Below are 126,362 nucleotides of genomic sequence, written 5' to 3'. Positions count from 1 at the left end.
ACTCTAAAGTATCGTAGCTTACAGGCCCATCTTAAACGCATTAATATCAGATACATAATAAAAATACGAAAGGAACTCAAAAAATAAATCATTCTAGTTTTGTCTCACCATATTGCTTTTATTTTTAATTTATACATTTTTCTCAAATCCCAAATAATACTTTCCGTCTTGATTAACCATATTATAACACTATCAACTATTTAAATACAAGAGGTTATTTCTCTGGCGGTAAGACAAAAGCACAAGCAACAGTAACTTAGGCCATGGGCGTAATTTCCTATGGGGACAGGGGGGACATGTCCCCCCTACTTTTCAAAATCCCGTTCGTGTCCCCCCCACTTTCAAATTAGTTTGTTATTATTTTTTTAACCGCGCGCCGTAATCGTCACGGAGGAGCAGGACCGAGCAGAACAGACATCCTGCCTGTCTGTGTCGATGCGCACGTCCGCGTACAGGCAGGGACGTCTCGTGCACACTCTAGTGTAAGCGCACTGAAAGTTCTACTGAGTAGCCGGTTTCAGGGTATATTAGCTCAGGTCAGGGTAATCAAAATGTCTGTCTACTTATTTTTTACAGTCTATGGTATTGTGTTCAAAAGACACGGTACTTCAGTACCAAGTCGGTACTAAAAAAATGAAAATGTCACGGTACCAGGTTTCTTTAAGTACCGGTGGTACCGAGTACCCGGTCAACCCGGTTCTTGACGCATACAGTGCTATGATCTCCGTGAAGCAGAAAACGCGGACGGAATCTCAAAATCCAGTCATGAAAATGAAACTTATATTTTAATATGGACAGTCACGGAATTTGTCAAAGTTAGCATAAATTAATCAAATCAAATCTCCATATGGACCAGTATCTGTAAATGTTAAGCCACAAAAAATCGGTTGAAATATGAATCGTGCATGTTCTGTTCTGCGCGTGTTCTGTGTGAATGAATGAATGTCAGAGACGTGCGGGTTTGTTTACTACAGACTGAAGCGCGTGACGCTTGCAGTAATTTCAGCATCTGCGTCTCAATGAGGACATAAATACATAAACAACATCACCAGAACTGTTCTGAGTCACTTCACAAGCATTTTACCGTTTCATTTGAGTAAAACCAATGTAAATTTGAAGGGATTCACGGCAACCCAGGGTTTCCCACACACTGATTTATTACAATATCAAAAATGACCACCACAAATAGATTTTTCAAAAGGCTTTGACTTCATTGAATAAACATGAGCACTGCACGTTTCAAAATCAAAAACCGATGCGGGTGTTTTAATATCACTGTATTTCAGAAGGAAACCGACTGTATTTAGAACATTTTCGATTTCATTTCATTTTGCATGTAATGCTTGATAAGGCAGCGTTTGTGAGCTCAGCGCTGCTTTGCAGCCGTTACCGGAGAATCCTGTATCTCTCCCGCTCTTAAAGCGCCTCCTGCTGGCAGAAAATGAATTCGCATATATATGTATATATGGGGGCGGGGGAGTGCAAGGCTGTGGGAAACACTGCAACCCGTCAAAATAAATAATAAATGTTCATTTTTACATAAAGGCATTGTGCTAGAAATATTACTATTATTTAGTAGAATGTATGTGATACTGCTACTACTGTTGAAAAAATTAATAAAACTTAATTTTTTAAAGAAATAAATCACACAATATTTCTTCCATGTTTTAATTTTAATAGCAAATCCCCTTTATTTAACAAAAAATAAAATATGTTTAAATTTCATTAATTAAAAGACAAATTAAATTTGGGTGAAACTTGTTTACTGTTTTCCATAATTATAATACTTGTAGAAAAACTTTAAACACAATTGTAAATAAGTTTAAAGTATGGCATTGGTTTTATTTTTAGTGATAAAAAGTTTTTTTTTTTTTTTTTTTAATTAGCATATTTTTGTGTTTTGCTTTGGTACCGAAATTGGTACCGAGAACCGTGGATTTTCACTGGTATCGGTACCGAATACTGAAATTTTGGTACCTTATCAAACAGTGTCTATGGTCTACAACTGTTGATGAGCTAACGTTAAAACATACACTGTATAGGCTACTCAACTCACCGTTAGCTAGCTAACCTAAACATTTAATGTTGCCTAGAACATTCTGTGTCCACTTTAAACAGCAGCGTTTTCTGTCAGCAATGTATGACAAGCAGACTCTGGCTGCTGTTATAGGCTACTCAACTCATTATACTCAGATGCAGAAATAAAATAAGTCTTAATAATAAATGTTTTTCTAAACTTGAGCTATTGTTGTTCACTTACAATATTTGTTCATTTAAAATAGAAGTTAATTTGTAAAAATTGATTTACTTGTTCAAAGAAAAGGCTTAATGTGGAGCTAGCCTGAGTTAGCCTATATTTTATATAGTGTTATGGTTATGTGGTGAGCCTGAGTATAGTTTTACACATCAGCCCAGTCTAGTCTGTAAAGTTATTGATACGCAGTCGGGTTTTTTTTTTTTTTTTACACATTAATCTGAAAATGAATGTGGCATACCCAGTTTTTAAAAATGTACATCCAGAGACTCTCTTTTCTGGCTATGTGGACTCAATATGATCATAACTCAGTTGTTTTTATATCAGAGCACAGATAAGGTGGAGCTGCTTCAGAACAGAGAGGGTGAGATAGGGAAAAGCAGCAGCAGCACAACGTCACAGGTAGGTTATGTGCTGTATGAAAGGACAGGTGATTTTGATTTGTTGGTGATAAAAGGGAAGAAGTGTACATGATAAATAGTGAATACAGTTTGAATATTATCAAATTAAATGTTCTTCTTGTAGGAGCCAAATTGCGTGTTGTTATTTGTTTAGAATATTTTTTTAACATGGTCACATCATCACATGGGTGTGGTTTCCATATTATTTACCTGCTCACTTGTGTGGTGGGAGAGAGAAACAATCAGGCCCTGATATTTTTTCTGTTGACTGTTATAATATAGTTTCAGTTGTGATGAACTTTTGTTTATTTTTTTTATGCCATGCTTTCATATCAGAGAACAGATGAGGTGAAGCTGCTTAAAGACAGGGAGGGTGAGACAGGGAGAAGTAGCTCAGAGTTGCAGGTATGTGCTGTGTAAAGGGTCAGGTATTAATTTTAATTATGTCATGTTAGAAACAGGCTAGCACATTTTCATATTTCATAGGTGAGACAGGGAACAGGCGCAAGCGAAGAAGTGCAGTTAGGCAGGCAGGATGCTGAACCCAACCATGCTAACCCAAAGCTCATTGCAGTGCAGCAGAATTTATCATTATAAACAACTTAATTATTTCCTGGATCACCATAGTCCCTAACTGTATGTAAATGGAGGAAATGGGATTCAAATCAAAAACATTTTTCCCCATTTTGTGTCCCCCCCACTTCTCAAACCAAAGTTACACCCTTGACTTAGGCTATTAGAAAGACATCTGACTAGCAATCTTTATTTTCATCTTTGTGTGTGTGAATAATCAGCTTATAAATTGACATGTTTGAGAACAACCAGAGCAAAATTATAAGTATTACTGATGGAAGTATTTTATATCCTTTCATAGAACAACACGAGTCACTGAATTCGTTTACAGAATAGTACAAAATAGCCTATAATAAAAATGACCCATTAAAGGAAACGTGTAGAGTTACTGTTCTATGATCTGAAAAACTGAATTATGATCTTGAATGTTAAGGCTGGAGACAGCGTCCTCTGCTGGAATAAAACATAACGTGCTTGACTGGAGCTCGAGTGACACAAGATCATTTATCCTTTACTCAAGTTGATTATCACAGTAGAGTTGAAGATGTAATGTCAGTATGAGTTCTGATTTTTTAAGCAATCCCTAGTTTTCTTGTTCACTGCCAATCTTTAATTATATTGAAGAGCTGAAGCTCACAGAGGTCACCACAAATATAAATAACTGCATTCTTTCACTCAGCATTTTAAACCTGGACTTAGAATTTTTTTTTTAAATAAAGCATTTACTTTTTTTTTTTTTTTGTAGATGTTGTTCATGAAATGCTTGTGATCCATATCGACTGAAGGCATGTTGTTCCAGTGTCAAAAAATAATAAAAAAAATACAAAATAAATCAAATATGTTTACACATTTAAGCAGTCTTTGTTATATAGAATTTATGTAAAAATGACTTTTTTTTTTTTTCACACTAGTCAGATAGTCCGCATATTCAATTTACGAGGCTGTGAGGAACAGACTTACACAAAGAAAAAGAAAAAGTCTTTTACAAGGTTACGGGATGAATTAATATTCCAAACTCAACGTTCAGTCTATTTTGAAGGGTTTTTTGTGGAGTGAGATTTGTCAGCTGAACTACTGGCATGTAGTTAAAGTACAGTATACATCGAACACAGTCTCGTTATAAATCCTGATGTTTTTTAAGGATGAAACAAGACATTTAAAGGACCGTTCACCCCAAAATGAAAACTGTCATTTGCTTAAATTGTCTGAAACACGCTGGAGTGCACTTCTGTCGAGCACAAAATACATTCTGAAGAGCGTTGGAGTCACCAAATAACTGAGAACAGCCATCGCAATAAAACAGATCAAGATATGGAGGTCAATGGATAAATAATAGTTTAGATCACTTGACACCCCAAACCCAGGCTCTCCTCTTCAAATCTTTTATTCTTTATATATGCAAAATTGACACCCCGAAACCATGCAATAATCTACAAATCATATAACCTTAAAACACAAAAAAAAACCACCCACTTTAGATCACTTGACACCCCAAACCCAGGCTCTCCTCTTCAAATCTTTTATTCTTTATATATGCAAAACAATCACTCATCACGTGTCTCCTATGTTGAGAATAAAGACTTCCTGTGACCTTGTTCTTGAAGCCTACAACACAACTCCTGCGATAAACCAACTGCCAGGTTGAATACAGGTAAAATTACTTTTTTTTTGTCCTTCAAATGACTCGAACACCATTCAGCTTCACAGGACACAGAATAAATTCATCCTGTGTCAACACATTCATTTCAAACACTGTAAGATGATACAGTTTATTGCCATTAAGAGTGTAGGAAACAGAAGAATAAAAACAGCTGACCTCTATTATACAGTAAGAAGAAGAAAAAAGTTGAACTTCCTCATTTATATCCAGTAAAATGCAAAGAGAAGGGATGCGACATGGAGGACTCTACACTGGATCAAACTACAGCGCCTGGCGTGTCTGGAGATGTGCGAGCAGTTCATTTTTGTTCAGTTAGCTTCCTGTGGAAAGGCAGTACTGATGCTGTTATGGTTCATAGCTTCTACTGTGTTTTCTCATCTGGAAATAAATACACTGCCGCCAAGCTGTGGATGTCGCTGTAGACTGCAGACCCTCGTGTCACCAACCAAACCTATCATGCACACTCTTCTAAATGAACGAAACATGTGGCACATTGTTCCCGAAAGCTCTGGATGAGCCAGGATTTGGTCAGGGTGGGAAAATCTTTCGCAAAGACGAGGCAACAAGAACTCAAGAAGCTCTTCACTTTGAAATGGTTTAATTAAGAATCAAGCTCAACGTTTTAATCCTCAAATACAGCAAAGAAATTTAAAGAGCAAAATATTTTAAAAAAAAGGACACGGCGGCAATTACGTCCGCGCGTCTACAAATTCAAAAACACAAAGGTACTTTGGGAAGGGAAAGAGATGTCGAAGTCCTTAAATGCAATCAACCTGGAGATGCCGTCCTCCAAGTTTGGGTTCTTTGAGGCGTGTGGGAGGAGCCAGCGAGGACAGGCAGAGGCGGAGTTAAGACTGAGCCCCACCCCTTTCTAGAGCCCCCACCTCCACGTCCTTTTTTAAGCCAATCGGATGAGGGCTGGTTTGGATTCGAGAGGAGACCAGCACCTCGTGCCCCTGCCTGCATGTCACTGAAGTCTCTGAAAGATTTTATGATGATCAAAGCCAGTAGAATCCAGTATAGCCTTCCGGAATAATGCAGCCACACTGACACAGATACTAATTCTTTAGAGAACGGAAACATAAAAGAAGAACAAGATGGTTACACAGGGTCCGTTGTAGGAGACGGTGAATTCTGCACATGAACATTCTGACAAAGCAATATTAGAATCAACAACACAAACGGGAAGATTGCGCAGTGTAGCTCTACTAAGAAACCGAACCGCTGGACTACGTTGTGCTTTAACGGCAGTTTACACACACCGTGAGGACCGGGGGGGGGGACAAGCACCACATGTACAATCCAGTGTGCGTTCGAAGGTTTGTGTACGTGAACCGGCTGGAATCGTGAGGGAGCCCGCGCCGCGTTCGGAAAGCACGCTAAAGAGAAAAATCTTTAAAAATCCCAAGAACAAAATACAAAGCAACGGTCGTTCAATCCCATAAACCTAATACTGCTTTTCGCCAACGCTGTTACGAGTGTCAACTGTAGAAACGTCAGCTAGCTGCCCCGCAAGAAAAGCGCACAAACCAAATCTGGGTCGTCATTTTTCACACAAAAAAAGGACTTGACGTGTAGTTTAGTCTAAAGCTATAAAACAAGCCAAAAAAAAAAAAAATTTAAAATCAGTTCCATTCAGTTTAAGAGAGCAGCTCGAGAAGAAAAATAAAATAATTAAAAAACCTTTTCGGATCTCACCAAGGATGTGAAAAAACTTTCCCCCGACGAAAACTACAGTACAGAGCAGGCACTAATTACAGGACGCAAAGGTGGACATAAAACCATTGTTAAACAGTTTTGCCATGCATTCAGGAGCTGCTCGGTGTGTGCAGGTGTCACGACGATCGATCGATGTGGGCGTGGTCTGTGTTTTTTTTTTTTTTTTTTTTCCCATTGAATAAATAGTCGCGCGATCTCTGTTCATCTCTAACAGGTAGTTCACGTTCCCGTTGGCATGATACGTTTTTTCGTCTCGCCCTTCCCTCCCCGTATATCCCTCCCTTCTTTCTCTCCTCCCTCCCTTCCTTCCTTCCTTTTGGAGCGCCGAGGGAGGCTGCAGTCTCTTAGTGTTTGTCTTTGGGAATTACCTCCTCCCTGGGTTTGGCACCCCCAAAGATGGCCGAGTTGGGGTTGGCCACTTGGTTAAGGGGAGCCGCCACTGTACGCGGCTTCAGCTGTAACCTGGGTCTCTGCGCTCGTTCCTCTGTGGAAAATGAGAAATCCAGAAATCAGATGTTATTGTATAATTTATCCAAGTGTCAAAAACATCATGTAAAGTCAACGTGAAATGGTATGTGCAAACTATTTTACTTCTGAACTTTTAGTCAAACAAAATATCAAAAAGAAAAGTTGGGCAGAAAAATTGGGAATTGACTAGACCCAATAATAATAATAATAATAATAATAAAAACATTAAAATTTAAATGAAAACAAAAAATAATTTAAAATAATAAAAATACTATATAATAGTTTATTAATTATATTAAAAAATACCCTTGTCTGTTTTTTAAAAACATATACAATACCTGTCAAACGATTAATCGGATCCAAAATAAAAGTTTTTATTTACATAATATATGTATGTGTACTGTGTATATTTACTATGTGCAAGTATACACACACACACACACACACACACACATCTAAATATACATGTATGTGTGAGTGTATACCCTTCAATAAAAATAATGACAAATCTGAGTGAGAGAATGAAGATTGATAAGGATGAAGATTTTGCCCCAGCAAGTAGGCCATATTTATTTGAGCCTCTGACTGAATCCATTTCTGTGCATTGATTATTTGGCATTAAATTATAATATATTAATTAAAATAAAACATTTCAGTTATACCTAAAAACTGTATATTTATTAGCCACTGGCTAATAAATGTTTTGTACACGACAGCTTTATACAAAGATATATTCACAGGTGTCATGATTTAAAAGCACAACTTAAAAAACAAAACAAAAATACATTATCCAAGTCTGCTCGAATTGATTTGCTGAAATCAAAACATGGATGGAAAAAGGTGAACAACTTATTCGTGCAAAACATTTAATGTGCAACGTGCTGTTACAAGAATCGATAGTGCGTAATATTCTGGTGTTGAAATTGGCATCATACACAATTCAAACACTAGCAAGTGAAATCTACCAGTTTATTAAACAATGGATAACATCGGCTATACTGAAACGTTTTTGCTTATGTGAGTGATCTGCTTGCACTGTAGAGGTTTGAGCAGGAACATGTACGGAGAGTAAATATGGCCCTTTATGATTTCACGTTGACTTTAAAGCACACATATAGAGGTAACTTTTTTCAGGATGAATAAATGTGTGAGACCGTCAGAGGGTTCTCTGAAGTCTGTCTGGCCTGCGCGAGGAGGTCCATCTCTGAAGCGCCCCACGCCTCCTCCGCCCCCCCTTCTGTCGCCAGGGCGACCGCCTCCTCGACTCCTCCCACCCATGAAGTCATCATCTCTATATCCTGTGAAGAGAGGAAGTGTGAGTAACTCGTCCGTCATTCTCCCACTCCACCGCAAAGTTGCACCAAAATACTGATCCGGCATTGGCTCTGGGCAAAATATCTCAGTGCTTAAGAAATATGAAGTCTGATCCCAGATCAGTATCTATACGCAACTTCAATCTGGGAGGAAATCTGACTGCAGACCAGCAGGGAGACTCCACTGACAACATGACTGATGGCAATGAGATGGAGTCCCTGAGAGATCAATGTTCAAAAATTAACTTAAAATTGATGAAAATGCCAAAACATAAATATGCAACAGCAAGATCCCTGCTGATAAAGTCCCGCGACTCATTTAATGGAGTATTCTGGGTCCTTATCAACAAGGTTTCAAACACTATTTTGACTTCCTCAGTTTGTAAAAGTGGTTGAGAAAAACATTTACCATAACAGTGTGAATGTCACAAAAACAGCCAAGAAGCAGCAATTATTTTACCCCAAAATAAAAAAAATATAAAAAAGCAGCTAAACATTAATAATTAAATACACAATAATCATTCCATCCATTATTCATTACATCCATTATGATTTTGTTCATTAAAGTTTATGACAAATAATTTGCTTATTACAGTTATATGAAAAATATTCTATTTAATATTTAATGCACACATCATGGGATTGTGTTGTCTTGAATGTATGCAGATTTTTTTTTTTATAACATATAAATATTATAAATTAATACGGTGCTGACAATTATTTCCATTATTGCATTATAACTTTACAGTGCATACCTGCAATGAAAATATCACAATAATAATTATTAAAAAAATAATTTAATAATTTTAAATTAAAAAAAGATTGTGTTGTTATTATTATTATTATTAATAACAACACTAATAATAATAATAACCCTAATAATAATAATTATTTTATATATATTTTTTTTATTTTATATAATAATAATAATTATTTTATATATATATATATCTTTTTTTTTGTAACACCCCCCCCCCCCCCATCCAATGAAGTAATGGAAATCTTGTCCTACAAACCTACTAGGCGTTCATCCAGTAAGTTTATTGTAAACGTGTTTTCTGATCATTTTTACAAGCAGAGGAACACATCTGAATTGTCTGTGGTCATATCACGCCACAGATGTGTGGTATATCAGATTCTTGCTAAAATGACTATCTAGAGCCGATCATCTAGTGCTAATTCCCCAACGGGTTCGAGTTCTTGCCCTGTTCACACGCCGCACCTCCTCCAGACTGGGTCGAAGTCGTCTCTGGAGTCACGTCCCCCTCCTCTGGCCCCACGTGAGCCACCACGGCCTGAAAGGACAGGGGGCTGTTTAATAGGGGCAACAATTCACAGCTGAGATCAGGGTGAAAGAGAAACGGTTCAACTGAACCCATCAGATCATCAGTGCTAACAGGAAGACAGCAGCTGGACAGGCAAGTTTAGCCTATAGGAAAGCACTTCATTTGTTAGAGGGAAAGGGTTTTCTATTGAGGGATGAAAAAACAGAAAAGCACAGAGAAATCCGAAGATGAAACATGTACATGAACAATGACTGTGAGAAGCCATGGCTTAAAAAGATAGTTCACCCAAAAATACATTTACGTCATCATTTACTCACCCTCGAGTTGATCCAACCCTGTATAAAACAATATTTTGACCAGAAACCGTTTGATTACTCGCATGGTTGCCACAACTTGTGTGTGAGTAAATTACAGAATTAAAATTATATGGGTGAACTATCCCTTTAAGAAATGCTGTTTTTGTGTAGTATGAGCAGTGAATTAAATACTTGTAGCTATATGCAATATAACCAAGCGGAGACCGTTCAGAATAAGAGACAGAAGACACAAAGCTAATATTGAGCATTGCTTAAGGGTTGGCAGTACCACCAAAATCCTGGTTATGGCACATCACGAAGAATTTCAACAAAAACGTTTTTTATTTTTTTTAAGCATATGGTATTGAAATTTTTGGGGTAACTCTCGTCATATTTTCTCTAAAATAAAAGATCATAATGTCTACTAGCAGTCAACTGTGGCTGGGCAAGTTGAAGTGGACTAAATGATTAGCATCAGAGAAAAAGGTCTTTCACCTGAAGATCAAATTTGTCTTTTTATTGAATTAAAAAATAAATAAATAAATAAATTCACAACTTGAGTTGTGCCTGTAACTGAACAAATTCTTAATTTACCATCGGACTCTATAAAATGCAAGTAAATAAGTTAAAAAATCCGACATGCCCAAAACTTCAGTAAACTATACATGCTACTCTACATGACCATATTATCTTGTTTTATTATTATTAAAAAATAAATAAATAAATAAAAATACAATGGGAGCGCCAATCCCTAGCATTGCTCATTTCTGAGAATTTAAAGACCACAACATTTGAAAGGAAACACAAGCAATACATCAACAGCAAGAAAGAGAAAGCAGCACTAATAGAAGTACAAGATAAAGAGATCGTGCTAATGCACGACGGTAATATTTAGATATATTGATTGGCGCACACACAGTACCTCTGTCGTCTTTCCGGAAGCCGAAGCCTCCGGCACCACGTTCTTGCCTTCGGCCCTCTGCGATATCCACCCTCAAAGATCGGTCCCCTAGCAGCTGTGAAAGAACTTCATACTTAACACACAACTTCTCAAACAGTACACTAGCGCTCAGAAGTTTGCGGGTGGCAAGATTTTTTGAACACAGCCCCTTATTCTCACCTAGGCTACATTCATTTAATTACAAATACAGTAAAAACAATACTACTGGGAAATATAATTTTAAACAGCCTTTCTATTGTAATGTTTAAAAATGTAATTTATCCCATATTTAGCATCAGTTTGTGCTGCTACTTATTTTTGTGGAACTTTTGTTTTGATCCTTAGATGAATATAAAGGTCTGAAAAAGTTTAGTAAAATTTAGCCTTAATAATCCACAGTATGTATAGGCCTCTGCCAATGTGTAGTAAATTACCTATAAAATCATTTAAAGTTAGACTGGAGTGAGATGAAACTAGATCAAAGCACAAAGCAAGTTGTTGCTAGCTAGCTGCTAATTTTATTAAATTTTATATGGTAAAAAATTACACTTTTACACCTTTTAACGCTACATTTTTAATGCTACGTTTTAATTGATATGATTATACTAAAATACTTATCAGGTCTATCAAAAAAGGATTTTATCTTTCAAAACTATGAAAACCAGTTGTGGAAAAATCACAGCTTTTTTTGCAAAGAGGGCAAGAAAGGATGACAGTGAGAGTGACAGGTAAAAAAATATCTGTGTCTGATAATTGCATAATTTGTAAACAGATAAATTGTGATACCTTTGACATTTCAAATATACTTTGGTATCGATGATGTTTACATGTAAAATAAGTTGTAATCGCTTTCTTTTACTATCTAGCCTAACAGTGATCGTTTTTTCATGAATAAATAGGATAAGAAAAAAAAAAAATATCACAATTGTTTCTTATTGTATTTTCTGTTTCTTTTTGTATTTATTTTTAAATTTAACATTTATTGTCAATATTGGGCTTGCGGATCATGGGTACTAGGGTATTCTTTGCTGTGTGTGGATGACCATGTCGGTCAGCCACCACCGAAGACCAATTTTGACCCAGGAAAAACCCTGGTTCCGGAAAACTTTGGTAACAGTTAATTTTTTTTAAATAAATTTTAATGCATCCTTGCTGCATAAAAGTATTAATAATTTCCTTAAAAAAATCTTAAGGACCCCAAACTTTCGATCTAAAGTGCAAGTTTTAAACAGCTGTCAAGCTTATCTATTAGGGCTGCACGATACTGGAGAAAGCTTGAGATATTTAGTTTTTCTGCTATACATATTGCGATATGAAAAAAAAAAAGATGACTTGAATAGCTCTATTTGGAAAAAAATATTCAAATGATTGGGAGATTTTGGCAGGCGAGTAAATCGATATAGAAAATAAACAAATTTGAAGGCATATATAAATATAATCGCAAAAAAGTACAAATGAAATAAAAAACCATGCTTTATATTTTTCAAGTTAGTCTTACAGTATTCCAATACAGAAATTGAATAATCAAATGTAAAATAACACTGCATAGTCTTCATTGTTATAAAATGAAAATCCGTGTTAAAGCTACAAAAGTGATTTTTTCTCTGTTTTGTTGTTGTTTGATTAACATTCCACTGACAGAAAGCAGGAACACTTTCTCAATTGTTTGAGGATGTACACATCGCGATATCGATGCTGAAACGATATATCGATATACCTACGTGTATTCTGCTTTATGATTTTTCACTTTTACCAGCCATATAAACCAAAAAGTGGGTCTATTCCTATTTATAATGACAGCACATAACCGCATCCATTAAAACTAAACTACTAGAATAAAAGTGTAATCAGGTGACTTACAGCGCCATCGTATGTCAAAGCCTCTTTCAGAGATTCCAAGTCGTCAAACTCTACGTAACAGAAACCTGGAGATCAAAAACAAAAACAATTTGATCATCAAGTAGATGCGTTTATTCACATTGATTTTCAGTACAGTACATTAATTCAAGTTACAATCTAAACAGCATGTGGTTTCTCTGAGGATCGAACCCATGACCTTGGCATTGCTGGAGCCACGTTCTACCCGTCGAGCAACACAAAGATAAACTAGCCACACATTTTGAGGTTTGATTCATGTCCGCAGCACAAAGTTTAGTACTTAGGCGAAAACCCAGTATGAATAATAAGCAAACAATTTAAGATCAGCCCACCTTTGAACTTGTCTGTCTCTTTGTCTCGCACTAGTCCGGACGCTCCTGAGGCTGAGGTCTTTGAAGATGGCATCTATGTTCTCCTTGCACTGTGTTGAAGGGCAGGGTTGCCGACGTACGCCGTGTAGGGCGGCTCTGTGGGGGAGCTCCTTCTGCTTTCCGGGGTCCGCCTGGGCCCTCCACCGCCACCGGCCTCGGGGTCTGTCCGAAAAAAACAAAAGCAAAGCAACCTGATCAGTTTCTACACTTTCTAGAACTAACAACACGCAGCTTAAGTTATTTCTTTTTCAGCTGCTTAACAGATGTGCTTCCAGCAGGACTCAAACACTGCACATGAAAGACGCACACTGACTGATGAAGCCCACCATCACCACTCACTCAGCTGCTTAACAGAAGACCACATTCACAATAAAAAAAAAACCATGACTCTCCAATAAATAAAAAAAACACACAAACAATTCTTATGTTCCACTGCCACTTAACTTCCCGAAGAACCTCACATTCACAAGAACACAGAAACCTTGCTTCTGCTAGACATTTGTTTTCATGCCATTTTTGTCAGCAAATAGAATTTTTAATAAATAGTGGTTGACCAGTAAGTGTTTTTTTAAATGCCACATATTTTTATATAATATAATGTATTTTAATATAATTTGTCATATTTACATCAGTAACAAATCATTTTTTCCATTAAGGGGTAATTGTGCAAGTCTAACCTTATTTTATGTATGCATCATGTTTTAAGTGAAATTATGAAACTATGTCTACATGGACATCAGTAATCTGAATATTTACATTATTCTGAATAAGACAATATTATGATTAAGGTGTTAACATTAGTGGCTTTTAGAATATTCTTTTCATGTTCCCATTTTATGTGTTATAGTACATAGATCGATCAATGGCATACATCATTACGTCCCCACGCAACGCCATCCGATGTCTCCTCCAGAATTTCATGTATAAACATATAGTTCATCTTCGTTATATTTTTGGGCGTTTCATTTTTAATTTACTGAAAGCTTCAAGTGCAGTGAACAATTTCAGCTAATTAATTCTATGCTCTTCAATCTACTCTCAAATGCTTCCTACCAAACTGCTGACCACTGCTGTGTACACGATGGTAATAGATGGTAATTAAGGTGTGCACATCAATAATGCAACTGAAAATAGGAATACTCCACTTGTCTTTACTTCGAGTATGACTTTAGTCGGATTAATCGTTGTCAAACAAAAATCTACTCACATTTACATTTAATCAAAATTAGTTAAAATACTAAGACACTATAAGCTGCGACTCTAAGGTCCAAGTGTATTGATCATTGTTACATTTAATCTACACTAAGTTAAATTACAGGCGGTGCAAAAACTGCTTCATTATTGCTTCTACGAGAATAAAAACTCCTTCAAAATGAAAAAACAACTAAAAAATAAAAAACTGCTTCTGGAGTGTTTTTAGGTGCATTATTGCTGCTTCGAGATGAAAAATGCTTTTACAGTGCAATTACAACTAAATAATACTAAGAGTAATGTTTCAAAAAATACTGAAAACGCCAGAATATTTATTAAGGAGTAGTTAGTCAGCAGAAAAAGGAAAGAAAGTCGGATCTACGCATGGTGAAACCACCAATTCATTCAAAATCACAGATTCATTCAGCAGAGCGTAGGCCACGACTCCACTTTTTTTTTTTTTTTTTTTTTTTTTTTTTTTAAGTTCAGATGCGCAAGCGCTTCGTTGTTTGGAATAATTTTCATTGGTAAAAGAGCAAAAATATATATACAATTCTGTAACTCAAACATTTTTTAAAATAAAGCACTATTTTTATATTTTTTGTTCAGTATTCATTTTAAAAACTATCGGTCAATTAATCGGTATCGGCCCAGTGTGGTCCAACCTAGCTATCGTCGCATCGGCAATGCAACATCGGTCGACCTCCTAGTACATAAACAGCCATACATTTGATCTAAGAACATTTTTCAAGTGTGATTCACAGAAACTAACAAAGAAAAAATAGTGCTGTCAAATAATTAATCGCTAATAATCTCATCCAAAATAAAAGTTTTTGTTTACATAACATGTGAGTGTAGCCTACTATTCATATTTATGATGTATATATAAACACACACACGCCACGCGCATGTTTATCAGGGCTTGAATTTCGCATGGGGTGGTTGGGACTGTGCATAATTCTACTGATTCCCACAGTTTCATCGCTTGTAACGCGGGAAATTTATGCAAATATTTCAACGTGAAAGACGCTCACGACAGATGACAGAATGTATAATTTGCACGTGCTTTGGAGTCTTACAATTTTAAACATTCAAGTGCTCAATTCAGTACTTGTGAGCTCTGTGACTTTAAGATCATTTTTTTGTAGAGCAGCCTTACACCCAAAGAGACAAAGAGTCACACAGAGACGCATCTGAGAGTGCACACCTTTCGGCGTGGCAGCCCAAATACATACCAACTAGAGAGGTCGACCGATGTTTGTCATTTTAATATATCGGCATCGGCCGATATCCGTGTTAAATGCGCCGATTTAAATTCAGGCGCGTCGTTGGGCAGCCCGATGTTATTGGTCGCGGTGGAAAGTGCTGCTGCCGCATGTGAAGGACCTGACAGCCAAAACTTTGGAAGATTCACCAACAGTCCTGGGGAGATAAAGGTAGTCAGAGAATTTCACTCTGTAAATGAGGTGGGAGTAGGTGTCAGTTCTCACAAACACTGCAGCGTGATTGAGGGCTGCGTTACTCAGCCCTGCTCACTGACAGCAACGGCTGAGGACAGCTGTCCTGGGCAGCACAGAATGGTGAATGACATTTGTTGGAAGCATGGTTTGATGCAGGCAATAGCCAGGTTTCCATCAACTCATTTGCATTTAGGGGCGTCAATATTTGATCATTTCCATGATCGATCGTCGTTTAAATTAACAATCAATGAATAAGATTAATGCTGTAAAATCGTCTGCTGCCGGTGTATTATTATGTGCAAAAGCCACTTTCCGGAAAAAAAAGCTTTCTACCACCCAAATTAAAGGGTTTTAGTATTAATAAAATGCTAGTAGGGGACTGTAAAATGAATATGATTATGATCATTTGATAAATGAAGGGAGCGCACAGCGTTTGAGATCATTTTACTTTGTTGACTGTTTCCGTCAAGGAGACAGCTGAATGTGCCTCTTTAAATGGTTTAGGTAGTGCTTCGTTGTTGTATTTTAAAGCGCCATTGCAATGTTTTCCAAATTACACTATAGTATTAAAATAAAATTGTATCCCAAAGCGTATTAGGCTAACTGTATGCTTGTGGCTGTGCTGCTAAAGTCAGTAAACCGCTTTTTTCACATTAAACATTTTATGCGAGTGAAAGTATGACCAGTACTTTATTTGATCCTGATCTGCAAAATGTTCGATTTTGAATTTTTACGTTTTGTAGGCCTATTTGTTTTTAATAAATCCGGCATTTACAGTGCATTAGATCATTGAGAGTGTGTGATGATAGCGTGCAGACGAGAACCTTGGCCTTGTGAGTTTGGCTGGGTGATGTATTTGGAGGTTATTTGCTCACATCTAGTTCTGCATATCCACATGTTTCCATATTGCAATGTATCTGAATGTTAAACTATATTTTTTTAATGTAAACTAGACGGAAAAGATTATTCTCTTCACACGAGCAAAAACGTCCTTGGCATAACAGCAGAGTGGACCTGTATACTGCGGTCTATTTAAACTGACCAGTGTAACCTTTTATATGTTTGGTTGACTGTACCTTAATCTTAATAATGAACAGACTGCGATGTAAGTTTGAAGTTAGAATGCACTTTAGATGTTCTGTGTCATTTATACCAAACACAAATGTTGCTGGTTGCTAGTGTGTTTGCAGCACTACTATTATTTATTTTGTATATATATATTTTTATATTTTTCAGTTTTGAGTTGATTTTTATTTATAAAATTTTATTTCTTTTATTTAAATGTATATTTAAGTTTACATTTATGTTCCAACAAACTTGAAAAATTCTGCTTGATAAATGCTCTAAAACTTTTATAGCCGATATATATATTACCTGTTTTATATATTTAATACTTGGTCAGTTTAGATATTTTTTTTTTATTTTTAATACCGTGCAGTCCACAAAATTAAGATTCGAGAGATGGTTCAAGTCAGTGCATAAATAAATGATAAGTTTAGAAATGTTGTGCATCCACTTATTATTAGTGTGACATTTTAGCATGCAAATGAGGGAAAAACTTCAAGATATCAGCCCTAAAAATCGGCAGCACATATCGGCCATCGGCTGACCCTGACCTCTAAACATCAGCATCGGCTATAGAAAAACCCATATCGGTCGATCTCTAATACCAACAAATATGTCAAAGTGCCCGACTTGATGAGTATTCATGTAAACAGTCGATTTATACTAAACATCGTTGGTATAGAGGCTATTAAGTTAATGTAAACAGTTGAGAAACAAAACTTATGTGTAACGGTTTGATCCGCGCATGAGGTCTTAAAGAGACAGCAACCTAAATAAGCCTGCTACTATCTGTCATTAATGTTTATTTACTTATACACTGAAGACTAATCAGTGTTATTTTAAAGTTAAATAGATTATTCTGTTTCTGTGGTATTTCTGTACCTGAATATTACTGTTAAACCTACCTGAAAAAACAAATCACAGTTAATTTTAGTTATTATCTTGTTATTGTATTTGTTTGTGCCATTGCTTGTCATTAATCTATTATTATTTTACTACTGACTGTTTACTTGTATTTTTTTGTTAAACTAAATTCAGAGTTTGAAAGTTTTTTTTTTTTTTTTTTTAAGTATCTTCCTCACAATATAAAAATATAGAATCCAATCAACAACATTATAAATTCTTAAAACACCAAAATTACTGGTGACGAAACATTAGTTGGCTTTGATTTGCAGTTTTAACAAATATGTTCTAAAAAAAATTACTCCTAACTCCCCTCAAATTAAAAAAATCCCCCCAATAAGAAAGTCAAACTAAAGGGGGATTCCCCCCATTTTCCAAAAAACACAATTCAGGCCATGATTATTCTATTAAAATAAATTTATAAAAAAAATAAGAAATAGGAATAAATAATGAAAAAATAAAAATAAAAGAAAAAAAAAATAAAAAAAAAAATCAAAAATATACACTGTATGTGGGTGTATTTATATAAAACATTAACTATACTCAGCACTAAGACACTTACACGTGATTAATTGTGATATTTAACGTGTGACAGAATTGCGATGTAAACAGAAAAAAAGCATAATACCTCTTCCCAAGCGATGGTGAAATTAAAACACAACGATTTGAAGATCGATTTTTGGTGCACCGCTGAATGGTTTCAAATCTCTGCTTGTAAACGCCCCCAATTAATGTGTTCAACATATAACAGAGCACCAATCAACACTATGAAATCCTTCACTTGAGAATGATAAGAAGCAAGGAATCGCTAAGACTTCCAAACAGCTGCAGTACTTTGACTCTCATACTGCCACATGAGAACCATCTGCTTAGAAAAAAAAAAAAAAAAAAAAATGAGCATTGACAAGGTTTGAGAAACTGGAATGTGGGTGTGTGGTCACTTCTGTTAGTCTGCTGCACACTGGACAGTTATGAGTAATAAAAATCAGTAATCCTAAAAATCATCAAATTGCATATTGGCTTGGCCCACACATTGGTCTATTACTGGTAACAAAGTGTGATAAAGTGCTACTGAACAGACACAACGTGCTTTGGACGGAAATATTGCAGAAAGCATCTTTATTTATTTTCTGTATGTAATAGGAGATTAAGGGGCCGTTTACACAATGTTTCAGCCAAAAGCGGTAAAGTTTGTCGCGTTCTGCCTGTCTGTTTACACAACAACAGTGTTTTGGAGACTGAAAGCGGGTTTCAAAGTGCAAGTTTTTGAAAAGCATACAGTTATCGTGATGTCATCTTGGCGTCGTGAATGCGTGTTAGGTAATGTAGACATCGCGAAGTGCGTTAATGGGATTTTAAAGGCAAGCCGCGAACAAACATACACAACAATGGCCGGATGTCGCGAACAATGTCGCGTGTGGATTTACTTCACAAATATTACAATAACAGCAGAGATGCATCATATACAACATATAATCGTCACTTCCCTACAGGTAATGTTTACTAACAAGGTGACAGGCGCCAACTACTGGCCTGGCGATGTGTATTACAGCGTTTTGGTCCATTTTGGCGGATATGTGTAAAGCAAATCGATTTAAGAAAACATTATGGAGTGTATCGTTGAAACTTTTAAAAGCGCGCACTGTTATCGTGTTGTGCTAGAAATATTACTATTATTTAGTAGGATGTATGTGATACTGCTACTACTGCTTGATAAAAATATAATAAATACTTTATTTTTTTACAGAAATAACTAAATATTTTTCAATGTTTTAATTGTTCATAGCAAAAATCCCTGTATTTACCAAAAATAAACTGTGTATCTAAATTCATTAATTAAAAGACAAATATTAAATGTGAAACTGTTTACGTTTTTATTAATTATATGACTTGTAGAAAAAACGTTAAAACAACTGTCAACACGTTTAAAGAGATGCCCTGGGTTTTATATGTTAGTGCTAAAGAGCGTGTTCTTTTTTCTTAATTAGCGATAGTTTTGTTGTCGTTGCTATGGTACCCCCAGGAACCGTGGACTTTTCACTGGTATCTCTCACCCGAATACTGCTGAAATTTGTGGGCACGTGGACAACCCACTATCCCATACAAGCAAATCTTTCGTGAGCTTCTGCGGGGATCCAGTATACCTACAGACATTCCCTCTGGTGTCAGACGGAGGGCCCTGGGAACGAGGGTACAGCCTGTGACATCGCCGCTCCCTGTGCCTCGATCGGTGCGTTATTTTCAGTCCCTGTGCCTGTCTACAGCTACTGAGGTACTCAAGCGTACCAGCACCGCAACAAAAAGCAACACTGCGATAAAACTCAAACCTTAACACTACTTTTTGCGGCGCTCGGGGACCAGCTGGAAATACCGGTTACCCGCACACTATGGCGCTCAGCTAGGTTCTACCATTACTCAGCCCACTTATCTGGCCGTTTCAGCCTGCAGTCAATCTGGTCAAACCTGCGCCCATCGTGGTGCTAAAACTCCGTAGCAGCAATAGTACTAAACGCCCAACACCCACTTTATATGTGCCTTTTCCTGCCTGCTTTTTGCGGAGTGTCGGAAAATCTTACATAACAGTGTATAAAATAGTCTTTACTGTCACTGTGATCAATTAATATTCCTGGCTGATCCTTTTGAATAGTTGCACATCACCGTTTTCACTAAAATTATTAAGCAGGGCAAATAGCTTTTGTACTAATATACACTACGAGCATTCCAAACAGCCGCGGGTTCAGCTCGAAATTTTTATTTTATTTTTTTGGAAAGTAATTACAGATGAAATTCTATTCGACGGGCTTAAATGGATCAAAAGTAACAAAGACATTTATAAAGTACAACAGTTTACTGTCGAGCTAAATGCTGTTCTTTTGACCATTCTCTTCAAAGAAACCTGAAAAATTAAGTTTAAACACTGATAATACTCCAGAAATGTTTCTTGAGCAGCACATTAAAATCATATTCAAATTATTTCTGCAGGAACTGTGTGAACCTGGGATTAGGGATATGCAGGTATCAAATTTTTCCTGGGTGCGATTATTTGCTAATGCTTTTGTACGCGTTATAGCGGTATTATCCACGCGGTAAGTGAATTTTAGTTTTAAAAAAACGTGATCATAATACAGGATAACAGGTAAAATAACTTTTTTCTTATAACACAAATAAGCTGAAGATTTTATAATACCATAAAGCAATAACAGAAAAAATAAAGTTAAATACATTTCTCCAACTCAAGTGGAATAAAGAACCTATAAAGACCAATAGGTATCCCTTTACAATAAGACATCATTAGTTAACCTTAGTTACTGCATAACATTATGCCATTACACCAGCAAGTTTATTTATATAGCCATTTTGTACACCAATGGTAATTCCACAGTGGCTTTACATAAGAAAGTAATAAAAAATCATGAAGGAAAAATACCTCAAAATAAACATGCGATTTAAGAACTTTGCAATGAGTTTAAAAATTGACTTAAAGAGATCTTAAGGACGGTTAAAAATGTAGAAAATTGATCTTTACAGTCAGCTATAGTGCAAGACTCAACAAATAAGGTAATCGGTTCGGACACGCATAGTGCCTCATTCAATAATGCAGCAGGATAAACAATGAGCAAATAGCTGCATATATGATTTAGAAGTTAATAATTTGATTTTTCACAAATACAAGTCTTGTAGTTCATAGTTAGCTCATTAAATATCACACGGTTGCCGCTTCTTTCCCTTTCTTAACAATGTAGGTATTTAATATTGGAATACCTAAGATTAATAGAATGTTTCAGAAGGAATTTTTCACTTGGCGTTTGTTACTAAAGAAGCCCTACATGGTAAAGTGTGAAGGAACCATTAAGAGAATCGCAAAACACTTTCAAACAAATGTAAATATGGCATGTTGTAGTCCAGATTTAAAAAAAGGTTTGACAAATAAATGAGCCTTCATTAAGTCTAAAACATTAAAGTATTTGGCTCTGTGATGACCACAAATAGCCAAACATCCACAAATCTAGAATGGCTATTTAAAATTATTTAAAAATGGTTTAGAAAGTAGAATGCATGCTTTATTTTAAGTGGTTTACAGGGTAAGGGCTGCAGTGTAGAGCAATCTGCTGTCACGAGAGGTGGATGTTCTTATTCAGCGCAGGTTCTCTCACGCTGTTCCCCCATGTGATCTCTTCTACGTGCTTGTTTGTACATCAGAGCGCCTGCTTCTTTCCCACGCAGCATACAGCAGCAGTGTCCGTGCTATGTGACGCAGTTAATAGGGAAACACTATTCTTAAAATGCATTCCAAATTCTGATAATTTGTAATATATAATTATTCGCGGTATTTAGAAGTGCCCTACAATAACAATATCGTGCATCTTCGTACCTGCGATATATCGCATGAACCAAATAACCGGCACAAAGGTTCTACACTGGATATCTGGAGCGAGCCTTTCATATTTTATCACAGGACAAAATTTATTTTTAAATGCCTCAAAAACGAAAATTGCAATAAACATTTCACATATCACAGTTTTCACTGATATTTTTGTTAAACTGATACAACAAGTTATTTCAAAAACTCAGTCCCAACTTTTTTTTTCCTTATTAGCAATGATGCAACATGGTCAGGGAACGCTAAAGTACAAAACAGAACTCATTTTACCAGTTTACATTCGTCCATAAGCACTTACTTTCTGTTTCTATATTTATAGCTGATAAATGTCAAGGGAAGAATAAGTGGCAGCACGCGGTATGCAAATAAAAGCCCTGCACACACGTTCAATGCCATCCGGTCGTCCTGATGGGCGGAAACACAATAATCTCAGTTATGATTTGGACTTGGCTGCTGACCCCGAGACAGCGTGAGCAGAGGCTGAACGCTCACCTGCGTGTACGGGATCATTTCCATGTGCACTGGATTTCAACGACGACCCCGAGGCCCTCATACAATACTTTACAACAGTGCACGAAGCAGAAGTGAGAAGTATTGGAATATGAAGAAGAGTTTCCAGCTCATAAGAAGTAAATGGCAGTGGGTTTTAAAAAAACAGCAGAGTATACCTGGAGTCGGAGGTCAGAGCCCTTATCGAGGAGGCCTCCGCCTGCGCTAAAACACGCCGCCGAAGCTGATCACTGCAAACCGATGCTGACACCAATAACCATATTCCTGTAACACTAAACTGCAGCGAGGCTTTACATAACGTCGGCTTGCATCGGAAACCGACGAGTCGGCTGCGAGATCATGAAGCCCCCATGTTGGGCTGAGTGTTCGTGGCCGTGCCCTCTATTCATCACAGAGCGAAGCGAGCTGCTGCTTTGGCCTACCCGCGCTCGATGTCTCCGCGCTCACAACGCAGCCTCCGCGCCGCCTCCCCCACCCCGCGCCTCACCGTGCTCTCACTACGCGGCTTTCCTACCTCTCCCCACCTCCGAACTCCCGTAACGTCGCGGTCATGCAGTAGTTATCGTAATCCGCCATTGACGAAGATGCCTGTCCAAGCAAGCCGCAGTCTGAACGCCATCGCAAGGAAACCTGCACCAAATAGACGGCTGCGAGGTTGTAGCTGCCCTCTGCGTGCCTGAGCTGATTCGCTACGTTGACGGTTTATAAAATACATCTTCTGTATTGAAGAGTAAATAGTTTAAAAAAGGCAAAGTATGACTGTCCGTATATTCACGGTTTGCAGTCCCTGTAAATATGCAAAAACGCATTTTTAATTTTGAATACTGAACGAGTTTTTTCAACCGGCCAGCGGCGAGGAGACACGAGATGCGATTGTATGTTTTTTTATTTTATAATTGTTTTAATTTAATTTTTATTTTTGAGTCAGTTTGTATACAGTCCTATGGTAACAGCTACAACGCTTTTTTTGGAGGAACGTATCCAGGGGGGATTCAGTGTTTGTAATGTTGTAAATGAATTCACACAAAAGATTCATTCATTGGCCCCTTTCTAGTTACTTGCACCAGAACGTAATGCGAATAGGCGTGTGCAATCTTTGAGTAGCCAGCGAAGCGGTTGCGATTCACGATTCATAGGTGTTCGATTCGATATATAAAACCACTTATTATTTTGCTCACTCGTATTTGTTCATGTTTAGCTTGTGAGGATGTTTACAATAGACACTGGATTGACCTGATTAGTTGACCTGATCGATTATGTATTAAATCCACATACAACATGTAGTTATATTCTAAAGTGATTACATTTTCTGACAATAGTTGTGTTGATTTCTAATGAAATTTTTTGATAGAGTTTAATATTAAGACATTATGATTTCATCTGTGACAACTGTTTTCCCTTAAGATGCGTCTCGTTAAGCGTATGCAAGCTTTTTTTTTTTTCAAACTAAGCATGATTATTACATGAAATCTAATCATTTCAGATTTGTAAACACAACTTTACATTTTCTGTTATCTGTTATGTCTGCAAAATGTGTCGATTTGTTTTCCAAACCTGTATTATCTTTCTTTCTTTTGGTTGAGCTCAATTAATATATATATATATATATATATTATATATATATATATATATATATATATAATTTGGTTGCTTTCATTGTTTCTTTCTATATATGTCCCAAATACAACATATTAATAAATATACACATTTATTGTATAGTCAAAAAAAGTGAGAGAGACTAAAAAAAAAATCTTTAAAGCCATAGTTCACCCCAAAATTAAAAATTCTTCAGGAAGAAACTCAGGTTTGGAGCAACTTTAGGGTGAGAAAATAAAGACAGGATTTTTATCTTTGGGTGATCTATCCCTTTAAGGCTTATGTTGGCCCTTCAGGAAGGTCTGCTGAGTATAATACTGCTACTGACCTACTGCCCATCTTATATTTAAACTGCACAAAACACCAGTATTTATAATTACGGATCATCCAAGAAAGCCCTTTTACCAAAGTCAGAGAAAACAAGAACAGAAGAATATGGAAAGAACCAGCCTATAGCATTAAATCATTTTCTGGATTTAGCCGGTGTGAGGATCACACACATCATTTTATAAAATGTAGCAATGTCTTGCAACCATCATGTGCTTGTGATAGGGGAGAAAAAAGCACGAAAGAAAGAAAAAAAAAACACGGCTTCCCCACCAGCCACTTTCAGCGAAATCCTCTAACAGACCGTGAGAAAAGTTTTAAGCAAAACGACATACAACACATATAGACAAATCAACCTTCTAATTTACAGACCAGCAATCGAGCATTTTGTTTTCTGTTGGTTTCCAACACTGTCAACATGATTTATATCAAGTTTCTATATATCCGTCCTCCCACTAAAATTCACCAATAGAAGTATGTTTTGCAATGGGCACTTTTCAATTGCAATTCCTGTTACAGACTGGGAAGACGTTCAAGACTAGAAGAAACTGGTTGGGTATTTACTTGGTGCGTAAAAGTTGCATAAAGGGACCGTTTCCGCTTTCCTTAAAATGTATGTCCACTGACATTAAGACAGATGACCCATCCAAACAAAGATTTACAATTTCGTTTTTCAATCATTGTTGCGTTGAGAGCACAACCTTCTTGGCACTTTTTTTCAAAAAAACAGACAAATAATTGCACAAAACCGATGATTAAAATGCACTTCGGAGAGAGATGTAGATGAGTGGGAACGGGGTCCTGCCGAGACTCCTGTGGTGAGGTAGAGAGAGGGGTCAAGAGAAACTAGAATGAGAGGGCAGAAAAATAGGAGGTTGTCGCAGGTGAGTTTTTCCTCTTTATTCACATGTTTTCTCTCGCCCCGAGTCAACGCAATGCTCATGTGGATCAGGTCAATGATGAGGCCCCATCCAGCGACGGAGACCCCGTAAGGTCAAATTGATCGGTTTCGGCTAGGGGGAGACGCTCTTGAGAAGCTCATGTCCCAAAATCACTGTACAGTAGAATGTTTTATCTAAAAACAAGTAGTCCACTCCATGGTGCTAATCAAGCAGGACCGCAAAAATGAACCATGGACTCGCCAACATTCTCAAAACTCAAACGAGAAGTTAATTTTTGTTGACTAACATGCAATGCCATTACAGTTCTGAGTAAAGTGAAGAAACAAGTGTACCAAACTTACACCATTTGCAAACCTGTTCCTTCAGGGACAGGCATCTGTCCGCCACTGGAGTACTCCGGTAAGAACACCGACTACGTTCGAGTGAAACAGACAACTGCACTGAACTATACAACGCTGATTCCATTCTGGGGTACTCCCAATGACTCGGGGAGACGATTAATGAAGAAATTTTCATTTTGGATGCACTAACCGCGTTAAAGGGTATATCAGACTTCGCTCTTCCATCTTTTTGCACAGAACTGCGGCGCTTCTCAGTCGCAGGTTTGCCTGAAGAGCGACCCAGCGAGGCAGACAAGAGAGATGGAGGGGATGAGTCGCTCCATGACTGGTTCAGATATTGCCATTTGACATTTGCTTGTTTGTTATTATTTAGTTTATTTTTTTGGTTTTTGTTGGTGTTTTTGATTTTATTTGAATAATGGACTGCAGTTCTCACTACCTTTCGATAATGCGAGCAACGCACTCTCAATTCCGTCAATCCTTCTCTACTAACACAGATGACAACCGTTGTAGTTGTAATTCTAATAAACCTTATCTATGAAGTATTGTTTGTCTACTTTGCTACATAGATCATAGTTTGTGGCTCTTTGCAGCGTCACTCTGTAGGTTGCGATTGGAAGGGATGGCGGGTTCGGCTTTTGTACTCTGGTGTGGGCACTAACAAGGGTCCATCTCTTACCCAGCCTTAAACGTCTGCGGGTTGCAAGGTATTGCGTGGTCAAGGGAACCGTGGTGTGTATGGCCCCGCTTGCGTCTTGGTCCTAGTGAGGCAGTAGTTTTAGATCTGTACAGAAGCTACTTACTTAGGTGACGGATGTGGTAGTTGAAGTCACCATTCAATCATAATTTTACAGTGTCTTTCAGTTCGCTTTGGGTGCATTTCTCAAAATCAGGGAAATGAAATTCTCAAAACGACTCTGTACAACCCTCCACATCATTTAGTCATTTGGACACAATCTGTCAAAATCAGGTTGCTCATTCTTTTGACAAGTCGCTATGGCGTTGGGTACAGTCCCCATGCAACTGGGGGGATTATGGTGTGACATTTGTCCTGTCGATTCCTACAGTTTGCTAAGGGTAGTAGCCTGCCTCAACAATGTGATTCTTATTTATAGTTCGCGATGGCAACAGTCTATACACCCACACAAAAAACAAAAAATTAGGCAGTTTCAATTAATTGCAAAAATGGATTTTGAGCTATGTTCGTCATAAACAAACATTATGGTACTGTTAGAGTTTTTCTTTTTGTAAATTTTGTGGCATGGAAATTGTGCAGGGGTGACTCTTGACTTCCGTCATACAAATGAAGAGGGTGTTGTACGGAGCAGCGGGGCTAATAAACCTCGGAAATTGCGTCCCCCCAAAGTAGGGACATCTCATGAACATTAATGCAATTTTTTTTTGAAAGCAGATATAGATCATAGGAACAATACACTAGAGTTACAAAATTTGCTTGACATAATGGAGTAGTTTCCTCGCCAGTGGCCTGGCCAAAGAAAGTTTTGAATCGAACTAGTGAGTGCTGTGGAAGCGCTTGTAAATGCTTGTAGCGTCATGGTTAAAAGCCTGCTCAGTTAACATAAACTGAAGTTGTTGAGGGGAGGATGCGTCCAGACTGGACACCAATTCCTACGTTGCATTGCCAAAGGAAGAGATTTGTTGTGATGTAGAAGAGCAATCTTGTCGGGCCCCGGGACGTAACTGACTGGCTACATCTAGGGGTGTAGCAGACTGCCACGTACCAATTCCGCATACAGTGCAAAAAGCAAAGTCTGGTCGTGCCTGAGGGATGTTAGTTAAGTCACCATTCAATCATCTTTTACAGTATTTTCCCTCGCTTTGGTGCATTCTCACATCATAAAAGAAAATTCTCAAACTACTTGTACACCTCCACATCATCTATCATTTGTCCACATCTTAAATCATTTCTCAATGGATATTTCGTTCCGGAAGGGAACGTCCGCGTTTAGGTCCGCAGTATGTCCGCTGTATAACGTTCGCACGGACGTCTGATCCAAAGTACTTGGTCCGGCTGTGTAACGCTCGCTGGCGGACTTTCTGAGGACGCCCGCATTTGGTCCCCTGTTTTTTGACGCCCGCTTATGACGTTTTGAGGACGTCCTGTTTGGTCCGCCGAACACCTGCTGACTGATATTCTGAGGGCGTCCGTATTTGGTCCCTTTTTGACGCCTTCGAGTGACATTCGCCCTGGAGCCAGTTTGAACGCCCCTGTTTCTGTCCCTCATCTGCCATTTCCATTACAACACTTGAAAAATCCAGTCCTGTATCCTTTATCATCAGACCTGAGCAGTGTTGAGCAGTAACTAGTTACATACGTAACTAAATTACGTAATTTAATTCATAAATAAATGTAACTGTAATCTGTTACAATTACTGAGAAAAAAAAAAGTGTAATTAAATTACAGTTACTTAGGAAAATGTTAATGATTACAAAGGGAGTTACATCTGAATATTTTCACAAATATACATATTTAAAATATGAGACACCAATATTTTAGGAGTTGAAGACACAGTAAATGACACATGCTTATTCACTGATTTATTTCCTATTTTGGTTTATGTATATGATTTTTTTTATATATATATATATATATAAGATTAACTGTTTTTTCCCCCCAAGGCATTGTAAGATGCCAGAATGCATTGTAAAAGATGCCAGTGTTTCCCTAATCATAGCTATGCAGAGATTTGATTTCAAAAAACAGCATCATAGCTATTAAACTATATCTTATGATTTTAAATTCGTATTTAACCTCAAAAGATCGCTTAAAAGTAAAAGAGCTATAAAAGTCCTATTTTGTAAGCACATGTACAATTAAATTATTATTATAATCTTAATTCAAGTGAAGAAGGACTGTGAAAGTCTTACACCACTGTAATGTTAATACCACCAGGATGTTAACCCTGCCTTCTTTAAATGTTTCAAAATAATTAAAATTTGAAAACAATAGAAATTAGAAAAGTAATCAAAAATAATCAAATGTAATCAGTTACATTACTTTAATAAAGTCACTGAAACAGTTACACATATTTTGTTTTAAATAGGGTAATTTGTAATCTGTAACCTAACCTTCCCAACACTGTACCAGACACCTTGTAACTCAGACAAAGAGAGTTGACAAAATTAAACTAAAATATAAACCCATATTGGATTTTAAAGGGTATCATTCCTTAAAACAAAATCCTTTTTTTTTTAACTGTGATAATAATAGAATGCAAAATGCAAAAAAAAAAAAATAAAATGTTTTGATTTGCAGATTTATATTATTATTATTTTTTTTTACTATAGTAGAATATATTTGAATACGTTGTTAAATTAAGTTAATGTTAAATTAATCATTTTCATTTCTGGAAAAAGAAAATAAAAACTTCTCTAATTTAAAAGCCAGTCTCATTCATACTATAAGCTTTAACAGTTAAAAAAAGTAAAAAAAATGATTGTTCACTCTTACACCCAATTCCACTTTGCATGCAAGGAAGATATTTTGTTGTGATGGAAGAGAATCTGTGGGCCGACTGACTGGCACATCAGGAGGTGTAGACGACTGCAACTAACTTGGTCTTTCCTGGGACTCTGACCTTGAGTTTTTAGCTTTTGTTTTGGTCGAAAAGGTATTTATACTTTTATATTATTGAACATTATAGCCACCGTAACTACCGTTTTATCTCCCAATGCTTACATTTTTGAAAAGTGTACCTGTTATCAGTTTGCTGAAGTTGTCCCGTACGGCCGCTGATGTTGTGAACACTTTCGATGCTAACGTTAGCATGTAAAGATGAAATGATTAAACGTAAATAATACTGACAGATATTGAACTTAAATATTGAATTTCCATATGTTAAAAATACACATTGAGGAAGCGTTTATATGCGGCAAAAAGGCATATGTCCAAGTAAATTTCAGACCGCTTAGGTCTAGAATCCAAAACTGTCAACAGTCTTTACAAATATTTTTTCAGTGGATAACCGATATTCCTAGACATATAAAATCATAACAGTACTGAATGTGTTCATTTTTGTTGTTTTTAGGTTAGAAGACAATGGGCAGAGATAAGCCATCGGATGGACTACTTGACAGCTGACAACCAGAGGCGCCACAAGACACCACATTACACAAACACCACTAAAAGAGCACCGCCAACTTTACAATTGTTCAATTAAAATAAACGTATTTTGCTTCATACAACGCGGTTCGTTGTCTTTGATTAGCCTGCGCAAAATAAATGACATTCAGTGATCTCTAAAGTTTAAAGTCCCTAAACGCCTGCTAATGGCCGCTGCACGTCCTGTGAACGTCCCCGTGAATGTCCGGAGGACGTCAAGGGGGCCCTACACGCTGACGTCCGGAGGACGTTCGCAGAGGCCCTTTAGGGGACGTCCTGGGGACCTTTTTTTGTTAGCTGGGAGCCTGCCTGATTATGAAAGGTAAGTAACTGTTAATATAATGTTAATATAATTTTATGATGTATATAACTGTTATTACATTAAGCAATGTACTGAAACGTTAATTAAATCGAAAAAATCCATTTAAAAAACGAAGTTTTAATTCCCTTTAGTCAGTTCTCTTCCCCAGATCGATTGTAAATGAATATGCTATTCGCGTTTCTGCATGCTAGCATTAATAAATAAAAACATTAGCTGAAAGACTAGCAAAACCGTTTAGAGAAGTATTACTTAACGCACAAAATGTCTGGTGAAATGTGAAAGGGCGCCGAAATCTTTAGGCTAGAAAAGCCGCACGGACCATTTATCGGATCGACCAGTGACTGAAGCTGTATTGGAGCCGAAGCGAAATGAGTCCACACATCAGTCATGCGACAGACACCAAGCGCTTGGAATTCGCTGAATTTTCTGTTATAGAAGTTCGGGGTAAACTCAGGACGCAAAGAGCAGAGTCGTATAACCGCTTCTTTAGCAGAAATTCGCATCAGCGCCCCAAACTACATAATGCTATCAGCATCTCTACAACAGAGCCGAAAACAAGCCATTCAATAGTGTATCAGAATTATTTGAAAGTGTTAAAAAAACAACAACAACACAAACATAGGCTATAATTATTTTATATAGCCATGCATATTGTATTAAAGCCATTACAGGAATAATGGAATAGCCTGTAATTATAGTAATTTTTTTCACTTTATGAAGCTATAACAATTTTGCATTTAGATTGTACCGTGTTATACTAAACATGTTTACTTATGTTTTAGATAAATGGATTTCTTTGTAAAGAGCATTATTTTATCAACCTGGCTAAGTTTCTCGGATCGCTGATGGTGTAAGGATCCTTTACGTTCATGGAGGGTCAGAGAGCTGTCAGAATGCATCAAAATATCTTAACTTGTGTTCCAAAGATGAACGGAGGTCTTACGTATTTAGAACCATGAGGGTGAGTAATTAATAACAGAATTTTCATTTTTGGGTGAACTATCCCTTTAAGGTGTTTATAACACAAATGCATGGTGACCACTATAGCATTTTTTTATTAAGGATATGTTTATTTCTTGAAGTATAAAGGTATGTCCTTGGTGTAACATTTGCGTAGTTTTTGGTATACTGGTATGTGCACATTTGTGGTTTGAATTTGTATACCGTATGTGCACAGATGTTTAGGTTGTATATTTCTGTACTGTATGTGCACATCTGTTTTAAATGTGTATTATGTGAATCTGTGTAGGTTTTGAATTGGTAAACCATATGCACATTTGTTTGAATATTTGTACTGTATGTGGATATTTGTGTTTTGAATTTAACATGTATTTGAATTTATGTATATTGTTTGTGTATATTTTGTTTTGAATTTAATGTGTATTTTGAATATTTTGTACCTTCAACATTTACTTGCCATGTGTTCTGCATGTTCACTGCAGTATTTTGAATTCAATATAATTGTGCACATTTATATAAATACTAGCTCATCAATATTGAGTAAATTTGTCATTTAAACTTAAAACTGTTTTTAAAGCAGGACTATTGCTTTTTCACTTAAATAAACATCTGTATTTGAAAACTGAGTATTTTATTCATTGTACACCTCGCTGAATAAAAATAGTTAACCTAACTGTTAGTTATTTTTAACCCATCCGGCTTTTTAACCCAATCATTAAGCTAGAAAATAACCCACAGTTAAGCAAAGTATACCAACCATAGTTATTACTTGTTGGGTTATTTTTAACCCAACTTTTTAGTGTGTACTTTTGAGAGATAAACTAAAGATTTTAAGTAAGTTACAGGCTTTTTGCAGGTAATCCATTGTGTGGTGCTGTTTGTGTACCAATTGTTTTGAGAAATGCACATACTTTTGCAAATAGACTCTTAAAGTTTGTAAACATTGCAACGCCTGCGGGTGGCTGGGCTTAGCTGAGGCAAAAGAGGCGCAGACGCAATGTAGACAAGGTTTAAACTAGCACGATTTAGAGGGATTTCTATTAAACATGGATGCAGGAAGCAGTTTCGAGCTGTCCCAATATGTACAGTCACTGACCTTGGCGGACCGCGACAAAAAATAATAGTAAAAAAAGTGGAGTAGTATACATTTATCAATTAATTCAGCTGATCACCAACACGACCAAACTGGTTATCTGACCAAAATATAACAATGACGAGTGGATAACATTACAGTAGCCTAATTTTATTTATTTATTTATTTTTAGCTAAGCCTGGTGTAGTTCTTTACCTTGTTCTCATTGGAAACATTTTAACCAGGTTTTGATATTTCCTAGACAACATATGAATTACTTTCGGTGGTTTTGGGAATTTGGTCAAGGCTTATTGTCTAATGTAACCTATCGCTACACCATGATTAGCAATGTGGATTATTTTAAGAGACCATTCAAAGGGAATGGCACACACATCTATCGCTGTATGTTTGTTTAACATTTAAGATAGCTAGTGCGCTGAAGGTTGGCTACTTTTCTCAGCTATAAACATAAACTTGCTGGATTTGTACCAGATAAACCAACACACCAGTACATATGCATAGATTATTTTACCTAATATGAAGTGTGCACTGCAAACACGGTGCGATTATTTATGATCGCTCTGTCTAGTCTGTACTGCATTGCATCCAACCACAATTGTGGTTTCTGATTGTGAAGGAATGTCGGCCGGATCCGTGAAACTTTTAGTTTTGGAACCAAAAGTGCTGTTCCTTCTATTCTGGCAGCCAAAAACACAACAAGATCTATTATTTTAAAGTCAAAAACCTCAAACTTTTTAGCTGCCTGCTATGAGTTCTTCCTTATGTTTTGCCTCCAGCTAGAGCGGTGACGCCACAGTGATCGTAGGGCTTATTAAGGTCTATATTAAAGTTCCGCTCACACCACCAGCCACTTTTTTCACTGTTTGTCACTTGTGGCTGGCAATTGAGGTCACTACTGGGTGTTCCCACTACTTTGCCTAGTTATCCGCACTGCACTACAGCAGATGAGTCACGTACTCTCCACCGACTTCACTCCCCATCGGTTGTCGCCGAGAAATTTGCTTCTTTATTTGCATAAAGTTGAAGAATTCTTGAACTTTTGCATCACTTCAACTCAGACGCTTGACACGTACCACACATTCCTTCAATGGTCACCGTCACTTATGTCGCCGAAGTCGCCAGAGCCCATTGAAAATGAATAGATTATGTTGCTCTGTCGCTGTGTGTTGCTGGCGGTGTGAACTGGGCTTAAGGATGATTCAGAAATGAACCAAAGCCACTGAGAAAAAACTGTATTACTGGAGTCACCGAGCTCCCCTGTCGCTCCCTCTCCAGAGTTCCTGCCAGCTGGTCTGGATCCCAGAGATCCATATCACAGATGCATGAGAGCACTCAGTCTGGCGGCCAGATCCCCCTTTCTCTCAGCTGCCTTAGGTTGAGAGATCTTATCAGGGCCGCGCCAGAAAGGCATATTAAGGCTGCCATAAAGGTTCATGCACTGCTCAAGAACCCGCTGAGGTTCCAGAGAGGGTCCCGACTCTGGAAAGTCCCAGGATGCCCATTTCACACCGCGTTGGAGGTCCCATCGGTTCCTTCAAACTGCCGCTTCCTGAGAGAAGAGAAGCTGGCTCTCTCATGGATTATGGGTCATAGTGCCAGGGGAAATCCCCACTGGCGAAAGCCACCTTCAGCATCCTAATCCCACAGTCTCACTGCTGCTCCAGAACCTACTGAGATAAGAGAGGTCAGAGTGACAGGCACCAAAGAGGTCACTTGACAGTGGCTGCCTTTTCAGAGCAACCTTGGTCCCAGAGCTTCCTGTTCCAGTTCTTGCCGCTGGAAACCTTAGAACATGGAGCTCCAGCTGCATGGTTCATCCGGGTCACACTGCTGCCCACCACAAAGGTTCCTCCCTTATGGCGGTGCAGATTCATGCTGCCAGAAAACTCCAGCCAAGGCTGCCCTGTGTTTCCTTTCATAGCCTCAGGAAGATCTGGTGATCAAGCTGCCCAGTCCCAGAGCTTCTCTCTCAACCTCCCTGGTTCCAGAGGTTCCCAAGCAAGCTGCTCTGGTGGCCCCTCCATCCTGAGGAGAGATCAAACATTAAGTGTGCTTGGAAAGTTGCTCAGAGTCAATGCGAGTTTCTACAGACGGAGAGTTTGCATTTTGGCATTTATTTGCATTTAAGTAATACACATTGTTAATTGATGTTGATAAGCAAAGCAGGGACTGCATTTGTTGTCTTTGGTTTTTGATATGATCCCAAAGCAAGAACAAAACAAACTGTGCATGTAGCTACATACAGTGGGTACGAAAGTATTCAGACCCCCAAATTTTTTCACTTGTTATATTGCAGCTACTTGCTAAAAATCATTTTTTTCCTCATTAATGTACACACACCAAGCATATTGACAGAAAACACAGAATTGTTGAAATTTTTGCAGATTTATTAAAAAAAGAAAAACTGAAATAATATCATACATGGTCCTAAGTATCAGCACCCCTTGTTGACACCTTTCATATATATTTTAACTCAGGTGTGCTGTCCATTTCTTCTGATCATCCTTGAGATGGTTCATTAACTAGCTTCATCTGAGTCCAGCTGTGTTTGATTATACTGATTAGACTTGATTAGAAAGCCACATACCTGTCTATATAAGACTCATGCTCACAGTGCATGTCAGAGCAAATGAGTGAATCATGAGGTCAAAAGGAACTGCCTGAAGAGCTCAGAGACAGAATTGTGGCAAGGCACAGATCTGGCCAAGGTTACAAAAAAATTTCGCGCTGCACTTAAGGTTCCTAAGAGCACAGTGGCCTCCTAATAACTTAAATGGAAGACGCTTGGATGACCAGAACCCCCTTCCTAGAGCTACCGTCCCGCCAAACTGAGCTATCGGGGAGAAGAGCCTTGGTGAGAGAGGTAAAGAAAGAACCCAAAGACCACTGTGGCTGAGATCCAGAGATGCAGCTCTGGAGATGGGGCAGGTGCCAGAAAGTCAACCATCACTGCAAGTGTTCTCCACCAGGACTTGCATATAGACAGCTGGCCTACTGACACTCAACCCTGCTGTTAACCGCAGCATCACCAGCTCCATTTTTGCTTGGGCACAACATGGATAGGCTGGTTCACACCAGCTAGACCAGCCAGGAACAGTACTATACCAGCACTACACCAACAGAACCAGCACCTAGACCAGCACTGACCAACATTAACCACCCAGGACCAGGAATATATCAGCATAAACCAGCACTATACTGGCATTAACCAGCAATATACCACCACTAACCAGCATAAACCAGCACTGACCAGCATTAACCAGCTTTAAACCAGCCAGGACCAGCACTAACGAGCAAAAACCAGCACTATACCAGCACTGACCAGCATTAACCAGCCAGGACCAGCACTAACCAGCATTAACCAGTCTGGACCAGCACTATACCAGCAACATACCAGCACTGACCAGCATTAACCAGCCAGGACCAGCACTAACCAACATAAGCCAGCACTGTACCACATTAACCAGCCAGGACCAGCAATATACCAGCATTAACCAGCATAAACCAGCACTGACCAGCATTAACCAGCCAGGACCAGCAATATACCAGCACTGACCAGCACTAACCAGCATAAACCAGCACTATACCAGCACTGTACACATCTACTTTGGGTGCCAAAGAAACACAGGTGGTCTATTTTAAAAGTAGTATCTCTTTTGGCCTCCCCCAAAACCTCAGTTTCCCAATAGGAATGACAACTTCCAAAAGTCCAACTCCAAAGTTATGATTGTATTATAAGTGTAGTACAGTCTATCTATGAATAACTTTTAGAAATGACATCTGGCAATGAATAAAACTAACAGACTGATAAATTGACTTTTTAAAAGGAATCTAAAAATATTTAATTTAATAACAGACCATTTAATAATAAAAAGTAACCACAGCCTTTAAATGACCAGACTTTCCGATAACAGTGATGTATGTTACTAACTGGTTTGATTCCCATGGAATGCAGAAATTTGATGTGTATCTTTAATGCTTTAATTAAGTTCCTTAAAAGCATTTGCCAAATTAATAAATGTAAATGTATGTATTCACACACACAAACACACGCACACACACACACACACACACACACACACACACACACACACACGCACACATGTATGCAGGATCTCCAAATGCAAGTATAGTATGATTTGATATAATTTCATATATAATAGAAGAGTCAGATTACTTTGTAAATTCCCATTTTCTGATACTATTATTAGTTCACTAATCCAAATCCATGGCACTATGTAAAACTCATTTGTGCAGACAGTCTTATGTTTTAAAGCACAATATGAACTTTGGATCATTCTCAAATAATGCTGCTGTCATTGGGGACGGACTATGTACTAAGACATCCTAATATTCATGCATATGAGTTACATTAAACCTCCACTGGATGGAGACAGAGTCTGATCTTCCAAACCTTCGGCACACAAGGCTAAACCATACAGACTTGTGCTTTAGTTAACATGAGATGGGTGGAGCAAAACTGCTTTCCCTCCCACATCATGACCTTCTCCACCCGTAAACTCCATTTACACTGACAGTCAGAGTGTTACAACATAATTCTGCTCCACAGAGAGGGAGGGAGAATAACCTGACTCTGTATTTATAGGGCACACTTATATGTGGAGATGTGGGAGGATATGATTGTTGTTTTCTTTCATGCTAGCTGCCACAGATGAGTCTCACCCAGAGTTCAGTAAAGTGTTGCGTCCTCCACAGTGATAACTGATAGCAGAATGGCCCGAAACACTCTTGTGAGCTCACAGCATTTCATTACTATGCACTAGAGATGTATGATTGATTTATGTGTAAACAGGGCACTTTATAGTGCTGAAGCCTCTCACAGTGTTTGGATTTTGGAGATCGATGAGGGGACACAAGCTCATAGCAGCAAGCAGAGAATACTGAAGAGAGTCGTGTCTCAACGCAGATGTGCAGAAATGGCTCAGGCTTGTTTTGAATGATGACTCCTGAAATGTTTAGAAAACTGGAGGTGAAATCTATCTATCTATCTATCTATCTATCTATCTATCTATCTATCTATCTATCTGTCTGTGTGTCTGTCTGTCTGGAACTGGATGAGTTTGGCTAGATAGGAAAAGCATGCAGCGAACAAGGGTCCAGTATACATGTAAATGCTGTGAATACTGTGAAAGCATCCCACGATGCACCTCTTCAGAAAAGCCCTTGAATGTGCAGAGTTTTAACTACATAACATATTTTGTAACCTACCCTCAAGTCATTTTAATCAAGATCTGTTTTCATAGAAGTGCTTGGAAGTGCTGTATACCATTAACATTGCAGCAGTCCATAACCATTATTCAAGGTTATAATCATCAATTATTTGAATTAAGAACCATTAGTACTATAACTTATTGCTTCAGCCTCCACCTCATAAAAAGACAAATTGACAAAACAAACTGTAATGTCAAAGCAGGTTATTCTGAATCATAGGGCACTGCAACTTCTGTCCTTGAAGTTGGATGATTATTCCTTTTGGGCTGGAATTGATTCAGTCCATGAATTGATGTGCTTGATGTATAGGTGTCCTGTGTTCTGTGATGTCTGTCCTGTAAGAGGCCTTATGAATGTCAGGACATTTTCATTTATGCATTTAGCAGGATGCTTTTTATCCACATCGACTTACAGTGCAATCAGGCTTATATCAATTTTTTTTTTTTTTTTTTAATCATATGTGTGTTCCCTGGGAATAATGAGCCATGACCTTTTACGCTGCTAACGCAATGCTCTACCACTGAGCCACAGGAACTGGACACCAAATTAACCAAATGAACCCCAAAAATGAACACCAAAATGATAATCACAACTAGATTTTTGTATTAAAGTAAACAATTACTGTAATACAATTTCTTCATTTAAATGGCAAAAAAAGATGGTGTAAGCTATTTAAAACCAATTTTGGTTTTAAGACTTTTAATATGTTTATATTTTTATATTTGTCTTATAAACATCTTCAAAAAATTAAGGGGTTTGTCAACCATGCCCACCCCAAATTTTCTTACAATAGTTCTGGTCCTCTAGATATGGACTTGGTTCCCCGTTCAATTTACAGTAAGTTTGAGATTTTAAGTTTGCTATTTTTACTGTACACCGGGTGAAAATGGCAAGTTTTGGTCTCTTAAAAACAGTGAATAACGGAGATTTTCTCAATACATCAAAGGTTGACATGTTATTATTCTGAAATTATTCATTTGGTCACTCCAACGATTATCAGAGGTGTTTGGATTCTGAAAGATGAATTGAAAGAAGAGCAGGTGGAGCGATAATGGGTCACTTTGCACATTTATGGAGCACCAGCACAAATGATGTAGTAATTCTCTCTACAGGGATTGGCCAGGTCTTTGGAATAGAATTAGCAGCTGATTAGAATGCTCTGTCTTTAGTAGTAGTACACGAGGGATGGTAGTGTAAGACGATTGTGTGGATTTCATTACAAAACTTTAACTGAGGGTTAACACCCTCGTTCTGTATCTCAGCATATGGCCAGGAATGCAAGGCTCCTGAGGCCCAAAACATTTATTTCTTATTACAGAAGGTTAAACATTTTACTAGACAACTGAAATCTCACAAAATCACGTGCAGGTCCAAGTTTAGGAATTTAGGACTTTTAAAATGTTATTTATTTATTTATTTTTTTAATCGTATATTTTTGCACCGTGACATAGTTTTATGAAAATTAAGTACATTTCCCTCTAGCAAACAATTTTGTCATATTTATTATTTCATATTTGTAGTATTTCCTTGTTTTCACAGTATTTTTACTGTATTAAAGTAAAAAAAAATACTGTTCTTCTTCAACATTCTTTTTACAGTACATTAATGAATTATCATACAAAAAAATGTCATGATGAACTCAAAATGCAAACGTGTAAAAATAAATAATAATGTTTTTTTTTTATATTTTTTATATTGTGGTGGTGGGGGGTAAGGTAAGAATAACTTATGAGATTTATATCCACATAAAAAAGCAAACACATACAAAATATATGTCAAAAGAAAATTCACACTCTATACTACTAACTCTATACGTCACATATTTATAGATATGATAATGAGCAAAACACGTTTTACAATAGCACTAATAAGGTTTTAATTTTGTAAAGGTTCCTCATTAACATTCAAAAGTAGTGCCACACTGTGGGCCCCAATTAAATGCTTCAGTATTTTTAGTATGCCAGGATATATACAGGAATTTTGAGGTAATTGTTCCAGTCAACTCAGGATATTTTTCATTATATATTTTATCTTAGCTTTTTATTTAAATAGCTCGGTTTATTCTGGGAAATTGATTGGCTATTGCAGCTGTCAGTCTATACATTCAGATTATGCTAATTATCAATCAAAACTTGATCAATCAGAATGAAGCATTCCATAAAAAAAAATGCTGAAGTGTGAATATGTAAAATCCACCAAACTGTTTTTCCAAACACTCCCTCCATCTGCTATTAACTGAAAAATATCAATAGTCCCGGGCCCCAAGCTCACGCCATTGGTCAGGATGCTCAAATAACAGAGAGCAATGTTTTGACTTGCAGTCCAAAGAGTTTTTTACTTCTACAATGTTTTCATGCACCACTTATAATGCCTCCTATGAATTTGTCTGACCAATGTCTGTTTTTTTCTCTCTCCGCAGTCCAAATTTCAGATCTAAAGAAGAATCAAGTGGTGACAGGCTATGTCTATGGCTACATTAACATGCAACAGCTCAAATTAAATTTTTACCCAGCAGATTTCTCACTGGAAATGTAATAAATCTCAGTTTGAATGCTGCAGGTATGAATCATCTTCATCTCTGGAGGTCAGAGTAAAGGTCTCTGAGGATATTAAGAGCTCTTTCTCGTATCTTGACATCCATTTATTTAATCGGATGGACAGACCAGACCTGAGCACTGTAAATATATTGGCACACTCTTGTGCCCTTTTTCACAACCCATACCTAAAGAGTCAATGTATTGCAAGCTGAACGGTGTCATCTGGAAAACACTTCCAGATGTTCCGTGACAAATTAGCAAATTAAATATTTTTTGCTTCGTATTGCAGTTTCCACTTGTGACCTCAAGTTACTCAGAATCATCGAATCCTTTTGGAAACCTTTTGTTTTACCATGATTTTTGAATTACATGCTGCATTGTGTTTTGTGTTTTAGAGTTGAGAGGAAATAAGGAGAAGGGGAGAACATTTACTGAATCCAGTAAGCAACTCCAACACGTCACGTAGAAATTAATTTCCTTTAGTCCCTACTACTCAAAGATAGCAATTATGATTCTTCAGTCCCTTCATATGTAAAATACAATTTTCTCATCAAATATTTAATATTTTTTACCGTGTTAAACTGAATTTCAATACTATCAGAACAATTAACACAGCAAAACAGACTTTCATTTTGACCATACAGCATCACACAATATGCAAACACATTATTTTCATAATATCTTTATATAAAAAAGGGTTGAATATCACCATTTGTTTAATGACAGATAATCTACAATATTGAGTTATAAACATACAAGCATAGTAATAAGATAGCTAGATCACCTTTTATGTGCCAAGTTTCCATCAAAGTAGCCTTTTATTCATTCAAATAGAAACCAAAAGTAGTTATCTTTAAAACTGCATACAGAAGTTATAATCTGCAATCTGTTTGCCAGTAACTGAATTGGAATTTAAAAGGCATTCTCAAGTCATCGTCTCGGACAGCGCGCCTGCAGCCTCAGCTGGAAATGCAGTCCAGTTCAGTCACGCGCTGCTTGTGTTTTTTGTGTGGTTCATCATGTGTTTAGAGGTATATTCTCAGGTAAAATCCGCGACAATGAACTGACATCAAGCACATTCACTATTAAACACATTCAGCGTTACACAAAGTAGGCCTACAGCAACAGCTCAGTATTGTGCTCAAACGTTTCAGTAAACACAAATGTTGGTAAAACCGCGTGCAACAAATAGACACTATCCCATTCACCTGAACAACCTTTCAGTGTCAATGCAATCCGTTTCAGACTGGTAGCTACTGTCAGTGTTAATCACTTCATTCTATATTTTCATTGCCAATACATCATAAAAAAAGTCTTGTTTAAAATGACTCCATACAGGCGATATTTAGTGGCACCAATTTCGCGACCCACGAACAGATTGTGCAGACTAAAAGCAATAGCCTAGTTTATTCATTAATCGTAGTCGTAAACAAATCCCATCACTGTAAGAGAGATGCGTAACTCTTTATCTTCATTCCTAATGATATAAAGTTGTCGCATTGCTTCCCTTACGCTGTAAAGTTATGATAAAACCCGGTGAATAAGCCCTCAAAATAACAGGCAGGGACGTTTGTTGACGGCAACGTCCCCTTGTTTAACCTCCATACATTTGAGTAAACACCCCACGTATAGTCATCTGAACATACTGTAAATGTCTTGAATGAGGCTCTGGAGCGTTTGGTTTTATGCCAAGGCGATACGTCATTGCGAGCTGCAGCGATTGGCTGGATTCCCGCTCCTTTTCCTCCACAATTTGCAACCACGATCGGTCTTCGCCTCCGGAGCAGCGACATTTTCACAGTAGAGGCAGGTAAACTACCGGTTTTTTCATGTATATCTTCGCATGCTCATTTGATTGATTAAGCTAGTTATCTCTAGTTATCCCTGTTTATGGGTTATTTTCCTCAGTCCTGCTGCTGGCTGATCTGAAGAATGCCCGCAGTTTGAGAAACGCACGCCGAAGCAAACTGAATGGGTTTTGTAATTGTGAAAGAGTAGCTTGGGGAAAAGGAGCACGTGGGCTGAGAGAATAGCTATAACGCGCCGCGGCGCAAGGCATTGTTTGCGCGCAAACGCCGCAAAGTTTCGCGACCGGCGAGCGGCGCCCTTCAGAGGCTCCGCGAAAGCAGATCGCTTTTGTTCTTAAACAGATTGTGTGTGTGTGGGTGAGGATTTGAAATTGTTTTAAAGGACGGTTTCTAACGTGACTAGAAATGCAATGATTGATCTTTCTTTCCTTCTTTCATCTCCTGGCACATGCTCCTTTCTAAACGCTAACGCTGGGATCTCCTCATGGATCTATTTTTAGGTGGACTTATTTTCCCCCAGAGAAAACATGAAAATGCAATATAGCGCGCGCCTTCGCAGGGCTGGACATTTCCGTTCGCTTTCAGTCTCCTCGATTCTTCCCTGCAATACAGACACTGCCTGAACCGGACTAAATGAGTGCCAGGACCTCGGAGAGACTGGCGCTTTCCATTCCCCACTGTGCCTTAAACGCGGAACCCGCTCTGGCCGGCAATGGCACCGTGCTTTGATCGGGTGGATCAGCTGTTTCCAGGCGTCTCCTCCCCGTCGTGCTTTTTCGTGCTTCATCGCGATGATCGGTGGGGATAATAAGTCAAATCGTGTCCGTCAACGACCTTCCCACACGTTCACAAAGCAAGATGAAAAAGCGAGCAAGATACAGAAAAGCCCAGGAGGAAGTACGAGCGCGACAACTGCAGTCCCAAACGGCCAAAGGCAAACGCCGGTGGTCCGGCAGTGCATCATGGTGAGACCCCCCGTTCGCAGTGCGCAAAAGTGATCCAAACCGGAGGATTCCTGGCGTGACAGAGGACAAGGGCACACTCGGACAAGAACAAGGATGGGGAGGACTTGTTGGAAGTCGGTCGCTGTGTCTTTGATAGACGCATGTGCCAGCCTTCGGAGGACGCTGTAAATAACCTCTGTATTCCCTATGATATCACCGACGTCGGGAATATATCGATTCTTTGTATAAGCATTAGAGTTCGTGGAAGAAATCTAGGAACGGGTTTCCAGTGGTTTTGAGTAAGGACCTGAGGGAGAATGAGGAACTGCTCATGGAATTGCCTATCGTAATTGTGAGCCAATCCTAACGGGTTCGAACTAAGAGACCATTGAGTAAGATCGCTGACTGATAAAATGAAATGAGAAGGGAATTGATCTCATAGAATAATTGAGAATCTATAACAATAAAATAATAACAAGAAATAAAATTGGGGGGGGGGGGAGAAATAATAATCTAAAAGGATCTTCCTAAATAATGAATGGAATTTCTTCATAATTCCATGCCGGTTTATAATAGGATCAAATAGGAGAGTATGGCATATATGATCCTACTGGAAAAGGCATTGCATGAGTTAATCTAACAAAGGTGGATTTTATTGAATATTTATGGAATTCTCTGTCATAATTATCGACAATGCATATGGAGATCCAACAGAAAACCCTTGATGAATCAAAAAGCAAATAAACTCCTGAATTCTGGGAAAAATACATTAATCAGTTAATCCACTAGGATTTAATTGAATTTGTCATCATTTTCATTGAATGATTTGTGATTAAAAAAAAAAAAAACAAAAAAATCCTTGGAAGGAAAATCAATGAATTACTCTAAAAGGATATTACTGAATATTAATGGGATTTCCTATCATAATTCAGATGCTATGGCAAATGGGGACTAAAAACAGGAATACTCTATATCAGCAAATAAGATCATACATAGAATTAAAATTCTGGGGGGGAAAAGGACATCGATTAGTCAGGTCCATTTATTATAATTTAGAGCATAATGTGGGGAAGAAGAAGAAGAAAAACGGCCTCTATGAAAAAAATGCAGAAGTATTTTATTGAAACTGAGTCCATCTAAGAATCAAAGAGCATCCTTCTGGATGAACTGAGATGATCTGTGTTGTTTTTCTCAAGCCTCTTTTAGTCAATGTTTTTTTTCAGAATTTCAGTTTAATCCTGTAGGATTTTGTTTTGATCTCCATTGGGATTGTCTACAAATTATGATAGACATGCCATTACGTTTTCTTAGGACACAGGCCCAGCATCTGTACACCATGCGTATTGGGTCTCATCACCTCTCTCCCCTCTTCATATCGTTGTGCCACCAAGAGGAACGCCATGGACAAATTATGGACCTGCTGCCAGTATTTCAGAGTTTATATGGAGTTAAAGGACAGTTCTCTTGTATAAAGTCTGTACAGACGCTGTCCAGTGCTGAAATCAGGACAGAGACGACGGTTTTTCTTTCTCTCATGTAGAGCCTCAACACAAACTCACAAACGAGTTTTCCTTTGTTTTGGGTTTTTCAGAAACTCTTAGGTGTTACTCTTTTAGGCAACATTGTTTGTTTCTTTGACATATATTGGGATTTCCCTTGATCTCAGGCTTTTTCAAGATAAAGAAGTGCAATTCGTGCCATCCTGGCGTGGCATGAATAGGTTTTAGTGTTTTAACCCCTTTATCCCCGAGACTGTTAATGTGCAACTGCACTGCTAGTGTAGTATAGCCTATACTTGTTTTGTTCATGGCAACTGTATAATCATAGTAAAACTTATGTAACCTGAGGCGTTTCGGGTTTTGTGTTACAGCTCTGTATTAATGCTCTCTTTTTTGCATTTTTTCCTCTAGATTTAATAACAACTAATGATCGAGTATTATATTTTTTATCATTCTAAACTAGTGTAACAATCAATAAGAAATAAGAAAACATTTTAAAAGTCATTTTATGTATTTCCTTGACGTTGTGTTGAACTGGAAATGGGAGTTATAGACCGAAGTCATGTATTGTAACAGATCGCAGTTTGAATTTTTGTTTTTATTTTCCTCAATGCATACAATTTTTTAAAAATTTTTTATTGCTACTAATAAATAATATTGTGCAAATTTGGTGAGTCATTATTTTGAATTCAAATGCACTCTTGTGTCAAAAACTATCTATCTATCTGTCTATCTATTTTGTTCATCCGCCATCCATGCATCCATCCCCAGTCCATCCATCCATCCATCCATCCATGGCCAGACCCATCCATCTATCTATTCTATCGTATCTAATCTATCTATCTATCATCTATTCTATCTATTCTATCTCATCTATCTATCTAGCTATCGAGCTATCTATCTATCTATCTATCTATCTATCTATCAGTTCTTTAAGTGTTCTTTGCATTTTAAAAAACATTTTAGTTCTACTTCCTTAAAGCGATAGTTACCCATAAATATGAAAATGTGTGTTTTATTCTGTTCACCCCAGGACATCCAAGATGTAGGTGACTTTGTTATCTTAGATAGAACACAAGAGTATGATTTTTTAACTTCAGCGTTGCAGTCTCTCAGTCGACAATGCTTGTTCACTGTTCACAGAATCTATGAGAGAGCAAAAAAAAACAATGCACAGAAAAATCCCAAATTAAACCCTGGCGGCTTGTGGATGATACCGTGATGTGTAAAGGACACCAAATACGATCAGGTCTTTGGCAAAGACACTGAACAAGTATTTAATTATGGTGTTGTTTTTGTCCTCTGATTCACACAATCGTCGGAACTGTTTAGAACTCTTGTGAATGAGCTTCTCAGTGCAGCCAGGCGCCTGAGGACATCATCTTTACTTCTTCTCTGCTTTACGGCAGATCGCAGACTTATAATTGCATTACCGCCACCTATCTCCCAAATGGCCCATTAACACTCTATCTACAAGTCTCAATCATGAGGTGTCAATGGGTCACTTGAAGATAGGATTCCGGACAGTTGCGTGAATCAGAGGTAAACTCAAAATGATATAAATACTGTTTCAGTTTCTTGCTACAGACTGATGGTTTTGTGTCTTTACACATCAATGTATCGTCCCAAGCCGCAGGGTTTAACTGACAAGCATTGTAGACTGAGAGACTAAAACACAATAAGCTAAAAACCATAATAAACAAACTAACCAACAAACAAAGACACCTACATCTTCAATCACCTGGGGGTAAGGCGAGAATAAACATCACATTTTCACTTTTTGGGTAAAACTATCGCTCTTTAAATTTTCAAAATAGATTCGGATCCTTTTTGCCGAGGCTCTTTGAAATTTCAGGGAGTTGATTTGGAAGCAAAAGTCAGTTTTCGTTCAGTCCTGAATGAGAAACACAATGCTGCTGTTGGCATGTTCCTGGCACTTGAGTGAAAAGGGCGCAGCTGTCATCTCGTCTAAACCGTGACGTTTGGAGCCGGAATCCAGTCGCCCTTCACAAATCAAATAATTATCATCCCTCCATCTATGTTAAAAGGCTAATGCTTGACAGCATCCACTTTGTGTGGGACATGAAGAAGAGTGACAGAGGAGCACACCGCTGGGTAGGAGAACAAACATCTTCTCATCTCTGCTCATTGTTTTTGCTTTCGTCTTGAACTGAACATTACTCAGCGTGTGAGTAGCACTGACAAAAGGAGAGAGACCAAACAGGAGATGTGGGAGATCTCAGCCAATCAGAGCGCGTCTGAGTAAATACACCTGTGTGTTCTTCACTGTGCCAAACTTGTGCCCACTACACAAGCCCACTCTCCTCTCTATGTACTCAGTGTGTGTGGGCCGCCGCAGCCATCGGCTGCGTTTCTGTATAACGTCAACGACTCTCTCCGCCCACGGCGCAATTAGTGTGTGAATTTATTATTCGCTGTGATAAAAGAAGAAGATTACAGCTGGATGACTGTAATACTCTGAAAGTTTATAAAAATGTTTTCTTTTTTCCGAATCTGTATGTCATTCTATGCGCTAGTCTATTCCTCATCACATAATGGAAGTGTTTGGTGGTTAATCAGTGATCTTCAGGACCCCCTATAGTCATAACAAACCTTATTCCAATGCACATCTGCCTCAAAATGTCAAGGTCAGTAAGGGGTGAGGGGGTCCGGCTTTCCTGAATGAATCTATCACCACAGTGGCCTTGCTTGCCGTAGCCAATGTGCCCCCATGGAAAGGGAGTGCTTACATCCCTGAAGCTCTCATACAGTAATAGCTCTTGTTTGTTAGTGTTTTTTGCTGGGCCTGCGTCCTAGGACCGTCATTTGATTCTCTCTATTCGGCCCAATGAACTAACTAACCCTAGTTTAGATTAACCTTACTTACTTATAAAAAAATAAAAAACTCTAAGCAACACAGTAAGGGTCAATAAATAAATTGTATCCTTCTACTCTCTTCATTTGGAGATTTTGTACTATATCACATTGATTTTATACTCTATGTGAACGATGAACTTACTACTAAAAATACACAAACATGCATGAAATGGGCAAGACATAAACAGATCGTACTCGATTATTCACTGGTTTTAGCTTAACACTATACTTAATAACAAAATGAAAACAACCGTGATTTTTAAATAAAAGTTAAAAGGTTAAACAAGGTGAAATTTGGTATATAACTTGAATATCTACAGTGGACCTGTTGTATAGTATATATATAATGTCCAATGGAGACAGGTAGCCGTAAATGAAAGTCGCTGATGAAACCTATTAACATACCAGCATCTTTGTGAAAATAAATACATTATCCATATCTTCAAACCTGTCTTGTCCGAGTTCAGCACATATGACTTACACCAAAGTATTTTTTATGAGAGTACTTCATAATTTTTATAACTGGTTTGCAGATGATTTCCAGAGCATCATTATATCATTGTTTAATAACCTAGAACAAATTCACAGGGAGCTTTAGAGATAAAACAATGTGAATATTTCATACGCTTAACGGCATCTTACTGTTGAAAAGGGAATAAGTGAAAAAAAGCAATCATTTACAAATGAAGTGACTTCTCTCGTACCAGCTACATCAGACAAAATTTTGAATCTTTTCACCAGTAGAAAAATGGCATAAACAGGATGCTATTTTTTTATAGTGCAGCAAAATAAATTTATACTGCTCTTCAAAAATAAACCAACTAGGATGAAAACTACGATGACGGGTACCATCCTAACCCTAACCATCCAAACCTGGTTCACAATATCATGCATAGATGACTAAGTAAATTACATTAATTTACAGTCAGGGGGACTATATTTTAACTGTTTGTTGAAGAACTATCATGCTGGCTCACTAAGGCTGTATTCATTCGATCAGAAATACAGTAAACAGTGATATTGATGAAATATTACTACCAGTTCTATTGGGGAAAGTTACTTTAAAAAGTAAATATAGCATTACTCTGGTAAGAAGTAATAATTGTGTTACTTAGTACTTTTTATGGAAAGTAATGCAATTGCATTATTGTGTTACACGTTTTGTCCCTGGGCTGTGCTTGCTGATATATTTGTAATAAACAAAAAAAACACAAAGTTATATTTTGGACACCTGTACAAGGCCCTTCACATCAAATGTGAAAGAAATAAGCCCAGGCTGAAGGTAATGCCTCTGTACTCTCACTGCCAATTTCTGCTCAAATACAACAAAAATTTCATTGAAAAATGTAAAAATAAAGCACTACTTTACTAGCTACCTGAAACAACAAGTAAATTTGATTACGTAGAACTTGTGTTGCTAAATAATGTTGTGAAAACAACACTATTTATTTTTCAGCAGCCTCAAATACTGATTAGAAAGATTCAAAAATAACAGCATTATTTGGATTTTATTTGGACTTGTTCTACTTTGTACTATTTTCTAAGTTTTGTACTTTTGATCCATTTCAATGCATTCTTGCTGAATAAAAGTAAAATGCCTTGTAACATAAATAATAATTACAAGGTATAAATAGAATGATATTTATACATGCTATAAAAAATCGCTATTATAGATATATATATATATATATATGATATGTATATATGATATAGTATATAGTAATATGTATACTATATAGAGTAAAGATATATATATTATATGTAGATTTATATATATAATAATATATTATATATATGTATATATAATTTCAGGGTATTTAAATACTGTAAAGTTGTGATTATTATACATTAAAAATGAATAACCTTTAAGTAGTTGAGACACTAGTTATAGCCGCATCATAGTGCACCAATCATTGCATGCTGGAATGAGGTGGAGGGGGGGGGGGGGGTGGAGGAAGGAAAACAGCCTTGACAAAAGCACACCAAAATGGATGACCCGATTTAATCCAAATATTTGAAAGTATTGACAAAATGTGGGTCCGCAAACAGAGACACCATTATATGACGCACAGGAAATTGAACGATTTAACTATGAAACAATGTTGAAAATCAAATGATCCCTGAAGCGAATGATATAACCACAGCTGTAGTGTGATATGATGAGAACCAGCTCCCTTAGCGTTGACAGTCCGTGACTGATGTTTCTTGATATGCTCTCTCCCAAGAAAACCGCGGATTTGGTCTTGCTAGAGGGGAACACTAATGAAGAGAGATAAGGCATAATTACTCCAGCAAGAACAATTGCGAGCATGTCTATGGACTACTGTGGCAATCTGTCCAGTGTCAACATATTGGTTGTTTTCCTATCTCTCTGTTGCTCGGGAATAGTTTGTGAAGTGAGCTCAGTTCATTGGAGATGGCCTGTAAATGTCTGGCTGTGCATTAGAGCTAATAAGGCAACCACATTGACATTTACTTTTAGCATTTAATAACCAAATACGCTAAATAGTTGTGGCTCACCATCTACTGTAACCTTGCCTTTCTCCTTCAACACTAAACATGCAAACAATACGCCAGGTTAGTGTTGCGTAATATGCTGAGGTGTCCGTCCACAGAGATGCAGCGTTGGATCTTCTTCCTCAGGCGCCCCACATTGATCCTGCTGGGGCTAAATTAGATATACTTTGACTTATTGGCAACAGCGGGTTATTGCTTTGCGCTGGTATACAGATTTAAAGGTTTCACATTTGTTTCTATCACTGCTTTTACTGTAGGGGGAAGACCTGGACTGGCTGTCAAGAGGATTCGGTTGACACACAAACAAAGAACAAACAGCCTAATGACATGTTTTTCTAGCAGTGGCTTTGTATGTTGGTTAAAATTGTAGGAAAATGTCTATGATTTTTCAAAACAAAAAAGTCCATGGTTCCAATCATATTTGTTAATAGTTCACATGATAAACTCACTGGACCCATTAAGTAAGAGTCAAATAAGAGATGGTGATTGGTTGTCAGGACAAATCATTGATTATATGTTATTATACCCATATGTAAACAAGCTTTAGAATAGGGAACACTTATTCACTATTTGTTAGGACTTTTCCCTCAATAAATTCCCAATTTTCTGCTTTTTAATAGTTAGTAAGGTAGTAGTTAACTTTAGGTAATGGGTAGGATTAGGATGTAGAATAAGGTAATGTAGAATAAGGCATTAATATATTAATCGTACTAATAAATGGTAATGGTCTAGTGCTAATTCTGCTAAAACAAGCCACTGTAGTTAAGAGACCTAAAATAAACGGGTACACCTTTATTTTAATGCCTAATTTCTGCCTGCCAAAGAATAGGTGGGGAGGAAAGTGCCATTGTTCAAAGTGTCTGGTGATAGGATAAGCTCATTTTAACAGTCCTTATTAAGTTTTTGTTCATTCTATATAGACAAATTCTATTATAATTTGTCAAAACCTATTAAAATTAAAATAATTAAATATACAATTTGAAATAGCTAAAAGCAAATTAAACCCTTTTTAAAAGTAAAAACAAGAGAGGAACATGTACAACTAAATATATAATATCGACTAATACAATCAATTTAAAAGATTTGGTATTAATTTATTATGCATTTCTAGTTTTAGATAATATCATGAATGTTTTATGGGGTCACATTAAGACAAATTTTGGTTCACACTTAAGTGGCTTTTAAACCAAGCAGCTTTCTGTTAATCAGTGTGCCAAATTCGTGTGATATATTATTTAATATGCATAAAGATTATTAAGGGCCAAGCACCTCTTGTATCCGTTAGATTTCTTCTTCTTCCTTTTTTTTCCACCGAGGCTATGGCAGCACATAGAAGACTGATGTGGGAAATTGTGAAATTTGCACATGCTAAAGGGCGTCGGAACTGTCACCATAGCAAATTTGAGGGTTCTCTAACTCAAAACTCTTCCTAGGCCACCCACTTTTCCAAAGTTCACTATGTTTATGCTGGTGATAACTTTGTGGAACCGTAGGTATAGAATCACAAATATTGTTTCTGTGATTGTTTGGCTCATGTGCGAGTCAAAACGAACATCTTGGTCATAAGGTTTAGTTTTTTTCTATTTAATAGTTTGAAAAAAAAATACTATTTCGAACTCGTCCTTGTCCCTGCATCTGAGACTCTCTGTAAAGCTTTGACATATTGACCCCAAACTTTGGCCCTGTCCACATGAACACGTGTATTTTTAAAATCACAGCTTTTTCTACACAGCACCACCACACATAAAACCAAAACACTTAAAAACAAAATCCATTGAAAAATACTTCCAAAAATCAACATTTTCCAGTAAAAACACCATTTACATAATGCTAAAACGTAGATAACGAATTACCTAACATCAAATCATGCTAACATACAAATCCATGCGCCGTCTATCCCGCCCTAAACGGCAAACTTTTATCAGCATTTCTGATCGGCCAACATGGCTTTGGGTTGAGATTAGTTTGCCACCTGTTGGTTTGGCCATGCTCTTGAACAGTGCGTCATAGCATGCTTTTGCGTTTGTATGTGGTTTATAAAATACCCGTGTATGTGTGGACTTCATGGCCTTTTTGTGTGCCATTGTCACCTCACACAGAAGACACCCACATCGATTTGATAACAGCCGCCACTGTTGGTCCAAAACGTGATTAAGCCATTAAATTGTATTAATAGTAGTTTGAATATGAGTTTCTGCAATTTTGACTCTACTATATTAAACGGCTTCAATTACTTTACACAGCCAAAAAAATCCCAGATGTGAGCATTAACTCTGCTGGGGAGTACATGTGGAGGACCACACTCAAGAGTGTGAAAGTGTTAAAAATAGCGAGTGTTTAAATTACCACTGAAGCGGAGTTAAAGTATAATGGAGATAATTAAGTGGAGTAACTGAGTGATGACTTGGACCATTATTGACGAAACCTGATGTTAAAACAAGCAGAATCAATATAAGACAAAAATCAAAAAATTTTATGTACACTCATTATAGTGGTCTATGTGTTGGCTTTGTTGGGATCTTGATTCTTACGGTTTTTAAAATTAGATTTGGTTTGGCTGTTGTAATGGAGTGTTATAAAACAGAAGGGCAAACCAACAAAAATATTGGTTTTCTCTGAATCACTGAGTTAAACTTTCATTGTTGATTATTGCAGCCGAATGAATCTTCAGCATAGGTTGCCGGCATTTTCAATACAAGCTGTGGAATTTCTTAAAAAAGTTGTTTGTCATAAAATCTGTTCAAAGGACTCTTCTTTTATTGTAGACATGCAAACACTACAAGCAATTCAACCTGTGAACCTTCAACGATGGTGGACAAGTCAAAAAAGCGTTGTTGACAGTGCATCATGGGAGCCATGGATTGAATTTGATAGGTTGGCACCCAGAATGCACGGCAACACCAAGTCTCTGGCAAATTCTTTTATTGATGGTCACCGTTCGTGAGGTTCCCAGGTTGATTTCTTTGATGTTGCTCATGTACTTAAATGAAAGACTCTTTTGAAAGATTTCTTGTGAAACAAACAACTTTTTAAGAAATTCCACAGATTGTATTTAAAATGCCGGCAATCCTATGGTGAAGAATCATCCGGCCGCAATAATCAACAATGAAAGCTTAACTCAGTTGATTTCAGGAAAAACCTATAGTTTTTTGTTTGCCCATCTGTTTTATAACTCCATTACCACCAGCCAAACAAAATCTGACTTTAAAATGTTAAGGGTCAAGAGCCCAACTAAAGCAAACATGTGGCCACTATAATGGTGACATTGAAAATAGTGATTTTCGTCTTTGTTGATTCTGCTCGTAACATCAGGTTCTCGTCAATAATGGTTCAATCATCATTCAGTTAATCACTAAATTATCGTCATTAACTTTTAACTCTGATCCTCAGTGTTAATTTAACACTCCTATTTGAACACTTTCACACTCTTGAGTGTGGTCTCACATGTACTCCCAGCAGAGTTAATTTCACTCTGGATTTTTTTGGTCTGATACTTGTTTTTATAGTGCTTGGCCCCTTAATTGCTGCTTGCAGCTATATTTGATATTGTTATTCTTTCTACTAGCAATTTTTGTAGAAAAGTTTAAATAGTCAAGTATGAACAATGTGTTTAAGAGAGTTTACTTTTAACATGGCCAAAAGTGTCCACAGTTGAAGAAACGCTCAGACACTAGATTAAAGATATATCTCATCACGTCTGACTGTGAAAGCTGTTAAGAGTGAACAAAGTGGAGGAAGGGGGCGTTTGAAGGTTGAGGAAGCACTTGAAAAGCCAGCATTTATCTTTAGGCCTTAACACCCTGCGCCTCCGATGCAGAAAGCCCCCCCGAAGACGTAAGAGAGATGATTGCTTCTTATAAAAATCAGAAAATTCCCAGGAAGCAATTACTAAAAGGATGACTATTATGCAGCTCCTCTGGAATTCATATGATAAAACCCACATGAGGCACATGAACTCCCTTCAAAGTCATAAAAGCACGAAAGGATTGTACAGTGACTTGCTAATGGGAAATTTGTGGGTCAATTACGAATCCTATGGATAAACAAAAATTCTGACAATAGGAACTGATTCTTGTGGGGATTCTCAGTTGATTCCATTAGAATCCTTTAGGATGGTTCCAAATGTATGATAGAAACTCCATTAGATACCATTAAATTCTTTATTAGTGAATAAATTACTATTTTCTTTCATGCACCTGTTCTCTTCTTTAATAAACTGGCTGTATTCTGAAATTCAGTTTTGTTAAAGATTGACTTTATCTGTATGAAATACTTTTTTATGAGTTTAATTAGAAATGATTGTAATTAAAATGATCGCCCTCAGGGTTTTTTCTGTTTATTAATATATATCGCCTTTCAAAATGCCTTTCCCATTAAATCAGCCCCTAGTGAAGAATTATGAAGGGTTTACTAGCAATGTGGTGTCCAACCTGCTGTGTTTATTAATCTTCATCAATAGCCCAAAAGATGAAATTCTATTCTATGCAGCGATGCCTATTCAGCTTTCATCTGCGACCGGGGGGCTATCTCAGGAAAACAGCAGACATTCAATTTTCAGGTGATAATTACAATGAGAGCACAAAAAGAAGTGAAGTCTCTTCTCCGTTCTTCTGCAGAGAGTCGCTTATTTTAGCTGTCTGGGGACGGAGATTGGAAAGAAAAGATTGGAAGAAGAAACACAAGCCAAGCACTTCAGATACAATTGTAAAGCGAATCCAAGAGCACTGCTCTAAAATTGCAGAATTTCAAAAAAAAAAAGCCCTTGGGGATCCTTGTCAAGCACCCCCCCCCAGTGGTCCTCGAACAGATATGTCACACGATGGCCAGTCTGGTGCAGACAGACTTTTGACCAGTGGCATGATGTCAGGTCCACACTGGCAGCTTATTCTGGCCAAAAAAAACGCCTACTCCGAGAGGAAGAGACCATCTCACTGACACATAAAGCAACAACCACAGTTGGGTGTGGGTGTATCTGAAATAGTTTGTACCGCAAAAAAGATCCAAAAGTAATAATAGAGGGCTGCAGTGATGGTGTATTTTTGTAGGCCATCCCATAAGTTGGCATCAGCCAATTTCGATCTTTTCCATTGGCCTTTGGATAAGAAAATCAAAATAAGCCAACAAAACCAAAAAAATTCTAACAATCTTAGCAAATCATAATAAACATAAAAATCTTCACACAACTTTTGTAAATTCTGAAGCCTAAACAGGCTATAAACCAACTAAACTACAGTTGCATGTCTTCAGCTTCACACCATTAAATACTTTGAGTCTTTAAAAAAACATTTTCACTAAAAGTTTGAGTTCAAATACTTTGCAAAAGGGTGATTTTAATCACAATGAGGCTGTGAAAGCGACTAGTGAGTACATGAGTTTACCGGTTGGACATTAAGATGTTCAATATTCCCCGAAACCTCCACAGTCCCATTTAGATGCTTGTTAGTGACTGCCTTTTTCAAGACAAGTAAAAGCTTTAAAAAAATCACTGATGTATTTTATGTCATGAAAATATGAGCTTTAATTAGACCTTATTTTAGGCATTTAACCAAAAACCCATTGACATTAGGATGATGGAATCGGAAATGCTAAAACCGCTTAACTTGTTTCTCATTAGTCAAAAATATGTCATCGCTCCCAATAAAAAGATGAAATTCTTGATCAAATAAATCTTTAGGTAGTTTGAACATAGTCTTTTATTATTATATTACTTATAAAAGAAAAAAGCCTATATTTAAACAACAACAAACAAACAAACAAACAAACAAAAACCCTTTACTGCTTAATATATATATAATTTTTTTTCTTTTTTTTTTTTTTTTTTTTTTTTTTAAATGTTTGTTTGCTGAAACAGTGTCATGTGGTGCAACCAACATACATATACCGAACAAAAAATATAATGGGACCCTCATGACTGTTTCAAGGTCAACAGGTACCTTAAAATATCAAATTACTTGACCTTTTTATGACAAGAAAAATTGATTGTAAAATATCATGCGGTGCAACTCCCCAAAACCCTATTGATATTTGTGACTATATTTATTGAAATTTGTAAAACAACACCTTTTATCATGACAAATGTATTTAAAAACTTTTTATATATTAATGATCAAAATTTTACCACTCTCTTCAGGGTGTGATGAAAATGTTATATAAATTTTTACTTCATGGTTGCATCACATGACATTTTTAGAGCCAATAGTATTTCTGAGGCATTAAAAACTCGAAAAAGCATCTGTTGCCTTGATTACTTGTCAACAGTTCCCTTTTTTTTACAGTATGGAATGGAACTGATGTACTTTGTATTTAAAACTTTGTCAGTGCCTTTCGACCTTTTCGGTTTCTGATTGTGCTTAAAGATTGGGAAGAGTATTCTGTAAAGTGATTGAAGAGCAGTAAACAAGCTTAAGATGTCTGACTTTAATGAGCGCCTCTTTGTTTTTTTCCCACACTTAACAAGCATTGTACAGTCTTTACCCACTTTGGTTTGTGAACAATTCTGAAACTGTCTGGCCTCAAAACTAGACATCTTCATTGTACCAACCTACCCTTGCTCTCGAGACGGCGCTGCTCATTTTTCCATAGAAACAGACCAAATTAGCACTCAACCTTGTGTATCAGAGTTTTTCCTTACTATCTAAAATAAATAAATGCATCTAGGAAGAAGAAAATTCAGATGGAAAATGTTAAAATTGTCATCATTTATGCATGGTGGATAATTTCCCACTTTTAGCACAGGCATAAGAAATGCATTCCTGCCTGCATTGCTGTAGTGAGGAGAATGCAGACGTTGACGCTGATTAGCGTTTTCACTAACATGTTGGGATGTGGTTGTCTGTGATGATCTACATTACAAGAGGGTGAAATTTTAATCAATGGAAAAAACGGTGTTTCTACAGCAGTTCTTCTGAGAGCCATTAATGAGGGCTGATAGCAGGAGAAACGCTCCACCCAAACATCTTTGCGAGACATAAAAGCAGCATCAGCAAAACGTGCTTGGTGAGGAAGAACCAGACAGATGGAGAGGGAGAGAGAGACAGTAAATGAGACGCAGTAGTCATGGATATGAGGCAGAGGAGGGGTGATGAAGAATGAGAGAGATGTGTGTGTGTGTGTGTGTGTGTGTGTGTGTGTGTGTTCATTATGTGAATTTGACACCAAGGACTTCACTACATCACTGTCAAACCAATCCAGCTCATTAAAACATGTCAAAGACTCAAACAATGTGCTGAGCTGAGGGGGTACATAGCCTGAATTTCATGTTATTATGACCATATTCCACATTAAAACTATATTTTTCCCTTCGCACACTCCTTTCTGTCCTCTCCCTTTCACCTCTATCATGTGTTTTCAATACATTCCAGCTGTCTCGCAAACAACGCTCTAACGTCACTCGCAGATGGCAACAAAATCTTGCTAACCTGTGTCCTATCTGTACATCTTCTACTGCTCCTCTTTCTTTCTCTGTGGGTCTCTGGAAATGTCAGTCAGCTGTCAAATAACAAAGGCTCACTTCATTTCTGCTTTTTCTTGCAATCTACAATCATCATCTTGACCTAGACCTAGACCCATACACAACACACAAGAAACACCAACTCCACTAGCTAAAAACAACAACTCCTCTCACACCCCACACCCTCCGTCAGGTTGGCCAGGGTGGGGGCACTTGTCTGCTCATTTATGACAATTGGAAATACTCAACCCACTCTCCCCTACGCAATTATAACTCATTTGAATCTCATGCGATTACTGTAACAGCTCCTATAAAACTCCAGGTTGTGGTAATTAAATGCCCTCCTGGCAAATTCTAGCCACTTCCTAGAGAATCTGGATGGGCTCTCTGTCCTCATTCCCAGAGGATAGCAGTCCACTTTTAGTCTTTGGCAACTTTAACATTCATCTGGACAAGCCTTATGCTGCATACTTCCATGTCACTCCTAGCTTCATTTGATTTCAAACGCATTACCACTGCAAGCATGCACAAATCAGGCAACTGACTTGGACTTAATTTACACACACAATTGTATTGCAGACAACATTTTGGTAGAACCACTACATACCTCTGACCATATCTTCATTGCATTTAACCTACATCTTCCTACCTGTGTGCCACCAACCCCTCTACCTGTTACCTTTAAGATGAAACCTGCACTCCCTTTCACCCTCCTATCTTTCCTCTGTAGTGTCTTCCGCTCTTCTCTCACCTACTCTTTTCTCATCTCTGGACATTAATGCAGCAACTGACAGTTTCTGCTCTACTTTAACTTCTTGTCTAGACCATATATGTCCTCTCTCCTCCAGGCCAGCACAGGCTGCCCCATTCTAACCCCCTGGTTATCTGATGTTCTTCGTGACGCACTGGTCCAAACTCAGGGCAGCAGAGAGAAAATGGCATAAATCAAAAGATCTGTCTGACCTGAGTATGTATCAGTCTTTACTTTCAAAGTTTCTCTGCCAAATCTTCATACTATCCACCGTACAAGATCAACAGCGCTACAGACACACTACAGTAACCTCTTCACAAACATTCAATTCCTACTCTGTCCCCCTCCACCACCTCCCACCACTTCGACAACAGCTGATGATTTCGCCACATTATTCACAGACAAAACTAGAACAATCAGTAGTCAGTTTTCAGCTCCACACACACACGCAAACTCAAACCAACCGCATCCACACCTAAAACTTCCCTCTTCTCCTTCTGTCCCCTCACTGAGGCAGAAGTATCCAAACTTCTCCTCTCCAGTCATCCTACAACATGCCCTCTAGACCCAATCCCCTCACACCTTCTCCAAGCAATCTCTCCTACACTTTTACCAGCAACAAAAAACATCAACAAAACACCCCTCACGGGTACCTTCCCCACTGCTCAAAATCATACATTACACACTTCACTTACAGATAGCTACAGACCAGTTCAGTCTATCGTCTCCCATTCCATTCATAGCAACAAACACTCAAACTAGTTGTTTTATAACCGGGTATCATTATTTATTACACAGACAACCAACTGGATCCTAAACCAGTCAGGCATCGGGAGTGGCAATTTAACTGAGACTGCGCTACTGTCAGTCACTGACGCCCTGCTGATTGGCTGATAACTGATTCGTTAGTCATCAGTTCTTATTCTGCTGGGATCTATCTGCTGCTTTTGACACTGGGTCAATCATCAGATCCTCCTGTCTGCCCTCTTATCACTAGGCATCACAGGGATTCCACTTCGCTTGTTTGAATCCTATCTCACTGGTAGGTCTTTCAGGGTGGCCTGGGGATGGGAGGTTTCCAAAGCACATCAACTGGTCACTGGGGTACCTCAGGGATCAGTTCTTGGACCCCTCCTCTTCTCCACATACACGACATCGCTGGGTCCCATCGTACAGGCACATGGCTTCTCCTACCATTGCTATGCTGATGACACAGCTCTACCTCTCATTTCAACCAGATGATCCAACAGTAGCTGCACGGTTTCAGGCTGCCTGGTGGACATCTTGGCATGGATGAAAGAATATCACCTACAGCTCAACCTAGCAAAGACTGAGCTTCTTGTCTTCCCTGCCACTCCAAATCTACAGCATGACTTCACCGTCCAGTTAGGTTCATCAACAGTTACCTCATCAAGTTCGGTCAGAAATCTTGCTGTAATTTTTGATGACCAGCTGATTTTCAAAGACCACATTGCAAAAATGGCTAGATCTTGCAGGTTTGCATTGCATAACATCAGAAAGATCAGGCCCTTTCTAACGGAGCATGCTGTACAACTGTCCAGGCCCTTGTCATTTCTAGGCTGGACTACTGCAATGCTCTTCTGGTTGGACTTCCATCAAGCACAATCAAACCTTTACAAATGATTCAGAATGCAGCGGCACGACTGGTCTTCAACGAGCCCGAAAAAGCCCATGTTACACCTCTCTTGATCTCCTTGCACTGGCTACCGGTTACGGCTAGCATCAAGTCCAATATACTGATGCTTGCATATAGAACAGTCACAGGCTCAGCACCTGCCTACTTCCACTCACTATACGAATCTACATCTCCTCCAGAAGTCTGAGATCCACTAGTGAGTGACACCTCATGGTACCATCACAAGGAGGCACAAAACTTTTCACTTTCCAGAATTTTTTCGATGGGGATTACCGTTCCTGGCTGGTGGAATGATCTTCCCACCCCTATCTGGAATGCTGATTTCCTGACATTTTTTAAGCGACAGCTGAAAACTCATCTCATCAATAACTAACTTATTTTTTCTCATCACTTTCATCCATCTCTATCTAACCATCTACTAATTAAAAAAACAATTCAAAAAACTTTCAAAAAAAACAACATCCTGCCCATACTCCCCTTTAATAAGATGAATCGATTGATGTATTCCCCAACTGTATGTCACATGTAAATGTAAGTGAATTTTGACTGTCATGTAATATTTCCACACTCTGTGTTATTTTCCACCCAGTGAATTAGATGTCTGCATGTGTAATTTCCGAACGAGTGCTTGATTCACTTTTGTGGGGAGGCTTTTTTCTGTAATTGGCTTTAATTACAAGCAAGTTAATTTTATGAACACATAATCAGCATTTCTTCTTTTATATAGTTTTCAGCAATGCATAATTAATGCATAATTGGCCGCTTGGAAACACAAACTGCTCTAAGTTCACTTTATTACCACAAACAATCCACAGGATTCAAGATGTTATGGACAAAGTAAGATGTTAAAATTTACATATCATTTTCCTTTACATATTACAAATTAGAATTTTTGTTCTATGAAAACAAACCAGCACATTTGGACAGACCCTGTTAATTGATGTCAGATCAAAATGCTTTATTGGAAGGGTTATTTCATTTTTGCCTGATGAACAATAAAATGGGCAAAATGTCAAATAAACTTACACTGAATAAGGAAAGAAAGAAATACAGTTAGTGATCAGAATATCATTGAGACTTGATGGTGAGCCCTTTTGACTTGGACAAGGCTGGAATTCACTACATTAAAAAAAAAAAAATTATAATAATAAAAATAATTTTTGCTATAAAAACAGCAAATAAGAACAAGCTAAACTTAAATCCAAACTTGTTATCTTGGAAACAACCCAAATACCGAAATATTGCGATCTGCTCCAGCAAACTTTATTAACTCTGTAAACTGGATCACTTTAAACTGGATTTATATGCTTAATAAGCCCCACTTCAAGACCCTTCAAGAGTTGCTTTGTGAGGAGAGCAATTATGTTTATTTCCTAAAATCAAAATATAACTCAACACCTCAAAATTAAAAAAAAATAAAAAATAAATCAATATCCTTCAAAAAGGTCTCTTCATTATAACAGATATATAAAATAACGCTAAGTAAAACTAAAAAGTCAAAGCCTTCTTGCACTGGATGAGCTGATTTTGGCCTCATTGAGCACAAGATCTAGTACTTTCAGTGCCCTGTAGTTGGCGATATCACATCTTTTGTAGAAGAAATAAACTGCTGCAGAAGCTAGGTGCCATGCAAAATGTAATGTGTAATTGCAATACTCATTACAAATGTAGTGTAGTAAAGAGTACAGACACTTACTCAAAAATGTTGTGAAGTAGAGAGTAAAAGTTGTTAATAACTTGATACTCAGTAAAACGGCAAAGTAGCCAAAAAGATACTCAAGTAGAGTAATTAATTACATTTACTCAAATACTTTACAGCTCTGATGAAAAGGGCTGATAGGCTACTAGGCAGTGTGCAAACAAGAGGCAATGATGTCATGAATGTGCTAATTAGAGTATACCTTTAGCATCTTTTCACACACTGTAAAACCCGACAAGTAACTTAACTCAAACCGTTTGAGTAAACAGATATCCTTAAAAACCTGACAAGTTAGGTTTACTCAAACCGTTTGAGGAAACCGATTGCCTTAAACCATTTAAGTTTTAAAACTAACACACTGTAAAACCCGACAAGTAACGTAACTCAAACCTTTGTGTGTAAACAAATATCCTTAAAACATGACAAGTTGGGTTTACTCAAACAGTTTGAGGAAAACCGATTGCCTTAAACCATTTAAGTTTTAAAACTTAACAGTTATGAGTACTCTGAACTTAATTCAGTTGAGTTCACTGAAAGAAGATATACATTGCAATTAAGTAATTAAGTGATTAACTGAGTGATAATTGAGCATTAGTGATGAACACCTGCTGTTAACAAACAGAATTACTGAAGAAAAGAGAGAAAGGAAATACAACTGACTTCAGACACAACCTCACTTAAAACCTGACAAGTTATGTTAACTCAAACCGTTTGAGGAAAAACCGATTGCCTTAAACCATTTAAGTTTTAAAAAACTAATAGTTGTGAGTACTCTGAACTTACATTCAGTGTGAGTTCACTGAAAGAAGATATACGTGCAATTAAATAATTTAAGTGATTAATTGAGTGATAATTGTGAATTAGTGATGAACAGCTGCTGTAAACAAACAGAATTACTGAAGAAAAGAGAAACACAAGAACTCCAACTGACTTCAGACACAGCCTTAGATAAAATAAACTGAACTAAAATATACATTAAATCTCTCAAGATCTGATTAAACAACCCCACAAACAGCATCACCAGCTCCACTTATTAATAACCAGACTGACTTCATTTCTGTCAGACGTCTACAGAAGATCCAGATTGAGAATGAACTAAGGTTTAGATGTTGATTTTATGTTTTCATTTGAAGTAACCATGTTAGAGATCAGTGTTTGCTTTAGTTGGGCTCTTGACCCTTGATTTCTGTCTTAGTTTTTTCTTTGGCTGTTGTAACCATTTGTTGTAACTCAAAAACCCAGAGAAAATATCATCAGGTGTTGTACACACACTCACACTCTTAGAAGCTGCTTTTATCCAAAGCAGCTTACAGTGCATTCAGGTTAGAATTTTTTTTTTTTTATAACCTGTACCTGGATGTTGGCTGTTATACTGTATATTGGTGATGATAATCATTGATTATTGGACTGTTTGGAGTCCAATCTCTGATGAAATAGGTGTTGGGTAATTAGTTGGATTGATTACAGTAAAAGTGATTAAGAGCCAGTGGTTCTGTGATAATCAGTTAATATAAAGAACTTTCCAAACAGTTTGGTTTTCTGTGGTGTCACTTAGTCACACACAGACATCAATAATCAGTATATGAACCTCAACAATGGTGACCATAAAAAAAAAACAATGCAGCAGAGCATGCTGGGAGCCATGGATGGGTTTTTGTACTACAATAGTACCCAGCATGCATTGCAGCATGTTTTTTTTTTTTTTTGTAACCATTGTTGAGGTTCATATTCGTGATTATTGATGTCTGTGGTGGACTAATTGACACCATAGAAGACCGAACTGTTTGGAAAGTTCTTTATATTAACTGATTAAAAAAGAACCACTGACTTTTTGAATGGCTTTCATTGTAACCAACTGAACTAACTATAGAACACCTATTTAATAAGATTCTGAACAGCTCTATAATTGATGATTATCATCACCAATATGCTGTATAACAACCAATACCTGATCATATTTTCTCTGGGTTTTTTGAGTTATAACAAAACATGTTTCAAAAACATGTTTCAAAAACACATAATGTAAGACAGAAATCAAGGGTCAAGAGCCCAACTAAAGCAATCACTGATCTCTAACATGGTTACTTCAAATGAAACATCAACATCACATCTAAACCTTAGTTAATTCTCAATAATGATCTTCTGTAGACTTCTGACAGAAATAAAGTCAGTCTGGTTAACTAATAAGCGGAGCTGGTGATGCTGTTTGTTAACAGCAGCTGTTCATCACTAAAGCGCAATCAGCACTTAATTAATCACTTGATTACATAATTGCAAAGGTTTAAAACTTACATGGTTTAAAGTAAAGGCAATCTGTTTACTCAAACGGTTTGAGTTACTGTGACTTGTCAGGTTTTACAGTGCACAGGTTTTAGCTACACTGTAAAACCTGACAAGTCACAAGTCACTTTGCAATTATGTAATCAAGTGATTAATTAAGTGCTGATTGAGCTTTAGTGATGAACAGCTGCTGTTAACAAACAGCATCACCAGCTCCACTTATTAATAACCAGACTGACTTTATTTCTGTCAGACGTCTACAGAAGATCTTATTGAGAACTTAACTAAGGTTTAGATGCTCATTTATTGTTTCATTTGAAGTAAACCATGTTAGAGATCAGTGTTTGCTTTAGTTGGGTTCTTGACCCTTGATTTCTGTCTTTGGTTTTTTTTATTTTTTGGGGCGTTGTAACCATGTGTTTTTGAAACATGTTTGTTATAACACAAAAAACCCAGAGAAAATATGATCAGGTATGGTTGTTATACAGCATATGGTGATGATAATCATCAATTATGGAGCTGTTTAAAAATATTACTAAATAGGTGTTCTATAGTTACTTCAGTTGATTACAATGAAAGCCATTCAAAAGTCAAGTGGTTCTTTCATAATCAGTTAATATAAAAGACTTTCCAAACAGTTTTGTTTTCTATGGTGTTAATTAGTCACACACAGACATCAATAATCAGAATAATCAGCATATGAACCTCAACAATGGTTACGAAAAAAAAAAAAAAAAACATGCTGCAATGCATGCTGGGCACTATTGTAGTACAAAAACCCATCCATGGCTCCCAGCATGCTCTGCATGTTTTTTGTTTGGTGTGTTGTTTGTTTGTTTTTTTTTTTTTTTTTATGGTCACCATTGTTGAGGTTCATATGCTGATTATTGATGTCTGTGTGTGACTAAGTGACACCACAGGAAAACCAAAACTGTTTGGAAAGTTCTTTATGTTAACTGATTATCACAGAACCACTGGCTCTTAGAATCACTTTTACTGTAATCAATCCAGCTAATTACACAACACCTATTTCATCAAAGATTAAACTCCAAACAGTTCAAATAATCAATGATTATCATCACGCTAATATACAGTATAACAACCAACATCTAGGTAACGAACAGGTTAGGGTAAAAAAAAAAAATGCTAACCTGAATGCACTGTAAGTTGCTTTGGATAAAAAGCTTATTTAAATATAAATAGCAGCTTCTAAGAGTGTGAGTGTGTGTATAACACCTGATGGTATATTTCTCTGGGCTTTTGAGTTACAACCAAATGGTTACAACAGCCAAAGAGAAAAAACTAAGACAGAAATCAAGGGTCAAGAGACAAACTAAAGCAAACACTGATCTCTAACATGGGTTACTTCAAATGAAACAATAAAATCAACATCTAAACCTTAGTTAATTCTCAATAAGATCTTCTGTAGACTTCTGACAGAAATAAAGTCAGTCTGGTTATTAATAAGTGGAGCTGGTGATGCTGTTTGTGGGGTTGTTTAATCAGATCTTGAGAGATTTAATGTATTTTATTTCAGTTTATTTTATCTAAGGCTGTGTCTGAAGTCAGTTTGTAGTTCTTGTGTTGCTCTTTTCTTCAGTAATTCTGTTTGTTGTTACAGCAGGTTTCATCACTAATTCACAATTATCACTCAATTAATCACTTAATTATTTAATTGCAATGTATATCTTCTTTCAGTGAACTCAATTGAACTCAGTGAACTGAATTAAGTTCAGAGTACTCACAACTATTAGTTTTAAAACTTAAATGGTTTAAGGCAATCGGTTTCCTCAAACGGTTTGAGTTAACATAACTTGTCAGGTTTTAGCGAGGCTGGTCCTGAAGTCAGTTGTAGTTCCTTTCTCTCTTTTCTTCAGTAATTCTGTTTGGTAACAGCAGGTGTTCATCACTAATGCTCAATTATCACGCAAGTAATCACTTAATTACTTAATTGCATGTATTATCTCCTTTTCAGTGAACGCACACCTGGAATAAGTTCAGAGTACTCATAACTGTTAAGTTTTTAAAATTCTTAAATGGTTTAAGGACATCGGTTTTCCTAAAAACGGTTTTGAGTAAACCTAACTTGTCAGGTTTTTAAGAATATCTGTTTACTCAAACGGTTTGAGTTAAGTTACTTGTCGGGTTTTACAGTGTATCTACACTGGACACCACAAAGCATTGCATATCATTTGAATTGTGTCAGTAGTCAGCAGTTTTGGATTTGTCGCGCCGTGCTGCACCGCATCCAGTGTGGACATCATCACAGGTTATAAACCTCGGTGAAGTTGGCACCCCATAAAAAGAAATAATCACCAAAACTATGCCATTCGTTTGTGCTATGTTTGTGCTGATTTGTGCCGCAAAAATGAACGTTTGTGCTGGTTTGGTGTTTGAGATATTAAACATTCTTTTTTTGACCGTGTGACGTCACTCTCCACCCCATGTTGCCCAAATCGCTCCAAACCAGCGCAGTTTGTTTGTGCTCGATTTGTGCCCGTTTGTGCCATTAAAAGAAACAACCATGACCTCTTCTCAAATAACAGAAACATTACTCTCCTCCCTGTTTAGCTCGGCCGCAGAGTTTAAAAAAAAGTGCTCGTGCTGCCTTAAAATTTCAAGTTTAGTCAGCTCCAAGTTTTACTAACTTCATATTTCAAAGTTGACTAAGCTTAAATTTAAAGGCAGCATTAAGCTGAAACGGTGAGACCGTTTCAATTTGTGAGACCGTACATTTTTTTTTTTTTTTTTACTGCGAGTTTAAATCGTTCTAATTCACTTGTGCTCGATTTGTGCCATTAGAATACTAAACATATTTCCCCTAGAAATAACAAATATATGCTAATTTAGGAAGCTCTCAGTCCATGCCAACGGCTCTGTTCGTTTGTGCTTAGAGGTTTTTGATTGCAAAATATTAATAAAACACGTTTACCTCTATTTATATGTATCTACAGTAGGCCTATCTATAATTTTTTGTGGTCTTTTTTCCCACGTTCAGTATAGGTTAAGGCTATTATATCTTTGAGCACTTTTTCTACAGTCCATTATGTCTTTTTTTGTCTTATTATGCAGTGCGATAAATAATCCTTATAAGGGGGACAGAAAAAAAAGTTAACATAATATTAATATAGCCTAATAATATTAGCTGTTAAATGCAGTAATACCATGCAAATACAGTTACATATAGCCTATATCTAATGGCATATTTAGTGCTTCTGTTTTCCTCCCTTTTAAATAGGCCTATTTAAGAAGAATTTTAGTTACAACCACAAATCGAGCACAAATAAATGCGGCATTTGGTGTGGAGATCACCTGGAATTAGGCTATATGACCTAATTAATATTAATAACATTAACGAAAATTTGTGGGGAATAGGCCTAGATGTTTGATATTCTAACGGCACAAACCAGCACAAATCGAGCACAAACGAACGGCACGGTTTGGAGGGATTTGGACAGCAAGGGGTGGAGAGTGACATCACTGGCCCATTTTGTATTTGTTATTTTTGAGGGAGGGAAATAGATACAATGTAAATTTGAACGGCACAAACCAGCACAAATCAAGCACAAACGAATGGCACCGGTTTGGAGAGATTCGGACGCCATGGGGTGGAGAGTGACGTCACTACCCAGAATTGTTTTTGTTATTTCTAAGAAGGAGAAATATATCTAATGTCAATTTCAACAGCACAAACCAGCACAAATCGAGCACAAACGAATGACACCAGTTTTGTGCGATTTAGACGAAATGGGGCTGGAGAGTGACGTCACGGCCTCCGAAAATATTTTGGTTATATCTATGGAAGGAAAATAGATACAGTGTTTGATTTAACGGCACAAACGGGCACAAATCAAGCACAAACAAACTGCGCTGGTTTGGAGCGATTTGGGCACATGGGGTGGAGAGTGACGTCACACGGTCAAAAAAAGAATGTTTAATATCTCAAACACCAAACCAGCACAAACGTTCATTTTTGCGGCACAAATCAGCACAAACGTAGCACAAACGAATGGCATAGTTTTGGTGATTATTTCTTTTTATGGGGCGCCAACTTAACGGAGGTTGATTACCTTAAGTTCTATTGTATTTTGTTGCGTCGCATCGTGCCGCGCGCGTCCGGTGTAGACACTATTGGCACTTTTCCATTGTGTGGTATGACTCGGCTCGGCAAGGCTCAGTACGGTACGTTAATGTAAGTTAATGTCACTTTCTGATGCTGTGTTTGAATTTTCCTGCCACATTATTTGAAATTAAATGTTTCTGTGAAATAATAATAAAATATCTGTATGCGCAAAAAAAAAAAAAAAAAAGTTTTACAGAGATACAGCCTCAGAATCATTTTGACATCATGCCTCAAATTTGTTGCTGCACAATAAAAAAATTAGACCAACGGTCGAGGAGGAGTTCGAAAAAGTAGGTTTTCAACATAAATCAAAATGGCGGACAGGAAGTTCAGCCGACTATGGCATAATTAGTATGTATGTTCTCGGGCATGACCAAAAGAATATATTGAGACCAGTTTCCAGCCCAATTTATTCAAACGTTATTAGATTTTTGTAAATTCCTTTATAACTTTTGACCAAAAGGTGGCGCTGCCCCCAAACTTTTTGCGTGCTATCAGGGCATGGTGCCGAAGACACAAACAGTTTCGTAATGATACACCAATGAATTCATAAAATATAGCATTTTACGACATAATAAAAAAATGGCCGACACCCAAAATGGCTGACATGGGAAAATTTGTGTGTGCTTTTCGTCAAATTTATTCTCACGTTATTCGAGAATGGTTTGACTAATCAACTTGAATTCCATAACTTTTAGCCAGCAAGGTCTGAAGATGATCTGTGCCAATTTTGGTGAAAATCAGATAAACTGTTTAGGATGAGTTCGAAAAAGCAGGTTTTCTGAACTATTAAAAATAGTGAAAAAACGAAACCTTACGATTTTACGATTTTGGTGTTCATTCGGCTTCATTCGACATAAGCAAAAATTTGGACAAGTGGTGGCACTAGAGAGTTCTGTTTAGAGACTCCAGACTTGCTTTGGTTAATGTTGAGACTGTTCTCTATCAGTGTGCACAATTTTCCCGCAAGCGGTTCTATGGGCAGGATACAATAGGTGCCTATGCACCTTCAGTGCTTGGCCCCGATAACATGTATTTAAAAATATCCAAATGTACTATTTTTATAATTCTGTAAATAAACTATTCAACTTCTGTAAATAAATTATTCAGACACTGGATGAAGATGAAACAAAAAGTTTTGAAGTTTAATGAATGTTTGCCAGGGTTATATGCTGTAGTGAAAAAGTTGTCAATTTACATTGCACTATATATCAATCAATCAATCAATCAATCAATCAATCAATCTTTTATTACAGACTCAAGGTCCAAATTAAAAAACAAACAAACAAATAAACAAACAAGACAATAGGACAACATATAGTACAACCCACAGCATCAACCACAAACAATAAAAAAAAATCACAAAATACAACAATACCAATGTCTCCAGAGCTTTGACTGATACCATGAAGTACTACCCCTTTATAGACCCACAATAATCTCATTTTTTGAAGCATTTAGCCGGCAGATAAACCTATACATAAGATTTTGTAACAGTGCTTTAAAAGTGATTACTCTTGCACTAACAAACATTTTACTTGCACCATGCCATCTAGGTCTCTTTAGTAAAATTCTCATTGCATCATTATAAGCTTGCAGCTTCTGTAAACTAGATGTTTTATAGTTTGACCACAGATGAGCAGTATAAAGTGTTGTACAATATGCTTTAAAAAGTGACACCTTCACCTCATCTGAACAGAAACTAAACTTATGTAAAAGTATATTCGTCTGCATATACATCGTACGGCGTTGCCTTTCAATATCCTCATCGTCTGTCATACGTTCTGTGATGAAATGTACAAGGTATTTTACTTTCGCACACACAGTGAGACTCTTATCAGACAGCTTGAAAACTGGAAATTTTATACTTTTATCCTCCTTAGTTCTGCAAATCATAACCACACTCTTATCAGGATTATATAAAATATCATGGTCAAGACCATAATCAGAACACATAGTTAAAAGCTGTTGAAGACCAGCACTGCTACACAGCAAAAAATCCAGAGTGAAATCAACTCTGCTGGGAGTACATGTGAGACCACACTCAAGAGTGTGAAAGTGTTAAAAAAGGAGTGTTAAATTAACACTGAAGCAGAGTTAAAGTTAATGAGATAATTAAGTGATTAACTGAGTGATGATTGACCATTATTGACGAGACCTGATGTTAACAAGCTGAATCAACAAAGACAAAAATCACAATTTTTTTATGTCACCATTATAGTGGTCAGTGTTTGCTTTAGTTGGGCTCTTGACCCTTACGTTTTTAAAAATAGATTTGGTTTGGCTGTTATAACTCAGTTATAATAGAGAGTTAAGCAAAAATAAAAACATGATTATGTGATATTAGTTATGTTTTTACATAATAATTATTTGACCTGAATCACCGAACTTATTTAAAGCTTAAAACATTATTTCTGAACATTAGAAAACAAACTACTCAAAGTAGCATTGAAAACAAAAATAGAATAGTAAGAATAAAGGAAATTACTAAGACAATTCAGGTAATAATTTATTCATGCCACAGTGCATCATGGGAGCCATGGATGAATTTTGATAGGTGGCACCCAGAATGCACTGCAACACAAGTCTCCTGCAACATGCTTTTTTGATTGTCACCGTGGTTGAGGTTCACAGGTTGATTCTTGATGTTTGCATGTTTAAATGAAAGACCCTTTTGAAAGATTTTTGAACAAACAACTTTTAAGAAATTCCACAGATTGTATTTAAAATGCTTGCAATCCTATGCTGAAGAATAATTCGGCTGCAATAATCAACAATGAAAGTTTAACTCAATGATTCAGGAAAACCAATATTTTTTGTTTGCCCGTCTGTTTTATAACTCCATTACAACAGCCAAACAAAATCTGACTTTAAAATGTTAAGGGTCAAGAGCCCAACTAAAGCAAACATTGGCCACTATAATGGTGACATTAAAATAGTGACATCAGGTCTCGTCAATAATGGTCAATCATCACTCAATTAATCACTTAATTATCTCATTAACTTTAACTCTGATTCAGTGTTAATTTAACACTCCTATTTTAACACTTTCACACTCTTGAGTGTGGTCTCACATGTACTCCCAGCAGAGTTAATTTCACTCTGGATTTTTTGCTGTGTAGGAGTAAACACCACAAGATCATCTGCATACATAATATGATTCACTAGAATATTCACAACCATACACCCAGTTTTACAAGCATTTGAATATTCAGATAGATCATCCATGTACAGATTAAACAGAATTGGGGACAAAATCCCTCCTTGTCTCATGCCATTACTAACCCCAAAAGGGGCAGAGACTTTATTGCCCCATTTTACTCGCATCATCTGGTGGGCATACCAATAAGCCAGGATTTAAAAAATAACTTTGCGTGGTTAACCGGATCAAAAGCTTTAGTTGCATCAATGAAGCACATAAAGACTGATGAGTTTTTTATCTCTATACTTATAGATGCAAAGATCAGTACCATGTTTAGCCTTAAATCCAAACTGATTGTCTGTAGAATTAAGTAACACCTTTAACCTATCCAGCAAGATTTTTTTTCAACACTTTAGACAGGATACTAGCTAAAGCTATAGGTCTATAATTATCCAAGTTACCTACTATTCCAGCTTTGTTCTTAATAACTAGCACTAACAGAACAGACAACATTGAATCTAGTAACACACCATGAATCAAAAGGCCAGTAAAACAGACAGCTAACAAAGGGGCTATCCTCTTACTTCCATATTTAAGATGTTCAGCAGAAATATTATCTAGGCCACTAGCTTTATTTTGAGGCAATTTACTTATAGCATGATCCACCTCACGTGACATAATCACTGTTGGATCATTAACTTGAATATCATCCACATTATACAATTAATGTTGGATGCAGTTAAAAAGACTACAATAATGCTGTCTCCATAATTCTGCAATATTCTCTGCCCCAGAAACTCCATCTAAGGTACAAGGAAGAGATACTCTGCATCTATTAAAAGTTTTGACTTCTTTCCAAAAATCAGTGATATTATGATTTAGCAGCTTCATAGCCATAGAATCAGCCCTTAAGGTTTTCTCATTTTTACAGATAAAACAAATAGCATACTTATATCTTGCATTTGTAGACTTCTTATACTCAAGCTCAGGCCCTTGCCTGGGTCTACCTGCTATAACCCATAATTTAAAAGCTTCCCGGGCTTCAGCCTGATATTCAGATACATATTTACTCCAACCAGGCCTAGTCTTATTCATTATACCATTCGATTTAAAAAATGGCTTACTACAACCATGCTGGGCATTAACTATATCATTATACATTGAGCAGATATCCCTCTGATGAATTGCATCTTTACAGTTAACATCACTACACATCATTGCATCCCTAGGTAAATGAATATTACCCAGAAATCTATCTGTATTTACATAATAAACTAAAAGATCCTCCTTTGTAAGTGCTGACCAATCCATTTTTGCTGCATTGATATTATTTTCATTATTAGACATCGCTACAAGAAACTCAACATTTATCACCATAGACACATAGAGGTATGTGATCAGTTGTTACTGTATCATATAAGATACTCATATCCCTCAGCGAGGCATGTGCATCTGCTGTACTAATACAATGGTCCAACCATGATGTTGTGTTCCAAGCCTCACTAACATAGGTATAGCTATCTACAGGCAAACACACCTCACTTGACAAAATGTGATTATTATCTTGGCAAAACTGAACAATATGACTGGAAAATAATGAATTTCTGTCTGAAATATCCGCATTCATATCCCCAATGACACACACACTAGAAATAGTACACAGCAAAAAATCCAGAGTGAAATTAACTCTGCTGGGAGTACATGTGAGACCACACTCAAGAGTGTGAAAGTGTTAAAATAGGAGTGTTAAATTAACACTGAATCAGAGTTAAAAGTTAATGAGATAATTAAGTGATTAATTGAGTGATGATTGACCATTATTGATGAGACCTGATTTTAACGAGCAGAATCAACAAAGACAAAAATCACTATTTAAATGTCACCATTATAGTGGCCAATGTTTGCTTTAGTTGGCTCTTGACCCTTAACATTTAAAGTCAGATTTTGTTTGGCTGTTGTAATGGAGTTATAAAAACAGACGGGCAAACAAAAAATATTGGTTTTCCTGAATCCACTGAGTTAAACTTTCATTGTTGATTGTTGCGGCCGAATTATTCTTCAGCATAGGATTGCCAGCATTTTAAATACAATCTGTGGAATTTCTTAAAAGTTGTTTGTTCAAAAAATCTTTCAGAAGAGTCTTTCATTTAGACATGCAAACATCAAAGAATCAACCTGTGACACCTCAACGACGGTGACAATCAAAAAAGCATGTTGCAGGAGACTGTTGTTGCAGTGCATTCTGGGTGCCACCTATCAAAATTCATCCATGGCTCCCATGATGCACTGTGGCATGAATAAATTATTACCTGAATTGTCTTAGTAATTTCCTTTATTCTTACTATTCTATTTTTGTTTTCAATGCTACTTTTAGTAGTTTTTTTTCTAATTTTCAGACCTAATGTTTTAGGCTTTAAATAAGTTCGGTGATTCAGGTCAAATAATTATTATGCAAAAACATAACTAATATCACATAATCATGTTTTTATTTTTGCTCGTCTCTCTATTACAACTGCGTTATAACAGCCAAACCAAATCTAATTTTAAACATGTAAGGGTCAAGAGCCCAACTAAAGCAAACACTGACCACTATAATGGTGACATAAAATTGTTTGATTTTTGTCTTTGTTGATTCTGCTTGTTAACATCAGGTCTCGTCAATAATGGTCAATCATCACTCAGTTAATCACTTAATTATCTCATTAACTTTAACTCCGCTTCAGTGTTAATTTAACACTCCTATTTTAACACTTTCACACTCTTGAGTGTGGTCTCACATGTACTCCCAGCAGATTTGATTTCACTCTGGATTTTTTGCTGTGTAGAACTTTCAATAAAAGAACTGATAAAAGCTAGTCTATTTATATACTCATCTTCATTATGATGGCATTCGTAAGGTGTATACACATTTAGAATAATAAAATTCTTATCTTGATAAGTAATCTGTATGCAATACACCAATTAACATCCAATCTAATTACCTTAACCAGTGGGTCTAACTTTTTTTTTCCACAGTATGGCTACACCCCCAGCTATCCTATCTTTGATTAAATCCATGCCAAGATCTACTGTGGATTCACCAGGACCATGAACATGATCATTAACAGAATTCAATTTATCCAAATCTTGCATTGGTAAAAATGTCTCTTGCAAGCATAAAATATCACAGTTCTCCAACAGACTGTCCACAACCATACAGCGAGCTTTATACCCAACACTCTGGCCCACACGCAGACCATGATAGTTGTATGACACAACCCAAATTTCCATGGGGGGCACCAACACTTGTTTATTCTGCCCGAGGGCGCACACTTTACCCAGCAACTGGTGCAGAATTTGACCCGCAGCTCTGACCCGAAGGGGCTTTTGTTAGATGCTATTATGAGCTGCGTAGGGTGACAGTCAGCGGGTCAAATTCTGCACCAGTTGCTGGGTAAAGTGTGTGCCCTCGGGTAGAATAAACAAGTGTTGGTGCCCCCCATGGAAATTCGGGTTGTGGACAGTCTGTTGGAGAACTGTGATATTTCACTGACTTCATTACATTCAGCAGATACTGTAAATGAACTGTATCTGCTTTGTACAGTTTCAACCTTCTGACAAGAAACATCATGTCCAAGTTTTTCTTTCAGGTACTTAGACAAAGTCAAGGCACCTAAGTCAGGTGTAAACTTGGATGCAAAAACACTCACCACTTTGGTCTTAACCATTCTGATGTTGCCCACAGCTCCAGTACCAACAACAGACAAGACATTACCTGACTTCTTTTTCTGCCTGAGAATGACAGCAGGCGATCTTGTTTTATAATCAGCACTCATAAAACCTTGTTGACGACCTTTTTTCACCATGTGACTCCACTTAGGAGAATCTGGGGAAGATGTTAATCCCGTAGCTCCCTCAATTGTCACAAGACTTTCCACTCTCTGAGCATTCAAAGATAATGATCTTGCCACTGCAGCTCCTTCGCCAATGCCCATATCCAAATTTTCCACTGATGTGTCCCCGAGTGGCGTACCCTCGATCTGTGTAGATCTGACCTTTGCTGCTGACCCCTCCGAGCCGCTGCCTTGCATCATATCCGTTGATTGCTCCAAAGCACACACTCATCGATTAATATCCACTGTGATAGCTCGTAGATCTTCACCATCATTAACATGTAGTTGCAGTGCGTGTTTCACAGAACAAAGCTTAACACTCAGGTGCTCCATTCTTCCAGGCAAACTTGAAACATCAATGCTATTGAAGGACACTAGCGGCAACTCATCCAAATAATGTGAAACAAATCTGGAGATGCCTTCGCCACATTCATTCATCACTTTAAGAAAGCTTTTTATGTTATTAACGTCTTTCTGTGGCCCTTTATGAGAAACATTCCATTGTGTTGTAGGACATAATTCAAATAGTACAGTAATGAGGCCTCATTCCAATCAGAATCAAATGTCTTTGCAGCCAACAGGACAATTTCATCCTGACTTAGAGTCTTAATTTTAAGAAAATGAAGGAATTCATCCTCAACAATAACTTTGCCGTCAACAGTATTATATATCTCAGGTTTCAGACGAAATCATTTAAACACAGACGCAGACGATACAGCCAACCCTCGTGTGGCAGCGTCTGCCATGATGCCCAGCCCATATATAGTTTTAATGGTGTTTTAATTGTTAATATATGAGAAAATACAGTATATTGTACACATACTGTAAGAAAATTTTAACATTGCTATCTTTATAAATCCTGATTTGTTCCTCACTTTTAAAAAAAATAGGACTGAATATGATCATACATGCATTTAAAACAGGAAAAAAAGTGTATTAGCCAAGTGTTAATTTCCTTCGTCAGTGTAATGGCAGTGAGGATAAAGACAGCTCGAAACAAGCAGACACATGTGGCGTCATTTCACACCCAGAGCAGTGGAGGATGACCCATCAAGATGTTCCCACCATATGACTGCTAATGTGTTACAGCATGATCCTAATCTGCTGCAAAACACAACCAATTAAGTACAAAGACTTTACACATTTATATTTCTCAATCTAACACTTGCTAATGGCAGGAAATTTTTACTGTCTTCTTACAAATGAGGAAATGAGAAAGTCCTTTTGAATTCATAATAGGCATTCCAGTCAGATTTGAAAAGTGTCAGAAAAATAGTGTGAATCAATGTTTGCAGATGAAAACACTTCGATATGCCCCAAGCTCTGGTGTATGCGGAGCCATGGCCATTGTGGTCCTGGAGGTCTTTTTCACTGGTGGCTGTTCCTCCTGTAATGTTGTGTATGGGCTGCATACACTTCCCCATATACCTTCCTCCTCCTGATGTGGCAGCATCCATTACAACTTTTCCTGAGGCTTTAGCATCTGCTCTGTGAATGCTCCTTGACATGACCATGGAGACGTTGGAGATCACGGTCATGCTGATATAGAGCAATATTACATGGGTACAAGAGTGATATTGTGTTTAAACAACAGATCGAAAACACAAGTGTGTAAATAAATAAGAAACAACCACTTCTTAAAAAAAAAAAATAATAAAATAAAACATTTTGTACGCAGAACTAGCTTTTTCAACCACAGACTCAAATCTCAAGTTGACAGTCTAACAGCATCCATTACTAATTCAAAAACGTCACTTTAAACCTAGTAATGAAGGAATGTTGATATATTTATTGAAAGTGTATTGTATTACTTTTATTAAAAACATAGTGTATTATTTAGGGTATTATGAGAGAGAGATGGACTGTGTGAGTGTGATTACCTGCATCTGATACAGCATTCATTCTTCATCTCAGTCGCATATTCACAATAAAACATTTGTTTGAATGTCCACTGAGGATTCGATACCGTATGTCCGCGTAAATACGTTACATACGTTGTTAACATATGTGATACTCTCCAAAATGGCACTATAGGGTAATGCGGAGGAGACAAACTGTTGAATAAAGTTGTTGTTTTTGTTTTCTTTGTGCACAAAAAGTATTCTCGTAGCTCCGTAAAAATACTTTTCAACCACTGATGTCACATGGATTATTTTAACGATCTCCTTGCTATGGTTCTGAACCTTGATCATGTAAGGAACCTTGCTGTCTATGGGAGGGTCAGAGAGCTCTTGGATTTTAATCAAAAATATCTAAATTTGTGTTCCAAAGATGAATGAAGGTCTTACAGACTTGGAATGAAATGATGTTGAAAAATTAATGACAGAATTTTCATTTTTGGGTGAACTATCCCTTTAAGCAGACAGTCTACTAGCACTCCAATAAGAGTTAGTTAACATGTAAGTGCAACTTTACTTATTGTCAAAAGAATGTTCAAAACCATCAAAATAAAGTGTTAAGGTCGTTGAATGTCCGAAATTTTTGCACGTTAAAAAATAAATACGACCTCACTTTGTGTCAATCACACTTACACACTGCCTCCGAAACTTTTGTCCATCATAAAAAAATTCTGATCAGGTTTGATTTTTCACATCTGTAACAAGCATTTTGATGACGAATACAAAAAAAAAAAAAAAAAAAAAAAAAAAAAAAAAAAAAAAAAAGCAAATGAAAATTTCAGACTCAGTGTGCAAGGACCTTTACTCTTTTTTGGATCAAGACTTCTTATTGAAGAATTTTTTATTATCTCTGAAGAAAATTAATGGGAAATTATTGAAAAAGTACTGTATGTCGCAGTATACTGAACACTTAATATTTCAGTTTTGACTGTGAAGTGGCTGACACATCGGTCTGCTCAAAGTATTTTCCTGCAGGGGGTAAGAAGGTCTTTCAGGGGCTCCAGGTGCTCCTTCCCTAATTCTGCTCCCACTATGAGTCAGTGACTCCCCATTTCCTTTGTTTTCCTTTGTCTCTGAAAATGCTTTTCAGGACCTGCATGTTGCCAGTGATTCTGGGGAATTGCATTACTGCTGAGCATTGATGCCCACCGCTGGAGAGAAATTGGATTGCCTGAACACAGGATTAGATCACAAGGATTGAGGGAGAGAGACAGTCGTAGTAATTTACTGGTACTGGGCAGTGAGAAAAAAAAAGAGCAGCGTGAACATACGCAAAAGCACAGGATGAGAGGATAGACCAAATTCAAAATGCTTCCTGTTAGCATAAACATGGTATAAATGATACTTGAATGACAGGAGAAACTAGCTTTTTGAGTGCTAGGTCCAGTTATATTGCTTTAATAATGGCTTCCACTATACTACTAGCTGTAAATTGCTACTTTGAAATCCTTGACACAATGTCAACCTCGGAGACTATTTGCACAGAGCCAAAAGGACGGTAGATGTCTCAGAAGATCAGTTTGAGTTATTAAAGTCGATGCTTATGATCATGGAATGATTACCAGAGAAACTACAAGATGATACCCTCAAAATTGCAATGTGAGTGGTGCTTGCCTATGCTGTATTTACCACCATAGTGAAGGGGTGTTGTGGGAGGTCGCCCGTTGGACTGTACATGACTTTCTTTCTTCTACAGAACACAAATGAAGATTTATACAGTACAATCAGTCCACAAAATGCAAGTGAATGGTGATCAAAACTTTAAAGCTCCAAAAAAGCATAAAGGCAGTATGAAAGTAATCTGTTTAACTTTCATTTAATTGTATATTACATGCCGTTAAGTGTATGAAAACATTACATCTATATTTCCATAATAAGTATTATTTTTAAAAGTGTGCCAAAGTCTAGGGGAGAGTGGGGTAAGATGAGCCACTTTTTACTTATGTGGTCCTCAAGACAAGGGAAAATGACGCAGAAGTACAATCAAAGTATCTAAAGTAACTTCAGGATGTTTCCTGTCATTTTAAATTATCAGAATCAGTGGTGTATACAAGTATCTGAAAGCCATACTCAAGTAAAAGTACAGATATCTTACCAGAAAATGACTTTGGTAGAAGTTGAAGTCACCGTTTAGAATATTACTTGAGTAAAAGTCTTAAAGTATGTGATATTTATTGTACATAAGTATCACTTAAGTATAGAAAGTAAAAGTACAAGTAAATGCAAAATGGGAAAGAAGCATATATAATATATATATATATATATATATATATATATATATATATATATATTCAAACACAGCCTGAGTAGCAAATCTGTTCAGTTTTAACTCTTTCTTCTATTTTGTATATTTGGGTAAGAATAAGAAGCACTTCATCCGGTACTTAATCGCTTTCTTTCCAACATAAGAAAACATTTCTGGAATCTGCATCTGAAATGTCATTTACAGTATAATGTATCTCAGAGGGGACATGAATATATATGTGGTTACAGATGGATAAATAATCTTTTGTTTTTAGATTAGATTAGATTAGATTAGATTAGATTAGATTCAACTTTATTGTCATTGCACATGTAAGGTACAAGGCAACGAAATGCAGTTAGCATCTAACCAGAAGTGCAATAAGCAGTAAGTACAGGATATACAGTGTCTATAATATGTTACAAATGTACAATAAATATACAGATAAGGTAGTTGTAATACAGTTCGATATAGATGAAGGACAAGGAAGTCAGGGGTGCAGAGTAAAGCTGTTTATTCAACCCAAAAATATAACAGAACAAACAAAAATAAAGCACTGCTCGGCTCTCTGCCTCCACAGTTCCAGAACACACACAGACACACACTCTGCTCTGACTCTCTCTCTCAGATGCAGCTCGAACTCTCCGCCCCGGTCTGCAGGGCACTTATAACTCGTCTCTCCCCCAATCACTGGAATTAAAAACAGGTGTTAATCATTAATCACTTGACCTCCTTATCACCGCTTGTCCCCACACCCTTTCTCCCGCTGCAGCCTTTTGCCTTCCCATGCCCCCCTTACCACATACCCCCACCACCTGACTCAGGCCAGGGAGCCATCCGGCCTGCAGCCCCCCCCCCACCATTTCTGGAGAGGAAGGTCGGCCACAGCCATCTGAGCCCCCTGGCCTGTGGATCACCTTGAACTTAAAAAGGCTGTAAAGCTTTTGTGCTCCAGAGCCACTGGAGGGGCGCTCGTGGTCCGAACAGAGAGTGAATTCCCGTCCCAGGAGGTAATAAAGCGGAGTGAGGATGGCCCACCAAATGGCCAAACACTCTTTTCAATGGTGCTGTATCTGATCTCTCTCTTTGAGAGCTTTCGACTCAGATACGCACCGGTCGCTCCTCTCCTGCGACCACCTTAGACAGGACTGCACCCAGCCCCCTGTCTGAAGTGTCCGTCTGCAACAAAAAAGGGAGATCAAAGTTAGGAGTGTGCAAGAGTGGCCCACCGCACAGGGCAGCCTTTAGGTTGGTTAGGGCCTGTTGGCACGGCTCTGTCCACTGGACCAGATCTGGTGCTTCCTTTTTAGTGAGATCAGTCAGCGGGGCTGGTGAGCTCCAAATACTTAGGAATAAACCTTCTATAATATCCCACCAGCCCCAGGAACTGTCTCACCTCCTTTTTGGTCTTGGGACTTGGGCAAGCCACAATCGCTGCTGTCTTGTCAATTTGGGGATGCACCTGACCATGACCCAACTGGAAGCCCAGATACCACACCTCCACCCGCCCAATTGCACACTTCCCGCGGGTTCGCCAGGACAGCGCGCAGATGTTCCATATGCCGCTGCCAATCATTCCTGTGTATAATAATGTCGTCGAGATAGGCACCGGCATACGCGGCCGGAGAATCTTGAGATGCTGAAAGGTGGCGGGAGCCCCGAATAACCCAAATGGAAGGGTCACAAATTGGTGTAAACCCAAACGGCATTTGTGAAGGCCATTTTTTCCTTGGATAATCGCGACAGAGGGATCTGCCAGTACCATTTTGTTAAATCCAGTGTTGAATAAAAGCTAGCCAAACCTAACCAATCAAGCAGCTTGTCAACTCTGGGCATAAGATAAGCATCGAATTTCGACACTGCATTCACCTTTCTGTAATCAACACAGAAACAGACAGAGCTGTCTGTTTTAGGCATTAAAACTATCGGGCTCACCCAGTACTAGGCGATTCTTCTATTACTCCCAACCCTAGCATGGCCGTTAATTCATCCTGTACCACTTTTTTCTTGTGTCCCCTATGCTCTTTGCACTGCTTCTGGGTATCGTGTTGCATAGTCCACCAGAACTAATGCAAAACGATGCCCATGTGCTGAACGTTCTAATGGCCCGATGAGGTCCATACCAGTTCTCTCGAAGGGGGCCTCCATCAGTGGTAAAGGACGCAATGGCGCTTTAGAACTGGCAGGAGGATTTACCAGCTGACATTCACGACACCCCTCACACTACCGGTGGATGTTCTTGTGAATGCCCGGCCAAAAGAATCGGGCCATAAGTTGCTCTTGTGTTTTTGCTTCCCCCAAGTGGCCTGCCATTGGACTACAATGAGCCGCCTTGAAAAGCATTTCCCGATAGCTTTTTGGGACTAATAACTGGGTTGTATTCCTTTTTTGTCTGGGTATCTTGGGTCACTCGATACAACCTTACTATCTTTTATAAGGAAAAAATAAGGATAAGAGAGTGGTTGGTCAGGTAAAGCCCGGCGAGCGACTTCACAAGCTCCGCAAGTGGCGTTGCTGGAGCTGGCTGCATGGCGGCGTGTCGGCTTCCTTGTCCTGGGTTTCGGCACCAGTGTAATACAGTTCGATATAGATGAAGGACAAGGAAGTCAGGGGTGGTGAATAAAGGTGTTTATTCAACCCAAAAATATAACAGAACAAACAAAAATAAAGCGCTGATCGGCTCTCTGCCTCCACAGTTCCAGAACACACACAGACACACACTCTGCTCTGACTCTCTCTTTCAGATACTGCTCAAACTCTCCTCCCCGGTCTGCAGGGCGCTTATAACTCGTCTCTCCCCCAATTACTGGAATTAAAAACAGGTGTTAATCATTATTCACTTGACCTCCTTATCACTGCTTGTCCACACACCCTTTCTCCCGCTGCAGCAGAGGGAAGAATTCAGTAAGGAGACAGCTGTAGGGAAAAAGCTGTTCCTGAGTCTGCTGGTCCTTGTCCGGAGGCTCCTGAAGCACCTCCCGGAGGGCAGGAAGTTAAACAGTCTATGGTCTATGGTTCTCTGGAAGTCCTCAATAGCAGGGAGTGGTGTCCCTGTGATGCATTGGGCAGTTTTCACCACCCTGCTGCAGTGCCTTGTGGTCAGCAACTGCGGCAGTTTTTCCATACCAGACTGTGATGAAACTGGTCAGGATGCTCTCGATCGCACATCTGTAAAAAGTTCACCAGGATGGCTGAGGACAGCTGGTTCTTCTTCAGTGTCCTGAGGAAGAAGAGGCGCCGGTGAGCCTTCTTGACCAGGCTGGAGGTGTTTGTGGTCAAGGACAGGTCCTCTGAGATTGTGGCTCCTAGGAACTTGAAGCTGGAGACACGTTCAACAACCATCCCGTTAATGTGGATGGGGTCGTGCATGCTTCCTTTCTTCTTCCTGAAGTCCACAATGAGCTCCTTTGTCTTGCTGGTGTTAAGGAACAGGTTGTTGTCAGCGCACCATGAGGTGAGGTGCTGTACCTCCTCCCTGCAGGCAGTTTCATCGTTGTCTCTCTGATGAGGCCAATCACCGTGGTGTCATCTGCAAACTTCACTGCACAGGCTTGCAGACGTGGGTGTAGAAGGAGTAGAGGAATGGGCTCAGTACACAGCCCTGTGGTACACCAGTGCTGAGTGTGATGGTGGTGAAGCAGGTGTGGCCTGACCTAACATGCTGAGGTCTGTTGGTCAGGAAGTCCATAATCCAGTTGCAGAGGGAGGTGTTAATGTCCAGGTCTCCAAGTTTTGTGGTCAGCTTGGAAGGAATGACAGTGTTAAATGCTGAGCTGAAGTCAACAAACAACATCCATACATATGTATTGTTATTGTTCAAGTGTGTGAGGACAGAGTGCAGCGCTGTGCATACTGCATCCTCTGTGCTCCTATTGCTACGGTAAGCAAATTGGTGTGGGTGGGAGGCAGTCCTTGAGGTGTGCTAGGACCAACCGCTCAAAGCACTTCATAACAATAGGTGTGAGTGCTACAGGGCGGTAGTCATTCAGGCACATCGGGGAAGAGTGTTTCGGCACTGCCACAATGGATGTGGACTTAAAACATGTTGGCACACAGTTGCTTGGGTGAGGGACAGGTTGAAAATGTCTGTGAAGACCCCGGCAAGATGCTCTGCACATGCCCTAAGCACACGTCCAGGAATGCCGTCCAGGCAAGCAGTCTTGCATGCATTGATCTGGTTCAATGCAGTGTGGACATCTGTGGAGGTGAGTTTGTGGGGTTGGTGGTTTGCTGAGAGTGTGATCTTGGTGTCTGTCTCCTTGCTGTCGCTGTTGAAGCGAGCATAAATGTCATTTAGCTTGTAAAGGAAGGAGATGTCTGTGACCGCTGAAGTAGAGTTGCTTGGCTTGTAGTCACTGATGGTCTGGATGCCCTGCCACATGCGTTGGGGGTCAGAGTTGGAAAAGTGCTCTTCTACCTTTAGCTTGTAGCAGTACTTGGCCTTTTTGATGTCCCTCCTCAGGTTAGCCCTGGATTTGCTGTAGGCCTGAGCATCATCTGATCTGAAGGCAGTGTTGCGGGCTTTCAGCAGGAGTCACACCTTCTTGTTCATCCATGGCTTCTGATTAGGGTATGTTGTGATCTGTTTTTTCTTTTGTAACACTGTCAATGGTGGTGTTGATGTAATCCAGTACAGAGGAGGTATAGGTATATATATATCAATGTCCGTGTGAGAGCCACAGGCAGCCTGAGACGCAAACATACTCCAGTCCGTGTTTTGAAATCTGTCCTGAAGTAAGTGTCCTGCTTCAGTTGGCCACACTTTGATGGTCCTCACTGATGGCTTCACACTTTGAAGGGGGGTGAAATACTTAGGGGTGAGAAACAAAGAAAGGTGAACAAACTGTCCGAGGTGGGGGAGGGGGGTCGCGATGTAAGCTCCATCAATGTTTTATATAAACATGATCAAAAGTTTTTTCTCCTCTAGTTTGTCAGGAAACAAGCTGATGGAATTTGGGGAGCACTGTCTTTAATTTGGAGTAATTAAAATGACCCATGACAATAAAAGCAGCCTCCGGGTGAGCAGTCTGTTGTTTACTAATGGCTGCATGCAGTTCGTTCACAGCAAGCTTGGCATTAGCATCCGGTGGAATATAGACTGCAGTTATGATGGTGGAAGTGAACTCCCGCGGCAGATAAAAAGGTCTACACTTAACCATGAGAAACTCTAGGTTAGATGAGCAGTGTCTCCCAACAATGACAGTATTCGTACACCAAGCTTTGTTAACATAAATGCACAAGCTGCCGCCTCTTGTCTTGCTGGAGTCATCTGCTGTCCTATGTGCCCAGAGCGTGTAGCATCTGGCTAGCTCAATAGCATTACTGGGTACGCTGCTGTGCAGGTATGTTTCTGTGAAAACCATGACATTGCAATCCAAAAGTCTCTTACTGTGGGTGATGCGAAGTCATAACTCGTCCATTTTGTTCACCAGTGACCGCACATTAGCAAGGAAAATGCTTGGTAAAGAGAGCTGGAGTGGTGTTAGCTTTAGCTTAGTTCTTAGACCTCCACGCTTCCCCCGCCTTTGTTTACGATCTCGACGGCAAAAGCTCCTGTCAGGTGTAAGATGTTAAGGTAAAGCTGTTCAGTACGTACAGACCCGAGATAAGCAGGAAAAAATACTGCAAAATTGCAAAAACTGGAGAGACGCTGAGCCTTGCGATGTGTACACGCCGCCATCTTGGTCACTATTTATTTTAACATAAGATGTTGAATACTGATATTTGAAATTATTTAAAACATGAAAAAAACAAACAAAAAAAAAACAAACAAAAAGTATTGAAGGGTCGTTCCAAACCGAAGTGCTCAAAACTGGCCACTTCAAAGGGCCCTTCGGAATGAAGGATTTCGAAGGGTACAACTGATGGACACTTCGGGCTCCCATGATCCTTTGCGCAGAATCTTTGCATGATGATGGCGCCTCCGTGTGCAGAAGGGCATTTCAAGAAACAGTTGTTTGGTCCCCTACATCCTTCAATCCTTCGAAGCTCTCACTCTGGAGGGTAAACCCTTTGAAAGGATTAGGGCATAGGATGAGCCCTTCCAAATGGAACGTAGGGAAAGTGTTTGACTGTGTTAATGAGTAAATCACTGAATCATTTATTCAACCGATTCATTCAAAAAGCTGATTCACTCAATAAGTAAACACCATTGCTCAAAGATGAAAAACAGTGTTGTGATCTTTGTTTGGAACTATTTACATTGGGAAAATTGAGCAAATACAGGCACTTTTGTTAACTTTATTTAACTTGTATAAAATGATTATTAAATCTAAATCTGTTATCATGCTGATATGTGTAGAAAAACAGTACACTCATTGTGTGATATAGATTGTTAACTATATTTTTATTTTATAAAAATAAAAAGCATACAGAAGCATTTTGCCATGTACAATTTAGAATGCCTTGAATTTTGAGTTTTAATAGACTAATAAATCACTGCATGCACTCTCTGTGTGTGATTTGGTGATATACTCGATAATGTCAGATCGCACATCATTACAACAACACTTACCATATTATCGCACACCCCCAGACTCGACTTGAGTGGAAAATGAAATTATTCGCGGTTGTGCACGCACTTGTTTGCACATGAGCAGAGCTAGATTTTAGGAATCTAACTTGCAGATGCCAGACCACTGATTCATCAAAACCTGCTTTCCTGCAGTCCGTGTTCTTTCTGACTTCTGACTGTTTTGTAGCAGGTAACGAATATGCTTCGGGTAAATGTATCAAAGTAAATTTATACATTTTAATTAGGAAATGTAGTGGAGTAAATGTAAAAGTTGCCTGAAATATAAAAACTCAAGTAAAGTACAGACAATCCCAAAAAATATTTAAGTACTGTAACAAAGTATTATTACTTCGTTACATTACACCACTGATCAGGATGTATCTATGACAAAGGGTTCTAAAAATATGGCTTCTTATAAAAAAGTGTTCCCATGGCTCAGTTTGCCCCAGGGTGGGGGTAAGTTGACCCGAGTCGATGAGTAAGATGCACCGTCTGGTTGTAAACTGGCCATCTGACTGAATCTATTCAAACCCATATTAAATTTGAAATGATAATTTACCTCTTTTAAAAACTAATTTAATAATCAAAGTTCCTTTTTCAAACAGTCTTATTTCTTTTCTTAAAGTTAATGTAAACAACATTGTCACGGCGTATGGGATCAGAATCCCGCCAAATGTATTGCAGTCATAGATCGAAAAATAATAAGCATAAATAAAATATTTAAAAACACATGTAAAATAATAACGCACAAAACTGAAAAACAAATGCAATTTTTTTTTTTAAATAACAAACAACGCGGTCATTGATCGAAAAATAATAAGCGTGAATCAAAAATGTAAACACATTTAAAAATTATATTGCACAAAACTGAAACATGAATTTAAAATTTTCCAAATCGCAAACAAAATCAGGTTTCCTGCTCATATGTTATTTTTTTGTGTGCTTATGGTCTTTTCCCCTTTGCTCTTGTTTCCACGTTCTGCGCTTGCGTTTCTAAATGTTTGCAGTTAGAGTTTCATGTAAATCAGGGCGGGCTTCAGCGTCACCATTGGGCCACAAGTTCTAGATTGACAGCTGCTCCTCTAGCCAATCAGTCCAAGGGGGAGTTGACATCACTCGGATGCGACTCGTGGCTGCTGTGGCAGGTGTGTGAAGCTGGATAACCAGCGTCAGCAGGCAAATCCCGGACGATCTCAGGTAATTAGCCATAAATATTTTGTTAATGGGTGACAGAAACATTCCCTTTGTGTGTTATGATATTTTCTGCAAGCTCTATGTTGTCCGAGTAGGCCGATATGTAGCCCGCTAACACGTGTCTTGTTAGTTTGGTTTTAGTGAGCAATACTTTATATTTTAGGCAGTAGGGCTGCACTATAAATCGCACGCGATATTTGATGCGCAGCTTGTCAGTAAAGCCGGTTCTGTAATCAGCTGTAAATCTCCATCACCTGCGCACTTTCATGGAGCAGCATTTACTAGCCGTTATGCTGCTCCATGTGAAAGCGCGCAGGTGATGGAGATTTACCGCTGATTACAGAACCGGAATGCAAATACAGTATTTTATGTGTTATATTTGTGGTTGTAGCTTGAAGGGATACAGCTACAGGAAACCAACATTAAATATTTTTTTCTTACAATTAGATTGTGTTTTTATTAAAGTTTACACCTAACCCAACCCTAAACCTACCCTTACAGTAATGCATATACATTAAAAAATCATTGTTTTAGCACGAGAAAAAAGGACGCGATATTGATGTGCGCATGCGCAGTAAACCCTGGTAGCAAATGTCAGGACACCACCTTTACTGACAAGACGCGCATATCGCGTGCAATTTATCGTGCAGCCCTACAATGCCTAAAATATAAAGTATTGCTTACTAAACCAAACTAACAAGACACGTGTTAACGAGCTAGATCGGCCTAGTCGGACTACATAGAGCTTGCAGAAAAGATCATAACACACAAAGCGAATGTTTCTGTCACCCATTAACAAAATATTTATGGCTAATTACCTGAGATCGTCCAGGATTTGCCTTCTGACACTGGTTATCCATTCTCACACTAGATCTTCACACTGTTAATCACGGGATTGGGACGGGACAGGAAAAAATGTCAGCGGGAGTGGGTGGGACCGGGAATCGTAATAACACTTTGATCCCCAACTTTATACACAAATATAGCCTACCTTTTAAATAAACTATAAACTGTAGACTTATATTTTAATTTTGAACTCAATTCTACTTCCCCTGTGTCTTTATGTTCTCCTCCTGTCTGCTTTGGTGTGGCTGGTTCGTTTTCTTTTTTGAAGTACTTTTTGAACTCCATTATTGAGCCAAGTTTTGAATGAAAATAGTCTGTTGATGACAGTAAAAGACAGATGGATTCTGGGTCAGGCTTGACTGAGCATGCTTCAGACTCGTGGTGAGCGGAGCGAAATTGGAGCGAAATAGGAGCAGGAAATAGAGCGGCTCCGTCCTTTTAAAAATACACACCTGCCACAACACCCCGCTCGCTCCCGCTCCCCGCTCGCTCCCGCTCCACTCCGCTCACATGCTCTGCTTCACACACCTGCCACAGCAGCCACGGTCGCTCGCATCGGAGTGACGTCAACTCCCCTTGGACTGATTGGCTAGAGGAGCAGCTGTCAATCTAGAACTTGTGGCCCAATGGTGACGCTGAAGCCCCCCCCTGATTTACATGAAACTCTAACTGCAACATTTAGAACGCAAGCGCAGAACGTGGGAAACAAGAGCAAAGGGGGAAAAGACCATAAGCCACACAAAAAAAATAACATATGAGCAGGAAACCTGATTTTGTTTGCGATTTGGAAAATTTTGAATTCATGTTTCAGTTTTGTGCAATATAATTTTAAATGTGTTTACATTTTTGATTCACGCTTATTATTTTACGATCAATGACCGCGTTGTTTGTTATTTTTAAAAAAAATTGCATTTGTTTTTCAGTTTTGTGCGTTATTATTTTACATGTGTTTTTAAATATTTTATTTATGCTTATTATTTTTCGATCTATGACTGCAATACATTTGGCGGGATTCTGATCCCATAACGGCGCGGTAAAGAGCGCCGTGGAAGAAACAGGGTCTGGGTCCAAATGCAGGGAAATTATCACTTTAATAAGAACAAAAAGGCCAACAGGGCAAAAACAAAAAGGAAACAGATAACACGCATACACCCTCGGATTCGACTAACAATTAACAATAAACAATACAGCCAGGCAGAGTGGTGGGTGAGACAAAACTATATAGTCCGTGACAATAGGCACCAGGTGTGTGCGTGTGAGTGGGTGAAACAGGTGTGTCGAGTAAACCAGGTGTGCAGAGTGACGGTAATGAGTCCGGGAGAATGGAAGTGGCGCCCTCTGGTGGTGAGAAGGAGAAACCCCGGGTCCGGACTCATGACAGGACCCCCCCCTCTAAGGAACGGATTCCAGACGTTCCAGCGGCCCCCCACCCAGAGGAGAGGTCCGTGTGCTGGAGGGGGACCAGGTGACTGAGGCAGAGCCGGTGGAGTGGGAACCCAGGGCAAAACCGGGATTGTGAGTGGACACCTTCACCTCTGGCTCTTTCCGAGCGGCCACTGCCGCCTCTGTGAGTCGTGAGCGGCACCCGCCGCCGCCTCGGGGACTTCGGGAGAGTCGTGAGCGGTGCCCGCCGCCGCCTCGGGGACTTCGGGAGAGTCGTGAGCGGCGCCCGCCGCCGCCTCGGGGACTTCGGGAGAGGCCGCCTCGGGGACTTTGGGAGAGTCGTGAACGGCCACCGCCGCCTAGTCGTGAGTGGCGTCCGCCGCCTTGGGGACTTTGGGAGAGTCGTGAACGGCCACCGCCGCCTCGGGGACTTATGGAGACTCGGGAGAGTCGTGAGTGGCGTCCGCCGCCTCGGGGACAGCCGCCTCGGGGACTTCGGGAGAGTCGTGAACGCCCACCGCCGCCTCGGGGACTTATGGAGACTCGGGAGAGTCGTGAGTGGCGTCCGCCGCCTCGGGGACTTCGGGAGAGTCGTGAGCGGCGCCCGCCGCCTCGGGGACTTCGGGAGAGTCGTGAGCGGCGCCCGCCGCCTCGGGGACTTCGGGAGAGTCGGAAATTAGCGGAAATTATCACTTTAATAAGAACAAAAAGGCCAACAGGGCAACAACAAAAAGGAAACAGATAACATGCATACACCTCGGAATTCGACTAACAATTAACAATAAACAATACAGCCAGGCAGAGTGGTGGGTGAGACAAAACTATATAGTCCATGACAATAGGCACCAGGTGTGTGCGTGTGAGTGGGTGAAACAGGTGTGTCGAGTAAACCAGGTGTGCAGAGTGACGGTAATGAGTCCGGGAGAATGGAAGTGGCGCCCTCTGGTGGTGAGAAGGAGAAACCCCGGGTCCGGACTCATGACAAACATAAAACCAACCAAATGAAAATCTTTAATTGTTTGCATTTCTGAAAACAATATGTTTAACACCAAAGTTGTAATCTTCCGAAAAAGACTAAACAGAGAGTTTGTTGAGTAAAATAAAAATAAAAAAACTTAATTAGAATGAAAAAATAAATGTCACTGAAACTAATGAACAATTTAGTCAAAAGATTCTTGGCATGGTAACTTTTCTGCAACGTCGAACAGGCCATTAGGGACTACAGGTGGAAAGAAATATATGATTATAATGTGATGAAAAGCATCTTCTGGTTCTTATTAGATAAGGATTTCGTGAACTTGTACACTGTCCCTATCAAATAAACTACAAATAATAATATGTATATGCTAAACTAAATCAGTTGTGTACTATCACATTAAACTACCAGTGTATACTTCAGAGATTTAACTTAACTTCAGTGTCTTATGGTAGTGTAAGATAAAATGCTGTCTCAATTTAACCAACAGGATTTGGCTCACTTTGCCCCATAGCCGCCATTTTGAGAAAAAAAACAAACAAACAAACAAACAAACAAACAAACAACAAAAAAACCCCTAGCTTGCTTACGAATTCAGGCTATTATTTAGCTAAATTATTTACATGGTTTTGGTGCCTTCCACTCCTCCTGTGTGTTTCTTCTTCTCACAGTCTGGCAGAAAATTATGGGTGGTTTCAGAAATATATGGTCAAGTGACAATAAAAGTGTACAGTTGGCAAGATACAGGGGGTGGGTCAACTTCCCCACTGGCTCATCTTACCCCACTCTCCCCTACTTCTTTTTAACAAGGTCCTCTATGGTTGCTAGCATGTAGATGCTAGCTTGGTAGTTTCTTGGTGGTTGTTTACTTCTTTAAGCCAAAAAAGCTCATCCCCAGGTCTCTGTGATATTCTGGTCTCTAGAAATGGCTTGGGTCCCCTCCTCCAGTGCCTGTCTGTGTGCCTTTTGAGTACAGCTATACAAAATAATGGCTTTGTATGGTTTTGTTTGTTATTCCGTTCCTCTCCTTTCTGCAGACCTCCACAGGAGCTCAAACAGTGGCTGCTCACGGCTCCTTCCCCTGAAGTGAACACACGCCAGCAGGGAGTGCCAGCGGAGAGGCTCCCCAGAGGGTTTCCAAAGCCTCGCTGCCTGGGTGAGCAATTAGGTTAGCCGGGTTACAGCTGTTTGGATCCTTGCTAGTGCCACAGACAGGCCATTAGCACTGGAGGGAGGATTGGCTAATGATGGATGCAGCAGGACTGCTAATGAAAACGATGACCCGTGATATCAACACACTTCAAAGCTTTAATATCTCTGCTGTACAACTAGTGGACAATCATCATACCCATATCATCACTTCTGGTGTGCTACATAGTCAATAATTTGATAAGTAGACAAAATAGGTTTAAGAGTTTTAGATAAAGCATGATTCTTACCCAAAAATGAGAACTTGTGGAAAATTTAACTTAAAACTAAAAACTAAAAGAATTGGAGAAAATTAGCATTACATCACTTGCTCACCACTGGATCCTCAGCAGTGAATGGGTGCCGTCAGAATGAGAGTCTAAACAGCTGATAAAAACATCACAATAATGCACATGTAATTCATACAACTCCAGTCCATCAGTTAACCTTTTGTGAATAGAAAAGTAGCATGTTTATAAGAAACAAATCCATTATTAAGTTTTTTTTTTAACCATTTCTGGCCATAATTCATAATAACGCTTCTGCTATAATAACGATTCTTCCAGACTTCCTACCCCTCAAATCAAGATCTATTTGAAACATGTTTGTTTAGAACAGTTTTTTTCGCTTGTAAATGGTGCTTGATCTGTACATATTTCTCTCCTGATTTAGACGAGGTGACATTTTAACTGGAGAAAGCAACATTATGGAAACAACTCATATTTTAGCTAAAAGCAATGGTTTGAAGTAAAAAAAAAAAAAAAACATCTTATTGATGGATTTCTTTCTTACAAACATGCAGCTTTACTCTTCAGAAGACATTAACTGATGGACTGGAGTGGTGTGGATTATTGTGATAATCAGTTTTTATCAGCTGTTCGGACTCTCATTCTGACGGCACCCATTCACTGCAGAGCATCCAATGGTGAGCAAGTGATGTAATGCTACATTTCTCCAAATCTATTTCAATGAACATACAAACTTATCTACATCTTGGATGGCAGAGGATGAGTACATTTTCAGCAAATTTACATTTTTGAGTGAACTATTCCTTAAAGAACAAAGACCTGGAGTGGCAAGAGAAACAAAAATAACAAGAGGAAAACATGAGAGACACAGAAAGAAAGATGGATTTCTGTAATGTCAGACTGCCAGTCACTCAGTTCAGTGTCTAAAAACAGGCTGCAGTCAGCAGATAAACCATCATTTCATCCATCACCACCTCTCCTGACCTATTCCTGATAACAATCAATGTGACTTCACTGTATTTAAGAATGCATCAAATTACAGTTGACACAAGATGTTGAAAATATGGAGAACAGGAGATGCACAGTGAGCAATGCCTTTGAACAGGACGCAGAGGCTGTGCTGCAAACAGAATAGGACATTTTGTGAAACAGCAGCCAGATTGTGAAATCATTGGAGCAATTCTTTAATATGGGCTGAATCGAGGAAGCAAATAACTAGACATTGAGTGTAGGTTTGTTTCCAAACAAACCCACCTACACAACCACACATAGGCACAGAGTATACGATTGGAAAACAATATTTGTCAACCGAGCATCTTTTATAGTTCTTGTATATTCCTATTAACAATGTGTTTAGAAGAATATAACTGAGACAGTAAAATTTAAAAAGGGTAAACCACTCCTCTGGCATCTTTTTGAAAGTTCTTATAATACAGGTAATAAAATAAAAATATGAACGGTAATAAAATGTAAAATGTTTGCAGCAGGCTGGATATCATTTATTAAGGTTATTATTCATTACGTTTTGGTTTCATATAAATACTGAGTTACAAATATGGTCTGGGGAGTAAACATGTTTTGTTGGGAAGTCGTGGCATAGTGGTTAGAGAGTTTGACTCCTAACCGTAAGGTTGTGGGTTTGAGTCTCGGGCCGGCAATACCACGACTGAGGTGCCCTTGAGCAAGGCACCGAACCCCCAACTGCTCCCCGGGCGCCGCAGCATAAATGGCTGCCCGCTGCCTTGGGTGTGTGTTCACGGTGTGTGTGTTTTCACTGCTGTGTGTGTGCACTTTGGATGGGTTAAATGCAGAGCACGAATTCTGAGTATGGGTCACCATACTTGGCTGTATGTCACGTCACTTTTTTTGATGACTTCCATTGCCTTCAAGTTATAAAAGGCCCATTGTCTTTAAAAAAATACTATATACAGTATAGTGTGACTGTCACGTTAATGGACTGTGTTGTGTTTGTTTTGATTCCATGTGGTCCAGGTCCTTGTTTTCCCTCCTGTTTCTTTATGCCCATATTTGGTCCTTCCTGTTTCCTTTTCCCATTATGTTCCACTGATGTCAGCTGTGCTCCCTCCTTTCCTCCATTATCACTTAAACCCTGTGTTTCCTGTATCTAGCATCGATGTTGTGTTTCCTATGTGTCTCTGTATATCATTTTGCCATAGAAAGCAACCGTGACAGTGACATGCTAGACCAAATTTAATAAAAGTGAACTATTGGATTTCATTCAGAAAATGTGCTGTAGGGTGGGTTTATTGATATAAAACAAAAACACATAAATAGACAATAAAAAGCAAAGTACAAGACAAGCAAACAAAAAAGTTTTGCTAATGGTGTGGTCACATTTACTGTTGTTCGACAAATGTTTGCATGCCAAATCCAGTTATTTCAATAGGAATCCACATGATTTAAAATTTTACGAGAGGCCAAAAGATTGCCCCACACAGATAAATGCAGCAAAAACTTCAACAGAAAGCTGCTTGGTTTGAAAGTGACTTCTGTGTGAATTGTGCTATTAACAATAAAAGTTTGCAAATTTTACAGCATCATAAGTCAACGCCCTTATTTTCAACCTAGGCTCATTGAAAATAAGTCTGAGGTGTGTGGCTAAAAATCTATTGCTGACTGTACTGTATTGGAAAATAACATTTCCCCTTCACCAAACTCAACCATAAACCTACCAGAAAGTGTTAACAGGCAAAAGGGATATAAAAATGCATTCAGTGATGCAATCCATGCTATTTTAATTTTCCTTCTACACAGGTTTTATCGAACCGCAATTTAATGGGATTCGCACAAGAATTCTTCACCTCAGAAGTGCAATGCTGTCACGTGAGCTATCACCTACTGCATCAGAACACCCATACATTTGAAGCTGTACCTGTGACACTAACATTCTAAACTACCAGTTTTCAAATCCTGCGACATCTTAAGTCATGACATAATATTGTGAATGGAACTGTGCAAAAATTAGGCTTTATTAATCAAAACTCTGCCCTGTAAATCATACTTTGTGTGAAAGGAAATAAAGGGTGTCACTGCCTCTATTGTTCATTTCAACTGGAAACTGCAGCAATTTGTATGTATAGGTATGTTTCTGAGTCTTGCAGAAACATAGGTAGAGGCATATATTTTCATCGAGCCTGGTTAGCTTATTTTCATTGCAAGCATGTCTCTTTTGTATAAAGTGGGCTTATTAAAGAAGTTTTCCTGCCGTTCTGCCACTACTACATCGTCTATGTTTGCATAATTCTTTTAGTGAATTGGACTCTAAAACAACACCTGCACAGCGTACTAGTCTGGTCTGAATATCATGGCACCAGCGTGCACCATCACTATTAGCCTGAGAGATACTTCAGCAGGTCTCGTGTAATTGGTGGAAATCGAGTAATTGAAAGGCAGAGCACAACACCGACTCTCTTCATTACTGCCCGGCTGGAGAAGTTGCTGGCATCCTCTAAACTGATTTCCACTCTCCCTGACTTGCATATTACTGATAAAAGTCAGGCAAGCAATGTGGATTCATAGCAGCTGCTTGTTGTGTGCACATACCTCAGCAAAATCTCTGTCTTTATCTGTTATGACTGCCATTATGGTGTCTTAAAGGTGATATAAAACCGAAGAGTAGTTGCTGGGAAGAGGATAATGAAGTAATCAATGTACTCTAGGATTACATCTGGGAATATCTAGTGAATGAGCTTCGCTCTGTAGCACTCCAGAGATTTGATGACTAGCCCTGACACACAACACCACAATGTTTACTGAACTCCCATGGAGAGGCTCTGCCTTGATGTCTCTGTTGTGTCAAAGCTTGCCGCTAATTAGTAGTCAGAGGAAGAAATAGAGATCTCTGGAGAGAACCTTCAAGGCTTTCAGATATCACATACCTCTACTCAAAACACACATGCAAACACATTTCCTGATCCATCAGTAATACAATTTCTAATGGCAGCTGCATATACAATAAGTGTAGCTTCATTCATTGATTTATTCTTAATGCTGGATTGCGCCAGTAATGACTTAACAGTTTGATTCATTAGCCATATGATTAGTTGGACAGGGTTAGGTGTTTGTTCTAAAGCCCTAAACCCAAGTATTACATTTCAGCATGTTATTTATATGGTGCATGTTAAAGTCTTCCTGCAAAATATGTATTTACGAGATGGAAAGTAGTAATTGATGTTTTGAAATATGCAGCAAACTCTACAATAAAGAATAAATAATGCACATCACATATGTTATATATTATATTCTGTATTATATTCTATCATAACCAAACAATACTATCGTATTTTGTACATGCAAGTTAGCTATTTCACACATTTCAACAAATTTACTGTTAAGTATGGATACTGCATCCTTTCTGCCTGCCATGTTTTCTAAAACTGACATGCCTTGAAACTCAAAAAAACAAGCAAAAAAAAAAAAAGGGTTTTGGATATAAATGGATAGAAATCTTCTTGCAGTACAGAGCTGCTCACAAGATTCACAAGCAAAATAGCTGCATCATCGTTGACAAATGGTTGAAGTAATTTGCAAGTTTTCTACTGTAGATGGTAAGTAAATATCCACTTCATCCAGTGCTCTTTTTGTTTTGTCTTATGAAATATCCTGTTACTATTGTGATGTGAGATTTCCATTGAAAGAGTGACCAGAGCCAAATCTAGGGACCAGAATATTATTTAGACTCGGTCATGGACTCTTTTGACCTGGGCCTGAATTTGGTCATCCAGCATGCACTTAGGGAGCATTTACACAATACAGTTTTTAACCAAAAATTTTAAACTTTTTATATGTTTTGGCCATTCATATACACAACAATGGCATTTTGGGGGTGCAGATCTTTGAAAATGATACTATTATCGTCTCATATAAAATTGTGAATTTGTGAAAACGGTGTTGTATTGCACATGTGTATTACATGTTAGCATAGTTTTTCTTTTCAAAGTGACATTGCCAGCAACTGCCCAGGCATAGATAATGCAGAGTTTTAAGTTTGGCTTTTATGGTCTAGCAATCACATAGAATACCTTAGCCACAAGAACAGGAGATTTTTACTTAGCACCCACTGTACAATATCCACAAAGTCTTTTGCTGTAAGTGTCAGATGAAAGATGGCACTTTTTAAATAGTCTAAACAGTAATGATAATATGCTAGCATGGCAGAGTTGTAGAATTGAATCAGGATTATCAGAGGATTTAAGGGTGAATGCATAGAGGGGAATCAGATATGCTCAGCATTTTCCTTTTGTAGACAAACTCCTTTTTCCAGCACACTGGGTGAGATGTTTATTGGACAAGTCTGTAGAGCAGTCGTTCTCAACTGGTGAGTTGAAACCTTGTCTGAAAGTGTGGTGGAAAATGTGGGAAAAACTATGCAAGATGCTAACAATAAAATGCCATTATCATGCTATGTTGTTGTTGTTGTTGAAGGTTGTGTGTCCAGTAAGGCCCATGATATCTTAGATAACTTAGTCACTGGTAATATGGCTAATACTAGTAGAAAAAAGGTCTTAAATCTAAATGTTGGGTCAATGTAAGTAGAAGCGTTTTGGGATCTGTAGAGGAATGCTTTAATCTGCAGTTTTTGATGAACAATGAATTAAACATGCCTGCTATCCAGTCCAACAATCCATTATTAATTGGACCTTGTTAATCTGATAAAACACAACCCGAGCACAATGGTGAGACAAGACAGTGGAGGAAAATGTTCTGTGCTAATGGATGAAGCAGGGAGTGTTATGAACAGAGGGAAAGAGAGGGAAGGACAAAAGAAAGTCAGCTGCAGAAATGAGTAAACTGAAGAAGAAAGGTTGAGAGGAAAGACATGAGCAGAAATGACAATTCTTAAAAAAAAAAAAAAAAAAAAAAAAAAAAAAACCCTTGGATGTCCTTTTCTGTTTTGCACTAATACTTTGTCATGGCTCCAGTGGGGTTGAATTTATTTATTTATTTTTAGTGAATAGGCCATGATGTTACTATATATTAATTATATTCATGACCTTGCATTGTTTAGTTAAGTTGCTTAATTAATATTCATAAACCAAACTTTTACCTATTTGATATAGAGCCAGCTATTAGTAGTTTAATTACTTTATTATAGAAAAATATAATTGTTATAAAATTGGATAATAAATCAGTATAGATGGCTTATTTTATTACAGTGTAACATAATTATACAATTAGAAAAATGTATGTAACTTATTTATACATCTATAAATCTTAACAGCACAGACTCTTCTAGATTTTTAAGTTTCTACAAATATACAGTTGTATTCTGAAATCATGGTTTTAATGACAAACATGAATAAATGTCAAATAATGTAGTACTTTTGACAGTTTGACATACTTGGAGTATCAGCTCAGGTTTCCTCATTTGTCCAACAGTGTCAGTGATCCTCTCAGAATAAGTGCTTTCTGACAGGAATTTAGTTGGTCTGGGGACAGAAGCTCTGATCAGACATCATTCTTTTTTTAGTGCATGAGTAAAAAGAGAACTTTACCTGTTTGAATTAACATCAAATCGATTTGATCTACTCGTGTTGCATTTAGGCCAGTACTCACTGTTATAATAATGTTGCCACAAGATGTAACCAAAAAAGCCTACTAACATTCTCTGTGTAAATATATTTAATTGCCACAAAAACATACTAATAATTTTGTGGTAATCAACATTTTGCCACCAAAGCTGTCGATTGAGCTTAACTCGATTGAACCAGGAATATTACTTTAATGCGAATCAACAGAAGTGCATCTTTAAATATCAAGCAATTAGGATGTGGGCTAAAACTGGGGGACCATGCCACTGCCTCCTCTGTCTGGCTCTTTCTTCTCATATTGGAATTTTCTGTGAAGGTGACAGATGTTTTGCTGTGGTGGTTTGGCGGGAATTTGGGAGGACTAATGAGGAAAATAAAAGCCAAGCGTTTAACCACTGCACATGCTGTGGACAGGGTCATTCAGCTGGATCTCTTCCTGTCTGAGAGAATATTCTGCATGCTAAACCAAGCCTCATTAAAAGACCGCTAGCATGAACTATTCAGGAGAGCGTGCCTGTGTACACGCTTACAAATGATGTATCTCTTATTAGAGATCAGCACACGGGTACAACCAGGTTAAAAAGTAAACTCTGTAAAATGACATTGTCTGTCAGGTGGATTTTTTTTGCTAACAAGCCTTAATTTCCCTTCAAAATCACAATTATTTTTATAGCCCCAAGAGCCATTAGATATTTAGCATGTGTATGCACACACAGCCCAACGCAGTTAATTAAATTGCTTATTATCTCAGGGGAAAAGCTTCTTTCTGTTTGCACGACAAACAGGCACATGCTCACAAACTACCTGCCAGTTGGTCGCAAAAGAAGAACGATTTGGGTGAGAGGAGGGGAAGATAAGAAAATACGTTATTTTGAGAGATAGAACAGGCTAACCCGTGGGAAGACTGGAGAGGCATAAAAAGGAGCACAGTGACCCCTGTTCTATTGCACAAATCCACAGCTGAAATGGGGATTTACATCACATTTCTACTGGCGAAAAATTCACAGACAAGCTCAGAGAAGATTGTGTGTTATGTAATCAGAGGAGAGTCACTGTAATCTCTGAGAAACAGAGGTAGAAAGATAGTGCCGAATGGAAAAATAAAAGTTTTAAGACAGGTTTACTAAAATCACAACCTTGAAATGTTCTTTTGAAGGACATGTCCACTGCCCATTAATTGTTAATAATATTTTTAACTCTGCTCAAGCTACAACAATAAGCAAAGAACAGCTCATACACACTCTGGAGCAAATAATTTGACAGAGTGCTATTTGGACACATTAACGCTCCCGATGATAGCCGCGGTCCTCTTCATCAGAACCAACACCCTTGGCTCAAATAGATATGGCATCAGTCCAAACACAAATGCAGGTTTCATTATCGACTCTGCTTTTGGCAGGTTTGCAGGTGTAGGTGCAGGTAATGGCAAAAACGTAAATGTAAAGTGTCTCCAACGCTTTTGTAAAAGCTGTCAAGTGTGGTTTTGCTGGGCTTACTGTTTTAGTAGGATATACATCAGCATAGAAAAGAAAATTGTGGATGTCATACCATTTGATGGGGTCTTTAAGGTCTATACCTAAATAGTTAAGATTTTTTTTTTTTGTATGAAAATTGTGTATGGTAATATTGAAAAATGAAACAATGGACCTCTATGAACTTATTTTCTCAGAATGCCAATTTGTCTTCTAGATTCAGTGTGAATAGTTCTGGTGCATACTTTTGTGTTATTTGGTGTCATCTGACTTGCTGTAAATGGACCTTCCAACTTTAAACTCAACTTGATCTAAGATGAGCATATGAGATAAAAATGGATTTGGGCTGCAGTCTGAATGCAGCCCAATTATACTTTATAGACTAAAAAAGTCAACATTGTATTATTTTGTACTTAGCAGTCACATGACCTTAAGGTACAGATGTTTACAAGAGTCAACAGTGTGAATTGAGACACAACAGATCACTCATTTTTATGACGAGATCATAACAAATCAGAATCTGAAGGTTACAGTTACTCCAACCCTAGGTCAAGTTATCTTTAATAGAGAATTAAAGATTACCAATATAGAGAATTCACAAGTATTACATGCATCTGAATGGCTGCATAGGAACTGTACAATTGATGTTCATGGGCTGACAGATCTTGGTTTAGGTCAGGGATGCCCAAACTTGGTCCTGGAGAGTTTAGCTCCAACTTGCCTCAGCACACCTGCCTGGAAGTCTCTAATATGTCTAAAAAGACCTTGATTAGCTGGTTCAGGTGTGTTTAATTGGGGTCGGAGCTGAACTCTGCAGGACACCGGCCATCCAGGAGCAGGATTGGACACCCTTGGTTTAGCTGTTACAGGGTCAGGCATTGGTCAAAATGTGGGTCTCGTGGGTGACTGGCACTGGTTTGGGTTTTTGCAAGGTCTTAAATTGGTATTTTGGATGGTCAGGGAAATCCAGGCATTGACTGAATCAAGGAACATATGACCCATGGCCTAGTGTCGTGGTGTCCAATCCTTAGATGCCAAACATCTTATTTTTCCTGGACATGTCCTGGTCGGGATTTCTAAATTGGCAAAATGTCTAAATTTGCATTGGTTTGATGTTTTCTGTAGACCCACCTTCTCGAATGCCATGATTGGTTGTTATCTACAATGCCCACATGCTATTGGTCAAGCTTCGCGAGAGGCAAGTATGTAACCAATAGAAAACAAAAGCCAAAGGTACACTGAGCAGAGGGATTCAACTAAGTACCGCGAGAGGGATTCAACTATGCACAAGACGCTGCTTCAAGCATGCAACACAACTATAACTTATGCACAAACGCTGCTTCAGGCCGAATCATGTGGTTAGAAATCCTGGCCAGGGCATGACTGAGAATAATTGGAAGTATGGTCATCCTACCAATCCTGCTCATGTGGGGGAACTATCCTGAAGAGTTTAGCATGAATCCTAATTAAACACACCTGAACCAGCTAAACTGGGCCTTCAGGATTACTAGGAATTTCCAGGCAAGTATGTTGGGGCAAGTAGAAGTTAAATCTCATTAGTCCCTCATAAGGACTTTAGTCTTCCAGGAGCAAGTCTGGTCACCCCTAGCCTGGTTAGAGCATGCACTCCAAAATACTGAGCTATGGTGCTGATGTGAAAATTTACGTTACATCCTGACGTTGTCCATTCCTGATCTTCTCTTTTTTTCCTCCCCATTCCTCTACTATAGGGGTTTTCAAACTGTTCTTGACATCTTCCCGGCACTGCACATTTTTGGATGTCTTCCTTATTGGCCACTCAGCTCAGGTCATGAAGTACTCCACTAATCACCTGATGAGATAAATGAGCTTTGTTAACTTAAGAGACGTCAAAATGTGCAGTGCTGGGGAGGATCTGGGAATTCTTCGTAAACCACCTGCTCCTGGAGGGCCAATGTCCTACAGAGTTTAGCTCTGAGTTGCACTAACACACTTGCCTGGAAGTTTCTAGTTAACCTGAGGACACAGATTATCTGGTTCAGGTGCGTTTAGTCAGGATTGAAGCTACACTCTGCAGGATACTCTCCAGTAGCAGGACTGAAGTGGCAAAAAGGGTAGTTTCCAAACAGTCAGGCAAAACAAGAGCTCTATCCGTCTAACAACTGTTTGCTTTTCTTTAACGATGCCTAAAAATGACACAGCAAATCTCTTCAGCTCCCATTTGACAGAAGTGAGATGCTCTGAGAGATTTCAGCAGGGTTTGGAGAGATTAACTGTTATCTTGCAGGCTCCCCTGATGTTTTTAAGGTCACCAGACGCATGTTTTTGCTCGGCTCATTCATTTGATTTAAGGAAAGTGGGATGAGGCATGAAGCTCCTCCTGTGTGTATGCAATTGTTTTTTCACTGTCCCATTAAATGTAGCTGAAATGCAGTCGGCTGATGAATGATTCAGAGTACTTCTCCCACCATACAAGCAGGCTAGTTTTGGTGCATATGCGAAAGGCACCTCACAGAATGAGTTTACACAATAGCAAATCCTTTAAAACCTTATCAAGACCCACAGCCTCTGTCACTCTAATATCAGTAGCTTATGTTCCAGTTAAATTTCGCAATGTAATTTACATAGAGACAGATTTTTTTCTTTATTGTGACATATCTGAGTGACACAGATTATCAAAAAAGAAAAAAAAAATGTGTCACTTGGAGTTAGATTTGAATGTAAGCTTGAAGTTGATCCCTAACAAAAATTAACCATGGTTTTATTTTATTAAAAGTGTAATGACCCTTTTTTCCCGCAGATTAATTACCACTTGTATAACCACCGTTTTTATTACAAATATCTTGGTATGGTTAGTGTAGCTATACAATTAATTTGTGGCCCTCTTGGATATTTAGAGGAGACAAAGGGAGCCATTTTGCCAGTTATACACATACTGACCATCCATCCAGGCCATTTTCCTGTCTAAATAAGATATATTGCTTAAACATTTCCAGCCTGTGCAGTCAGTTTTTGTACTTGGTGGAAGAAGCTGTCATGGTGACAGGAAGTCCTTGTACGTATGTACTTCATCTACCAGACATTGGGAGTAAGGTGAAGAGATAATGCCCAAGATGTGGCGGGTCCAAGGTGATCTTGAAAGCTCCATTTGAAGCTCCCAGGGTGAAAAGCTCCTCAACTGATGCTAGGAGACAGCCAGCGATCTTCCCAGCAGAGAGAATTATCTACAGTATTCTGGTAGCAGGAGAGGGCCAAAAGAAAACCACAATGTGATGGATGAGGTCAAGATCTGACTGATCTGTAACATTAAGTTCATAAATTGTTGGGGAAATTGTTAAAATATTAAATTTTTTGAGTTCAGGGTTTGAGTTTCTTTCTTATCCAATTGTAGAAATATTTATTTTTATGTCCACGAGATGAGTAAAAGAGCAGAGTTACAGCAATACATCTCTTTCCATTTTCTTTCCATTTGTTGATTTATTATACAATCAATCAATCAATCAATCAATCAATCGATAATATTTAAATATAAAAAAACGCAAAAGCTAATATCTCACTGGTCAGTCAATTCTACTGATGAAGTCAAAATTTCTAACCCTAACTCTAACCCGTCAAATTTATTGTATAGATTTGTATATATTTTTTAAATGTCTTTTTTTTTTCTTTAATGCTTTATAGTCACATTTAGTAGATTAGAGCTTGATGATAATAGTTCATGTTTTGTAGTGGTGCCAGCAATCAAGAAGTTGACATACTATAGTACTGTATGTATTGCTCCACACAAGCCTATAAAGTATGTAAGGGGAATCAAGTTGGATATAGTTTATATTGAAATTTATATAAAGAGTTGATCGATAATATAGTTACATTTTGCGAGAAACAAAAATCAGCTGAGATCTATTATACAGTATAGCATTTATATTGATATAATATACATCCAACTTTATAATATAGAGATCTGCGATAAGGCAGTTTACATTTTGGTACAATATGAACAATAATGCATCAGGTATTTGCTATATACTGTAGTATATTTTGCTTTACATTAGTATATCATATGTACACAGGTAAAGTATATATATATATATATATATATATATATATATATATATATATATATATATATATATATATATATCCAAACATATATTGCAGGGCAAAAATATATTACTTTGTTAAATTTTCTACGATATAACAATAAAGTAATACAGATTTGCTATATAGTACATACCACTTAACATGAGTGTAATTGTGTGTATCCATGTACTGTACAATAAGATGTACTTACAGTAATTGTATAATTTGTTATTAGTAATTAATTTGTTAATCCAAGTTATGCTGTGATATTGAGATTTGTGAAACCTGTGAGGTTTTTGTTGTTTACAACAGTTTGGTGCAAAGACAAGCCTAATTACTATTTGGTCAGCCAAAGGAAAATAAACAGACTGCTCTATTTAGAAGCACAAATGACACATTTTCATGTAAAAGGTTAACAGGAATCCTTAATAACCAGCACAAAAATCAGAGCAAAATGATTTGACGAACACAAAATGATGTCAAAATCCCTAACCACAGCTTTAAACCTAACCTTCAAAATTTGATTGGTTAGTACAAGAGTTGTTTGAATATCAACATGGATTCAGGAAATCACAGTAAGCCATCAAGCAAGCAACTTCCTCCCAACAGTATGTTTTGAGACTCTGAGAAGGTACCCCTCCGAGATGAAAGGCCGTACCGCAGCTGACCTTCTCTTGTCTCGCCGTCTGATCAAGATTACGAGCAAAGAGAAAGCTTTAGCATCCAGAAAGTGGAGGGGAGCCTCACAGATTCATCTCCACCCACAGCTTACCCTGGTCCAGCTCATACTGAGGCTGAGGAAGGCTTTAATCAGCCGAGGGCAAAACTGCAGGGCCGAGCCCAAAGTGACAGCGGAGCACTAAACAACAGTTGTTAGGCGACAGAAAGCAGGAGATGCAGGGGCGATGAAAGCGAGAGGCCCAAATACATTAATGGCAGAAGAGAGGGTTGTTGTAATAAAGCACACAGGCTAGAGGGCTGAGGCTTGGCCGTAGATCTGCGAGGTAAGTAGATGCGCCTCAGATTTACAGGACGGTAGAGTTCATTGCACATGCAGCGCGTGTAGTGGTGCAATGAAGGGTGGAGGGGAGAGACGCATAAATCAGAGGCACGGCATGGAGGCTGAGGATGGGGAAGAGCACAGTCACCTGTCTTACACAAACACCACACTAACTTCTCCGAAAACAAAGTGAAGAAACAATATAACAACGTTCTCAATGGTTTTGGTCCACGGGTCATTTTTTATTTTTAAATTTTGCATAACCACAAGAAATGAACCCTAACCCTTTTCTAAACACAAATAGTTAATAAAAATAACTTAGTGTTTATTTGTGCCATTACACCGTATCAGTGTCACTTCAAAAGTATTACCAAAAATCACTCACAAACCTTTTCTGTGTGAAGTTACAGTATACCCATTTGGCAATGCAATGCCATAAATCCCACAAAACCTGATTTAGACAACTCAAATAAAACACAGAATAACAAAATATAGTTATAACAGAATTATTAAAATACACGCTTTACATTTCTGCCTTTAAATCCTGTTAAATTGGCCTCTTTCACTTCCAAGTGCCTCAGTTTTTGCATTTTTAAAGCAAATGTGGAAACGTGGAAGTCAAACGTAATATTTTCCTTTAAAGATCCTAAAGGTCTAATTAGCATAACTAGCTCCTTAAAAGTGTTAATGCACAATATTTTACTGGTCAGTTTTATTAATGTTCTAACAAGATTTGTAGCTCATCATTTGGTCTTCGTTGGCATTCACCCGGTCTAATGAGAAGGCTGGGCTCATGTATTGCATTGCAACTTGTCAAAGTCTGGCTTACACTCATATATCATCTCTGCCGTAATATACAACTTAGATTAGACTTGGTCTTGACGCAAACAAGAATGCTGAATCCTGTTTTGCAAAGTACATACAGGCAAACTCACCGGCCTACAGAGGAGGTCACAGTGTAGCCCACCTTTTAGGTAATATTTTATGTCCCATAAAGGTTTCATAAAAAGTAACTCATACAAATTATTCTGAAGCCATAAACTTAAATTTGTGTGTGAGAAAGACCAAAATAAAAGTCGTTATTAGCAGAAAATCACAACTTTTAAATCTCATTTACAGTGGTTATATTCAAATGTTAATCACCATTCACTTTAATTGACCCTTCACAGGGAGTTTGATCGACAGGCGATCTGACCAATCATAACGCTGAATTTGCTTTTTTTTTTTGTCCGACAAACAAACAGGACAGGAGAGTAGATTACCGTCGGAAGACTTGACCTTGAAACAAGGTACCTTCTGATGTTCATTCATGTTTATTTCATGCTATAACCAGTAAAGAGGAAGAGATGATCTGTTCACGTGCCGCTTGAACTGAGGTACTACAGTCATCTGTCACGGCACATTAAAGAGCCACAAAAGAGTATTTATTGTTTGAATTTCTTGAATGATAAACTTTGAAAACTTAAACTTTATTTCATACACTGTAAAAAAAAGTTGACCTAACTCAAAAAAATAAGGCAACCTCAACTTAATAAATTAACTCACTAGCAACCGACAACTTAAAAACTTCAGCTCATCTAATTAATAAAAGTCAGTCTACTATAAAAGATCTGTCAGAGCGACCAAAGATTTTTTATCTTTTGGCAATGCTAATCTTTTTTTATTTTTAATTCTCTTTCTTTTAGATATATGTTTATTTTAAAAGTACTTGACTCTGCTTTGTTTTCAATATTTTATGACTTAAGTAATTTAAAAGCACGTTTTGGGCTGATAATTCCTCTCAGTTTATAAAAGTAACAACAATAAATTAGGTACAACAAGGTAATTGAGGTCTTCAGAAATACCATATTTTACAAGCAAGTGTGTTTGATTAAGACTGTTAGCTATACTGAACTGGAGCTGAAGAGCTCTTCACTAGTTTATTTCATGTGACAAATTCATTTTGCGTGTGACAAATTAATTTTTAATAGTACAAATAATTTCATGCAGTCTCTCAATTAACATGAGGCCATAAAAACTGCATTACAATACAATTAGAAGAAGTAGTTTTAGATGGAGTTTAGCATGTCACACCACAGGACATTTATATTAAGCTATTTTGACACTGTTTTCAATTGTTAAACTCATATGCCAGCATTCAAACAAATAAGTTGAGATTTAACTTATTTTATGCTTAACAATACTGAAAATCCATCTTAATAAGCAGGATTTAATTTAATTAAGAATAAAAGTAGTTAGAAAGTAGTAAGAAATAAAACTTAAAAGCTTGAAAAATGTATTTTTGATGTCCATGAAATTTAATTATCTGTCGCACAGGATTCAATAATTGGTCACAAAACAGGATGTTGTATATACACTGCACACATTATTATTTTATTTTCAGCCCACTGTGAACCCCAATTAGATAATAATATTTAAATAGTGTAACTATTTATATCTCCAATGATCAGTCTAATATGTTTCTATTAATGCTGTCAAACGATTAATCATGATTAATCTCATCCAAAATAAAAGTTTTTGTTTACATAATATATGTATGTATACTGTTTGTATTCATTATGTATATATAAACACACACACACACACACACACACACACACATGCATGTATATACAGTATTTCAGAAAAATATGTTGTTTATATATTAATTTATAATATAAATTTTATATTACATAATTATGTAAATACATGTAAATATTTTCAAAATATATACTGTATGTGTGTGTACTAATATATACATAATAAATGTACACAGAACACACATATTATGCAAAAATAATTAACAAAAAAAAAAAAACTTATTTTGGATGTGATTAATCGTGATTAATTGTTTGACAGCACTAGTTTCTATACATTAACTCACTTTAACTCACTAGTTTTTGGCCTTTTTGACACATTTAGTGAGGAAAGAAAATGACATGAGCCTTATTCAAACACATTAGCCTGCCTGCTCACCACAGCACAGCATGTTTGAGCACATACAAATATGTCAACCACTAGGCCATGGCTCTACAATTGTGAACTCTTTCTGAAATATCAGCCATCCCATCATTATTCTGCACAGAGGTTAATGAATTTTCAGACCTTGGAATAATCTTTTCCCAGTGAAGATCAGTGATGTGTCACCAAACACAAAAGCTGCTACTCGATGTGAAAAATACCCCAATATCTCTATGTATCATTTGAAGCATCTGCTAAGATGAACAGCACTTTGATTTAACACTTTTCCCATTTCTGGTAACTTATCATGGTATAAAATAACCATAAATCTCTCCTGATAAGCGAGCATTACAGAGAGAGAATGATAAATGAGAACAACGGCCTTGCCAAGAGACATTTTGATATTATCAGGTATTTAAAAACACATCTATCAAACAACTCAATGTTTATTCAAGGTCACCGCCAACCTTAAGGGACTCTCCAAATACACCCTGAATTTGCCAAAGTTTGCTTAGCTTGAAACATGTAGCATACAGTAAACCAGATATGAATAAGCAGAACTCTATTAGTCTGCTTTGTTAAATCAGTGAAATAATCAGAATTTGTGTCTGTTTTATGCTGCAATTCAAAACTTCAGGCTATGCAAAACACTACATGTCTTTAAGAAAAAAAAAGTCTCCTAAGAAACTCAAAGAAGTAGACAGGTGCATGTTGTCATTTCTTTTTAAAAAAGTATGACTTGACAAATTTTCTCCAGACAGTCTTTAGTCAGTCTGCAGTCTGCAAAGTCAAACGTTAGCCTTGATGAACAATTGCAGAAGGTTGCCGTCATCAAGACTTCAAGTTTTAATTAGAAAACCCAGCTGTCTGTGCCAACTGTTTTTTCTCTGAGATGCGTGATTCTTAAACTGTTACACAACTATTGTGCCATGACTGATTAAAAAATAACAAAAAGAGATCTTTTATCCTACTTGTTATGTTATTCAGATTGTTAATTGTTTATTCCCAATGTCTGATTATAATGTTAATATGCATTAACTGTAAGTCTTAGATATTTATGTATCTAAGACTTACAGATGCACTAGTATTAAATTCTGTTTGATAACCAATAATTTTGCTACGGCCAATAACCAACAAATGGCTGATAGAATAAAATCGAACTTCAGCAATGAAATTCTGGACCTAAGGCTGCAGTAAACTTAAACTTAATTAATTTTTCAAGCAAACAGACAAAACCCTAAAACTCTCTAGCTGCCTATTTTAAAGATAGCTGCAATCCTGATAAAATCCTGAAAGACGATTTGTTAAATTGTAAATATTCTGCTCTCCTCACATATTGACAAGATAAAATTAGATTTGTGCTAATGGATAGTCTCTCTTTGGGTTTCAGTGCATATCTGAATTAATTATAGCCTCCAAAATCACTTACGACTCACACCTCTGGCAAGCCTCGGGGAATAACTAACCTAACAAAGACTTTGTTTCAGTCTCTAAATTGCCTAAGCATAAATTGAGGGGAAAAAATAGAGCTTCCATTGTCCTGATTAGGTGAGCGTCATTTTCAAATTTAGGACGGGGTCATCTAGCTACTAAGATTGGCCTATTTCAGGTGTTCTTGTGCATAATATGACAAAATACAGTTTTGCAGACACTGTGAAATGTTTTAACCTTCCTGACATACTAACTAGCAGTGTTATCAACATCCATTATTAGTGGTACCTACTTAACATTTACCTGTTAAATCATTTGAGCCGTAATATAATTTATGTAAAAATGGGGTCATTTCAGAATTTTTTGTTTAAGGAGGTTAGCTTATGCATATTTATTTTGAGATTTGCTGAAGGAGTAAGCAATGATGGTAAAGATCATTGAAATGTAAAAATAGGGAAAAGAAGCATTCACAATTAAATATCTAATTATCAAACTTGTAGTTGGACTGTAATTAAATGATATTTAGGAGCATGTTAAGAATGTTTAAAAAAAGAGTGACAAACAAAAATTGCTCAAGTATGCAGCTTAAAAATAAACATCAGTCATGCATTTGAATATTTTTTTTCATATCTTTTAGAAAGATATGCACAGATTTTGGAGGTGCAGTCCAGTTTATCCAAGGACAGAACAATGTTGGTCGGTTTTACTCAACGTCTTACACTCACAGCTGTATTGCTCTGGTGATTGATGAACAGACATCAGTTATTAAGAGCACACATCTCTGATTTACATGGAGAATCATGGTCGTGACAGGGGCGATTTCAAAATGGGGAGCTTTGAGGTATGAAACATCTAATACTTTTAAAGTGTGGCGAAATTTAAGCGAAAATTCACAGCCAAAAAGGGTCAGTTTTCTATAGACAGCAATATAGAGCATAGCACAGAGAAGGCTGTTTCCAGTCAAGCAAGCTAGTGTTGAATAATGAAGAATAATCTGCCATACAGCATGCCAAATCCCTTTCTCCCAATCTCTTTCTCTTGCACTCACACATTCAAACTCTAGACAAATCCTAATGTGTCACCATTCAGCAGTCATACAGCTGTGAGGAAACCACTTTGCTCAATCTAGATGGGTAATTACAGTCCAATATTGAGGGACCGCTGTCAGAGAATGAGCAGGGTGCCCGGTTGCCTCTGTTTACTCTGTCAGAACACTGACATTTACTGTAATTACATCCCTGTTTAAGAAAACACTATGCAAAACATTACATCTCAAGCTCACAGTGTGCAGGAGGACTGAGCCAAGTTTTGTGTATATCTCACAATTAATTTACCAACATAGGCCTACCTTGCATATCTGTGGATTATGCATATTTCTGGATCCATGTTGTTACCAGGCAGGGAACAGAAGTAAAACCTACCTAGCACGAATGCCATAGCTTTAAGTCTCAAGAAAAGGCTCTCATTTTCACTCAAGGAACAAGAGAAGAATTTAATTTACATGCACATGCACAGCATTTGGAGCCTGTCCTCCAACAAAAAACGACCATATAGGTCGTTTGTGCAAGCACCTTATTACGACCTATATTTACGTTTTAAAGTTAAGCGGCCTCTAGCGGGCGTAAAGATAATGACAGTATCGCGTTGCATTTGTCGTCATGAAATGACGTATAACGTCATTACCAATCAAAACGCACGTTTATTTAAATGCAATGTGTGGACTTTTTACACCGATCTCACAGTAATTCGTACATATTTTACTAGGTGGCTTATTCGTTCGAATGACCACACCTAACCCCACCCCCTAAACCTAACCCTCACAGAAATCATGCTAAATTATGATTTATTGAGCATATACATTTTACGTGCACATCCTTTCTCTGGGATCGAACCCATGATAGCATGATTGCATATCAAGGTATAATGCAATAATCTACCAACTGAGCTACACGAAACGCAAATCACAGTGCAAATAAAAGAGTACAAAACATTAATATGAAAACGACCTTTTGCCGATAGGGGCGCAATTGTAGTATACGCTCTGATGGGTTGTATTTCAGGGATTTGGACAAACGACCTATACGAGCGTATTAGTTGGAGGACAGGTTGAGCATTTGTGCTTCTGAAGGCACTTGGCCAAAACAATATCTTAAAAAAAGGACTCATCTCGTTTCGGCTTTCTCAAAAGTGATTGAGGGATAAAGATATTGTTGAGCCCCTCACTGATGCTGAAATTCAAGAGGGTTGAAAGAGATTGCTCTATGGCACATTATGGTCTGCTGACAGCAGTGGGGTTTTGCCACTGAGAAACAAGATTTTCTGAAGTGTGGCTGAAGCCCTTATGGAGGAAGCTGCTCAGAGTCTGACACATTGACTTGACACTGACATGCCAAACAACTAAGTAGGTCAAACTAAAAAAACAAAACAAATCACAGCATATCTAGTCCAAGTAAACATATGTAGAATTGGCCTAGCAAGTATAAATGAATTATTTAAATTACAATAATAATAATCATTATTTAATCCATTTAATCTACTCTTTTCAATTGCATCCTTATGCCCTCGTGTGCTGATATTGATGTAAATTATTCAAATATATGATGAATGCAGGCAAATGGGAAAAATAAAGTAGTTGAAGCAGCTGAGCAGCATAGAAATAGAATAACATGTAACTTTTAGTGAAAGGTTCATCTGTGAATGTATGTATAATTGAATGAAAGTTGCATAACTTTGTCTTCCTGAGATGTCAGCTATACAAGGCTGTGTTGCAGTTAAGGTAACTGTATCAGCAGTTCTGCTTCATTTATGGTATGCAGTGCTCACTTTTCACAATCTAGTTAATAGTCGACTGATAAAATTAAGTCCTACCCAATGTTTCTTGTTCGATAGCAGTTTCAATCTTGAATAAGTCATAATATAATAGTAAAGTTGGTTGCAATTGAAGATCACAGGAGAAGGCTTGTGCTGCAGATACCAGAATCAATGTTGTTTCGTTCCTGAATAAATTAAGTACTTTGAGTGAATTGACTGAGTGAATAATTCAATGACTCATTCATAAAAGCCCTGTTCTAAATGGCACCCTAAGCTTCTGGGGTCCACACTTGATGTAGTGCCATTTTGACTGTCAGGTAGAAGTCTGGTGTGAAGTTGCCCAGTGATTAATTTGTAAATTGCAAGGTCCCAGAACAAAGCGGGATGACCGATCCGGCAAGTGATTAGAGGTGGGAGAGGTAATGGAGCATTTGAGCAATGACATTGGTGGACCAAATGGTTAGCGGCTTGCATTAGTTGCTTTTATAGTGTGAACATGCACTCTAAAAATCATGGTTATTTTATTTCAACCTAAACATTTTTTGTGTTTTTCTCTGCAAGGAACAGCTGGATTTAAAAGCTCAAAGAAACGAGAAAGCACATTACCTCTTGAAAGCCATCTCACAGTGCAGTGAAGAAGCAGATCAGATGGAAGATCTTCATCAAGTTAATCAATGAGATTTTTGAACTGTCTGTGATTGAGAGCATGTGTGCATATAAAATCGACAATTTCCAGCACAGGTTTCATGATGTGGTCTAAGTTAGCTTTAGACACCCAGTGCTCTTGATGGATAATACAGTGAAATGTCCAAAATTCTGGAAAACGATCATCAGCTTTACACAGGCCTACAATACCTTTCTTAGATCCCAACATGGCTGGAGCTCCATGCGTGGCTATTGCTGTTAGTTTTGATAACTGCAGATTTGCTTTCTCAATAACAGTCATCTGTGTCTCTTTCAGAGTTCTGTCTTTCAGTGGCACAATGTCAAGCAGCTCTTCTGTAATTGGGTAGTCTTCTGACACAAACCATACAAATATTGCCAATTGTGGCTTGTCTTGAACATCGCAAGACTAATTCAACACAATGTTGAAATAACTGCTCTTTTGAAGATTTGATAATAAACGTGTTTCTACTGAATTGCCAATGTCCGATATTCTCTGTTCAACAGTGTGCAATAACAGTTGAGGTTCTTTTCTTGAAAAGGTCAAATTTTTCTTTTCGGGACAAAGAATAGCAGCAGCATCACTGAGGCACTTTTTAACAAATTCCCCTTCAAGGTATGGCTTTTTTTGCACAAGCAATATTCAATGCTAGCTATGACGCTAATGTGACCGTTTCTGAATGCTTGGTAAATTTTTGGAAAAGCTGAGTTTGGTTTTCAGACTGACATTTCAGTGTCTTTACTTTGTGCTTGCGAAGTTCACTGACTTTGGGAAATTCCCGGGCTACGGTAGAATGAAGTGAGGTGAAATTATATATATATATATGTATATATATATATATATATATATATATATATATATATATATATATATAATCCACTTCCCTGTTTCACAGACACGCCAGGCTCCAACCCCATCCAATCACAGCGCACTCTCTCACCTGAGTACTGATCACGCACACCTGCCCCTCGTCAGCACCATTATCTACCTGCACTTAAAAGACACTCACACACACAGTCACTGTCCGGTCTCGTTTGCAACTAGGATTACCTACCTGCCGACTTCAAGGACTTCCATTGCTATACTCACCTGTCTCCAGTGATTCCCAGTTACCTCCTGTGTCGATCGTGAGTGTGTGTGTGTGTCTCCAACCATCAACGTCTCAACTCCTCTGCTACTTCCAGGACCATCACCCGGACAGTATTCAGTTTGCTCACTCTCAGCTATCACCGCTATACTACAGTTTCCCATACCTGCTCTGCTTATGTCAATAAATACCACCTTATCTGTGATCTTCTGTCTCCGACCCATCTGTATTGTAACAGAAGACCGGACCATAAACTGACTGACACAAGCATGAGCCATCCAGACCCCTTCCAGGACCTCGTAGATGCCTTGCGGCGCACACTCAACGTCCCATCATCACCTTCACTACCAGCGGGCACTTCCGGGAATGACACCACCACTTCTTCACCTTCCGTGCCCTCCAACCCATGGCCAAACCAGCGCCCTTCTCTGGTTCGGCAGAGGAATGCAGCAGATTTCTCCTGCAATGTTCGCTGGTCCTGGAGATGCAGCCGCACTTATTTTCCACCGAGCGATCCAAAGTGGCATTCATCATATCACAGTTGAACGGTAAAGCACTTCAATGGGCCGATTCCATTTGGACCCAGAATAATCCTGTCATCCAGTCATATACCAGCTTTGTTGACCACTTCGGGGAAGTTTTCGGTAAACCTACCTGGGATTCATCCATCGGTGAAAAACTATATAATTTAAAACAAGGCAAGATGTCTGTGAATGATTATGCTCTCCAGTTTAGAACTGTCGCAGCCACAAGTGGGTGGAATGAACAAGCTCTGATAATGACTTATCGGCAAGGATTGGATCCCCGAGTGCGGTTGCATCTCACTGCATACGAGGATACCATCGGGCTAGAATGTTTCATCCAACTCTCCATACGTTTCGCCACTCGTATGCAGTGGTGTCTCGAAGAGCACCAGGGCCAGCCTCAACACAACATCTCCCTCTGCCAACCAGAACCCGTCAGCCCTCCAGAACCAGCCCACGAACCCATGCAAATGGACTCTACCCGCCTGACTGGGGCTGAACGGCAGAGAAGGCTGACCCAGAATATATGTTTATACTGCGGATCTCCGGGGCATATCCTCATCACATGCCCCATACGCCCTCCTCGTTCTCTGGTGAGTGCCATCTTCCCTACCACAAATCAGATGAAACCACTCACCACTATTGTGACACTTACTGCTGCTAATATTTCTATTCCAGTCAATGCACTCCTCGATTCTGGGTCAGCCGGCAACTTCATCTCTGGCTCCCTCTGCCGTCAGCTCCACCTCCCGACCATGGCCACGCAATCCTCCTACCAGATCCACTCAATAACGGGAAGGCCGCTGAGCAGGAGACTGGTTCGCCGTAGTGTCGGGCCACTTCAATTGCAAATTGGCATTCTTCACAAAGAAAAGATCCATCTGCTGGTTCTGGAGGAATCCACCGCTGACATGGTCCTAGGGCGCCCGTGGTTGGAGCAGCATAACCCAGTCCTATCCTGGAGGACTGGCGAAATCCTGAAGTGGGGTGAAACCTGTTTCATGGACTGTTTTCCTGAGGTTCCGGTTCCATCCTCTCAGCTCCCTAAACCACTCTCTGTCTGTGCGACCTCTATAGAGAGTCCGATGGAAAAATGATCTGTGGACATACCGTTGTGTTACGCCCCCTTCAGTGATGTTTTCTGCCCAAAAAGAGCCTCCAAGCTGCCCCCACATCGGCCATGGGACTGCGCCATTGATATGCTTCCGGGTGAGTCAGTGCCAAGGGGAAGGATCTATCCCCTTTCCATCCCAGAGGAGAAGGCCATGGAGGAGTACATCGAGGAGGCTCTGGCTCAAGGCTACATCCGTCCATCTACTTCCCCTGCTGCTTCGAGCTTCTTCTTCATGGAGAAAAAGGACGGAGGCTTGCGGGCCTGCATTGACTACCGAGCCCTCAACCAAATAACCGTCAAATTCAGATATCCCCTTCCTCTCGTCCCAGCAGCCCTGGAACACCTCCGTGTTGCCACTGTCTTCACCAAGTTGGACCTCTGCAGCGCGTACAACCTCATTCGGATACGTGAGGGGGACGAGTGGAAGACAGCCTTCATCACACCCACTGGACACTACGAGTACCTCGTGATGCCGTATGGCCTAGTCAACGCCCCCTCCGTATTCCAGGACTTCATCCATGAGGTGCTCCGGGAGTTTCTCCATAAATTTGTCCTGGTCTACATAGATGATATCCTGATTTACTCCCGGAGCTTGACCGAACATCATCACCACGTTGCGGAGGTCCTGAAAGCCTGAGGGAGTACCAACTCTACCTGAAAGCGGAAAAGTGCTCCTTCCATCAGCCCTCAGTGCAGTTCCTTGGATATAACATCGATAGCAGTGGCATCCGGATGGACGAGGGGAAGGTGGATGCCATCAGGAACTGGCCAACCCCTACAACCATCAAAGAACTCCAAAGATTCCTCGGCTTCTCCAATTTCTACCGCCGCTTCATACAGGATTATAGCTCCATCACCAGTCCACTTACAAGCCTTCTCCGGAATAAGCCCAAGTCTCTGTCCTGGACCCCATCGGCCACGGAGGCCTTCGCCACCCTCAAAGAAGCCTTCACTACCACTCCTCTCCTGGTTCACCCTGACCCAGACATACCTTTCATCGTGGAAGTGGATGCCTCCACCACCGGAGTAGGAGAGGTACTCTCGCAGCAGCAGGGGAATCCCAGCAGACTCCATCCATGTGCCTTCTTCTCCTGCAAGCTCAACCCGGCGGAGGTGAATTACGACATCGGCAACCGCGAACTTCTGACTATCAAGCTAGCGCTCGAGGAGTGGAGGCATTGGTTTGAGGGAAAAAGACATCCGTTCCAGGTCCTTACGGACCATAAGAACCTGGAATACCTGAAAATGGCCAAGAGACTCAATCCCCGACAAGCCCGGTGGGCTTTATTCTTTACCCGTTTCAACTTTACCATTTCCTACCGACCCGGATCCAAGAACATCAAGGCAGACGCTCTCTCCCGTTGTCACACACCTGAAGAAAACTCTGAAGAACTGAATCCATACTTCCTGAAAGACTGTTGGTCAGCCCGATTACCTGGTCCATGGAGACCATACCCTCCTCCAATGCCTCAGCCAATACTCCGCCGGGTTGCCCACCTGACAGGCAGTATATCAACAGGACACGGCGCACTCCACTCATCCACGCTGCTCACACCTCACTAGGCACTGGACACCCGGGGGTCAATGAAACCCTCTCGTTGCTAAAAGAACGCTTCTGGTGGCCCAACATGGCATCCGAGGTCAGAAGGTATGTGCAAGGATGTAAGGAATGTGCCATCTCGAAGAGCCCACGTCATCTACCATCTGGCAAGCTCCTACCTCTGCCCGTTCCCAACCGACCATGGACACACCTAGGAGTAGATTTTGTAACCAACCTTCCCATGTCAGGTAACTGTACCTGTATATTTGTGGTAGTGGATAGATTCTCTAAATCTTGCCATTTAATTCCTCTCAAGGGACTACCGACTGCCATGGAAACCGCAGAACTCATGTTCAATCACATCTTCCGGTACTTTGGCATCCCCGAAGATATCGTATCAGACAGAGCACCTCAATTCATCTCTCGGGTCTGGAAAGCCTTTCACTCACTCCTAGGTGTGGCCATCAGCCTATCATCGGGGTACCATCCGCAGTCGAACGGGCAGACGGAAAGGAAGATCCAAGAGATCGGTTGCTTCCTCCGTACCTTCTGTCACGGCCACCAGGACTCTTGGAACCAGTTCCTAGGGTGGGCCGAGTACGCACAAAACTCCCTGCGACAACCATCTACCGGACTCACCCCGTTTCAGTGTGTACTCGGCTACCAACCTCCACTATTCCCCTGGTCTGGAGAGCCCTCGGACGTACCAGCGGTCGACTACTGGTTCCGAGAGAGTGAGAGGGTCTGGGACTCAGCCCACCACCAGTTACAACGGGCCCTATGGAGACGCAGAATGACAGCCGACCTTTGCCGCTCTGAAGGTCCAACATACCAACTAGGACAGAAGGTCTGGCTGTCGACCAGGGACATCCGCCTGCCTCTCCCATGCCGTAAGCTGAGTCCCAGGTTCATTGGCCCATTCACCATCACGGAGCAGATCAACCCGGTCACTTACAGGCTTCAACTCCCACCTGAATATCGCATTCACCCCACATTCCATGTGTCACTCCTGAAGCCTTACTATCTTTCTGTTCCTCTCTCCACAGAGTCTGGCGTAGCCACAGCTGAAGCCCCCCTTCCACTCATCCTGGACGATGGAGCGGCTTACGAGGTCCGAGAAATCCCAGATTCCCGGCGCCATGGTGGCCAACTCGAGTACCTAGTGGACTGGGAAGGTTATGGTCCTGAGGAATGTTCCTGGGTTCCACGCAACGACATACTCGACCCGAATTTACTGGACACCTTCCATGCAACTCATCCCGACAGACCTGCCCCTCGAGGAAGAGGAAGACCACCACGACGCCGGGGTCCTCGGCCCTCAGGAGCGGGCCGTGGGGGGTGGGGGGGTACTGTCACAGACACGCCAGGCTCCATCCCCATCCAATCACAGTGCACTCCCTCACCTGAGTACTGATCATGCACACCTGCCCCTCGTCAGCACCATTATCTACCAGCACTTAAAAGACACTCACACACACACACACACACAGTCTCCAGTGATTCCCAGTTACCTCCTGTGTCGATCGTGAGTGTGTGTGTCTCCAACCCTCAACGTCTCAACTCCTCTGCTGCTTCCAGGACCTTCACCCAGACAGTATTCAGTTTGCTCACTCTCAGCTATCACCGCTATACCACAGTTTCCCATACCTGCTCTGCTTATGTCAAGAAATACCACCTTATCTGTGATCTTCTGTCTCCGACCCATCTGTATTGTAACACCCTGATTCTGCCATGACGATTGATACTAATGAACTTCACGTCAGTCATGTTAGTCAACTGGTTAATGTCTGTTCAATTGTGCAAGAGGTTGTGGAAAAAATAAAATAAAATAAATAATAATAATACATATAAAAAAATCCAAATTAGATTTGGCAAATACATTTAAATACATACCCATTTATTGCAAAATTATTTTTAAGCATTTTAAAAAAAAATTGCGATTGTAAACACAGAACATGTGGATAGATTGAAGAGCCGCACAAGAGCAGTGAAAGAGTCGAGGGTTCGTCACCCCTTGGATACACTACATGTTTAAACTGTAAAATATGTTGTATTAAGAAATGCATTTAACGAAAATAAAGGCAATTAGGAAAAGAAGAAAAAAAAAAGAAAACACAAAAAGAATGAAAACATTTTTAAAAAGTAAAAAAAAAATAAAAAATGAAAGCCTAAAACTAAACTAAACTAACAACAGTTATTGAAAACCTAACTGAAATAAAATAATGATTATCAAAAAATGAATAATTGTTTTCATAGGCTAATCATTACATTCTTTGGTCTGCACTCTGGAAGTGTTCTGTTAATTCTGCTAAACTTTAATTACTAAAACTAAAACTAAAAGTGAAACTGTATAAAAACAAAATAGAAATGTGTTCACAAAATGAAAACAACTAAAATGAACAAAAAATATTAATTAAAATTAAACTAATAAAAATTTTACAGAATGTCATCACAAAATTGAAAACGACAACAAATTTAAAAATGCAAAACTATAATAACCTTGACACAAATGCCTTTCATTGGTGCGTGAGGAGGGGAATCTGCCAAATGAGGTGGCGGATCAGATTTCAGAGGTGTTGGATCTGGATCTGGCTTATTCCGGCACAAATTAAGACCTGGAGTCGCCTCAGTGCAGGATTGGTAGAAGTGAGGATTGAGGGCACAAAATGGGTGAGGACGTGTCTTTCTGAAACCTGTATTCACAGTGCGAAACCCTAAAGTCTGCAAGACTACAAGTGCTCATTGGACAAGTCCAATAACAGTCACTTGTTTAGTTCCTGATTGAATCTAGTTTTTTTGAATGAATTGACTGAATTAATAATTCAATGACTCACTCAAAAGCCAGTCATGCCACCTGCTGGTATAATGAAGTAACCATCTGACAACACAGACAATTGGAGTGATACAAATAAACAGAAGTTAAAGAGGCCTTGACTTATTCACAGAATACCTTTATAAAACGGCCACCACACAATACAAATATTAGAAACCAAAACAGTTTTGACGCTGGTTGCAGTTTTGACAGAGTTTTGAGGGCTGGTTGCTAAGCATGTTGTGCAGTACACAGAACCGTTGGGTGAAACATTGTTATTGTGAATAAAACACAGCTGTTTTCAACCAATCAGAATCAAGGACTGGAACTAACCATTCTATAAACAGTGATAAGTCTTCTGCAGGGGACATCTGTTGGAACGCTTCTCATCCAGTCAGACTCAAGGACCAGAACTTTATAAAATGTATTAACTCTATAGGGAAGACAAAATGAGCAGAAAGTTCTAAAATAGTTACAAACTTTTAATTTATCACATCTCCATCCATCTAGCTCTCCAAATTCCAAGAAAAGCTTTTTGTACAACATATATTACTTTCCATTCTGTTGTGTTTTAGTAGTTCACAAAAGCATTTCTGCTTGTACCACAGCTGTAAGTACTTCATCCTGTGCTGATGATATCAAATCACTTTGAGAGAATATATGCCTTGCACTAAACAAGAGACCTCTAAACCTCTAATGTACCTGAGTAAAAAGGCTACAGCATATACCAGGGAGAGAAAGCAAATGTAAGAGGCCTCAGTTCCAGCAGCTTGGAAGAATCACTGTGTGACGCCTCACTTAACCAGTGCACTGGTGGGATTTTCCCCATGGTGGTTCATAAATGGCATGGAGGGAAGTTTATTACACTACCATGAAGAATGCAGCCGAGTTTCTACAGTTAGCCACAGCATCTTTCACACAGAGCCCACAAACACGATAAGCGTCATTTACGGTGTGTCATGTCCCCATTATTTATTTTATTTTATTTATTTTTTTGCCATAGCCGATTTTGTCCTCATCACTTTATGAAATAGCGCACAGCAGGGATTTATCTAATACAGAGGAAGCATCTCCAGTTATTGAGCAGGAGTCTTCATTTCATTCATGCTTTCATAGCTGTGCTATACAGTCTATAGCTTTGTCAAACATTGTGACTTAAAATCTTTGTTTTGTGTAATTGCAATTTTTATCTCACAGCATGCCCTTGTATCTTGTAATTGCAATTTTTTTTTATTTTTCTCATATATGCTACTCCTGTTCTCATAACTTGCACTTGCAAGTTTATTTCTCTGAGCTTGTGACTTCTTGTTATTGTGTTTTCCCCTCTGTCTGAATATTCTAAACACAGTACATTTAATAAGTAGTATGGCTGAACCCTGGTGAAAAATAAATATACAAAAATGCATTTACAATACACTTATTTCATACAAAGTATACTACAAATACATTTACATATTTATGTACTTAATAAAAATACACTGCAATTGTACTTTAAGTATACTGAACTGGTAAAGTCTGCTAAATGAGGCCACAGGAGAGGCGATATGAATGGCAGTAAAGCAACACAAATGACACCATAAGTTACACGACAAAATGGCATGTGTGGATTTCATTCATAATATGTGGAATGTATTTTTTATTTTTTTTTACACAAAATAAAATGGTCACAAAGTAAGTTCTCCAGCAAATGCAGTAGTAGACATTATGCAGTTTTGGAAGCATCTTCGGTCTTAAAATTGTGATTATCTCTCAAAGAGCCTTTGTTTCTCACAATATTTCACAATTGTGAGTTTATATTTACAAACAGATCGGGGGAAATTACTTACAAATGGTTGTCTATTACTGATTATTAATATAATCTAAGCTACTAATTTTAGGTAATGTATTCTGACTACTTTTTGGATTACTTTTAGATTACTTTTTTATGTAACTTGTTTTAAACTTAGCATTAAATGTATCATATTGATATAAAATAAAAAGCAAAGCGAAAGAAATTATATTCATTTTCTTTTTATTTAAACATTATACATTGCATTAAACATTACACCAGGGTTTCCCAAACTGGGTTTAATGTAAGAACTGCAGTTTTGTGAGTTGATAAAAAGCTAATTAAGTAAATCATAAAAATATAAAATAATTTAAACACTTAACCACTTAAACTAAAATAATCAATTTGTTATATGACCATTTTGTGACCATTTACTGACAGCAGAGAACTGTGAACATGTGAAATGTGTTGTTAAATTATTTAAATATTCACTTCCTCATGGATATTTCAAGTAAATATTTCATGTCGAAAGGATTTGGCTGAAAAAAACCTTTGGGAATCCTTGCATTACATGAACAAACATTTAATACACAAGAAAACAGCAATGACATTACATGACCAAAGTATTCCAGGTTTGACTTTTTTTTTTTTTTTTTTGTCAGTTACCAAAGGTCACTGGATATGATGATGACACAATGTTTCACAGATTTACATCACCAGTGTTTTGTAATTTGCATAATTATTTGTTTTATACATGGTCTATACATTGCTTGAGAGGTGCTTTTTTTCCACCCAAATTCAGAAGTATGGATCGCAAATTTATTCAAATGACATTTGCATGATTATTCTATATTGTGAATATAGTCAAAGCTAAATGTATGAGAGACAGTAGAATATTTAGAACACAAAATTTAAAAGAAAAAGAATTATAAGAGCTCCAGAATCAATAAATTATGAATGATTTACTGCCATTGTGTGAATAACATGTTATCATGTACTCCATAAAAATGAACTGTAATCTGATTATGACCATAATAAATAGTAATGTACTCCAATTAAGTGTATTTGATTTTTGTAATCTGATGACGTAATCCAGATTAAATGCAAATTCACTGCCCAGTTTTGTCTATCAATGTGACCTTTTTATATCAATGTAACTTTATCTCTTATTTTAACTAATTCTTTACTGTGAGATAGAAGCATGATGCAAGACAATCAGATGAGTTTCTTCTGAAAATAGACTTTCATAATAGGCCTGTTGTTTTTTCTTACAGCTCCACAGCTAAAAGTTTTGGGTCTTCAACCAACACATTATATAATTCGGAACTTGTAGTTTAACGAGCAATTTACTGCTGTGTGGCACTATAAATAAATGTGACCCTTAATTTGTCATTTGCAATCACTTTTCTTTTTTAATAATAAAAAACAACAACAACAAAAACAAAAAACAAAAAAACAAAAAACAAAAAACAAAACAAAAAACAAAACAAAACACTGACCTGTTTTAGGCACAATCGGCTAATGTTTCTAATAGTCTAATAGGACTATTACAAACCATTTCCCATCGCTGATCCTCTGTCATTTTATTTCTCATCCGAACCCCAGTGCCAGGAAACTGAAATATATTTTTAAAGTGCCTTTACATGACTACCAGATTAATCTTTCAAAAGCATGAAAATCAATGCCCTCCTCTGCCCCCCTTTGCAGGAATTATGCACAGTCTCACACTTTGCTTGGCGAGTGCAGTGGAGTGATCTAATACTCCTTGACCTGCTAATGTTAGAGCAGCAAAAGTTCAAGGCTTTGCCAGCTGGCATTAATTATGTGTTCAGTAGAAATGATTTTCATCATGGTGACACCATCGGCTCATGATTTTGTCCGATACTAGAGTTACAGACTGCGAGTGTATGCATAACGGCCGTCTTAGTATAGTCCTTGCAGTATAGTGTTGAAAAGATTGCAGCTGTAAACTATGTGGGTGACCATGTATCATTTTTTATTCATCCAAATTCATCTAAACTCTCAGGTGACAGCTGGAACTCAAGAACATGCTCACAGCAATCAACGGTCCCCAGATAAAGCAGAGGAGGCGGAATTATGAAATGAAATGGAATGAAGTGTTTAGAATTCTCTCTTCATTATGTATTTACTCAGTAAGACCAGCAAGAGACATGCAATAAGTATGTTTTATGAACCTCTACTTTCAATGCGTATCACTTTGACTATGCATTTCCCTTCACTGTTTTGGGGTTCCTTCATTGTTTGCAATGGGGTGAGTGGCAACACAGATTCCCAGATCACAGGGCACACAATTTTGCAGGTCCGACAGAAATCATTCATGTAAAACCACCACCAACACCCAACCATGAAAATCATCCATGCGACTTATCAAAAGTTACAAAACATATAATACTAAATAATGTATTTATACATAAACCACTTAGTGGTAATTATAACTCTATTTAAAGAGGTATAATAATATGAGGGTCACTTCATGGGGGCAGCCATGTTAGGATCACATGACTTCCTCAATACTCACTTTTTCTTGGAATGCCATCTTTACCATGGATATAATTTAGTGTTGACTAACTGCTAATAATGCATTTCTACAACAGAGTGGTGGAATTATGATGTCACTTTGTAGGCAAAAACCCGGAAGCGAGTTAGCATTTTAGCACTTCAGGTTCCATCCTCCTAGAGGTCCGTGGTTCACACAGGCTCAAGATACTTTCACGGTTTATTCTACGACATAAAACACACCAGTTACACCCCACTCGTGATTTTTTTAAACTGTTACGTTTGGTTGCTAACAAGTTGCTAAATGGGACTACAGGTGCTGGCAAGAGACATTAAACGTCATCACTCTGAACAGTTTATCAATTTACACTATTTTCCAGTTGTAGTATAATTTGTTATACAATTAATTGTAGAATAACCAATTAATAATTTCCTGCATTTTATATTGTTGGTCGACAATGTTTTTTTGTTTTGCCCTGAAATGCAAGTCTTTAGATGGAAGATGCTCATTTTATCACTTTCCTACTGATGCGGAGACTGGTTCGTAAGTTTAACTCATATTACGATTATTCCATGTAAACACCACATTTACCGGCTTAGTCACGGTGAAAGTTAAAAATTACCGATGCATAGTGCTTAAAGCCACATTAAATTTAAAATGTTCACTGCCACATGAAGCTCTTATGGAGCATATAGATTGAGGATTTTCTAGAAGCAAGGAAAAAATAACATTTTGTGTAACCTACCCGCTCTAACAAAGCTGAAACGTGGTACTTTGTTTCACAAAAATAAGTTTAATCTTACAGTACCATATCCAAAAACTCGCTCACTCTGCTGTTATTTAAAAGATTAAATCCACTAGAATTTTATTGAATAGTTCGTGGAGACACGTTTTTAATTAAAATATTCATATCAATCAAGGATTAATTGACTTATAATGCACCTCATTTCGAAATGCACAGAAATATGTGCTTTCATATGTCCTTTAGTTATGATTATTTCATTTATTCACTATACTATTTATTATTAATGTCTCATTTCAGTTTTAGTTTGACTCGAGTTTTGTATTTATTCCAGTTTATACGAATAGGTTCATGGAGCGTGGATTAAAATTCATACACAGAGTAAATCCTTTTCACTGAACACGTTAAAAATAAGTTTGAAAAAGTTGTGGGGCGCATGGTTGTGGTGATGCCGAAGGCGAGTGCCCATGGTGCTGTAGTTCGTTTATAGCCTAAGTTTAGCTTTTAAGACCAATGACTGGAAGCACAATGTGCTACATGTTTTCTCTTCCATACGATAAAAAGAATTGTTTGAGTAGTGTAAATGTAATGAAATCAAATGCTGAGTGTGCATGAGGATGTCAACTATGGCAGGATGATTGACAGGCCAGTTATGCACATAACTATGCGGCATAGTTTTGTATTGTGTGTCCCAAATTATTTTTCTTCACCAAAAGTGTATATACTTTTAGGGCAGAGTATAAGTAGGCAAATTGAGATGCAGCATAACTCTATTACATTGTTTGCAGTGCATCATGGGAATGGGTGGGTGCTACCTGTACATGGATCTTAATGGAAGTTTTCTTTACTTTTGGAAACCAGCTGTTGGACACTGGTAGTGAAAACCCTTGCTTTTTGTGGGATAAAAATCTGTATTAAGAAGATCTGTATTAAGGAACATCTTTAAAAATATATTAATATGTTTGGGCCTCATATTGGACAGATAAAAAATGTTTCACAAATTCTTACTATTACTTAGTTGCTCGTTGCATATTACTAGCATAATGGCTATTTATTAGTGCTTACTTTATTAATGCCTCATTCTGCATGACCATATTTTAGATCCCTTAATCCGACCCTACCTTACTAACTATTAATAAGCAGCAAATTATAAGTTTATTAAGGCAAAAGTCATGGTTATTAGTTAGAATTGGTCCACAAACTAAAGTGCACTCCGTAATTTATTATTATTATAATTATTATTATTATTTTAAACAATTAAACTATACTTCCCTGTCAACTGATAAATGACCTTTGTCATCTTTTAGTTTTTTGTTGTTGTTGTTGTAGTTGTTCTTATCACCTTGCCTTAATGTTATGTTTTTCTTTAGCTCTTGGTAAAATACTCCATACAAAAGTGTCCAAGTGTTTGTTGCACTAAATTCACTTTATTTGTAATGAGGATAACCTATAAATGAAGAATACAGCAAGGCTTTGTGAGATTCTTTCAGTCTGATCACTCTAACCTAAATACTTGTTTTTAGGACATATCAAATTTGGGCCAGTGCATTGTCTGCAGCACAGGTCTTTCTTGCCTTACTCCATCAAATGCAGAACGTTTAGAACAGTCCAAAGAAAAGCAGAAGGTTATCAGTCTCAAAGACAAAAGCTTTATTTAAGTAAGGTCGGAGGAACAGGGATGTTCCCAACGGTTTCCTTTAAAATTTAATTAGCAAAAATTTGACGTTCTTTTAGCCTTTGGGTTAGATTAATTCTACTCTATGGATTTTTCTTTTGTCTGCATTCAGCCAGGAGATTAATGTGTGTTAGCCCCTTGCTGTTTACCTCGGAGCTCCAGCATACCTTAATCATTTTCTTTTGAAAGGAAGAGAAAAGCCAGTGAGTGGGTTTCTAAAAAAGGCACATCATGGCAGTACCCCACTAATGATAATGCAGGACTGTCTTCAAGCTCAAGATAAAGGCAAAGATTATTGTATTTGTGTTGAGCTAAAGCTGATTATTTCAAAAGCATGACCTACTGCCAGATTATCTCAACATCGTAGTAAATGTATATATCTCCACTTACATCAGGGGCTCCCAAAAGTACAGCCCACAGCCCAAGTTTGTATGTGTCAAACACAA

General features: G+C 38.3%; 1 pseudogene; it reads right to left on the bottom strand.

Annotated features, from left to right (window-relative positions):
* Window positions 1-5,469: 5,469 nt before the first annotated feature.
* On the bottom strand, window positions 5,470-76,260 carry LOC109113226 (annotated as a pseudogene).
* Window positions 76,261-126,362: the final 50,102 nt, after the last annotated feature.

The sequence above is a fragment of the Cyprinus carpio genome, chromosome B15, assembly GCF_018340385.1.
Source record: "Cyprinus carpio isolate SPL01 chromosome B15, ASM1834038v1, whole genome shotgun sequence".
NCBI classification, from domain to species: Eukaryota; Metazoa; Chordata; class Actinopteri; order Cypriniformes; family Cyprinidae; genus Cyprinus; species Cyprinus carpio.
This window is presented reverse-complemented; position numbering and strand designations above follow the sequence as displayed.